Raw genomic sequence first — 144,179 nt, forward strand, 5'->3', positions numbered from 1 at the left:
CCTAAACGAGGCTGGATCATACGCTGCGAGGAAAATTTATTGCATAACGTTTATTCTCACAATGCATGTGCCACGTTTTTTGTTCACGCTGGATGAACTTGTGTTCTCGTAAGATAACGGCGTTGCGACTAACTTTGCGCACGGAAGGGCTTGTAAAACGATTGCATGAGTTCTTGTTCGACTTCATTTTACATGTCGTTCTGATTTAGACTTCGTTATGGGTTCTTGTTTTTGTTTTCATTTCATTACATATTGTAGCAGAGAAGTAGTCAGAGCTTATACAGGTGATCATTTCTAAGTTTTATGGACTTTTAAAGAAAATTGTCTTTGACAGCGTAATTCTGGTCGCTGAGCTGGATTATTCCAAGAGGCTGGTAATTCTAGCACAATAAATTAAAACACACCTTCAAATAGTTCACAAAGGTTGATCAATTACCATCTTGATCAATTACCTTAACCGCCACATATTGCATTATACGAATTGTAGCGGGGGAGCTTGCAGGACGCATTCACTTGAAATGAATTTTCACAATGGCACCAGCTTGGAAATATTATATCCCAAAGTGTGGGACAAAATACATGCGCATTCCGATTACCTTTCTGTTTCACTGCGAAAAAAAGCAATTTGTTAAAAAAACGTAAATGGACTACCAGAGCATTCTTACTGTGAGTTTGATGGCGCATTCTCCAAACTGGTGCCATTCTTGAAATTCATTCCAAGTGGATGCGCCTAACAAACACACCGGCCACAATTCGTCAGTTGCAATATGTGCCCCTATTACAATTAATTAAGGTAATTAGTAAGCTCTCGTTAAACATTTGAATATGTATTTTGCTTTTTTATGCCAGTAATCTATGCCTGTCTGAAGTATCAAGCTGAAGGACTAGAATTATGCTATCTCCAACATCCTATCATTTTCAAATTCCATAAAACTTAAATATGACCACCCCGCATAGGATCCTCTAGCATCCACTTGCACGCTTTAAATTGAGCAAGATTACATAACAATTAGTATTCTTCTGCTGCTACTACAGCTTTCGTATCCCTTAGGCGTGTAAAAAGAAAAAAAAACACGATCTTCTTGAAAACTTCCTTGAGCGACCTTGCTGAAGAAGTATGCTTTGTATCTTATCTCACATGCACTTGGACGCACACACATACGCGGGCAGCTAATGGTCCAGCAACTTAAAGCAGCTAGCGACCTCATCTGCGCACCTCGTAAAAAACTTGGGTCTAAGCTGATTTCATAGTCATATTGGCTGCAGAACGTGTAATTCTCATGGCCGTGCCGTTATTTTCCCAAGGTTGCCCAGTCAGGAGGATTAATTACTTCTTAGCATGCGCAAAACAAGTAAGCGCACTGTAACCTTATAAAAAAAAAACACCTGTTTTCTCGTTACGGTTGTAGTTTGCGGGCCAAGACGCGCGCTCCAACTCATGCCTTGAGTGTGTTTTACCGATCTTTAAGAAGCTTCCTAGCGTGACTCAGATACTCAGTGTATGGAGGCTTTACCAGTTTGTTTTATTTTCTTCTCTATCGAGCGCTTATCTTCGAAGTGAGTAGTAACAAAAGAAAGAAACTTATACGTCCCCGGGAAGCATAATTGTCTCTTTCTGACCGAGTCACAAGAAATCGAGAGTTCCGGGTTGTCACTAAATACAAAGTGATAAGGGTCTTACACTCTACACGTAGAAAGCATAACAATATGATAGAATGACGGCGGCTTTGGTAAAAGCTTGCGACCCTTTGCACAATGAGTCATAATGGCATGAGCGCCAAGACATGACCATCAGTACACCACGAGGAAGACAAGACGGGCGGGAAGTGGATGCACACAGCTCCGCCTTTCAGTAAATTTGAAGCAAGTCAGCGTCATGAGCGTCTGCTCTTGTCCATCTTGTCTTCCTCATGCTGTACCTATTGTCATTAACCACCAGCAGGCCGAACATCGTACTCTATTGGTTCGATGACCCTGCTACCGTGATGTTAATCGACCAAGATGACAGCATAGAATTGAAATATTGATCAATTAGACTGATCTCTGTATTGCGGAAGGCGCACAGTCAATTCCCGTTAATTCGACCTCAACTAATTTCATTTCTCTCTCGAACGCGCCGAAAAGACCAGCCGAGAAACCGTACATTGCTATACAAAGAAACCCCGTTTAATTTGAATGCGAAACCATACGTGTCGCTTAATTCAACCCTTGCTAACCTTCACCCGCATCCCCTTATGTGCGCAGCACTTACTTAAAGCTCAGAAGAAATTCAGCAGACTAGACTAATGACTTCCTTGGTAGGCAGCTTCCTTCATTTTATTTTATTTCTTTTTTACCAACCAAACAATAATTGCACCCGTGAAGCCATTCGTTTCCGTTTGTTTTGTGTCGTTTCGCACCCTCATATGCCGCAGTCTTATTCATCCGTTCAGCTTGACGCAACGTGGCGATTACACAGTGCTGTCTGTCGAGGTTAAAAAGACGATTAGATTACTTCAAGCACTAAGCACTACGGCAACTGCGCAAAGAAGACAAAGACCCACAATACGTTAAACAGACGCTACGAGCGCTGATTTATGATACGACAGGGGTAGCCGAGAAGCCAAGTGGCGACGCTCGGTGTATTGTAAATGAATTAGTTGAGCACTAGTTGGTTCGACACTAAAGCAGACGCGTAAAAAAACTGAGGGCACGAGAAGCGTAACATAGACGTCGCACTCACTCATGGCGTGTGTTTTACGTTTCTTCTGTCCTCGTGTTCTTTGCGCTGCCGTCTTTATTATGTTTAAGCAATTAGCCCATAAACTCGTAATTCAAACGATAAAGATGCCCGCCGTCCGTTAATTCAACGTTTCGGCGAATTCGACCAAATAGTGTGTTCCTGCAAGGTCGAATTAACGGGAGTCGAGTGTATTCACTACAGCAATTCTGAATGCATTGAGCACAACACTTTATTTACCTCACGTCACCGTTGTGGCGTATTTTTTTTTTCAGACGTTATGCAATGGTACTTCATAATCTAGCATTACCGTGTTCGAAAATGACTTTTGACTAAGTAGAAGATGCCGGTACATGGTATCGTAGTCTGGAGGACCGAGCCACAAATGTGTGAACAAGGTTCGCTTTTTAAAGAACTAGTAAAGGCTAAATAGAAATAGCTTCTGGTTCACTACATTGCTCTGCGTGAAAGGAAGAGAAATAGCGAGACTTAAGTGGAAAGTTAAAGAGGAAAAAATAGTAAGTAGTGAAGGCTCGATAGGCTGATTTGTGCGCTATATTCACAACAACGTCGAAAACATGTGTTTCAAGTAAAGCTCGAATAAGTTATAAAACGTCTATAGAGAGAGTGCAGGTATCGGGCACTTCAGCATGACCACTGGGAAAAGTGTCATTCAGTAAGGATGTCAGGGTATCACCTAACGCGTGTTATCATACGACTAAACAACCCTACGACGGGGTCGGGGGATACCTGTGTATTACGGCCCGTGGTGTCAGGCAATTAGAGGGAGTCCCTGCTGTCACTCGCTACATCTGCACCGGAAGCGTTATTTGAATATTGGCAAGGACTGGTTGCAAAGCTGAACGGCAGAGAGCTAACAAGGGGGAGGGGGGCAATGGGTTCTTTTTTTTTTGCAAATATTGATGCAATTCTGGCTTATCTGTAACCACTATATCATGAGAGGCCAACAAAGACATAAAGGAAGACATAGGGGAAATTACTTGTACTTACCGATTCAATGAAAGAAACGTTAGTTTCTTTAATTGAATCGATTAGAAGTGGATTAGAAAAACAAGTTGTCGCAGGTGGAGACAGATCCCACGTCTTAGCATTACGCGTGCGATGCTCGCATAAGAGAGCTTCGCATGCGTAAGCGGGTCCTTACGAAGGCTCTCCAGGCTCCTTTCAACTTTCAAGAGTTTCGTGACATTTCGCATGTGCTGCCATACAGTCTCACTCCCTAGTTCAAAAAATCACTGTCTTGTCCACAACCGTCTGGAAGATTTGCAGATGGCTGAACGCGCTATATCTTATCAGCGCAGTGGAATAATATCAGCCATGTCATACGAACGGGGCTTTTGTTGGCGAGAAATATCGGGGAGGTTTCAGGGATATGTACAGCGTCACGCTCGACAGGACTCCACGTACGACCAGCGACAAGGAACTTTCTTTCCCATGAAGCTTGAAGCTGCGTTTTCACGTGAACCATCGTGATTCTTAGGCTTTGGCATAGAGTTTCGCGCTGCACTTACTAGAGTGAACTCTGGTACTAGTGTCTACGGAAGCTGCAATCAGGGCGGTTCAGCCAGCATCGAAATTATGCATTAGTAACATCTAGTAAGAATTATGGTAAGCATAGTAACAGTTATGGCAAGTGCATGGATTTGCCTAAACTTCGTCTTTCTGGCTTCAAACGGCTTCGCGACTTTGTAAACGCATAATTTTCGGCGACGCATAGCGTAATAAATAATTAAAGAACCATTAATAAAATTGCCCGACAGCATGATTTGAACACAGGACCTCTAGAACAGAAGCCTGATATTGAAACCACTATGCTACGGACGTTCTGTTTCTTTTTTTTTTTTATTTATTGCATGACGCCCCGGATGCATACACCGACAAGAGCCAAAGAACGCCCTTATGAATTTCTCGCGGGCAAGTCACCTCCTCGAGATGGTTGGTGCATTTCGATTTGTCCACCTCGAAAGTGTCAACCGCTGGAATTAGAATTGGTCGTGTGCGTTCACAGAGTCTTCTGCATTTAGAAAAGCATTGATTGCTCTGAAATTTAGGACAGTAGGCAATAAAGCGTAATAAACGAAGCCGCAAGAACGTCAGAAGCCTCAAGCCCGAAGATCAGACAAATCCATAAACTTTCCATCATTGCCACGGTGGCAGAACGATATTAGCACCAGTGTACCCTTTAGTAATTATTGTGGGAAAGTTTATGGGTTTTGAGCCAGGAGTGGCCATGCAGATCTAGACGACTTCTCTGAGCAATGGCTCTACGCCGGTTTCGCCATAATGTTACCTCTTTGGCGGCAATAAAATGTTTCTCGTGATGAAAACGCCGCGATCAATCATGCGTGCAACAACAATGTAATGGTGAAGTCATCGTGACACGAGTGCTACGGAGTTTTTATCATCGTGGGACTTGATTCGGATATGAATTTTCAGCCTTTCCTAACTTTGACAAGAATCAATGATTCAAAAATAAATTTGCGATAGCTTGCCCGAGACAGGTAGCAGCGAGCCCTTGCATGTGGCCCTTCTACCCTGCCTTCCATAGGCTGCGTCTTTCCATCTTACATTTGTCATACGCCGCCCTTCTGTACTCTACTGAATGTACGCGTGTTTTTATTCATAGGCAACCATATTCCTCTTCTTTTTTTACGTGAGTGAATGTACGCATGTTAGTATTCCAGGACGCCCTACGTTATTTTTTTATTTTTTTGAAATACGCTTCCCCGTTAAAGAGAAGGTGTATAAATTGAGCTCTTCTTTTTCTTGGAATCGCACTTTTCATGAAGGTCGGACCCCGGCCGTAGCATTGAAAATAAATGTTCCTTTTGGTTTTTACGTGCTGCGCCTTAGCGCCTTAACTTCTTTCAATATATATATATATATATATATATATATATATATATATATATATATATATATATATATATATATATATATATATATATATATATATATATATACATATAGCTCCTGAAGAACGCCTTACAGTGTGGTGAATGCGGTATAAATCGTGGATCCGGGACCTCAAAGAGGTGCGACGTAACGCTAGCGCATTTCTCTAGCATTTACCCCTAAGTACGCGATAATATATGTTTCTTTTCTTTTTCCAGGGGTAACCGTGATGAGCAGACATGCCTAGTTGCTTTTTCTGTCTGCCTGCGTGCGCTGGCGACCGTCGCAGTATTGCCAGATTGCTTTACAAGAAGTTCAGAAAGAAGTGTCATTCCACGCCAACTATCCCAACCGTGGCGCTCGAGAAAAATAATTTCTCTAAAAAATATTGCAAAAAAATTGCACGTACATAAGCATTACTTGCACAGTATTTCCCCAAAATATTTGGAGCAGTAAAATATTTTGCGTCACGTGAGGGCCAAATTTAATTTCACGAAATGGTGGAAAACCAGGTGCAAGAAAGAAATTCGCGAAAAATTGACCGTATTGCGCCATTTTTCAGAATTTGCGTTTTTGCTTTGCCTGAACATCCTTCTTTCTATATAAAGCAGTTTCATAAAATAACTTTGTCTTTATTCCTTGGCACCGAGGTGAAAATGCGCAAATTATAGCGTATTGTGAAATTTTTTACAGAAAGTGGGGAAGACAGAAAACCTGGAATTAATTTTACAGAATCTTCCCTAAAACGTACAATCTTGCAAAACTTTATTTCAGCCTATGTGCTGCGCAAAGAGTCTCAAATAGAAACCTGAATTTAGTAAAAACGCTATTTTTGCCTATGTTTAAACGTTGGTAACGCACTAAGATGATCCGTGAAAAAATAAGCAGAAAAGCGGATATAATTCAGGAGTATGACAGCTTTCTCGACATAAATTTTAATGAAAGCAATTTGTGTTTTTATTGAGAAAAAAATTCAAGTTGAGTCCCACCATTGCATTATTTTGGTTCGCGCTTCGGCTTCGCCTGATAGCACGTTGGCGGGAAATACAAATGAGGGTGATGCAGATGGCGGTCTGTGCGCTGAGGAATAAAAGCCGAGGTCACAGGAGTTCGTAAGAATTTGCATCTGGGAGGTATGCTTACTTAAGGTAGATCGACATTGCTTATTTGCATGTTACTGGAAGTATGTATACATATGCGGCCGCCGATGCCTCAAGTGGTAGACCGGGCCGCAAATTATGTTCATGAGCGTGAACTGGGAGCACAACTTGAACGACACACGTTCAGTCCCCGTGAAACCAGAGAGAAAAGACAGATACATTTGGTAAATATTGTTGATAGGCAGCTTTATTGAGCATGCTTCACTAGTACCGTGATGTCTCTACTACTCCTCCTGATCATCCTCATCATCAGCCTGGTTACGCCCACTGCAGGGCAAAGGCCTCTCCCATACTTCTCCAACTGCCCCGGTCATGTACTAATTGTGGCCATGTTGACCCTCCAAACTTCCTAATCTCTTCTGCCCACCTAACTTTCTGTCGCCCCCTGCTACGCTTCCCTTCCCTCGGAATCCAGTCCGTAACCCTTAATGACCATCGGTTATCTTCCGTCCTCATTACATGTCCTGCCCATGCCCATTTCTTTTTCTTGATTTCAACTAAGATGTCATTAACGCGCGTTTGTTCCCTCACCCAATCTGCTCTTTTCCTATCCCTTAATGTTACACCTATCATTCTTCTTTCCATAGCTCGTTGCGTCGTCCTCAATTTAAGTAGAACCCTTTTCGTAAGCCTCCAGGTTTCTGCCCCGTAGGTGAGTGCTGGTAAGACACAGCTGTTATACACTTTTCTCTTGAGGGATAATGGCAACCTGCTGTTCATGATCTGAGGATGTCTGCCAAACACACCCCAACCCATTCTTATTCTTCTGATTATTTCAGTCTCATGATCCCGATTCGCGGTCGCTACCTGCCCTAAGTAGATGTATTCCCTTACCACTTCCAGTGCCTCGCTACCTATCGTAAACTGCTGTTCCCTTCCGAGACTGTTAAACATTACTTTAGTTTTCTGCAGATTAATTTTCAGTCCCACCCTTATGATCTGCCTCTCCAGGTCAGTGAGCATGCATTGCAGTTGGTCCCCTGAGTTACTAAGCAAGGCAATATCATCAGCGAAGCGCAAGTTACTAAGGTATTCTCCATTTACTCTTATCCCCAATTCTTCCCAATCCAGCTCTCTGAATACCTCCGGTAAACATGCTGTGAATAGCATTGGAGAGATCGTATCTCCCTGCCTGACGCCTTTCTTTATAGGGATTTTGTTGCTTTCTTTATGGAGGACTACAGTGGCTGTGGAGCCGCTATAGATATCTCTCAGTATTTTTACGTACCGCTCGTCTACACCCTGATTCCGCAATGCCTCCATGACTGCTGAGGTTTCGACTGAATCAAACGCTTTCTCATAATCAATACAAGCTATATATAATGGTTGGTTATATTCCGCACATTTCTCTATCACCTGATTGATAGTGTGAATATGATCTATTGTTGAGTAGCCTTTACGGAATCCTGCCTGGTCCTTTGGTTGACGGAAGTCTAAGGTGTTCCTGATTCTATTTGCAATTACCTTAGTAAATACTTTGTAGGCAACGGACAGTAAGCTGATCGGTCTATAATTTTTCAAGTCTTTGGCGTCCCCTTTCTTATGGATTAGGATTATGTTAGCGTTCTTCCAAGATTCCGGTACGCTCGAGGTCGTGAGGCATTGTGTATACAGGGTGGCCAGTTTTTCTAGAACAATCTGCCCACTGTCCTTCAACAAATCTGCTGTTACCTGATCCTCCCCAGCTGCCTTCCCCCTTTGCATAGCTCCCAAGGCTTTCCTTACTTCTTCCGGCGTTACTTGTGGGATTTCGAATTCCTCTAGACTATTCTCACTTCCATTATCATCGTGGGTTCCACTCGTACTGTATAAATCTCTATAGAACTCCTCAGCCACTTTAACTATCTCATCCATATTAGTAATGATATGGCCGGCTTTGTCTCTTAACGCATGCATCTGATTCTTGCCAATTCCTAGTTTCTTCTTCTCTGCTTTTATGCTTCCTCCGTTCCTGAGAGCTTGTTCAATTCTATCCATATTATATTTCCTTATGTCAGCTGTCCTACGCTTGTTGATTAACTTCAAAAGTTCTGCCAGTTCTATTCTAGCTGTAGCGTCAGAGGCTTTCATACATTGGCGTTTCTTGATCAGATCTTTCGTCTCCTGCGATAGCTTACTGGTATCCTGTCTAACAGAGTGACCGCCGACTTCTATTGCACACTCCTTAATGATGCCCACAAGATTGTCGTTCATTGCTTCAACACTAAGGTCCTTTTCCTGAGTTAAAGCCGAATACCTGTTCTGTAGCTTGATCTGGAATTCCTCTATTTTCCCTCTTACCGCTAACTCATTGATCGGCTTCTTATGTACCAGTTTCTTCCGTTCCCTCCTCAAGTCTAGGCTAATTCGAGTTCTTACCATCCTGTGGTCACTGCAGCGCACATTACCGAGCACGTCCACATCTTGTATGATGCCAGGGTTAGCGCAGAGTATGAAGTCTATTTCATTTCTAGTCTCGCCGTTCGGGCTCCTCCACGTCCACTTTCGGCTATCCCGCTTGCGGAAGAAGGTATTCATTATCCGCATATTATTCCGTTCCGCAAACTCTACTAATAACTCTCCCCTGCTATTCCTAGTGCCTATGCCGTATTCCCCCACTGCCTTGTCTCCAGCCTGCTTCTTGCCTACCTTGGCATTGAAATCGCCCATCGGTATAGTGTATTTTGTTTTCACTCTACCCATCACCGATTCCACGTCTTCATCGAAGCTTTCGACTTCCTGTTCATCATGACTGGATGTAGGAGCGTAGACCTGTACAACCTTCATTTTGTACCTCTTATTAAGTTTCACAACAAGACATGCCACCCTCTCGGTAATGCTATAGAATTCCTGTATGTTACCAGCTATATTCTTATTAATCAGCAATCCGACTCCTAGTTCTCGTCTCTCCGCTAAGCCCCGGTAGCACAGGACGTGCCCGCTTCTGAGCACTGTATATGCTTCTTTTGGCCTCCTAACTTCACTGAGCCCTATTATATCCCATTTACTGCCCTCTAATTCTTCCAATAGCACTGCTAGACTCGCCTCACTAGATAACGTTTTAGCGTTAAACGTTGCCAGGTTCATGTTCCAATGGCGGCCTGTCCGGAGCCAGGGATTCTTAGCACCCTCTGCAGCGTCGCAGGTCTGACCGCCGCCGTGGTCAGTTGCTTCGCAGCTGCTGGGGACTGAGGGTGCTCAGTCCCCTCAGTCCTCCTGATACTTCGGGCCAAATAGAAAACAGTGGGCTAGGTTTTGCTAGGACAATCACCATAGGGCCTGTGTGATGTCACGTCTCAGGAAACTATTTTCTCAGATTACTTTTATTGTATGGCACATTCGCAGCTTGATCTAAATCAGTTTTTGTTTGGTTGGTCACTTGACATTTCGCAAACGTGAACTTCCTCTGTTGAAGAGCAGGATGTCATTCCGACGAGAAGCGTGAAGCTCCAAGTCGGCTTGAAGTGGTGATACTGTCGTGTTCTTTTCACACAAATGGCTTTCCAAAAGCTAGCAGAGAGCTCTGCCTTTTTTTTTTCAGTGGTACTTCTCGGTACCCAGATGGTCCTAATATCTTTGATATTATCCCGGGCCAATGCAAAGAGGAGGTGTGGTGTAAGTATCTGTTCATCATATGGTTTTGCAGGCTGGCTTTTGCCATTAGCCCCTTTACTGTTCCACCGACGCCGTCACAGGCACTCTTGCCTTGGGATGTGGCGAAGAAGTTCTACTCGGCCAAGCTGTTGAAATCTGTTTTGTGGTGCCAGAGGTTAATGAAGCTTTTCTTGTTTTTATATTACGAAGCCGCCCCACCTGAGCAATAGGGAATGTGCTTAATGAATGGAAGATCTTTCTCGAGTATCTTGATCACCGCAGCTTGAAATGTGTAGACGGAAGCCATGTCATGTTCTAACGAGTGCGCAATTGCAGCAAAGCACATGACAGAAATTTTGCGGAAGTGATGTCTATTTGTCGGTAATAAACAACCACTGGATACAATGATGCTTGTGCGTTCCCCCAGTAAAATTGCTGTGGTGCATCCAGTACTAATAAACTGTAATTTTTGGCAAAGTCCATCAGCACAATTGCTTCAGTGTCGTCCACCTTTTCCTTCAGCTCTCTCAAGTACTGTGCCAGTAGCTTAGACACGAAGTGGTGGGGTTTTATTTTACTTAATATGTGAATGAATCTTTCCGAAAATTCATCCTGTGGTAGGAATAGTGTCTCGAGAAGAAAGCGCCTGCCGTTTACCCACTGCTTAACCTGCAAGCCTCCTCCATCTTCTGGCTCGTGGAGCAGCCAGTTTGCGAGCAATTATTTGTGACAATGGGACTTTCTGACAAATGTGACAAGTGCCCATGCTTGAGCACTTGTCACATTTTTCGAGCATACAGGTCTCATTCTCCAGGCTGCACACTGTTGTCGTCAGTAGCTCTTTGTGTGTGCGTGCGTGCGTGCGTGTGTGTGCGTATGTGCGTGTGTGTGTGCGTGTGTGTGTGTGCGTGTGTGTGTGTGTGTGTGTGTGTGTGTGTGTGCGTGTGTGTGTGTGTGTGTGTGTGTGTGTGTGTGCGTGTGTGTGTGTGTGTGTGTGTGTGTGTGTGTGTGTGTGTGTGTGTGTGTGTGTGTGTGTGTGTGTGTGTGTGTGTGTGTGTGTGTGTGTGTGTGTGTGTGTGTGTGTGTGTGTGTGTGTGTGTGCGCGCGTGTGTGTGTGTGTGCGCGTGTGTGTGTGTGTGTGTGCGTGCGTGTTCCTTTTTGTATTCTAAAAGGGCGTAGCAACAACTTGAAGTTTTGGGGAGTCGTACAAACGCAAACCGTGTGTTTGCCGAGGCCGCGAGCTAAAACACAATACAAAAGACGCAGGCCTGCAAATGTTGGAAAGCCGCAGGTCGCTTCTCATGGAGTTCTTTTAGGTTTATTAACAAAATGCGCTTTTCATGTCCTGGCAGCATATCTTTCTTTCTAGGAAGGCAGCGTGAAGCACTGTCATCTTCAAAAGATTGCTTGACCAAAAACTTTTTACTTCCTCCACTATTGGCCAACCTTTCTTCTCTGGTGACATACTGAGTGTCTCATTTTCGGACCTCACTTTTATGGCCTTACGTACCTCTAGCTCAGAAACGCGAAAAAAACTAATAATCTTCTTACGCGGCCAAGATGCGGGCGCCAAGGTCAGTATTTGTATTCTCTTTGCGTGATTCTCCTCCTGCGCAAACTTATTTTTTTTTTTTACATATGATGCTCTGCGTTCCTGTTTCCGCTTTCTGTTACCGGGAATTTCGTCAATGGTTACCGGGGCTTCGTTCACGGGGTCCGGAAACCCAACGTGCAGGTCAACTGGATCCTTTTGTTCGCTTTTTGCACTACAGGCATGATCTTCCGGAAGCAAAGCATCAAAAGCGGTTGTGGTTTGCTGTTCGTAGCACCTTCGATGGCACATTTGGCATAGTCTCTCTCCAGGGATCAAGTCTAGAGAAGGATTACGGTCTACGAGAGTCATTGTAATCCTTGACGCTCCACGACGATTTTTTTCTTTTTGCTCTAGAAATGGGTTAGAAGAGCATTTCGATGCGAGAAGTGATGAATACTTTGTCACGTAGGCCTAGTAATAGTGGCCACAAACTGCCATTATTTGTTTCTGCTGTTTCAAACGGAGGGTCAGCAGGTGGAGGTCAATATCTCTCAGGTCCTTCACGCTCATTAAGTATTGCTCCTTTGTTTGAGAGGCTCTGTGGCAACCGTTGGGTCCGGAAAAGTATGGCATGCATTAAGTTTCTGTCTGGAGAAAAAGAAGGAGAAAGCAAAAACGATCTTTTATTTTAGCGTGAAATGTCCACATTTTCGTTGCCTTTCCGTACAAACAGTATCATCAGCAACGACCTATTAATTGTTTGATGTTAGCGCGCAAGCTTAACCAAAGTAGGCCCAATGAATTTATGGCCATTGCTTTGCGCGTCTCTTTGTTTTCAACCACCTACGGTGCGCGTGTCTTTTCGTGCAACTGAATCAGCTTACACTCAGTGAAAGAGACAATGACTGTAATTCAAATACGATGATCGTAGCCACTCAATCTTTTTTCCGTGCGTTCGCATCGCCATACTGATATATTCGTATAGAGTGAAAGAATGCCTCCAATCTACTTCAGTTACTGGCTACGTTTTACGACATTCATGACTTCGTTTTACGGCAATGACGTATCGTAAAATGGCGATTGCGAGGTACCACAAAGCGGCGGCTAAAGCAATAAAAATACGGATGTACTTGCCTTGAATAGAAGGATGGGCAACGTCATGCTGGTTGCCTTCAAAAGGCGCACTTGATTCTCTCATGTCTCTATTTCGCACTTATGCTCCGACTCTGCCAGTTTCATCGCATTGAACCTCGTGATGCGGCCACGCAGGCGACCAAGCCATGTCTGACACATGCGATAATAGCCACGTTCATGCCCCTTTTTTTCCGGTTCACGTCAGCCTAATTATGGTGGGTAGAGGAGTAGGTGGGTAGAACGACCCATCTGGAGTGTAGTTCAGAACTTCTCCGCATCATTACCGAAAATGGCGCTGTGCTCAGTCAGTGCCTCCTTTAGAAGATGCCTACCGCGTGAGCTATGAAGCTGCTTCCGGCCCCTCTCCTCTTTCCTCCTCTCCACCAGGGTCGGCTGCGAGCGCTAGTTGCGCCACCTGCTCCAAACATGAATCACGTTCTCTTGCCTCCGATATTTTAGCGGCGTTTGTTGCGATCCCGGAGGCAGGACCCGCGGTCTCTTGTGAAGCCATTGGTAGAGCACGCGCCAGCCTAGTAACCGTCACTTCCTCCGCAACGGGAAGTAGGATCGGCAGGGAGCGCCATCTCTTCGCGCCTACCCTGAACTACAGGAACCTCTCCTCCAATAGTAAAACTAGCGACGCGGCAGGCATCTAGTGAAGGAGGTATTGGCTCAGTACAACGGTTCTCAGTGGCGCGTGACGTCTGGTACTTGTGGCAGACAGCGCGCAACAAACAAAACATGCAGAGAGAAAAACTGTCATCTGTAGCCGTCAATTCGTGCAATGAGGAGATACAGGTCTCTGTTATTGCATGTTTACAAGTTACTAAGATATGTTGAAGCTTCTACGACGAAAAGATGAGCGGCGTGGTTAGCAGAAGCTCATCCGCGATGGTGAATAAGCGGAGTGCGCATTGTATGAGTGGTGGTATTTCTGCTTCAGAGAGGATAAAGAAACGCATTAATTTCGTTGCAGTGAACTATGAATCACGAGGATCTAACGCTGCATTGTTCTCAGCGCCGATAAGAGCAGCGGCGGACACCGCTAGTGGGCGAAGGGCGCTTTTAGGAACAGCTTCTGAAGCGCGACTTCACCCATTTTCGTCGACTAAGAAAAGTTCACCAAAGGTGCAATAATATAGTGCTTCGCTCACCTCTGCTACATGATGCCCGAGAAAATAAGAGCGAACAATATTTCGGACCGTCATCGCACAACCTGATTACGAGCGCAAACCCTCGGAAAGATAGAGCAAAAAGCTACGAATGAACCATGCGCAAATCACACCGTCAAGATTTCTGTACTAGCGCTTGCGGAGCTTGTCATCGCGTACGTGTCGCATCAAGCTCGGTCACTTAATCTGGAAGTGGAAGGTTCTACGGCCTTTGAGGAAAATTACTTTTTAACATCACGCTCAATAAAGTTCGATTTTAAGTGTGTGAATTTCTATGCAAGGAACCGACGGCTGCGCCCCATAACTCTGCAGGAAAAATAAGTTCGCTTGTTCCTAAAATATGCGCAATATTGCCATCTACGGCGTAAACGGCTGTAAGGGTGTATTACTAAGCTTCAGGAAAGGCGAACGACAATTAATTACACGGGAGCTATAAATTCAGCACCAAGTGCAACATCCTTGCTCCAAATGAAGTTCTTAGCAGCCGTAATGGCTGGGTGGTTATCGTTGTGTTGCTCATTATGAGGTCATGGGTTCGTTTATCTGCCATCGCGGCCTCGTTCTGAATGGGTCGGAATACAGAATGCTCGAGTACTTTGATTTAGGCCCACGTTAACGACTCTCAGGTGGTGCAAGAAGTATTCTGGAATTCCCCACGGCAGTATCTCTCATAGCTAGCCCGTGTGTTTCTGGATGCTGAAGCTTATTATTTCGTTCAAACTATACTTGGCTGCACCAAACTTAGGAAAAAAAGACTACTCACTAATTCATAAGCAAAATAACTCCGAACTCGTTCAAAACCGATAAAGCTTTATTGCGACGTTCTTGCATAGAAGCTAAAGAAAGTAATACCACCACTTTGCGTTTTCTGACAATAGTATAATTGCTCATACAGCTTTGCTTGCATTTTACAGAATGGTATTTGAAGCATACGTCATAGCTGAAATTAGCGGTAGCAATATCCACAAACACGCAATTTGTCTTGTCTGCATACGGAGACAACGCGCGCAGGAGGACCGTTGTACTGACCGCAGCGCCATATTTGCGTCAGGATGAGAAGTGGAGAACTACGCTCGGTCGGCACAGCTACCCATCTAGCCACCAAAGCCTCAGGCTTGAGACTTCATTTCTATTTAAGCCAACTGACTGGCAGAGCGGCATACAATAATTATTGTACCGCTTTTTATTATTGGGGACATTGGGGTAATCAATCCAATGATACTGTTAGTTTTCTTTTTTTTACTTATGTTTGAAGTCGCGTTTGTTTGTAATATAGAAAAAGATACAGTACGGAAGGAACAGCCGAAAACCATATACTATGGATACACCACATATTCAGTTGGTTTGTATTTCCCGCCAACATGCTATCAGGTGAAGCCGAAGAGCGAACCAAAATAATGCAATGGTGAGACTCAAATTGAAAAATGCTTTTTCTCAATTCATTAACATTTCTGTGGAGAAAGCTGTTGTGATTCTCAATTATATCTGCTTTTATTACTTCATGGACCACTTTACCGTGTTACCAACGTGTAAACGTAGGCAAAAATAGCGTTTTTGCCAAATTCATCTTTTTATTTTAGACTCCTTTCGTAGCACATAGGCTGAAATAAAATTTTACAAGAATGTACGTTTTAGGGAAAGTTCTGCTAAAGGTATCCTCAAATGTTCTGCCTTGACCACTTTTTGTGAAATATTTGCCAAAACGCTGTAATTTGCTCATTTTAACCTCATTGCGAACTAATCAAGGACATAAAGTTATTTTATGAAACTGTTTTATAATGAAAGAAGAATGCTCGGACAGGGCAAAAACGCGAATTCTAAGAAATTGAGCAACACGGTCGATTTGTCGCGAATCTCTTTTTTACACCTGGTTTTCTACCATTTCGTGAAATTAAACGGTCCTCACGTGGCCCAAAATTTCTTTCCGCTCAAAATATTTTGGGAAAATGCTGTGCAAGTAATGCGCATGTACGTGTCATTTTATTGTAATCTTTTTAGAGACATGATATTTCTCTAGCGCCACGGTTGGGACAGTGGGCGTGGAATGGCCCACAGATAAGTTTTCCCTAGTTTTCTCCATGACGCGAAGCAGAGAAGAATAATGCACCTGGAGAGCGTGGTCGAACCGCGTGGCATCCTCTGCAGCTCATTAATAAATGTGGTGCTTCGGCTCAGGCGCAGAGAGAAGACGCACGAAACACGAGGAAACAAATACAACTGTATCAATAACACCGGGGCTTGGATACCAAGTGAAACGAAAATACGACACATGGACGAGATATAATTATAAACTGTATAACTATAAAATTATAAACGAGTGGCACTGTGTTCTGCAGCACGTTCGCAAGACGAGCTTCGCGCGTGCACTTCATGCACGCCTCTGTCGTCGTTGGCGCCGAAGACCCACTGCCGTGATTTGTGCGAACGGCGACGGCGATGCTCGCTGTCATGCACGCTTTTCCGTGGAAAGTCGTTGGCCATCAGAAAACGGTCCGCCATCGTTTAAGTGCAAGGTCGGCAAAACGCAGTCCTCGCATCGCGAGTAGTACGACTTCACCACCAGCCCGATCGCGTCGAGCAGCTGCATAGCTGACCGTGGACGCCAGAGCGGTCCAGGGACACGAGAGGCCACTTCTGCAGGCGGGACAGCAGGCCGGGGACACAAGCACAACTCGGCGTTGATGCAGCGCGACACAGCCTGCCTAAAGATTCCCAGCTGACAAAGCATGCAGTCTATTCGCTGCAATTTTCGGAAGCTTTCGATACTCCCTAATTAGTCCTGCCTGATCAACTGGCTAAGCCGCTTTGAGGCTAAACTACTACTTGTGATCAAAATGGGTTCAGCATACATGCCGGCTTGCTCATCGAAGATGGTGCGCAACTGTCCTGCTTTGTGCAGATTGCGGCGAGTCTGGCAACACGGAGCACATGAAGTGGTCCCGACGGCGGCTGTAATGCGAAGCGAAACGTATTGCTTGATGTCCTTGAGAATATTTTCATGAGATTGCGTACAGCGTCCTTTAGAGTTTCCTGAAGGCCATCATATCTGTAGAAGAAAAATATTCCGCCCTCTTGCGTTTCTTGGCACAGTGGTTTTCCAGACGTGCGGTGACAAGTGATATATCGTGAAAGAGGCACTACAAGTGCTCCAAATACCGGCTTAGACTGTCAAGCTAAGCCCGCCGGCATGATGTGCTATATTGCATCGTTCAATTTATATATAAAGGCCACACTGAAAAAGCATTTAGCTTCTTCGTTGCGTTTTCAAATTCTTTAAACTTCGTTTGTGAATGATACTTCTAAGTGTAGAATCAACTGCCCTAATGACTAGAATTTTTTTCAGCCTCCTGATTAGTCCACTTCTTGCCTCTAACTGAGGTGAAATGTGGCTTTCCGAGGTGACTTTTTTACTGGATGCTGCTTAAGTGGGATGATTCGCCTCTGAAATCAGGGCTGTGAGCTCCTTCGGTGACGCTCCATTCTGTGGGAGAAAAATATATACAAAACTGTCAGACACTGTAATTCCGCAACGTATACAAACGTAGTATGATATATAATTGTATTTGATAGCCTTGATAAATTTCTTGTTTTCCTGAACAAATCCTTCTAACCTGAATAACTTACTTAGTTCTCGAATAATATTACAATGTTCTCAGCTGTCACTGGCATTGAAAAATTTTTATTTGATCTGTGCTTTGTTGGTTTCTATAGCTCTTGTGCTATATTCCCTCAATGTCCTGCTACATGCTAAAGTTTTTACCTTACGGATCAGGAATTTGTGCTCCTGTGCCCTTTCTCTTCCCTTTCTTTTATGCTGTACTTTTATCTACAGGCCAACTCGTACTACTCGATCACCTCATTTAAATTACTCTGGTTCAACGTGTACCCTGTCAAGGAACCCCAATATGAACAAAAATCAATTAAGCTTCATCGGAATTAAGACTGCGAATGCACGCTGGCTTATGAAGATGAGACGAAAGCAAGTCCGCTGCCGCAGCTAAAGAACTAGCTAGAGTACACTGGGCAACGTGCCCAGGCTTGTCTGTAATTCCTGAGCAGAGATAACTGCGCATAAGTGACACCTCTTAGCAGGACGATTTATGTTAAAGGACTCCGGAGTTTAGCATGCTGCGTAGAAGTCGAGAAGCTACACGTGTTAATGTAAATACACCTGACAGTCTCAGATTTGCTAGATATAACTTGCTGCCGAGTTCCATGGCTCCCGCAGGTAGCGATTACTTCCTGATGCACACCATCACTATGATAGATTACTTATCTTCGAAGTAAAGCCGCTCATGTACAGTGCAACACTGCTTGCATGGAAGCACGCATAAGTTGAGCTGGAACACCTAAAAATCTTCCTGTCGCATCGCCGTCTGTTAAATACGATTGGCGGTGTGCGCGCATGCACAGCTTTGATGGGTTGAACCAATGTTTAGTGAACTGACCACAGGGAAGGCCTCCTTGAACTGGTTAAGGTCGTCGCTCCTCTTGAGTGCCTTGTTTCGCATGAACTTCCGAACGAGCGGAAAGACGTACGCGGGATCCACGTCGTCCGCATCGCTCCATTCTGCGAAGAAGAACGATTTCCAGTTTGGTTACCGCGGCGGCTGCAGCCAGCGGTTCACCGCCCAGCCTTCACCTGAGTATTAGAAAAGTACTCTAGAACAAGGCAAGCGGTTGTCAATTAATGCCTCTCATGAGAGCGAAATTCTGCTCAAAACGAAGGCTAAATTCATGCAAGCGAGCGTAGACGGTACGATATTTTACCGTAGTGCATGCTTTCTTTACACCTGAACTTCATCAAACTGTTTCTAGTTCGGAGAAAATCTTTGTACAGTGTGTCCCAGCTAACATTGGCCAAGCTGTTAAATAAAGTGGTGCGATATATCATTCGGACACCTACGGTGTCCGGTCATGTGTCTTGTTCCACCACCAGCATGTTTTATTCACTAATTCGAATTCTGACTAGTTATGAAAGATTATTTCACTACCTTCTTAAATTTTCAAATTAGGGGTATGGCTTCGAATAGAAAAGCTGCTGCTGCGTCCTAAAACATCTCTATCCAAGTGGTTCTCAGTACGCTATGTCGTAAGTAATTGCTTTTTATTTTTTTCGTACTTGTAACGACATGGAAAGATCCGCGTGATTATGCGTTCCTCGATGCTGATAGTGGCGTCCTCTCTCAAACAGGGCGTTGACAGTCACCTAGCCTGCTTGAGTTAAACAGATATGCTATACATACCTCTTATTCTAGCATTTTCGCATACATCTGCCTAATTTCTTTCTCTATTCCTAAACAATTATCCATCTACCTTGTACATATATATCATTGTTGCGGATCCTTTGGTATCCACCTCTTCCCTTCTTCTTCTTCCACCAATACTCTAAGCGTCTCGTGCTGATCTCGACTGCTGACCGATTGATGCTTCCGTCCACATTAAACCCAATCGCTTCTGGAAGGTTTACGTTTGCCTACGGCTCTCCCTCGGCGATGCCTTCATATTCCATTAGGATGTGCCGAGTGGTCCCCGGATGTTTGCTGCAGCATACACATGGCTCCTCTAGTTGCGAATAACGAGCACCGCAATCTCTCCGCCACGACACCGGGGTCCATAGAAGTGATTTGAAGGAACTAATGGCGCTCATTGCCTGAGTCAGTAAACCACCTGGAAGGCGACAAGCAGTCATCGTTGGTGCCGGCTTTTTTCGATTGCGAGCTGCGAGTGCGGTGTGAGGATCACAGCAGCCGCGATAACCAGGCGGCTGGTTTGCTTTACGCGAACAATTGTGCTTGCACAGTGAATTACAAAATGATGTGGCACGTCACGGGCCTCGGACACGGTCAAGTGCGCTCACAAAAGAAACGTTGTTCAGGGCACCATGTGAACGGAGAGGTGCCTCAAAATATCTCCCTCCACATTTTTTTTTTTTTTGTAGCAGAAACCAGCTGATCACGTGCACATGGTAAAGTGCAACTGCAAACGCTATGCCATCTGAGCAAAAAGGGCCCAGATTTCTGAACACAAGCAAAAGCAGCTCAGCATTTTCCTTAATGGTACGGACAATTGCATCACACATTCTCTACAAAAGAAAGCTACGCTGTGCAGCTTTAGTGTTCTTCATCCGAGAATTTGACAGTGTTACAGCGAGATTGCTGTTCTTTAATTTAACGAATAAATACTGTGAAACATTTATTACAAACACTTACCGAAAAGTAGGCTTACCGTCACAGAGACGGTCACGTGCACAGTGAATCCAATGAAGGCAAACCACATGAAAGAGATGTGGTAGAACTGGTAGACTCCACTGTAGGGGAAAAGAGGAAGGGTATTTGCGTAGAAGAAAAGAGTAAATATCGATTCGGTGATGTCGCTCACACTAAGCGCATTAGAGTCGATCACACTGAAGCGAAACATTAAATCCGTTTACGCTGATAAAGCATTCTTTCAAAACCGTTTTTATTTCGCTAGTTTCGCATAAAAAGATTGATTACTACAATAGAATGTTAAGGCCTTTCTTTTATTTATTTTTTCATTTTTTTATTTCATGCTGCAGCAGCGGTACGCCAGTGTGATGTCGTGAGTTTCAATGTATTTTTTTCTGTATTCGGGCCAGTATGCCAAACTAAACCTCTCTAAATTTTATTTCAGTCTTATGCTCCTGTAGAATACAATGTAGATTATCATTTCCAATAAAAACATACGCTAGGGCCGTGAAGACTGTGTGAAAGCCTATTAGTAGGTGTGCGTTGCTACTCACCTTTCGTTTTTGCGTCTTTTCTTGTTTATCAAATATTTTATTATGGTAACAATGCCTCTGTTGGTAATGTAGAATAGTAATATACTAATTCCGGTCAAAATATTTTTTTTCTGTTTAATGTGTCTAACTTTAGGCACAGGGCGGGTTACTCTAGTGGAAGTAGAGTGCCTCTTTTACATGAGCATCTCCTTCGATCAGATATCCGCACGATATAATTCAGCAATGAGTTTACAGTTGTGTGCTTTGAAACACTGCTGTAAAATTGCTAGGCGACCTTGTGATAAAAGTATGTTATTTTCTGCGAGACGTATTCAGTTTACACTGGTCGCGGGCATGTGTGTTTGTGTGTGTATATGTGTGAGAATGCGCGTGTGTCGATGGGTATGCATGATATTGTAATATTTGTTTATCAGTGTTTGAGTTTTTTTGCTCTAATTCTATTTATTTCCTGACTGCATAGTTCCGTCCGAAGGACCCTGACCTCCTGAATGCAGTCACTGTCTACGGGGCTTCGTTCTATATATCGTAGCTTGTAAGTGTGTTACTTTTAAATGATAAATGATGACTTGATTTGATGCTTTTATAAAACTGCATGGATAATATACTGTAATTCCTCTTGTTAAGGTGGGCTGTCTAATTAGGTGGCATTGCATGATAAATTGCTATGTCCAGGTAACTAAGCAAAAACATTCGCTAATTATGTTTTCATTTTTACGTTAAAGTACATGTCATTGCCTAATTAAAGCCGACAGCTGTTGATGTGGGCTTCGCAGGTATATTAAGGTTACCACCACTACTTCGAAGGTTTCCGTCTCTCAAATGTACCGCGAAGTACCTTGACGTTAATAACGATGGCAGTAGCTTCCCCTAAGCCTCCGTCTGGCGGTTCATGGCAATATCATCTGCACTTTTTTGGCAGATACTGAGGACGAATATACCGGAAGTGGTGCTATTCTTTCGATGTGTGCTACGCAGGCATAGTCATAATTCCTCGGCTTCAATATCGCAATTGCAACATCCGTAATAATGGAGTAATTAAAGGGTTATTTCTAAATTTTTGATTTGCTACTGCGAGATTGGAATTTGTCAGACTGGTAACAGACCCATGCAGCTGAACTTCACCTGGAAAGGCAGAACAGGGCTACTTGTGGAATGACGAGTCATGAAAAAGCACGATTGCTGCATACGTGAATCACACATACGATTGGCTCCTACGTGTTCTGTAACGACACGGTGCTCTGTGTACTCCTTACAAAAGCAGCTCGCTGTTCAGAAGGGTAGGTTGTCGGGAGATCCGTAACAAATAACTTGCGGTGCACAATAACGAGACAAAACGAGACACAACCACACAGACATACATAGTTCCTGTACGTGGAGCTCGCTTTGTGATTGTGATTGTCTCTCGCTTTGTCTCGTTATCGCGCGCTGCAAGTTGTACACCTCAGTGTGAATGCCAGGTGGCCTACCAACCTCGGCCGGGGAAGCGGGTCGTACGATCCGGATGTGATGGTCTCGTTGAAATGCGTGCATCCCGCCGTCGTCGTCGGGAGATTTTGGTGTTTATGCGGATACAATATGGATCCCAGGGCCATCCAGCCGGTAAACATCAGCGCTGCCACGGTTCCAGCGAAGACGCCCTGCAAGAGGTATCGCAGCTCTGTACCGAACTCGAAGCTGCATTGTTGTAGTTACACTACAGACCTTTTTATTATTTTTATTTTTTATTTTGTTATTTATTTATTTAGCACCTGCACTGCACAATTGGGCCTTATTGCAGAGGGTTAGAAATAGCCAGAATTTCTTTTGTCGCAAGCCATTCGAGTGCAAGCGACGTACTCCTTAAAATATGCAAATATGCAACTTTCCGCAAGCAAACTATAGTCTGATAAGCATATTCGTCTGCTAAACATCGCAAAAAATTAGCTCTTTACTATACGTAATAAACAGGGTCCGTATTCTCAAAAAGTTCTTAAGCTATAGAATTGCTGGTAAGGGCGAATTCCGGCGAATCCTGATGCAGGACGTAACATTAGCGAATGTGGTCAGTCATTGGCGGAGATCGCTTACGAACAAGGAACCTTGCGAATTCGGTCTCCTGTCTTGCAAACGTGGATACGGGCCAAGGGCTTGCATTCACAAAACGTTATTATGCTAGAACTGTTGATTAGAGGAAAGTAGAGTCAGTCATGACGATGAGAGAAGGCCTTCAGCCACTGGCTAAGAGCACTCACGAATAAGCTTTGCGAATATGACCCCAGATTTCTAAAGTAAACGAAGAAAAAGATGTGTGAATATTGCGTAGCCATCACAAGTTTTTCGAGCAAATAGAAATAGTTGGCTGAAGCCAACTGGTCCACGGGTCTTGCAGTTCTCGACTTGCGGTAGGGACGCACATTTATACAGAGCGTTAGCCTCCGGGCTCTTCCCTACTGCACAGACTTTATTCAGAGCCTTTGCGCATCGAGGATTATAGCTCCTGTTATTGTTCCTTCGCGAAGAAAGAAGGTCCAATGTGGTTTCGTGCGTTACACGACACATGAAAATTGACTTTCCGGATATTCCCCAGGACATCAAAAATGCTTGAGGATAAGCAAGTTCCCAGGCTCTGTCGTGCTCCTTGCCGAGTAGCTCTTCACAACGAAAAGGGAAGTGTTGCTTGCTATATCGTTAAACTTTAGTACCAGACAGACAATAAAGCTGCGAAATCAACTGTAGCAGCGCAGTAGTGAGTGTTTTACGCACAGAGCTTTCCACTATAAAGGCACAGCACACTTGAGGTGCGTTATTTTATGAGCCTTTCGTCAGTGTTGCGTGTGGTGTTAGCTTCCACTTACCTTTTTCTTGACACAGGGAAAAAGCAAGCCCAAGAGAAAGATGGCCACCTGCGGACCAGTCAGGGCCCCTCCAAGGCATGAGACAGCCTGCGTTCGTAAAAAAAAGATGAGCCCCACTCGCGGACGGCGAGTATTTCTGGCTTTCTGTCGCCAACCTCGATTATTTAACCTGCTAGCGCTTTTAACCTTAGGCAAAACATTTCAGCGCCAGCAAACGTTTCTCTGCCTTGAATTCGAACAACTGCACTTTTGTTTACAAATTTGATACAATGCCAGATGTACATGAGTAAAAACATCTCATGTACATCTCATTTACATGAGATGTACATGACTAAAATAAAAATATGTCACTGCTAAAACTTGCGCTAACTTTGCATGCCCTTACTTCTTATAACATGTAACCTAATGTGTGCAGGCGGGAACACATGTGAGGATAAATTTCGTTCAGAAGCAGAGGTAATATAAGCAATACAAAAGCGTACTCCCACTTATCGTGCGACGATTCATCTGATCAGAAATGTACTGTGACCACATACAATGAGCAATGAAGTTGAAACATAGCTCTGAGTATTGAAACTCAATTCATATCAATGCGCGTGTAGAATATTTTTACCGATTAAGTAAATCGAATCGGACGCGCACTTACCTGCATGATGGATTCCATAGTTCCGACAAGAAATGCGATAGACATCGAAAGAATTCCGTACGTGGCAGCTGGAAATAAGAGTTTACCGTAGTTAAATTTCTTTATTGTATGAAATTCTTTCTAGTTAGGACGTACCTGTCAACTTAGTTATCCGGAGAGCAGATGATTCAGACGTTTTTAGGCAAGGGCGCAGGAAGTCCTCCCACGTCACAGCTGCTAGGGCGTTGTACCCGGATGAAAGCGTGCTGAAAAAAAAATTAACACTGCAGTTGCTTCGAGGTGATGTAATTTCTTAGAGGCCTAACTACTGCATACAACTGAATAATTTATTATCTCATTAGCGATTGCAGAAACAGAGGCCTGCACGTTCTATTTGGTTACTTATTGCCGGGTGCCGTAATATTGCCGAGTCCATAAAAAGTAGGCTGTAAGCGAAAACATTTTTTCTACGTTAGTCCCAGTTCTTTCGTCTTTGCGACAAACCTTCTCTTCATCCTTTGGCCTGTAGGCCTAACAAGTAGTCGTAGCTTTAGAGCTCATATATGATGTTGCTAGATAGTCACCTATCCTGCTTGATTTATTCAGCTTTGCCGTACATGTTTTTCACTCTAGCATTTTTGGACACATTTCCTCACTCTTCTTTTTCTTCCTCAAAGCTAATGTATCTACTTTCTGCCGCTACCTACGCAACTACTGCATGGTGTGCCACCCCGTACAATAATATGGAACTGCAATGCAATATGTGCACGCATCGATGCTACGCGGCGCGCACGTCACGTCGCATGTGGAGTTATTGTATATGGTTCCCGCAGGGAGCCACCTATCGGTAGCCATATGCAGTAACCCTAATCGCAAGCAACTGCGCGCGCTAGGACGCGTGCATAGGGCATGTTTATGTAGCAGCTAGCCAGCGTTGGCGTGGTGTAGTGGTAGAGTAGCTGACTCCCGTGCAGAGGGCCTGGGTTTGATGTCGGCAGGAACTGGGTTTTTTTTTTATCCTTCCTGGCGATAGGTGCAACAGACAGCGGCGGCGACGGCGAACAACATCGTCAACCAAAACGGCTAATTGAATGAGCCCATAACAGCTTACGATGTGAAAAAAAATATGTCCGAAGAGGCGCAAATTGCATTCAGCCAGACATGTCATCATAACACAAGATGGTGCAGCAGCCCAAAGAACTTATCAAGAAACACGTCTAGCTCTTGCGCAGCAAGCAGCGTAACCCTTCAGAACTTGTCAAGCTAAATGCCATTCTGGGACCCTTCTGTAATCGTTCCTGGCATCAGCAACGTGCGCAAACACACTGTTACACGTAGTCTGGTACAGCCCGAAGAGGGACTAGATTGTCATTCATTCTTACTTTCTACCTGCTTCCGCCAACACTATTGTCGCCTCCGCGTCAAGAGTCATGTCCTGAAGTAGCAACTTTTACAGCAACCCCTATAGCACGTGCAGAAAAACTCAACATGATACCGGAGCTTGTGACCCGAGCAGCAAGCTACGATGCCATTTCATCATACCTATGAGCTTCTTTTTATTTCGTTATTATTTTTGTGCATTTCAGATGGAGTGTGATCACATATTTATAACATCACAGTCAAAAAAAGGCCAGACAAAAGGTGTGTTATTCCGTCAATACTGCGACTCTGTGTTTTGGTGATTCAAATTATTCTTGCAGCAATAGACAACAATTCCCGTGAAAACTTCTGGAACGGGAAAACAAATATTTAGCATTGGCCTCTTTAGAAACCTATCATGCGCATGCATCCAGCTTGGAATGAGCCAGTTCGAAGCTACCTCCTTGTTTAATGCTAAAAAGAGGGGGGAGAAAAAACGCAATCGCTAGAAACTAAGGGTAAGCGAATATTCGAAGTTTCGAACACGAATTGAATATTACACCCTGACTGTTCGTATTCCTATTCGAACTGGAACTATTTGGCGGGCTGAATATTCAGTATATTCGAATATTTGAATCTAACCAAATATTTCGCAACAACCGACTGTTAAATCTTGTTATTGTTCTTCGTCTGCTAAACGCAAAGTTTCGCCAAATATCACAAGCGAGGCAACGACAAAATCTTTCAAAGCAATGCCGGAACAGAATGGGCAATGCATGCTTCCGTTTAGGTTTTGCGGCAGGAGCACATGAACACCTGTGATATTTACTTCTATTCTGTCATTTAGTGTTTAGTGCAGTCTAGTCGAGCAGCAGTTTGATAGTTTACACTTCAACCAGCGATTTTTTTCTTTGAAACGAGCCCTTTTACATTACTCTATGATATACATGTCCTTCACCACCTTCCTTTTTTCTATTTCTGTAACTTCTGATTGTTTTTGGCGACAATTTATTTAGTGTTTTTGAAAGCTTGCCGTAGATCAACCATTCGTTACTGTAAACCTTGTTTGCAACCAGGCTCTAAAGATGCTGGCGTGTTATTGCTGACAAAAACTGATCTTGTGTTTAAAACTGGTCCTTTTTATCTGTCAGTTAACTGACTTTCTTTCAATAGACAATGTACCGGTAGGCGTGGCCTCTAATTACAACGAAATAAACGATCCTGCTGTAACCTTATGCGTCTACGTTTACATATTCGAGGTTCGATACTTATTATGGGTATTCGATTCGTATTCGAAAATAAGTGACATTTGCTCACATCTACTAGAAACCTCACCTGAGAGAACTGCTGTAGACAGCAGCCGCCATCAAACCGGAGAGTCCAGGGTACTCGTGGAGAAGGTCTTGTACTATATACGGCATGAGCTGTAAAACACAGCAGTAAATCTAATATTATTGTGCACATATTATTCTGGACAACTAGAAATGCAAAGGGTTGGCAATAACTTTTTTCTTCACTATAATGGAGTAGCACGAGTGTAAAAGACTAGCACATTTGTCTATGGCTTTGCTCATTAAACTCTCTCTATCAGGAGCAATCGTTTCGGACTCCGAATTGCGCACTGAGAGCCAAGTCCCTGACGCGGGCTTAGGATAGAGAAAACTGCACAGGGAGGGCAATGTGGCTTACCACAGAACTCCCCCACTGCGTTGCGGAATTCGAAGCACAGCAGCCCACCGAGACAGAGTTCCCACGGCCGTTTCCCGTTTGAGGCTTGCAAGTAAGCGACCGCTTGCCGCTGCAGTCTCTGTAGTCTCTAGCCGAAAACCGCGCAACCTCTCCGTGCCTACGACGTTTGTTCGATACATGTATACCTCAGCGGTGAATTTACACTGCTAGTGTTTTTGCGTGCCGGCTTCCGAAATCAGGTGGTCAGTTGAGTCTTAAAGGGACAACTCCGACGGAGCGGGTAATCTGTTTTTCGACTTTGCCGTTTTCCGCCTCCAAACGGTACGTACAATATGGGCCTGATCCACTTATACATAGTGCCGAAGCCCCACGCTTGTCAAAGAGGACCTCATGGGACGCTTATTCTTCTTTAACACTTTGGCTGTTTGTCTGGGGGCAATGTCATCTCTTGTACGTTCACTCGATCGCAGTGATGAAAACTTAGCTACTGAAGAACACACAATTGCAAGGACAGGCTTCGTTTTCAGCATTGACGCAGGACCTCTTGCTGATCAATCTTCACATCAGGTACACGTTAGCGAACAAACGTGTACCTGAAACCAACTTGCACTGGCAAGGCGCGGATGCCATAACCGCTACGTTGAGGCCCCTGCGGTTGCTTTACTTTCGCTTCATAGCATGCTAGCATGATAGCATGCCGTAAACGAATTACGGGGGTTGCCTCCGAAATTCTCTTCCATACCTTTACTACGTTGACACTTGGAGGCGCAAATGACGAGCAAGGGGCTTCAGACAAGAGGCATTTGAAAACCAGTGACCCAGTGCAAACGCTATAGCGTTCCATTTTAGATAACGCCGTTCGAGTAGCAATTTGAATAAATCGGCATGGTTTACCTGATCTGCCTTGTGGATTTCGCCCGTGAGCCTGGGATCGCAATGCCCGTACACGGCGTATATGGTCAGCCCCGACAGCACAGCCATGGTCACGTTAAGCGCCATGCCCGGAATGTTCAGCATAAGAGCTCTGCGAAATCGCAAACCTTTAAGCGTCACTGTGAAAATATGTACAATAAGTCTAGATCGGAGCCACAGTGAAACACAAAAGAAATTTCCTGATACCTTTCAAAAGTGAACTATATATGGGATGCGCGGCTAACATCCATATGCTCCTGTCAATAACTCAGAAGACTTTGTTAATATTACATAAAGTTAAACAAAAATGGCATTTTACAAGGGTGGCGCCATATAACTTTAGGAAGTCGCACGAAAGGGTCTCTAAATCAGAGTTTTTTTTTTTATTTATAGAATCATCTAGAGTTTTTTTTTTAGTTATTTGCAATCTTAGAGAGAATTTTTATTAGCTAAAGAGTTCCTTCCCGTGAGACAACTCCCACAGTAGTTCCTGTCCTGAATTTCTCGAAGCACAGGTTTGTGCGATTTATGATGTGCAGTGAGTACCATAGTTATTGCGTTCTCTCAGTAAGATACACTTTTTGATCAAAATAAAATATTTAGTTACGTGACAAAACTTATGCTCTTCCTTGTCTTTTCGATGTTTTTCCTTTCTCTATAGTTTCAATTCTCTAATGCGCTCACTTTTCCTTTATACAGCTGCATTATACTGTGATTTAATAAAGGTTGTTTTCTTTTTTCTTAAAAGGGCAATAACATGGTTCTTGTGCCGTATTTCGTAATTTCTATCCCGTCTCTTTTTTATTAATAGTATAAAATGCCAACTATCAGGTGTCCTCGCAAACATACAAAAAGCGGACGTGTTATAGGTACGTTATATATAGGGAGCAGCATATTCCTACATACTGATCAGCGTTTTAATACAATCGGGAGAAACTCCGCTTTTATTGATGAAAGTATGTTTTTGTCCTCTTTTTGTGCAGTTGGCCACCGAAACACGGAATTGGGGCAACTGACTGCTTTTGTGCGGCATTCTATATACTTGTAACTGCGTTGTACAAATAATGGCTTTCCTTTTCATCCGTACAAATATATTCCTCGTCAATCTCCTGTCATCATCAATGGGCTCAATGAACCACTTCGGTGTACGTAATTGAAATGGAAGAAAATCAAAAAGTGAGACAGACATATTTAAAATAGAAAACTTCATAAGCGTACAGTCTTAAATACGAAAACAGTAGATGGCTCACTTGCGGGCGCCCTTCAGTGATCCGATACTAGTGTAGCGCTGCGCCTGTGTCTGACTGGCGCAGTACATGCCCATCCAGGTGACGGTAAAGCCGATAACCATGGTCCACGTTGTGTATGTCTCGTACGGGCTTGTGTCGAAACTGCGGACAAGGTGCATTGATGCACAGTGAACATCGCACGTACGAGCAGAATAAAGGCCTACAGATTTTACCTTCAAGACACAAAACAAAAAAAGTGCCGTGCCCACTAAGACAGCATAAACTACAACCGAATTTATTTCTCTTAGCTTTTAACTTTACATAAACCTTCTTCTAGCTTCTTTTCTCCGCAATTCATGGAGTCACTGATTGAGTGTTACCATCACTACTGAGGTGCTGGGGCTATGTAATTACAAGAACGACACCGTTGTGCTTTAAGCTCAACCTGCAGGCGGCCGACACAACGTGCCGTCGTCCTATGTATTCATTAGAGAGGGCAAATGCTCAACGGAGGCGTGGTGGCGTAGTCTAGATTGGTCACTGACGAGCACACGAATTGTTCTCTCGTCTCATTAGCGGAGAAACTCGATCACCTTAAGCAGTCGCATGACTACGCTCGACAATGAAGATGATGCTACATTCTCAATACAATGAGACAATAATTTCTTACAAGAGCGGCTGAGATCGGCCTGAGGTAGTAAACTCAGGCCTGGTGCTATACAAGGAGGAACAAAGAAAACGGGACAAAAAGTGTAATGAAAAATGATGATGAAAACAAAAAGAAACGATAAGTATAACAAGGAATGCGTAACATAGTGGTTTCCTTAAATTATTGAGTCTGCTCCGGTGCTCTGCAAGTACTCCATAAGAGCCCTTGTAGCTGCTGTTGCTACTTTGTGGTCGCACATTGCGGCCAAATTAGTACTTTCCGCTAATATTTGCCTTCTAATGCCTGCGTAGAAGCAAGCGGCTTCCGCTGTGACACGTAGTGAAGGAATTCGTAAAACACGTGTTGAAGAGTCTCAGGCACTTAGCAATGTTTACAGTTGGGGCTGTCCGAACGCCGATGGGCGTAGCGTTGAGTTAAGGCAGCGCCGAGGAAAGTCTGGTGAAACATGCTTGACTTCACTTGACTTAAGCTGGGAGGCGAAAAGTTCTGCCAGGGTGTATTTCCGCGTATTTCCAGCAGGCGCCTCTGGTGGTGATTTGGTTGAGCACAGTAAGCTGCTGTGCGATTTCGCAAGAGTGAAGTTAACAAAAAGTTACGTTGCTTAGCGATACGGTATATTTAAGTCAACGGCTTTAGAAACAGTGGCTTTTGCTTCCTCGTCAGCCAGATAGTGGCCCGTCAATTCTCACTGTTCTGGTACCCGGTTGAAGCCAGCAAAGTTTCCGCTTCTCTGTACAAGATCAAACACCTCTATGACGTCTAAGGTTGACACATAATACAGGCCTCTCCTCGATAAGCAATCAATAGCTTACAGTGCTGATTTAACATCAGGTAGTACAGTCCATTCACGCGGACCAAGGCAGGAGACAAAACCAGCTTCACGTATGGTTGTTGAAGCCGTTGAAGACGACTTGTGGTTCAAATTATATTGGCGGTAGGCGCCCAGTTGCGGAGTCCCAAAGGCTGCAGTCGAGGCGCATGAAATTGTGGATCTGTCGGCGTATTTGTGCAAAAAGCCACCGTATAGAGCGCGCAGTCAAATGTGCCAAGGTAAGTTATTTGAGGCCACCACATGGTATACGTGATTTCTTGCCAAATGGAAGGCCTTTCAAGGAGCACTATTCTATTTATACAGTCACCACGGTAGCACTTCTGTAATGAGGCTACATGAAAAGCCTGAATGAACGGCAAGCCTGTGAGTAGTGATATGTCTTGAATAGACGCAGTCTGGGCGATTTGCTTGAAGACAGAAGATGGTGTGCGTGTCGAGTCAGCAGTCGAAGTTGAACACGAAGAGGCTCAGAAGACACGTAAACTTTAATTTCATAAGTCCGTGGTTCCTCCGTCTGTGGCATGTTATGCAGACACGGCGGGTGCGAATGGAAGCTAACGAAGCGGAGGTAAGGAAAATGACTCAATTTCGCGCGATGCTAAGCATTCATTGCGATAGCGAATAATTAGACAGCTATGCGCAATAAGGTTAGCAGTTTTATCACCTGCACAAGCTCCTGTAAACATTCGCTTACTAACTAATTTAACAAGCACAGTGTCACGCACGCACAAGCAGACATAAACACATCTCACTCGATGAACGCGGACACTCATAACGCTGGTGTGATGAACAGCGGCAGCAGCGGAGAGAGAATCCTCCTTTTTGATGCGTCTCGCTTCAACACGAACTAGGCGTATGAGAACACAGCGTACACAAAGCCTTAAACTATCAGAGCTCGGCTAGTCTTCGAACCCCCCGCAGATTACCCCTCCAAGATAGGACACGCGTAACTGCGCTCGGCCACGCCATGCATAGTCGCGGCCGGGTTAAAAGCACAGACGCGCGCTACCCTGCCCCATCCTCCCCCGCCTAGCGCGCGCACATTTCTCCGCTCCCCCTTCCATGTGCGCACGAAAAGTCGGCGCGCACCATACCCCCCTTCTCCCCTTGCACGCACCAGGAGACACCACCGCACCAAGCCACCATCCTTGGCTGAACCTCGCGTGCTTTGCATTGCACCTAGAGCATAAGACCCATGGTCGTGACAATACCGCACTTGTACTTTTATACGGAACATCATGGCGACGATGACAGAGCAATTCGCCTGGAATAAAAAGAGGAAATCGTGGAACGCAACATATTGCCAGATATGCGGCGGGGAAAAATCAGGGAGTCAAGGTTCGTCCGTCACCTCACTTTCTCGTGAATCTAATGCTCATGTGGATACTCGAGTGGGGAGATCAGTGCCCTCCTCAAAGTCTAACAAAAGAAGCCGAGCCCTACTGCGCAGTGCCTGTGGTCCAGGTGAAAGTAGCAGATCATCGAGGCTCGAGGTCTGGAGGTATAAACACCTGAAGGCGCACGCCATCGGGAGCTATCGGTGTTTTCTGCTGCGCGTTTCAGAGGAACATATGAGAGGGTTCCATCTGAAGAGAAGCTAAACCATTTGCATTTGCTCGCCGTGCCCTGTCGGTACAGCCTTTCGATGGTGCGCTCACTGACAATCCTTAGCTTGGGGACAAGCGCGTGATACGAGTGCGAGAACGCTTTGCTCGGAAACGATTGCGGTTGAAGGTCCCTCAGGATTGTAGCGTCCTTTCCCCCACCCCCAGTGTAGGGTAGCAAACCGGATACTCTTCTGGTTGACCTCCCTGCCTTTCCTGTCCTTGCTTTCTCTCTCTCTCTCTCTGATGATGCTAAAGAAGTCCTCGCTTGACGGGTAGACTGTCAAATGGCGATGCTACAGACGTAATTGAAAGTTTGAACGCGCCTTTGCCGAGTGCGTGACAAGCAGCGCTGCCTGGAGCTTTGACGTGTGCGGGACCTTCTAGAACAGCGGCACCTCTACGGCGCTTACAACAAGGTCTGGTGCGGCGGGAAATTTCCAGCACGACTGGTGCACGGCCGTGTTCAGGCACCCTCCCTCCCCCACATTCTCAAGCACGACAGACCAAAACAAACTGTCGCATCGCAACTGTTAGTGTCTCTAATGTTGGGTGCTGGCAAGACCGTGGTATTTTAGTGCTTCAACGGGACATCCTCGATCACCAGCTTTCTGAATTAGGTCCACAGTGACTTCAACCATTTCCGATGGATGGCAGAATACCTTGCGGACGTTGTGTCCATCGTAGAAGGTATCCTGGAGCGCAGAACGGTTGCACGGCATCGAGTGCAATAGGAAGGATGAAATAGAACGGAAGGCCGTGTATATGCGGCCAAAGCAACATTTTATTGCCATTTTCGGGCATTGTTCTTTGCTTCTGACAAGTAAGTGAAATTTGTTGCTCAGGCAGCTTCCTTGCCGCTGAACAACGGCAGAGCCAGTTCCCCATTTCGCGAACGATCTCAAATGCAAACAGCGCTTTCACCCCAACAGATGAGTATCGCCCGAAAATGACCATGTGTCAACAAAAATTTTAAGCTGACTAATCAAGGTATCGGAGCCACATCAACCTACTTGAGTGTCAAGCGGCCTCCGTTCCTCGCATTCTCCCACATGACGCCGAAGCCTCCCAGGTGATGCAGGCCCTGAAGCATAGCCGAAGAATCAGTTCACACCAAATTTTAAAACACCTAGCGTAGAAATAATATGAAGTTAAGCAGAAGAACCAGTTGGGCTTTTCGGTTGAACGTAGTACAAGGCTGCAGCGCCGAAACCCACGGAGACAAAGGAGGCACACAAACTGTGCCTCTTTTGTTTTTTACGGAAGGTACAAAGACGCAGCGCTGCGTCTGTGCACTTTGTGTGCTTCCGTTGTCTCCGTCGGTTCCCACACTGCAGCCTTCTACTAGAAATAATATGCTGGATGTAACAATAAGGCGCATTAAGAGACTACCATGGCCAGTTGATGTCAGGGTTAAAGAGAAGAAATTACGGTTTAAATGACACTCTTCTCTTTTTCCTGCAGAGTCTTTTGAGGCACTCCTTAGCAGACATAAAACAAGCCTATCATAGCACACCCTAATGAAGTTCTGATGGCATGACTTTTTTAAAGGCTATATCAATGATCGCGGTGACTGGGAGCCAGAATTTGGGGCCAGCCATCTGTTGCTTTTTGTATATTGAAGCAAATAGCATCGCACCCCAGAAGCACTACGTAACTTGAATAATTACTTAGTGATAATTACGTAATTTCCTAATTAATTTATTACGTAGTTTTAAATATTGTAGTTATTTCTACAAAAATATTTTTTTCTATTAGAACAACATAACAATTTTCGCTTTGCTATTGCAATGAACGTCAATTTGGTTTTCGCCTCCCGTATACTCCAACGATAAAAGATAAGCGTGAACATGTGATATTACGCGAGTGACACTGTAAAGGGCGCTTTCAGTTGCACCACCGACCAAGCCAAGTGTAATACGCGAGTTTAGATGCCATCTAAGTGCAGCGCGTTCCTCTGCTCTAGTGTTACGAATAAGCGTTTCGTCACCACAAAGCTGTCTCTATCTACGTAAACTGCTGACTTCTTTAATGCCTATAATTATGGTTCAGATTTAGCCTCTTCATTTTAGTTAAATTTCATATCACCCGGAAGATCTCTCTTTCGAATAGTATATAAGTGACGTGTTAACAAAACTAAGCATACCTACCTTGCACATGTGTTCCTGCAAGATAATCACAGATAGAGCGAAAACACATCAACAGTTATAAGGGCGACTAGGACGAAAATGTCGTTATATTTTTAGGCAGCTCGTGGGAATAAAGGTGCAAGGAAATCATCGGTGCGTGGTCGGGCCGGCGTGCAATTTCGTAGTCGGCCCGGCGCGTCCGCATACGTACAGGTGCAGATAACTCGCTGTGCACCGTGCGAATAAAAGATAAAAAACACAACCAAGAATGCCTCCTTGCGCTATTCAACTTATCACTCCGATTTCAATAATTAGTCAACGTATGCACAGTTTATTTCCGCCTTTCGAGCTCCCTACTATTGTTGCAAAAGTATTCCGCAGAGCCTTAACTTAGACGTTGCTTTGCCGTTACGCCAAGTCCCTTCCAAGACTTCTCCATTCGCACGGTCAAGAATGATCAACGTACACATTTCGATCGCGTTTACTTTGTTAGGCCAAAAGCCAGTTGGCTCCCTACAGCTTCCTGAGCCGAGCGAAATTGGAATATTTCTGTAGTAATAAAAAGGAAAACAAAGCAGGAAATTCAAAAAGGACGCTGCAAATCATGCAACTAAATCAATCCGAAGCTCTGATAGCTTCGCGAAACGCGTCAAAAGTTTTTGCTGTTTCTCAAACCTCCAAAAGTATTCAGGGCATTATATTTCTGATGCCATGTTGTACTCACACATGCGATGACCATGATGTATGCGATGTATATCAGAAACGCTTGGACGACGTCAGTCCACACCACGGCCTTGATACCACCCTGAACAGAAGCGTAAGTGTGAAAATTAGCTGGAGAGGAACGGCAGAGAGCTCGACCAGACGAGCATCCGGTTTGCTACCCCACACTGGGGGAAGGGAAAGGGGAAGCACTCACAAAGCTATGCAGCAGACGCTTGTGCCGGTACAAAATATATTGAACAACTTTATCAGAAAAGAAACATCACCGTTTTGTATCCCACATATCACAAATCAAATGACATTTGCTAATTACGTCAATAACTTTATTCACTTTCATCGTGAGAAACTTAGGGCACATGCTTTGTATTAAAATTGACGCAATAGTTCTGCGGAAACCCGCAAAGTGGAGAGAAGTAATTAATTCAGGGAAAATGAGCCATCCACCCAATCGTAGCAGTTGCTACAAAGGAAACCCATACGGGTTCCTCGATAAGAAAGCCTCGCAGTTGAAGATAAATCCGTCCTGGTCCGGGCCTCGAACCCGCGACCACCGCTTTCCCGGGGCAGCCGCTTGGGCGGATGTCTCGTTTTCCCTTAATTATTTATATTGAAATGTTGAAAAGCGTAGTGAAAAAAAAAAAACCTTTATTTCCGCCTTTGCAGATTTTCCAAGTCATTTCGTATCACTGTAATTGCGCTCGAATCATTCGGCAAGTTAACCTAATCACGCACGCAGGATCGCGCAACGAGGATTGCGGTGCAACCACCCCTCCTCCTCCTCTTTCTGACATACCGGAGCCGCGGAAAATTAACATTGACCATCATCATCACCATCATCAGCCTGGCTACGCCCACTGCAGGGCAAAGGCCTTTCCCATATTTCTCCAACTACTTCGGTCATGTGCTAATTGCGACCATATTGTCCCTGCAACCTTCTTATAATCTCATCCATACAACTAACTATCCGCCGCCCCCTGCTACGCTTCCCTTCTCTTGGAATCCAGTCCGTAACCCTTAATGACCATCGATTATCTTCCCTCCTCATTACCTGCCCTGCCCATGCCCATTTCTTTTTCTTGATTTCAACTAAGATGTCATTAACTCGTGTTAGCTCCCTCACCCAATCTGCTCTCTTCTTATCCTTTAACGTTACACCCACCATTCTTCTTTCCATAGCTCGTTGCGTCGTCCTCAATTTAAGTAGAATCCTTTTCGTAAGCCTCCAGGTTTCTGCCCCGTAGGTGAGTGCTGGTAAGACACAGCTGTTATACACTTTTCTCTTGAGGGATAATGGCAACCTGCTGTTCATGATCTGAGGATGTCTGCCAAACACACCCCAACCCATTCTTATTCTTCTGATTATTTCAGTCTCATGATCCCGATTCGCGGTCGCTACCTGCCCTAAGTAGATGTATTCCCTTACCACTTCCAGTGCCTCGCTACATATCGTAAACTGTTGTTCTCTTCCGACACTGCTAAACATTACTTTAGTTTTCTGCAGATTCATTTTTAGACCCACCCTTCTGCTTTGCCTGTCTAGGTCAGTGAGCATGCATTGCAATTGGTCCCCTGAGTTACTAAGCAAGGCAATATCATCAGTGAATCGCAAGTTGCTAAGGTATTTTCCATTAACCCTTATCCACAATTCTTCCCTATTCAGGTCTCTGAATACCTCCTGTACACACGCTGTGAATAGCATTGGAGAGATCGTACCTCTCAGTCTGACGCCCTTCTTTATCGGGATTTTGTTACTTTCTTTGTGGAGGACTATGGTGGCTGCGGAGCCACATATATCTTTCAGTATTTTTACATGCGGCTCGTCTACACCCTGACTCCGCAATGGTTGCATGACTGCTGAGGTTTCGACTCAATCAAACGCTGTCTCGTAATCAATGAAAGCTATATACAAGGGTTGGTTATATTCCGCACATTTCTCTATCACCTAATTGATAGTATGAATATGGTCTATTGGTGAGTAGCCTTTACGAAATCCTGCCTGTTCTGTTGGTTCACAGAAGTCTAAGGTGGTCCTGATTCTATTTTCGATTACCTTGGTAAATACTTTGCAGGCAATATACTTTAAGCTGATCGGTCTATAATTTTTCAAGTCTTTGGCGTCTCCTTTCTTATTGATCAAGATTATGTTGGCATTCTTCCAAGATTCCGGTGCGCTCGAGGTCATGAGGCATTGCGTATACAGGGTGGCCAGTTTTTCTAGAACGATCTGCCCACCATCCTTCAACAAATCTGCTGTTACCTGATCCTCCCCAGCTGCCTTCCCCCTTTGCATAGCTGCCAAGGCTTTCTTTGTGGGATGTCAAATTCCTCTAGACTATTTCCTCTCTCATTATCGTCGTGGGTGCCGCTGGTACTGTATAAATATCTTTAGAACTCCTCATCCGCTTGAGCTATCTTATCCATATTAGTAATGACATTGCCGGTTTTGTCTCTTAACGCATACATCTGATTCTTACCTATTCCTAGATTATTCTTCAGTGCTTTTAGGCTTCCTCCATTCCTGAGAGCGTGCTCAAGTCTATTCATATTGTACTTTCTTATGTCAGCTATCTTACGCTTGTTGATTAACTTGGAAAGTTCTGCCAGTTCTATTCTAGCTGTAGGGTTAGAGGCTTTCATACATTGGCGTTCCTTGATCAGATCTTTAGTCTCCTGCGATAGCTTACTGGCATCCTGTCTAACGGAGTTACCACCCACTTCTATTGCACACTCCTTAATGATCCCCATAATATTGCCGTTCATATCCTCAACACTAAGGTTAAAGCCGAATACCTGTTCTGTAGCTTGATCCGGAATTCCTCTGTTTTCCCTCTTACCGCTAGCTCATTGATCGGCTTCTTATGTACCAGTTTCCTCCGTTCCCTCCTCAAGTCTAGGCTAATTCGAGTTCTTACCATTCTATGGTCACTGCAGCGCACTTTGCCGAGCACGTCCACATCTTGCATGATGCCAGGGTTAGCCCAGAGTATAAAGTCTATTTCATTTCTAGTCTCGCCATTTGGGCTCATCCACGTCCACTATCTGCTATCCCGCTTGCGGAAGAAGGTATTCTTTATCCGCAAATTATTCTGTTCTACAAACTCTACTAATAACTCTCCCCTGCTATTCCTAGAGCCTATGCCATATTCCCCCACTGACTTGTCTCCAGCCTGCTTCTTGCCTACCCTGGCATTGAAGTCACCGATCAGTATAGTGTATTTTGTTTTGACTTTACCCATCGCCGATTCCACGTCTTCATAGAAGCTTTCGACTTCCTGGTCATCATGACTGGAGGTAGGCGCGTAGACCTGTACGATCTTCAATTTGTGCCTCTGATTAAGTTTTACAACAAGACCTGCCACCCTCTCGTTAATGCTATAGAATTCCTGTATGTTCTATATCCCTATTAATCAGGAATCCAACTCCTAGTTCTCGTCTCTCCGCTAGGCCCCGGTAGCACAGGACGTGCCCACTTTTTAGCACTGTATATGCTTCATTTGCCCTCCTAACCTCACTGAGCCCTATTATATCCAATTTAATGTCCGCTAATTCCTCCAATAGCACTGCTAGTCTCGCCTCACTAGATAACGTTCTAGCGTTAAACGTTGCCAGGTTCAGGCCTTGACCATACCACACGATAAAAACTATCGGTCTCGCCCCTGCTGCTGTAGTGGCTGTGCATTCAATCGGTAGCTTCGAAAAGCGCCAGTCGGCATTAGCCTGTTCGAAGACGGAAGCGATACGGCAGCTTCGTTTTACGCCACCGGCGTGCGCCACAGAAGGGTTGTACGGTCATGCGTGCTTCGCGGTGGCGCGTGCGTCGTCTGGTGGAGGGATGAAATAACTTTACGCCAGTTATTTCCATCAGCATGGCTATGTTGAGGTGTACAGACTTGCAACTAGACTGCTATGACGATTCTCTTCAACATTCGCTTATAAAAAAAATGAACCGCATTGTAATAGGTTAATAAATGTAGGTAGCTTATTTATTACATGGTTTACTTTTGTCTCTTTGGCAAATAACCTACGCCTTGCCAAATATTTTGTCTGAAGCGATGTAATTCAAGTATATTTTTTAGGTATTTTTAGGCACTCTAAGTAAAAAAAGAACACACTGCATGTTACTTATATGCTGTGCTACACTCTTAAACAAAGTGACACCATTAGGGTCGTATCTTGCCACACAACAAGAATCATCATCCGCCTTACCCGCATTTCCTTCTTTTAACGCTGCAAACCCGGTACTTCGAAGTCATGAACGGCATGCACGTCATCAGCATGACAGAGCATTCTCGACAGGAAAGTAGTGAGCGCAGCGTTTACAGCAAAGGAAACGCAAGCAAGGTAGATGAGGATTATTCTTGTGTGGGAAATATGCACTACAAGGGGTGTACATTTGTCTAAGACTGTAGGGAATGTCAGAGTTACAACGCTAATATACACTATTGAACGTTCATCAGTTCAGGTGTTGGCATTTCGGGTTGTTAATTACTAATTACAGATTTGTGCCATGGTTGCCGCTAATTGATAGCAGCAAAACAAATTTACTGGTAAATAAATTTATTTGAACTGTAACAGTGCTAGCAAGAATTATGTCACATATATATTGCTCAAATTAACTACGCAGGGGACATGACAGCAATCATAATATCTCGGATAAAACATAAAATATCAAGCAAAATAGGACCTGCATAATGGCAATAGGGTTCTTTTGCATATTTTATTGTATAGGTTATCAATTGTTAAGCATGCACTAAAGACAATAATACTCGTCATTCCGCGTATTCCTAAAAACTGCCCTCCATACCGGCCGCCTATTCATCGATGCGGTAGCAATTTCTCGGAAGGCTCATAAAAGAATCTGGTATATGTGGACGATCTATACGTAATTGAGATGGAATCGTGTATGTTGTAAGAACATGCATCGTGTATTTCTTTGGAGGGGGGGGGGGCAGATTGCACGAAATGTTAACCTGAACACCAATATATTTGGGCGTACGCTGTTCGCAAGACAGACGTTCGTTACAGCCTTCTATACTGTGAATGCTTTGGGTACTATATAACGCGCTGAAAGTTTCAAGTTACAACGTACTCGAAGTTTTTGATTCAAACGTCAAGTGGCAAATTTCAGGTAATAAATGCACTTTTCTGTATATTTCACTTGTACGCTGATGTTAACCGACAAGAATGACGTGCTGCCTAAAATAATGCTATTCCTAATTACGCATGTTCATAAATATTTGCCTCTCCTTCCCAATACTCTAGACATTCACTTCGAAATATAGAAACGCGGGTACACGAAAAGAAAATTCAACTTATTAACATCATAGCTCTCCTATTAATGAATAGCAAATGCTTACAATGGAGGTATAGAACGTGCAGACGGCGCCATTCAAGAGTATGGAAGACCACACCGGGAGACCGGTCACTGCAATTGAAAAATAGTTTAACAGAGTAAAACTCGTGCAGATCGAACGCGAATGTTGAAATCTGTGTGAAGCAAAGCTTAAGTGAAGCGGGTAATTGAATTCTTTACAACCAACGACGACGCGTACAGTTTGGTAATAACAGGTGTGTGCACAGAAAAGTGCCACGCGTATCAAACAGCATCTAAGGATTCTGTACCTCCTGTGTCGCAGTGAGACATGCCCATTCTGGAGTATTAGAAAGCAACGGCCGCACTTCCAGAGGCACATACCGAATGGCTAAATCACGAACGTGAATGAAAATATTCGCAAAATATAATTGGCCATTCTATTAAAAGATAGATGTGCTTTAGATATATCTGTGAGTCGATGTCGATGCCTATCTTCATGTTTTATGTAGGACCATTACGTAGTGGGACGTGCCAATTCCGGAAGATTGGCCTATAACCGTTATTCCATGATTCCACGATACCATTTAACAGATCTGTGTGTTTTAGATAGTGCCTATGAGCCGACATGATATGTGGAGGTTTTATGTAGGAATTTATTTTATTGTTGCGCAAAACAAAGAAAACAAAAAAGCCTCCGTGGTCAGCATACAGAATCTGTAAGAGCTACTTCGTCAGTACCTTCATATAACCTTTGTAGACATATATCCACAAATATATTCTGTCGAGACACCAGCGCCCAGACAGCAGATACGGTCAAGTAAGCTTAGGAGGGCTCACACAGGAAGCTTCGCTTAAAAATTGTATTTGCTCTTGGAACACTATGCTCTGCATGCCAGGAGACCAACGCTAATCAGATCATAATCATGCACGTTACGGTCGCTAGAGTTAAACTGAACTTTCTTTTTTTGCGAGTGGCCTTCATGCACTTTACCTTTCCAACCTGCTGAACAAATGTGAAAGTATGTAAATTGAACCACCTATACGAATATAATATGCAATACTATTCATTCAAAACGCCACTCCATCTCTAATCCAACGCTGGATTCTTGCTTGATACAATTTTTGTTCATTGCCTCACCCTTAACGCAGAACCGCTGACGCCGCTCAAATTCGAAGATTTCGAACAATTATTTGCGTTTTTATGCTTTTCTTCTTGAATCATTTTCTTGAAGTTTTCTCTTTGATGCTATAATTACATTCAAACGTGAAGGATCTTCGAAATTCAGTAATGGTACGAAACTGCAGGCGGAGTGTGAAAGCCGCACATCATTCACCAGTTGTTGAACTTTTTCAGACTTACCCTATCTTTGCTCTGAATATGACCCGCTTATTCACAATTCCAGCAAGGTAAACTTGCAATCTGTCGAATAAGAATATTTCTATTGTCTTGTTAGCGACAGTACTTGTAATCCAAGACAGACCAACGGTCGGCACAGCTCGGCTGAGCCTTACGAAATTAACAACGCCGTGCACTGCCGCGAGATGCTGAAAGCCCATGAGAGAATTTCATGGGCCTTTAATGCAAGAATCACAGTTTAGACACTGCATTTAGCCCAGACCAATCGCTATTGCACCGATTGGGTCCCATTGTTCAGAACAGGGGCAGTACTCACAATTCTTGTCGTTCATAAGGGCTCTTTGGCACTGGTGCGACTCTTTCGCTTACATTATGTCCAGCATCAGGATTGCCTGGCACGTCATTATACGAACACTTCTATCGTAGGGGCTTTTTGGGAATACGAGCCCGGTTGCTTCAATGCAACGCGATAATTTTTTCCGAAGAAGATCCGTAGCAGAAGTAAGAAGCAAAATAGGCATGAGAATCACCAATTTACCGGTAAAATCAATCACAAGATTTTACTCATTGCGATTTTAACGAGTATACGATTGCGTGTTACAATACGGAAAGAGGACAGAACACGCCAACTTCGTGCGCGCTTTGACAACACCGTAGCTCCTATTAACATAAATGTTCTCACGCTAAAACTGTTCATAAGAGCAGACGACAGTCATGCTCCACGCTGGACATATTGCTATCCAAGATGTCCGGCTGGTGGCAACGAACACTGACGAACGAAAGGCTTTGTGAATTCAACCCCATATTCGAAAAACTCCATCCAGCACTTGCGCCGAAATTCATTAGCAGTGTAGTTACAATTTTTTAGCAGAGGCTTGCACAATCTAACAAGGAAAAAGCTACGTAGAACACTAGTGTATTTTTTTGTTGAACTTAGGTAGCGGCTTCCGAAAAATCATACCACTTTTCAGGACCTGTTTCCACAAAGCTTGATGTTCGTATGAGCTCGTTGGTCTCTCCTAATTCCTGAAATTTTTCGTCAGCTGTCGCTAATGATAAGTGCAGTGTCAGCTCTGGCTAGAATTTTCGCTTACAAAGCGCTGTATAGTAAATTTCTTTTTTGTAAGTACGGGCCTATAGAGCGTCTTCACAGTGGGCACATCTGAAGCTTAGACGTGCTTTAGTACCTCAACGAAGAACATATGGGCAAAACATACCAAACTATTACCAATTTTATTACCAATGCTGGCACAGATTTTTTACGTACATTTCGGGTATTAATCCTGGCCAGAAAAAAGAACTATCATTTTGCCTCACAATACCTGTTCGTTGGCGACCATCCATGTCCAGGTTTTTTGAAGCACAAGTACGAACACACACAGCAGTTGCACTGAAACTTCAACATGAACATGGCTGAACGGCGCGAATCGCCATTTCGCTGCAACGGACAGTCGTCGCTGAAATATGGAGCTTATACCCTAGTCAGACGGGCAAATTTAGGGACACTTTGTACCAGTGCACTTCGCCGCAACGAGTGTGGCTATGGCGGTGCGCTGCTCAACGATAACGAAAAGCGATCCCTTAAAATTTATAGCAGCGTCGGTACGTAAACAAATCGGCACATTATATACATATGCTAATTTAGACAGTAATTGCAAAAGCACATTAACATGGTCAACCATCACGAGCGAAGACAAGACGGCAAGCGTGCGACATCCTACACGCACGCTGAGCGTTTGATAGCGCCTAAAATGCCGAAGAGTCAGTGCCCAAAGGACGAGGCTGTTCTTACTGGCAGAGGAATAATGGTGGCTTGCATAAGTGCAGACACTTAAAACTTTTTGAAGTTACGAACAACAGGTTTTAGAATGAGTGCCGTTTCTCCAACGAGTGTTTTATAGTTTATTAAGGCGAGAGCCTTAAGTGGCTCGTTGCAATGGCTTATACCTAAAAAACGTGGCGTCTACCGGTTGCTAAAAAAATATCATCAGCAATGGCTAGTACCCCCGTAAGCAAGCAAAGATGAAATGGCTCATATCCCCTTAGTTAATGGCTCATGCCCTTTACTTACTGGCTCATACCCCCGTAAGGAAGCAAAAAGTGCAATGGCTCTTACCTCCTTAAAGTAGAGGCTACAAGCGTTCAGCAAAGTGAACAGTGCATACATTAATAGAATTCACTCATGCACCACACAGAACAGTGTATGTTTCAATAAAGAACAAGCTCAAAACAAGCATCCGAACCCTCAAGAAAGCATTGCATACCCCCCTCGGAAGTACGATACGGCCTAGCATGCTCGCCAAACGAGAAACGTAGTGCCACGTGAGAAGCGGCGGAAGCAAGGCGTTCGGCCGCGAGCGCTGCTTTCTCCATGATGCAACGTGAAGTCGAAGAGAAACGTCGTTGGCGCGAGTCTGGCCCCACTATAAGCCGCAGCTTGAAGCATGAAAAACGAGCCGAAGACGCCGAACTGCGACATCAGCATCACGACGATGCGATACTGCAACGCACAGGGGAGGCTGAAGCCCGCAGACAACGGCTTGCCGCACGTTTACTTCACACAGCGGCTCGTTGCCAGAAAACTGACACCTCCGATCGTATAACTTAGTGCATTACGAAGTGTGCAGCAGGCTTTCGCCTTCCCGTGTCAAAGGAGTGCAACACGCTGCAGAACATTTTGAAGTGCTACTATCGGAGCTACACACTTCGACGCAGCGAAGTGAGTTCGACGAATGCAATCTACTGCGAATGTGTGAGAGAGAGACCGAGCAAGAGATAAATATTGGTATTGGTAGACAGAGAAGAACAAGGCCTACTGACCACGCAGTAACTGTCTAGCACGCAGCTTACACCTTAATACAGATGCGCAAAGTGGGGAAGGTGGAAAAGAGAGGGAGAGATCACAGAGATAAGAAGGATGAAAAGGAAGTGGAGCAAATGTCACTAAATATTTGTGCATTACAGCCTGCGAATGACACCAACACGAAGTGCACTGAATTAAATTGGTGCCTAATTTTTCCGTCAGAGCGGCATGTCACGTTATCAAGGCAAAAATAAATGCACGCTTAGCGTGGCGCGTAGAACCATGTTTTCTCTTAATTCGCTATCATTAAAACACTTCACTACAAGACAGTTGTGCTTATTTTTCTTGGTAATAAATGAGAATGCAAGCAACATACAGACAGTTGCGCCTATACGCGTGCCTCTCCAAGTCCCGCTTAATTTTTTACGTAATGTACCGGCATTTGCTCAGATTTCAAAGCAAGAAAAACAGATATAGATTTTATTTCAGGAAGAGAGCAGAGGTCGGCCTGAGCTTGCGTGCTCTATAGCCTGCCTACTACGGACAAGGGAAAAGGAAAGGGACCAGGAAAGATGTAATCAGTGGTGATGGGAGCAGATTCCAGAGGTTCTGGATTAATAATCATGAACCCCTGCTAAGGGTAAGTCATAAGAAGCCAACAAACAGTGACACCAAGGACAACATAGGGGAAATTACTCGGGCTTAATAAATGAAATAAAGAAACGATAAATGAATGGAAATGAAAGTGGATGAAAAAAACAACTTTCCGCAGGTGGGTAACGATCCCACAACTTTCGCATTTCGCGTGTGATGCTCCACCAATTGAGCTACCACGGCGCTTTTTCCCCATCCACTTTCTTGGGTATTTGTTTCCTAGCAGAGCCCTGGGAGTGTTAGCCAGCGCCACCACTCACAGACCTTGGCGGCGCACGTGGAACGTCTTTTCTCCCGCAGGCGTCACGAGAACGTGACGTTTTTGCGTGAAGGCAACCGGTGAATAAACCCACACATGCTACCTGAAGGCATCAACGTCGCCGGATTCGGGACCCTCGTTATGTAATCAACGAGAAGAAAGGGGGTTAACCGAGGGGCCCGATTTTTATTAGCCGTATGATAAGAAGCCAACAAACACTGACACCAAGGACGACATATGGAAAATTACTTGTGCTTAATAAATGAAATAAAGAAACGATAAATTAATGGGAATAAAAGTGGATGAAGAAACAACGTTCCCCAGGTGGGGAACGATCCCAAAACCTTTGCATTTCTTCTCGTTTGCTAAGGGCAAGCAAACTTAAATAACACCATTCTTAGATGCTTGATGCCAGGTGCTACATACAGATTTCAGTGGCACTGTCAATGATAAAAATTATAAAAACTCGATAAAAACGGATCACACTCGAACTTACTAGATCCCAGAGCCAGTGAGGGACCGTATAACGCAACACCCAGGTAGAACATCTGCAACATAAAACAAACTTTGTTTTTTTTTTTGCGCGCTTAAGAAAGAAACAGAAAATGTATTGAAAGCTTACCCAGGCTACAGAGATGTTAACTCCGCGCTGCTATGGTAGAGACGTTTTTGTAAGCGCACGACTACGAGAATATAATTTCAAGCCACAAAGTGCCTCCCATAAATGTCAGATGCTGAGCTTACAGCCCGTTTAGAAAAATAGTGATCGAGAACGTTTTATCAATATGAAAACGTGTAAGTGTCTGAAAAGGGGAAGGCTGACGGATGCGATTAGATATAGATTAGACAGTAAGTATGCCGGAAGCCTACAAAGCAATGGCCCCAGTACGCTGTAAAATTAATTCTTGCGTGTGGTGCACCGAGAGCGTGGAACAGCGACAACGGTTAACTTCGCAAAACAAATACAAATACGGCCACGCTATTTATAAACTGCACATGCAGATTGGACCACGCTTGTAATAGGGTGTCAAAATTGTAAACGTATAATTTGCATACATTCTTTGCATACATCATTTGCATACATCTTTCGTGGCGACATCCAAGAAGCAAATCTCTCACCGTGTGCACAATGAAGATTATTGACCCGATCTTTCGGATGGCCCGTGACGTGTACCTCTTCTCGAGATACTGGAAGAAATAACACTTAGCATTGCATCACTCTGCACTTTTGCACCATACTTTAATCTCTGAACGTATGTGTTCGAAGTTTTCTATTAATTTTGTACTCATAAAGAAAAGCAAGTTAAACCTTGTTCGTGTAATTAGCGCGGCCATGATCAGCAGTACACTGCATAACAGAACATTTTCTGCTAGCCGTCATTTTATGTTGCACATGCACCGAAGCATCATCGTTCCATAATGTAATCGTTACGCATTACAGAGACAAACATTGCGTAAGAAGGTGCCACGATCTATCGCAATACATACAGTGTGAATCGTTACAGAAACATATGCTGTATCGGAACTGCTTATCTTTATGTATAATGGCATCAACGCTGTAGAATTAGTAAAATTAACCCTCCCGTCATGTAATATATTCGCAATGATTGTAGGTTATAGCTTGGAGGTTATAGGCTGCTTAAAGCTTCTTCGGTAGACGATAATAGTTTTTCTTTGGAAACCTAAGCTACACCTATCTTCTTAGTTGATTTTTTCAAACATGAAGTGGACATCGCTCGTCACAAGTAGTATCAGCTAGTCTAACTTTCAAAGAAGTTTTCCTTAAGAGGAAGCTTTAGCTAGGGCCCAACTCCGACGCATCCTATTCAAAGACATGTAAAACGCAGAAACGCTATTCTAGGATAACCCTTGGACCGGTTTTACTGAAGTTTGTTGCATTTGAGAGAGAAAGTTAAATTCTAGTAACTCTTGGAAGTGGAATTTCCCCTTAGGGCCTGAGTTTTGTTACAAGAATTTTCAAAAATTCGAAAGTTCGAAATATATAGGAGCACGAAGTTTACAAATGAATAGTTCTGCATCAATAACGGGTATCGCGGGTCGGCAAACGAAATCTAATAGATCATACTGACACGTGTACTTATCTTTATCGGGCGACCACGTTTTGCCGCTTAACAACTGTAATCGCACAGCGACGGACGCGCCTGCATGTATCCGACGTTTCTGGAAAGTTATCGATGATTCTACCCGGCTGTCTGTTGTCGGCGAACCTTATGTTATCTGATTTCATCGCCTGACGCGAATGGCGTAGAACATTGTGGAATACGCGCGGGTCCCAGCGATTAGTCTGGAACATTCGACGACTGCTGTATAAAAGCCGACGCGCTTGACCCGCTGGGCAGATTTTCCGACGATCGCCGACTGTGTTCGCCGCTTTCGTTGTGCTATAAGTGTAACCTGTTTTGTGGGCACAAGTTCGCCCAATAAAAGTTAGTTTTCTCGTTCACAGTATTGCTACTGTGTTCTTCTACGTCACCACCACGTGACATCTGGTGGAGGTGCTTTGCGTTCATGTACCGGACGCCCCCACAAAGCCGTGACCCAAGCCCGGACCGCAAAGAGAACACCAACGTAGTCCCGGACCATCGAGCAAGCCGCCGTCTTCAACAGCTGCCCCCGGAGCACGGACTTCTACCAGAGAAGACCAAGAAGATTGTGACCAAGGCAACCCCAATGGCAGCCCCAGCGTCCCCCATCGTGCTGCAGCAGCCCAGGGAACCACCGACGTTCCGCGGTTCCACATTTGAGGACCCGGAAAGCTGGCTAGAAACGTATGAGAGGGTTGCTACGTTTAACAACTGGGCAGGCGACGACAAGCTACGACATGTCTTCTTCGCATTGGAAGACGCTGCCAGGACGTGGTTCGAGAACAGAGAAGCCACGTTAACGACCTGGGACCTTTTCCGAAGTGGCTTCCTGCAGACATTCACAAGCGTCGTACGCCGAGAACGAGCCCAAGCACTACTGGAAACCCGAGTGCAGCTGCCCAACGAGACCACCGCAATTTTTACAGAAGAAATGAGCCGCCTATTCCGCCACGCCGACCCGGAAATGTCCGAGGAAAAGAAAGTCCGGCTACTAATGCGTGGTGTTAAGGAGGAACTTTTCGCCGGTATGGTACGAAACCCACCGAAGACTGTCGACGAGTTTCTTCGCGAGGCCACTAGCATCGAGAAGACACTCGAGATGCGAAACCGGCAATTCGACCGCCACACCAACGCTACAAACTATGCCGGAGTTCAATCACTGGCCTCCGAAGACCTGCGCGAGGCTATCAGGGCAGTCGTACGAGAGGAGCTTCAGAAGATCTTCCCGTCGTCGCAGCCTCAAGTGGCCTCGATCGCTGACATCGTCAAAGATGAGGTTCAGCGGTCGCTTGGAGTTCCGGAGGTGCAACCTCAATTACCGCAACCCCAACCCGAAGCGATGACCTACGCCGCCGTCGTACGCCGTCAAGGCCCTCCTCAGCGACCGCGCCAGGGCCCTGTAACGCCGCAATTCCGTCGACCAGCGCCGCCGCAGCCGACAGCGCGCCCACCCGTCGCCCAGCGGAGCTACCCGAGGAAGACCGACGTTTGGCGAGCTCCTGACCACCGCCCGCTCTGCTACCACTGCGGGGAAGCGGGTCACGTCTACCGACGATGTCCATACCGGGAAATGGGACTGCGAGGTTTCGCCGTCAACGCTCCGCGCCCGCAGCAAGGTGAACGCCCTCGCGATATCGCTGACTACCTCGCGGCTACTCAGTGGAGTTCTCGACGACCGTCGCGTTCACCATCACCAGGCCGCTACCTGTCGCCGCAGCGCCGACCATACACTGGCCCAGCTCGGGGCCGGTCAGCGAGCCCATATCCGGAAAACTAAAAGCAGCAACCGATGGAGGTGCGGTTGCTGTCCGTCGAACTGTCGAAGATCCTCCGCCGCCGACGAAGACGCCGAAGAAACTACCTCGACGACATAACGACACGCCGCCGTCCCGACGAAGTCTGGAAGGAAAGAATGCGACGACGAAAGACGACCTGACGACGTCACATACCAGCCACAAGTCAACGCGACGCAGTCGTGATCCGACGCCAAGACCGAACTGTAATGCAAGACAAAGAGCCACCGACCTCGACGTGCTTCTCGACGGCCACGCAGTCACCGCCTTAGTCGACACAGGGGCTGATTACTCCGTCATGAGTGGACACATCGCCGCCCAGTTGAAGAAAGTTAAGACTACGTGGGAAGGCCCTCAAATTCGTACCGCCGGAGGACACCTCATAACGCCGACTGGAATGTGCACGGCAAGAATTACCATTCACGACCGGACTTACCCTGTCACCTTCGTTATCCTCCAACAGTGTTCACGAGACGTCATTCTCGGCATGGACTTCCTCAACCAACACGGCGCAGTCATCGACCTGAAGTCGAAGTCAATAACTCTGTCGGAAGACCATGCGATACCGTCGGAGAACCCTCGTAGTCACCACGCCTTGAGTGTGCTCGAAGATCAGGTGAGCATCCCGCCTCGCTCCAGCATTGTTATTTCGGTCGGCAGCGAAACACCCGCTGACTTAGAAGGTGTCATCGAAGGCGACCAACGTCTACTGCTAGACCGTGAAATTTGCGTCGCAAGAGGGATCGCTCGACTGCACGGAGGAAACACGAAAGTGTTGCTGACAAACTTCAGCCAGGAGTACAAGCACATCAACAAGGGCACGACGATCGCATACATCGAGGAAATTCTGGAAAACAGCAATGCGTTTGTCCTCTCGGATTCCGCCGCATCTACCCCGACGACCATGGTTGCCGAACCAGACTACGACATTAATCCAAGTCTCCCCGTGATTAAGCAACAGCAGCTCAGAAGTCTGCTCCGGCGATACAAAGGCTGCTTTTCGACGTCATCGAGGATTCGACAAACACCAGTCGCCAAGCATCGCATAATCACCGAGGAGTACGCTCGACCACTTCGCCAGAGCCCTTACCGAGTTTCGCCGCGAGAACGTGAAGCTATAAGAGAACAAGTCGACGAAATGCTGCGCGACGACATCATCCAGCCGTCGAAAAGCCCGTGGGCATCTCCTGTTGTGCTGGTGAAGAAAAAGGACGGAACCCTTCGTTTCTGCGTCGATTATCGTCGTCTGAACAAGATCACGAAGAAGGACGTATACCCTCTCCCACGGATAGACGACGCATTGGATCGGCTCTGCAACGCTAAATACTTCTCCTCGATGGACCTCAAGTCTGGCTATTGGCAAATAGAAGTCGACGAAAGAGATCGTGAAAAGACCGCCTTCATCACCCCAGACGGCCTCTACGAGTTCAAGGTTATGCCATTTGGACTGTGCTCGGCGCCTGCAACGTTCCAGCGCGTGATGGACACGGTTTTAGCAGGATTGAAGTGGCAGACCTGTCTCGTTTACTTGGATGACGTCGTTGTATTCGCCGAAAATTTTGACGATCACCTTAGGCGGCTTGCCACAGTACTAGAGGCCATCAAGTCATCAGGGCTCACTCTGAAGCCAGAAAAGTGCCGCTTCGCTTACGATGAGCTTCTATTCCTAGGCCACGTCATCAGCAAATCCGGAGTACGCCCCGACCCGCAGAAAACAGCTGCCATTGCAAAGTTCCCGCAGCCCACCGACAAGAAGGCAGTGCGTAGATTTCTTGGCATGTGTGCCTACTACAGGCGATTTGTCAAGAACTTTTCACGCATCGCTGAGCCGCTGACACAGCTAACTAAATGTGACGTCGAGTTCAAGTGGGAAACGCCACAGGGCGACGCATTTCAAGAACTCAAACGACGCATGCAGTCGCCGCCCGTACTTGCGCACTTCGACGAGCACGCCGATACCGAAATACACACTGACGCCAGTAGCCTAGGCCTCGGTGCCGTCCTAGTCCAGAGAAAAGATGGACATGAACACGTGATAGCTTACGCTAGCCGATCATTGTCAAAAGCAGAAGGCAATTATTCTACAACCGAAAAGGAATGCCTCGCCATCGTTTGGGCCACAGCGAAATTTCGCCCTTACCTATATGGCAGGCCATTCAAGGTGGTCAGCGATCATCACGCGTTGTGTTGGCTAGCTAACCTAAAAGACCCCTCAGGACGGCTGGCACGGTGGAGCCTCAGGCTACAAGAATACGACATCACTGTAACCTACAAGTCCGGACGAAAACACTCAGATGCCGATTGCCTATCCCGCGCCCCCATTGACCCGCCGCCGCAAGATGACGAGGATGACGACGCCTTCCTTGGAATAATAAGCGCGGAAGACTTCGCTGATCAACAACGAGGGGACCCGGAGCTAAAAGCCCTTGTCGAGTATTTGGAAGGGCACACCGACGTTGTCCCAAGGGCATTTAAGCGTGGATTATCTTCGTTCACGCTTCAAAACAACCTACTCGTGAAGAAGAACTTCTCACCAGTCCGCGCCAACCACCTTCTTGTTGTTCCGTCGGCGCTAAGTCCAGAAGTACTGCACGCCCTACATGACGATCCGACCGCTGGGCACCTCGGTTTCTCCCGGACGCTATCGAGGATACAAGAAAGGTATTACTGGCCGCGCCTAACCACCGATGTCGCCCGTTACGTCAAGACATGCCGCGACTGTCAGCGACGCAAGACACCACAGACAAGACCAGCGGGATTACTACAGCCGATCCAGCCTCCTTACCGACCTTTTCAGCAGATCGGGATGGACTTGTTGGGACCGTTTCCGACATCAGCTTCCGGAAATAGGTGGATTGTCGTGGCGACGGACTATCTCACCCGCTTCGCTGAAACTAAAGCTCTACCGAAAGGCAGCGCAGCCGAAGTGGCTAAATTTTTCGTCGAGAACATCCTGTTGCGACATGGTGCTCCAGAAGTCCTCATCACCGACAGAGGAACGGCCTTTACAGCGGAGCTCACTCAAGCCATTCTGAACTACAGTCAGACAAGGCACAGGAGGACAACGGCCTACCATCCGCAGACGAATGGTCTTACGGAGCGGCTGAATAAGACCCTCGCCGACATGCTAGCGATGTACGTCGACGTCGAGCACAAGACGTGGGACGCGGTCCTGCCGTATGTCACCTTCGCTTACAACACGGCGGTGCAAGAAACAACACAGATCACGCCATTCAAGTTGGTTTACGGCAGGAACCCGACGACGACGCTCGACGCCATGCTGCCGCACGTCACTGACGAGGAGAATCTTGACGTCGCTACCTATCTCCAGCGCGCCGAAGAAGCCCGACAGCTCGCCCGCCTACGGATCAAGACCCAGCAGCGTACCGACAGCCGACACTACAACCTCCGACGACGCTTCGTCGAGTACCAGCCCGGCGACCGTGTTTGGGTATGGACCCCGATACGCCGGCGAGGACTCAGTGAGAAGCTGCTGCGACGCTATTTCGGACCCTACAAGGTCATCCGACGTATTGGCGCACTAGACTATGAGGTCGTGCCAGACGGCATTTCGCACTCACAGCGGCGCCGCGCACGATCTGAAGTGGTCCACGTGGTGCGCCTTAAACCATTTTACGGACGCTGATGAACTTCCTTAGTTTGTTGTTTTCTTTGCTACGAGTGCTTTTCTTTGTTACTTTCGTTTGTTACCAGCATCGGGTCGATGCTTTTTAAGAGGGGGGTAATGACACGTGTACTTATCTTTATCGGGCGACCACGTTTCGCCGCTTAACAACTGTAATCGCACAGCGACGGACGCGCCTGCATGTATCCGACGTTTCTGGAAAGTTATCGATGATTCTACCCGGCTGTCTGTTGTCGCCGAACCTTATGTTATCTGATTTCATCGCCTGACGCGAATGGCGTAGAACATTGTGGAATACGCGCGGGTCCCAGCGATTAGTCTGGAACATTCGACGACTGCTGTATAAAAGCCGACGCGCTTGACCCGCTGGGCAGATTTTCCGACGATCGCCGACTGTGTTCGCCGCTTTCGTTGTGCTATAAGTGTAGCCTGTTTTGTGGGCACAAGTTCGCCCAATAAAAGTTAGTTTTCTCGTTCACAGTATTGCTACTGTGTTCTTCTACGTCACCACCACGTGACAATACAAAGCGAACAAACAAGATATGTCAACTTATATCTTACGTGAATTTGTTACGTGGTGTACAAAGTTTCTGGAAAAGCCGTATTTCCATATTAATGTATTCAGATTCATGTGTAACACATCAATTTTGTCCGCTTTAGATGTACTATTACATGCTATTTACAGAATTGTGATATCATTTTTCATTGCGGAGTTACAGAGTTGTAAACTAAATAGTTTCGCTTCCGGAAAATTTGCGATTTTTGCCTAGTCTGTATAAAACATCGATGACCTAAAACCAAAAATTCGAAACTAAAAGCCACTAGATTTTAAGTTTTACTTTTAAATGCAACAAACATCGTCAAATGTAGTGCGGTGGTTGCTGAGAAAAATTAATTCTGCTTTTACATCTATTTAGATAGTAGCACCCTAGCTAAAGCTTCCTCCTAAAGCCCTCAGTAATACGCGTAGCTCAATTTCTCATTTGCAGCAGCACTGCGTCAGAAACAAATTAATGGCTAGTGTGTCAGGGCCGGAGTGAATACCTTTGTCTTTTGCTCAGAGACGCTTGAAATGTCCAAACTTATCCAACGCACATGTTTCCTTACTGCCGACAGCGTTACAAAACACTTGTAAGTCGATCACAAAACGACACCTAAAGGCGAAGCAAAAGAGTGACCGTACCTCGTTAATGCTGGTGATGTTCATCTTGTAGTACATGGGCATGAAAATGAACGCAGCCATGAGAATCGCTAAAGTGGTAGATATGGCAGCCATCCAGAATGTTACACCGCGCACAAACACCTCTGAAGGCACGCCGAGGACTGTGGTTGTCGAGAGGAAGCTCGCCATCATAGACAGAGACACCGGCAACCAGTTCATCTCCCTGTTGGCTACCAGGAACTGTCTGTTTGATTTCTTTCGGCGGTCGTGCCAGGCGAAGTAGACGCCGATTCCACTCGACAGCACGAGTAAAGAAATGAGCACTAGGTAGTCCAATGCGACGAAGGTGTGCGCTGCCATCTTGCTCTCTTCTCGTGCTCCAACTTCTTCTTTTGGCAGCGTTTCGCTAATGACCCAATTGGCCTGAAATAACCGCCGTCTTTATTGTTACCCTAATACGGACCCATCTGCTTCGGTTATCGAAGAGTTCCCATGTCAGGAATGGACTGCCATTGAAATGATATATTCACGCCGATAAGTTAGCCTGATGACACTACTTAGCACGTGCACAATTGGTTGTCCACACTTGTGAGTTCCAAGACCGACGATTTGGGTAGAAATACGCGTATTTGTTTCTTGCTTGTCTGTTTGTTTGTCTGTCTCTTCACTGACTTCTGCAATAACATAACACATAGGCCACCAGCGACTGTTTCCCTGCTTGTTCTTTGCTGCTCAACGCGTCCTCTACTGTACACTTTATCTTGCTGGTCATTGTTCCCACGAACCAACGTCTACGGCATACATCTGTGCAACGACTACTTACATATATCGGGCATAACCTAGCTATTAAATAGAAACTAATACACTGCTTAACTTGCCTGGCCTTTTCTGTAGGTCAAAACAGTTTTTTTTATTCGTATAAAGGATTTTTGCTTGCTTTGACCGCTTTTCTGTGCGAGTTGACACTTTCTACACTCTCATAAGTAGGCGTAGGGTTCCAAAATGTGTGCACGCCGATGCCTCCGTTACGATTAGGGGACTCAGTGATGTCCACTTTCTTGCTGCTTTTCTTGTTTACTTTTGTTTGTTAGTTTTCATCTACAAGAGGTATCCTGTCTTTTGTGATCAGCGTTTTGTTCGCATTTGTGCCATTTGATTTCATCTTTTGCCCACGACACGCCACTAGTCTTTCTTCATACTTTAACGTGTTGTACTTCGTGTGCAAAAACATTTGGGGGAAACGATTATGCGATCAGAGTTATTGCGACTTCGAAGGCTTGAAAAGTAACACAAACAAGTCGGTCTGCACACTGCTTTAACAAAAAGTGTGCAACTTATTCCTTCTGCTATGGCAGGCCCAATGTTGGTTAACTGTAGTCGACACGGATGGTTGTCTCCATCCGCCTCTTCTGCTGAAAGTTGTTGCTCAAGAAAACCTTAAGCTTGTTCTCCAGCTTGCCGAACTTCCACTTCAAGTAATAAACTTGAACTTGCCGGTCAACTGCAAAAGTGAGAAACCAGTGAGAGGTTAATTACCATTAAGAAACAACATATCACTGCTGATATAAGAACGAAATGGTTGATTTAATTTTCAGGCTCACATTTGAGTTCTTTTGTCAAAGCTGAATATAACGAGCGGCACCGAGCTAGGACATCTTGTCGTTCACTTTCTAGAACTAACGTGTCCTTTACTACTACTGAGATTGAATCTTTGTCTTACTGGACAGCTTTATCTCGGAGGTTCTTAACAGACAGCTTTAACTCGAAGCTTTAGTTCGGGGATTCTTATCTAAATACATGGGAACAAAAAATAGACCCAAGATGGACAAATGATGTAATTTACACTCCTTGGAAATACACCCCTAGTTGGTGCGTAGAATATTGCGAAATCTTCGTAAGCATCGTAAGAATTTTAAGTAAGAAGTAAATTCATATTTTCAACTTTTTTCGCTTGATATGCTCTAACAGATGCTGTTTACAAATCTGCGACAGATGTATTTCGTGCAAGTTTACGGAAATGTAAACCCTGGGCTTCTATTCTTTTTAAGCTTAACAATCCTTTGGCAATTTTTGAAAGCAATTTCAAGCCTAAACAAAGATATACTTCCTGCTTTCAATAGAATTTAAATTTTTTGTGAAATGCAACAAAGTTCATTCAAAGCAGTTGAGTGGTTGTCTCATGAAAGTATCTCCGCGTTTTACATGTATTTGAAGAGGAAAATTAGAGTTCATGCTTAGTCAAACCTTCATCTTGATGCTAGTTAAACCCCCACATCTTGAATCTCTTTCGGTAGAGGCACAGGCTTAATCTACTACGTAACAAGCACGTGGTGTGACGTGCTCTTCTATACAGCCGTCTTTGCGAGGGCCTTAAGGCTGGCCCGTTTCGCACATATTGGATAGGAAAGAAGTAGTAACTGTTCAGTGGTCTACTCCTCACACTATATTTACTTTAATGCGTATTGATCTTCTTTTATTCACCACCATAGCAATTAGTGAGAAAGCAATTGAAAAGGAAGTGATATCCTTAAACGTGTAGTGACTGAGGGAAAAGCTTTAAATAAGCTTGACTCGCCCTCACTACCCACAAGGCGTACAACAGGGGCGCACGCGACACAATTGTTATTCATCCTAATAACAGAAAAAGAACGATAACAGCACCACCCAGAATACCTACAGCACCAGCAATTTAACCACGGGATATTAATCAGAATACGCAAAATAATAAAGTAGTATTTGAACAAACGTTGTGCACGCACCTATGAAGTCGTGCATAGGTAAACAAATCGCCTCTATGCGTTAAGTGTCAGAGACGTTAAGCGAACGTATTAAGTGCTCACGAGACATATTGTAGGGAAATAAAAATTGGCAGTTTCGGCACAATGGCGAAGCACTTACAGCGATGGCAACGTTTAGTGTTACTTTGGAACTCCTCGGATGGTGTTCTAACTACACACGGATGCGACATACGCGGTTGCGCCAACAGTTTTGGCACCCTCAAAGGAAGGAAGGAAGGAAGGAAGGAAGGAAGGAAGGAAGGAAAAAGTGGAGAAGGAAAGACAGGGAGGTTAACCAGTTTAGCTTAACCGGTTTGCTACCCTACACATGGGAGAGGGATGGGGGAGATGAAAGATGGGGAAGGGAGAGAGGGAGAAAGAGCACATAGCACAGCACACACACATCGTCCGTTGGAGTCCATTAATCTGGCATGGTACGGGATATCACTGTCACAGCCGCTTGTCCGATCCCGTCTCTTTCAAAAACCGAAGTAGTCCCTTCGTTGCCTTCACCTGCGATGTCTTCTGTCGGTGGCATGTGAAAATCGTGTCCACCCTCAAAGGCTTTAACCTGAATAATGGCATCGTACGGACACAACGGCGCTACTGGTAAAGAGCAGTGCCAGTGAAATTAAATCACTGTCCGATCGGGAGCGCTGACATATTTCTTTTTACTTTTTAATAGTCTGGGAAGAATAAACATAAAAGGCGTGCGCTGCTAACGTCTTGTTTTGTTTATTTTTCTTGTGTGATGCCCCCCCAGTCTCAGAAATTCTGAGAAACAAATCACGCAAGAATATAAGACCATGTCTGAGCAACTTTGGCGGCTGTGTAGTGCAACCTCTTCTTTGCATATATGGCAGAGATATATATACCTTTCCGAACTGAGGCTGGGAAAGGTGCCGTCAATGGAGAAACAGTGGTACATAGAGCCACGCGTCATTGTCTACATCACTGGCAAGTTCTTTATCTTCATTCAAATTTATGTACCCGTTTACCATACAATGAGCAAAAATGCTAACCCGACCTTAACCCATGATGATTACACGCTGCAACACAATAGCCCATAGCTCCCAACACAACTAGCAGCAGTGGCACCTTGGCACACATGTCACCAACCATCGATTCTGCTGTGTGCATGTTGGTTCCTGCTTCTGTGACGCAATCTAGCCTCGAGAACGCATTATCATGCGTGGCATTATCTGGCATTCGGTTGAGAAATTACGTGTGAAGCCATAAATTCTTTTCACTATAGAGGACGAGAATGCGTAGTTTAAGCTCATTGTGTGAGCGTTGGAATGCTGAGAATTTTGTTGGAATGCTGAAAAGAGAAGGGGGGGGGGGGGGGCGTATTACACTGACGTATTTTCAAAAATAACACAAATGGAGCCATCCTAACCCAGGATGTACTAACAAATTTTGCCCTTGGTCAGTCGTAAGTCATCATTCAGCAAAGGTGTCATAGGTGTCATGTCATGTCATAAAAAAAAAAGGTGTCGTGTCTGGAATCTCGTTAGCAAACCTGGTCAATAATCGTTTTGTCAGTCAGTTCCCGGAGTCACAATCCAGTTGCCATCCTTACATCATATATCCCTTCACTATTTTTATCTCCAACAGTGCAACAAGAAACGATAACTACAGTGATAAACTCAATAAAACCTGTACTGTTCCACCGACGATTTCCAAATGAAACCTGTGAAGTTTATTATATGCGGAGTAACATTACGTTCGACGCATAGAGGGTCCTCAGCTTAGCTACTTGCTTTACGTTGATTATGAAGAAACAGCACAGGCGATGGGATGGCTGAAATAGACGAGACAGCACGTTGGCTGTTTAACCCGTCGCGTTGTTTGCGTGGTTTCACCAAAATAAAAAGAAAACGTGGTAAGTGGGTTTTCACCAGTGTTTTCCAAAACAACGCGGATGACTGACGGCGGCAGCGCCAATATCTATACGGGATATCCCGTACATCTATACGGATATACGGGATATCTACGGGATATCGGCCCATACTTGAAGAAATATGGGCCGATATAAGTTTTGGCGCTCTTTTACAAAGCAGTAGAAAAAGTTATTGTTATATATTATCAAACTTTCTTAAAGGGACATTTCCTTTGCCTACCACTACATGTGCGGCGAGGCGGCTGCTGAGTCGGTCAGCATCTCGCCGTATGTGTCTGTGGACATAGATGTGAAGGTGATGTGTGCTTCGAAAGCTAACTCCCGCAAACGGGCTCATAACAGCCCTGCATGCTGGGTGAAAAAGTTGTACCGCTGGGCGCACCTCCTGTTTGCATAGTAAAAGTATAAATCCCTAGTTATAAAATATATACATACAATGTCAGCTCATAGGTATATCGAAAGCGCACACGCCGCTTGATAAATTACCGCTAACTGTTCAACGAATACATTTATTTACTTTATTTTATTTTACTTAGCCACTAGACATGCGTCACTGGGCGAGTGACGATTTTTGGCCAATCCTACAGTATGGCTATGTGCCATGGCGGCACATGACGTACAGAATCATTGAATGTTGAGTGCCTGTGTCGTACTTTATTGTGCCTACACCTGGTCATCACCGTTCCCACCTCGACAAACATTGTACAATAAAATCTACTGACATTTAAGATGCTCCCTAACGCGAAATTTGAGCGCAGCTGTAGACGTGTTTTCATTTCGCGGCATTCTGTCTCGTGCGGCACGTTGCAAACGAAGCGAAGTGTGGCGCGACTGCCTCACTAATCGGGGAATAGCGAGAGGCAGCGCGTGGGTGTGATTCGCAGAAGCCGGAGCCGACAAACCTTTGCTCATGCAGCGCTTTGCTTCCGTGTTTTTGTTTCCCTCGATGAACAGACGACGCGCGCTACTCTGGCGCAGAGCCCGTCTTGCGCGGCACTACGCTTTTCTTCTCACGCTTTCGCCATGCCCTATTCATCCGCTGTACGCCTCATGGTTCCGCGGCACCCTCCTCCTCCGCTTTCGTCCTCGCGCTGTCTTCGCTATCGCCGTCTTTAATCCGTGCTCGGCGTTCGCACTTTAAGGTTTCGCTCTGCTCGTTCGCTCGGTTACGAGGACTCCAACGCGGTCGCTCACCACAGGAACGGTCGCCTAAGAGCTTCGCTCTAGAGATTGTACGCTTTCAGCTTTCCTCCTGCAATAACGCAATGTGAGCGGTGCCTATGGGCTTGTAGATTAGAGATTGATGTCCACAAGTGGCAGCCGTGTATCGAATGAGCTGGGGAGCGGCACGTGTGCCTAGTCGGCGCAGATTGTGAAAATCGCTGCGCGTCAATAGTGCCGAGTGAAGGTGCACTTCTGTGACGATGGGCGCATAGTTCAGATGTGCTCAGTTCGTCTAGTGCATACCATGCGAAGGAGACAGAACGACGACACGGACTGTCGACATGAGCGCACCAACGAGATTCATCGACGACGAAGACAATGCGCGACTGGGAACACTCTTGACCAACGAGCAAGTATCCACGGCAAGACTAAAAGAAACAAAAAAAGGTACAGCGTCCAGGGGCCAGGGCGTGGTGGCCGCTCGAGCTCTAATGCCGTGGTCGCAGCGCTCAGGCTGCCGTGGGGACAGGCGCGGGGTCAAGTTCCTTGTCTCCAGCTGCCCGGCCCAGCTCCAGCAAAGCCGACAGGACATCCAACCATAGACATTATCTGAAGCACGCCCTACGTATACGGTGCCTCGACCACCCAACCACAACTGGTGACACTTTCGTTTCAGCAACTGCCTACATTGAACATTTGTGTGAAGACATTCTCTTCCAGTTTGTGTGTTTTATATAGGGTGCATTTTTCTTTGATCGCTAAATATGGTTTGCTTACCGTGTGTTTACAAGAGACTTCCTCTTTTCCGAGTATTGTTACGCGTCGCATGTGTTTCTTTAAACTAACCTGTGCATGAATCTCACTTCGCAACCACTCCTATGACGCATTGTGGTTCAGAATACGTTGTGTCTTTACCTTTCATTATTACTTTGCCACGCTTAGCGGCCTCTCAAAGATATTTATACCTAGGAATCTGCAATAGGGCATATTCACTGCATCTATAGTCAGAAATAACTGACGGAATTTTTATATTACTCTGGTGTTAAAAGAGGGCCGTGTAGATCGAATGATAGCCACTAGTTGTACACCAGAAAACGTTTTTGATTCCAACGAAGAAACGAAAATTTATTTTTCACAAGAGTATTCATGAGCTACGTTTCTGGACACGCTGCAGTGGCCGACAGAGTGGTAACACACTTCAACGCTTCCGTTTCTCGTCCTCCGTACAACCCGGTGGGCCCGGGCGCGAGCGCCTTTCGTGCGCTGAGGGAGAGGGTTTTCAACCACACTTCCCATTTGCGGAACGCCGCTGCCCCAATGCTTCCGAACTGAAGTACAACGGGAAGAACCGTCTTCATTTCCATTCACAAAGGTAGTCACGCTTGTGTGTTCATTGTGTTTGCACATTAGGCTCAACTGGCAGAGCAGTGTGGCGCAGTTTTATTCTTTAAGTCTTTCTCTCTCCTCACCTCCTACTGGAATTACTCTCACCATGCAGACAAAAAAATAATTAGCAACACAACCATTGTTCTATGTCGCTGCGAAAGTATGGAAAAAAGGTGTTTCCATCTATAAATGTATAAGGCCCAACTGCAGCGTCGACGCAGCCTTTAAGGCACGCCCCTGAAGATTTTGCCTAAATTTGATTTTTTTTTTTGCCTGCCTTCCTTGTAATAGCCCAGTGCCATTCAGTTAGCTGAACGTCCCAGTCTTGTTGCGAGATTAAGGTGCCTGCGTAGCCAGGAATCAATGCACTTTCTGCGCGATTGACTGTGTACAGGCCCCGATGGGAGAGAGCGAAGTTGGTCGTAGGGAAAAGTTGGGGGGGGGGGGGGGTGGAAAGAAGGTTGGCAATGTGTTTTTTTTTTTTCTGTAGGCTGGTGCGATTAAAATTTGTTGGGCGCGGAAATGACCACGAAGCGGTTTTTCCACGCTGGCTTTCACCAAACGGAGATAGTACCAGAGCTATATCTCCCAAGAACCGGGTTCTTTAACGACGTTTTTATTACCTCCTCGAAAGCAATAATAGGCAAAATATTGACATGGGTGATAAAGGGTACAGTAGGAAACACTAAAGCAGCAAAAAAAGTGCATCACACGCAAACATAATTTATTGCCGCGTCCTCTTACTTACGGCATCTGCAAAAAAAAAGGAAATGCTGCCTGTCGACTTTTCAAACACATGGGTCTTTCTTTGAGGCACCACGCAACATGGCGGCGCCACCTCGTGAGTAGTTGCGCTCGTTAAATATAGTCAACTCTCCGCAGAAAAGCAAAACGAAATGCATTTTCGTGACATGTACACGGGTATAAAGACACGCGAGCAACCAGAACAGCCGTAAAGAAGTGAACAAGCGTGTTGTGCATTTTGCCAGGACGGAGCCGAAGGCAGTAGAAACGGTAGCAGCCACTTTCTGTTCCATACACGTTTAGCGAGTTATGAAAGGCGAGCAACCCGCCATGGTTGCTCAGTGGCTATGGTGTATGGCTGCTGAGCACGAGTTCGCGGGATCAAATCCCGGCCACGGCGGCCGCATTTTGATGGGAGCGAAATGCGAAAACACCCGTGTACTCAGATTTTGATGCACGTTAAAGAACCCCAGGTGGTCGAAATTTCCCGAGTCCTCCACTACGGCGTGCCTCATAATCAGAAAGTGGTTTTGGCACGTAAATCCCATAATTTAGAAGGCGGGCACCATGTTGCCAACTGCTTCGCGCCAGGATGGGCTGGTGCGCTGCAAGGACACACTGTCTAATGGAAGTTCCGCATCTCTCGAGAGAATTACATAGATCCGGGAAACCTACCACCCATAGGTGCGAATTCTCGCACTTACCGTCTCAGTCGAGCTCAATGTTGTAGAGCAGACAGGTATAGCTGATCTTCGAAAGCAATGCATACTCCACATTTACCCCAGGCCTGAAGACGCAGAAACAATTCCTGAGGCTTGTCCTTCGGCTTTCCCCTACGAAAGCCGCTCTTTGTCCAAGGACGACTTTTTAAGAATATATGCTCAGAATTGGGAAATGTTCCAGTGTAGTACGGAGCGAATCGAGAGAAAAAGCGACGAAAACCAAATGTGGCGGAATGCCAATGTGGTTGCGCTCGATTCGTCCGCCCCCCGACAACCATAGGGGAAGGTATGCAGCATCGGTTCGGACGATTTAGGAGTCCAATAAGCTTCGTTTTGCTACAGCTTTGCGCTCGACTAATCCATCTGTTGATGAGCAGCTATGTCTGGTGTGGGTGGATATACAATGTGCTTCACATAGAGCATATTGTGGCGGACGAATTACAGCTGGCGTAATACCGCTTGTTTGCAAGTAGACACAGCCGGCGTGGTGAACCGACGAAAAAGTTGGCCCAGCAGCCGGTCGTTCACGCCATCGCGCTTGAACGCGAAGCAGCTGGAATAGCGCCACTCGACAGATCTACATGGGCAATACAGCATGGTTTGAAACAGGCATAAAGGGAGCCGGCGAATTATTTTAACAGCGTAGACTAAAGGACTCTCGATGTTTAGCGTATAGAAGTGGCGCAAAATAATGCTTCCAATTTTGTGTGGTCGTGCGCCTCGAATACACCGAGCTACTTTAGCGTCTGGAAGAAATCCCGAAAGTTGAAAGATCACAAACTGCCTTTAATAAACCTGAGGCATTTCTAAAAGAGAATAAGCGTAAGAAATGGAGGAATGCTTTACGTGTTCAGTTAACGCTAGAGCTCTTGAATGTATGGTGCGTTCTTGCGGCGATTCTCAGCAGCTATTAAAAGTTGACATTTGATTAAAAAGTACAATTTCTTCTCGCCAGATTTCAGGGCTGGAGGAGACATTCAAATATGGAAATAATTGTAAAAGAACCCTCAGATTTACTACATTTTGTTAATTAAAGCATTTTCAATACCTTCAGCGAGCATATTACAATTTGCATCTCCGACAACCAGTGCTGAAGGCCATGGCCTCTCAGAAGAAGTCCCAAATGCATCCCTTCTTTTAAACCGTTTGCCCCTTCAGTGGGCGAATAACTCCACAGGGTACCACCACTATAGCCCTTCCGCACAGTGCTGAAAGAAAGCTTTACGTAATACTACCCGGAAGGCCAATCAAGCGCACGGAATGGTCCTCAGCTTGTTTTTGTTTATTTGTTATGTATGACATTACGGAAAGTTGGCGTCATACCGAAGAGCCCGCTATCTCACAATTGTAGGTAACAGCAAAAGCACACTCAACTACAGAACAACATTTGTGTAAAAAATAGAGGTAACTACAAGTAATTAGAAACCTTTAGGCGTTTTTTTTTGTTGTTGTTTCATGTCACACGGAGAAATACAGCCTCAAAGTGTTGGAAAAACTTGTCATCCGCTGCCCTATGATCAAGAAAAAAACTAATACTAGAAAGAAAAAAATAGAAGTGCTCAAAAGGCATCAGCGATAAACTGGACGGTTGTCACGGACGGACACTACAGTTTGCTAACGCTCAATAGAGTGTCACGACGAATATCAAAATTCAGGCTATTGCGTACATACAGAAACATCCTATCAGATATTGCGCAGAAGTTCACCGCACAGCATTGACGTTAGTGCCTTCCACAGCAGCGCACGGTTAATACATTTATGCACTGAAAAAGCCCAATTCACTTTGAGATGACAAATCAGAGCGTGCCCCAAAGATATAGGCAGGCGCCGTCCTCGGCTATCAGTTGTCTGGCCAATCAGCCACAACAGCGCGTTCCACCGCTCGCGTCAGCTCGGACGGCGCAGGTGGACATAATTAGGCTAGCAACACTGCTGCTCCCATATCGTTAAATTAAATTATGGGGTTTTACGTGCCAAAACCACTTTCTGATTATGAGGCACGCCGTAGTGGAGGACTCCGGAAATTTCGACCACCTGGGGTTCTTTAACGTGCACCTAAATCTAAGTACACGGGTGTTTTCGCATTTCGCCCCCATCGAAATGCGGCCGCCGTGGCCGGGATTCGATCCCGCGACCTCGTGCTCAGCAGCCCAACACCATAGCCACTGAGCAACCATGGCGGGTACTCTCCCATATCGTGAAAGTTTCATGTTAAGGCGTCATATGCAACGGATGTTTGGGTTTTATGAAGTGACTTACCCTTGCCATTGGCGGAGGTACTGAAGTTTGCGCCTCCGCTACCCTCACACACAAACACACACACAAACACACACACACACACATATATATATATATATATATATATATATATATATATATATATATATATATATATATATATATATATATATATATATATATATATATATATATATATATATATATATATAGAATCAGTATTAAAGCGGTCCTCGTTGCAGCGGCGGACATCGAAAGCAACCTGATGTTGCGAATAGTTTTAGCTCCGTGAATACGCTTTTTTTTTCGTTTTTTTCGTGAGACGTTTTCTTACACCAAAAGTTCTGCGTAAGTCCGCTTGGGGAGGAATTCTGCCCCAGTTTCTTTGAGACTTTTGCTGGGGCTCACGGTCCTTCCTTTCTTTTAGTTGAACATGCCTTGAAGAGTGGCCTTTTTTAAGTTTGCAATGCATATACTGTTTATGAGGGCATTATTTTATTTGAATATAGGGACCCTCTGTCAATTGATACACTTGCTGGCGCTCACAGCACAATATTTATCATTTAGAATTCGCCAGAAGAACTTATATTCTGTCTCAATATCACAGTCTCGTTCGATTCCAGAAATTCGCGATCAAAGTGCATTGCGGATTCAAGCACTACGGCCGCTTGAGCCCAATGCGGTGACCCGCTTACCTTTGCGAATGTGGTGTACATTGCGACAGCTCTGTGTATGAAAAGGGGGAGAGGAGCAGGCTCCGAATTAATTTTGACCACCAGGGGTCCTCACCGTACCCCCACTATGCAGGACACGGGCGTTTTCACTTTTCGCCCCCATCTAAATGCGGCGCTGCGACCAAGATTTGATCCCACGACATCGTGCTTAGCAATGCAACATCATAGCCGCAAACCCACCGCGGCAGATCATGTGTCAAAACATGCGCGCTAAAGTAAACATAAAATTGAATGCATGGCAACTATACTGCCGCGTCATTCGAACGTGTGTTCAGATTGAAGCACCAGATGATTGCAGAAAAACATGTATTAATATGAACACTGATCAACCTTGTTCCAGCCATATGACATAACAAAGAGCACATGTCTGCCTGCCTTTTCTTTAATATTCAATGCTTTCAAACCACCAGCGATAATGATTTTTTTTATCGTGACGGCTTATTTACTGTAAGCTTAAATTAAAGAGCTAGTTTCCACCGGACGGTAATCAAGGCATGTAGTCAGAAAAAGTGTAAGTATAAGCCAGAATTGTTTATTAAGACCAGCTGCCGACCAATCGCGATATTAAACGTATCAACGTATCATTAGCGAAAGCGGCCAGTAAATGGTAAAGAACACACAAACGGAAAACGCTTTGAGACTTCGGCCTCCGCGCGAGCAGCTCCTGACGCTCTCTGCTGCTGTCCCGGTAAGTTTCAACGCATTCAAAACGACAGAATTGATTCCTTCATTCTGCTTTTACACCTAAATTGTTTGTTCTCGTACACCCTCCTTAACGTGACGCCCCCAATTCAGCGTCCCTACCGTTCGCTGTTATCAAAACGTTTAATAAAAGAAAGGCAAGACAGGCATTTACCTGCCGTGGTTGATCACTCAGTATTTCACGGCACCGCGGATTTCTTTCCCTACCGCAGCGGCTCTCCTTTCGATGGGATCGGAATACAAAAATCACCGTTTGCAGCGCATATATATATATATATATATATATATATATATACTTTGGCCGCAAGTTAATGAAATCGGGGCCTGTATTCAAAAAACTTGGCCGTCGTAAGTGCTATTTGCCATTCGTCTTCCGCCTGCGCTACTAATATGTCCAGCAGCAGGACTAGCTAGAATTTTTCTCTCAGAAACAATGGCAGCGCAACAGGTATTTTTTTTATTTAAGCACGGGCCTGCGTTGGTGGACGCGCAGACCCGTACAGCCAACAAGGCGTCTCTCCTCTTAGCACGTTAGCTTGCTGGGGCCATTCAGCACCTTAATTTACACTCAGGTCCATTCAATTCGCCCTCCGCGTCGTGATCTTGTTCCCGCCAGTTCAGTGTCAGTTCCTGCTAGTGCGGTATCGGCGCGGTGCCTCCGCGAAGAACGCCGCACAACCCCTCTGACGAGTGCGAGAAATGCCGGGAGCTCGCCATGCACGACGCCTGTAGTGGGACAAACGAACGGCAACGTGCGGATGTCGCCCCGTTGAAACTGGCGAAACGAATCGCGAAATTCGGAACCTCGTGAAAGATACTCGCGGGCCAGCTTCCGTGGCAATGTAGATAAAACTACGGAGGTAAAGCGCACACAAGCGACAGCGCTAGATCTGTGAACACTAGAGCCGCACGTTTCGATTCGAGTTAGCTTATGCTGGGAAAGGTACACCGTAAACATCTTATTCACGGCAGCCAAATAACACATAACACACCCAGTGAGTGTTGAATTTGACTTATTTCGCAACTTCTTACTTCCGCGATTGCGCAAATGCGAAACCGTCGCAGGGGGAAGCTGCGCGGATTCAGCAACCGATTGCGCTGTCAAACGCAGCCAGACTACTTGACGCGGTAACACATGGACTGAAGTTGTAGCCTTCATTGCCCCAGAAAGTTGTCCGCGAGTATATGGTTCAGAAACTGCAGGCGAATCGAATGAACCCCTCTATTTAACTGCTGCAGGGAACAGGATTGTACTGCTCCTATACGATACTGACATCCGCAAAGCTGTCCCAAGTATCGATTTCATTGGTACAATGTGAGAAAGCACGCGGCAATCGTGCGGATACCACAAAAAAAAAAACACCAGCGGAGGCGGACTCCTCACCTTGTTTGAACCCCGCGCAGCAGCCGAAAGCTCGAAGCACGACTCCGTTTATCAACATAGAAGACAAGAACCCGACAGACTGCGTACAAGTTAAAGTCGCGGAGGAGTCCGCATGCGTTCCCCGCTTATATATGCAGCTTCCCTTCACCGTTTTCCACTCGTCTGCATTTTTCTTCTCTTTTTTTTTCTATCTCTTGCTTTTCTTATCTATAGTTCCAGGAACGAAATGGTGCGGAGAGTTCTGCTGACCGCATGCGTAACTGCATAGGTGATGGTGACACATGAACATAGGCCAGCAGGGAGGAATGGTAATGAGGCAAGAAGTAGACAGCCAATGGAGAAAGTGGAGGAGGGCTCGGGGGCGATTTAGGGAGAACAGCAGCGAGAAGCTGACAGGGGCTGTTTACAATACTTGCAGTATGCGCTATATTTATAAAAACCGCGAACGAGCGTGGCCTTGACATCTGTCTTCTTTTGCAGAGCCTCTTCTGGCAGCGAAACGCTGCCGTGGCCCAACGACGCGCAAACGCAGCGCCACAGCAGCGTAATTACGACACGTGCACACTCGTCTTCGCAACCTCTACAAACGCCCGATTCATCGATGGTATGTCACGAACGAGCCAATCTTGCCCAAACATGGCCTGAGGCTTCGATCCAAAGTGGTCGTTTATCTTAAAAGGGTACGCAGACAGAAAACGTTCACCTTGCTTTTCTTCCTTCGGAATTAGCTACCGAGTCCGTGACAATATGGCGCCAGAATTATTCGATGGCGAGACAAATCATTAGTTCAATCTTCCTTCAATGCGATCAATTCGAAAGGCGCGCCAAAAGCAGCGCGGTTTTCTGGAGTACAGGGCGCGGTAACGAGCTCGATCTTGCAGCGGTAGTTGTCATGGGCTCACTCACCGAGTCGTTTTGATGTCCACCCGGTGTTCTTCGTAGGAATCCCAATGTGTTTCGCGAGACTTTTCAAAAAAAACAACAACAAAGAAAGCAATCGCAGGGCCCCACAGGGTTTCGAACTCCGGACCTGTAAATCTCTCTCGTGTGGAGCGCACGCAGCCGTTCGCGTTTCTGACGCCGTTGGTAAAAGCAGTCATTCGTTGAAATGCTCCAGCCACCAGAGTGCGTACATCCTTGTTTTATTGCAAATGGCTTTCTTTGGCTTTCGTGCGCGTTTTTTCCGCAGGTGGTATTTTGCCTCCGCAATGCCGGAGCGCTCTCGATAGAGGTCTCCTCTCCCGCAATCCTCCCTCCCTCTCCCACTCTGATGGCTGGAAGACAGTAGTCTTCCAGGCCGCCGCTCGCACCGCTGAAGATAACGCTCATACAGAGTACCGGTCTCAAATAGCTGCCTATGCTATCGCTGCAGATGTATTGGTTGCCGGCTCTGTTTTCCGGTGAAATAGGCAACAGAACAACAAGCGGTATACCTAAATATGCTCACTGCGACTTCTTTTTAAAAAACCGATGGCTTTCTGCAAGCTTTGCCCTTCGCCTTGACGCATGGCCATTCGCTTCGCCAGCCCTCCATCGCTTCATCATCGTTATAATCATCACAATTATCAGCAGCAGCAGCAGGCCCACTGCAGGACAGAGGCCTCTCCCTGCGAGCTCCGATTACCCATCTCGCGATCTAGCTGATTGCAGCTTTATCACTTATTTATATAAAAAACAACGAGTGTAAGGCGCTGAACTTCGCTTTCACAGGTGCTATAAAAGGCCCCCAAAATGAGTCCTAACTCAAGATTTCTACGAAGCACGACAACACCGTGTCGATTAAAAATACAGGATACATGGCCTCGAACGCGAACGTCCGTGTTCGGATATTCGCTTGCACTTACAATTACCTTCGGTGGTTGTTGCAGTTTTTTTTTTTTCGTCTTATTGAGTCGGGAGAAAGCGCTGCATCAAGAGGAAACAGTTCAATGAAGTGAAAGCGTCAGGCGGAAGACCTTTGAAACGAGCAAGCATTGTGACCGCGTTATAGTCGCGTACCTAGACTGGGCACCATTCTCCGCCACGTGGTACTAGCATGTCTCTTCGTTATTACTTGGGCTGCTCCTGCAGCATTAATCAGTCTCAGCTTTGGCGGTCACATAGTTTGGTTCAGAAATAATATAACCCTTTTTCTTTCTGGGTATCTCGTGTACGTGTATATATTATATATATATATATATATATATATATATATATATATATATATCGACGCGGCCCACCTCCTCTGGAAGCGCTGCTGCACAAGAAGACCTCCCAGGAAGGCACGTTCCTAGAGGACTGATATCATCTACTGACCCGAATGGCCTGCGGGCGTGCGTTCACGGCCCCCATTTTATGACACTCCCTCTCTTATATCACTTATTCCGGCCTGGATTTCCTGATGCAGGAGATGGAAGACCAACCTAAGCCCGAAGGCCAGTATTTCGTTTATTTATTTTTCTTTCTCTTTTGCTCTTGTGTTTTTTTTTTGTTGTTTTTTTTTAGTAAAGATCTTTTTTACCCCCACTTATTCAAGCACATGTAAAACCACGCAGAAAGATATGCAAGAGCGCCGACTCCAGCACTCACAGGTACGTTTACTCCGTGCCCTTACGGATTCAACGAATGCCGCTGAGCGGGAACATCACGCCACCGTGCTCTCGACCTCTGCTGACGTCCCTCTCCTGCAAGGGGCCTCTTCGCGCTAGTACTTCTCCCCTCCTATCCACCGGGCTTCTAGCACAGATTGCAAAGCACCACGCGCTGCCGAAATTTGGATAGCAAGCCATGGCTCTTAACCTAGCAGAAAAGTGGCCGCGTAGCAGAGGAAAGCAGCCGGAAATTTTTTTTTTATGCTTAAGTTGCACAATGTCAAATTTTGTTCCGTGTTTATTCTTTCTCTCTATCTTTGTTTTTGCTTTGTTGTACTCGTTACCTCCAGCGAGGCCATGTGTAGAAGGCACAACAAGACCAACGACAAGAAAAGAACTGAAATGCGTGTCAGTCTGATAGCAATAGCTCGCTGTGCATTCCTCGGTCGTGTGGCAAGTGTTTCTAACTTAAATCGATTGTTTTTATTTGATACCGACGTGTCTCAAGCGACTGTAATACGACCCGCAGTTGTGGTGGTAAGCTGTTTCGTTTCAGTCGTGGTTTTAGACTTCAGTCGGCGCACGTGAGATTTTCCCGTGTTTCGTTGAACTCAAAGGTGACTCGTCGTCGCGCATGTGATGGCTTTAGGCTAAGCTCGTCTGATGATGGATTATCAAAGTGATGAAGTGTTTCGTTCTCGGATGATGGTGCGGGTAGGGTGAAAGAAACGAGAGCTAGGGTTGGTCAGTGAGTATACTCTGTAGCTCTATAGAGCACGAGTGTTCCTTAAAGCTGCTCCTATGTTCCTGAGAACATAGATGCGAAGCGGACTTTAGATGTTCACGAGTATTTTCCAAAAGACCAACTCATAATATAGTGGTATCTTTGAAATGTACATAGGATACATGAACTTCCTGTCCTAATATGTAGTTTAAGGAATCGTGATATCGTTATTTGTTCACGGGGTTACAGAGCTCAAACCTTGGTACAATACTGTTGCTTTTGTTTTGTTTTGTTTATTAAATTTTGAATGTTTCAAAAAATTTTGTAATACATTGATGGCCTAAATCAGAAATATGATTCTTTCAATCCCCAGACTTAAACTTCCTTCTTTTAAATGCAAAGAACTTAAATAAATTCGGTACGCTGTTGTGGACAAAAATCATATCTCCTCTCCCATGTGGCTACATATGAGCTTTTGAGTTGAATCTTCTTCTTAAGGAACAGGACTTATTCAGATAAGGTCATCAAAGTACACCACGCCCATAATTATATAGGCACAATATGAACGCGCAGTGCCGCGAAAGTTATAGCTTCATCTGTGTTTCTTTTTTCCTGCACAGTACCGAAAATCGTGCAGAGGTTAATAGCCCTGGCTGCGCTCACAAGCAATTGTCAGACGAACTACGTAAAATGACATGCGCCATGTATTAGGAACTAACGAGAAAAAATGGATTTCTTCGGTACGAGTAAATTAACCTTCCGCAGTATCAGGAATGCAACTCTTACCCCGATACGGCTCATGGATTGGAAGGCCAGGAACTGCTGGACGCATATGGGACCTGAGAAGAAGGTTCCACCCCATCTGGTGCCAGCGAGCACCAACCTTTACTAAGGGCTCAGTATAAAAGTTGATTCTCTCTCTCTTGGAAGCCAGAACAAGCGTAATAGCAAAAGACGGGTGGCGGCGCCTACTTTAGGTTACCGCACCATCTCGCTGTGACGTCACGAATTTTGACAGCGTCTTCTCGGGCCTAGTTAATCCTTTTACGGTAAAGGTAGACTACATTGTATTCTAAAGAAGCCATAGCGATTTTCGGGAACATTTGCTCAGCAACTACGGCCTAAATACGAAAAAAGATACTTTCAAATGCGCAACGTCACAGTGACGTGCCGGCGTTGAGGATTCGACGCTAAATTCAGTAACTGAAACTTCGACCTTTACTTTCTTTTGTAATAAGCAACCTATTATTTCCAAATAAGCGATAACAGAGTTATCAAATAACACTTTATTCGTCTAAACTGATTCAATATCTCCAATTAGTGTCCCTGTAATAGTTGTACAGCAAAGTATATGAAACACCGCGTACACCTCCCGAGCTGTTTTACTGTGTACCATGGGACTCGTGTGACACTTCAGCGAACGGCATGCGTTACGATAGGTGGTTGCTCACTACTATGCAGTGCAGTATGCAGATCAACCATAATGAGTACGCATAGCATCGACGATGACCAGCAAAAACAAAGGAGTAGTGTACGAACAAGTCACGTATAGACACATCAAACACCTATGCTTTCTCATACCTCTCACTCAAATATAGCAAGAGAAGGTCTCCAAATTTTTATCTGTGAACTATATTTTACATATATAAGCAGACAATCATACGCTGTTTCAATAGCCGGAGCGCTCAATCAGGCAAATACCACGCGCTGAGGTAAGGTAATGTAGCTACCCTTGGTGCACTAGACCATCAGCGACGCTAGCCCTCCTAATCTTATTCCCCATAGGCACCATTATGCATGGGAAACATTATTCTAAAAGTGTTCCAATTACAAAGCGAAATGCCTGTAGGACGAGTGCCCCTGAGCGCTGACCTTCCTTCTGTCGTCCGTCTCGCCGCTGCTACTGTCACCCTTAATCACGTAATCACTAATCGCCCTTAATATTGCATGACTTCAGTTACAATAAGTGGAACATCTTAATGTTGTTTCGCTAGGGGCTCAACCAACTAAGTCCAACATATTTGCAAAAATTTCCGCTTATCCAGTGGAAGTTACTCAGTACGAGATTAAGACTAGCAGTAGTCACAACGTTGTCGGGCGGTCCCACGCTAGAGACGTCGGTTGCTTCCCTGGTTTCTCGAAACAAAACCGGGGAAGAACGGTCATGTGCAGAATCATTGAGGAACCAACCTTGGCGGCTCTTGCGCTTCTCATGCGCCGCGGTAAAATGGCCCGAGCATTTCCATTGCATGTCCTCGGCCAGGGCATAGAGGAATCACGCATTGCAAGCGGACGTTAGCTCGTTTGATTCGACTACGCGGTCAACAGCTTGAACAGCACTGCTGCACATTCATACGAATAAATATTTAAATTAAATTAAATTAAATTAAGTTCTGGTCTTTTACGTGCCATAACCACGATACGATTATGAGGCACGCCGCAGTCAATTTTCGTCACTCAATTTTTGTCAGGTCAATTTTTGACTGCCTGTGGTTCTTTAACGTGCACCCATTGCTCGGCACACCCGTGTTTTCCCATTACACGTACTCTACTCGTATAGGCGCAAATACTCGTGAAATTATAAACTCGACGCAAAGGAGATAAATAGGTGGCTGTCGCAAACTTTTCTAGACTTAGAGAATAATCGCACATTACCGTATATGCCGCATGGGCGCCTGCATGATCGAGTCCTAGTGAACGTCGCTAACAAAATAAGAAAACAGAAGTGTCGGTCGCTCAACGGAAATGTTCGTGCTTGAATAGACAAAAGACAGAAGTATAATCAGAATGTAACATTAGATGTGTTTCGAAGGCTACGCAGTGTATAAATAAAAGATCTACCCATTGTGAAATTGATATCATATGGTCAAAGTTGCATATTACAGCTGCTTACATTAGATAATTCACTAGCATGGAGTACGTTCAGCTTACACATTCAGGGCCCAGTTGATTAGACATATCTGTGTGATCTGCTTTAGGCTTTCAGTGGACGTAGCTGGACTCGCGACGTTAATGACAATTACGATAATGAAAGATGTGTAACTAGGCCACATGACCTAAACGCCGCAATAATATCTTATTTTCACATTTCGTTGATAACTACGCATCGATCGCATTTGTGCATACCTTTATCCCTTTCCCCAGCACAGGGTAGCCAGCCGGTACTTAAACCGGCTAACCTCCCTGTCTTTCCTCCACTTTGTTCCCTCCCCCCTGTACATTTGCAATGCGGGTGCTGTGTAACCATTTCATTTTTTTTTTCCTTTAACACAAACAGGCACTCTTTCTACAGTGCGTAACTATGCGTCTTTTTTTGTTAAACAACTAATAATTTTAGAAGCATTTGTGTTTTCACTCTGGCGGAAGTCATGTTCTAGGGAAGTGTTTTGCAAATGTCCACTTAGCGGACTATCTATTTCGGTAGCCGCTGAATGGCTGGAGCTTTACCAGCGAGGATGGAGCTGGCTAGAGGCGCCTGTCTCCCCTTCTCACTGGTACCTACGCCCAGCTAATCGGCACTTAAGCAGCAGCTTAAATGGACAGTCCAGTAGGTGGACGCTTCAAGAATCCTCTCCTCCTCCCCCTACCCAGCTGGTGCGGCAGCTGCGTCACGACTACGTTGTGAACGTGGTAGCTTATGCGGGTACTGTGTAAACTCCTCCTCAACTGCCTTTGGCATGCCGCTGCCACTCTGTTTTGAGCCAAGTGTCTTCTCCATTTGATTTTTGTCCCACTTCGGAGCAGAGGAGTTACCGGCGCCTTCCGCGCCAAAATCTCTTTACACGCAGTGAATGAAACGAAATCCGGCAAACCCACTCTCACGAGGGCTGTCGATGTTAATGCTATTAGCACTGAATCGAGGTATGGGCTTCAATGTGGCATGTATAGAGCCGGACGCCTCTTTCGAGCTTCGATGATGATGACGATGATGATCTTTATGACATGACTTGTCATGTCATTCATATTTTATTCATACGTCTTTATACAAGCAAAAAAAACGCTCTTAATATCGACTATCGGAATTGATCGTTTCTGCTTACTGACGTCGGGAATATTGTAAGCCAACGTGATGATTTGTCGTCCATTATTTACTCATGCGCTGCCGATGTGGTGGTGCTGACGGAGACTTGACCTTCAAGCGCTATCAGTAATACAGAATTATTTGAATGTGAAAAAAATTACACCATCTACCGCCAAGACTCGAGTGAAAAATACGGAGGGGGTGTACTGATTGTGGTTGCCAATTACCTCGTATCAGGCATCGTCATTGTCGCTGTTGCGCTTGAAATTCGCTGTGTCCGCATAAACCTTGACTACCACAGTGCATTATTCTATGTGTGCTATAAGTCACCGAGCTCGACACCATCTTTCTGTGACGAATTATGTGATGTATTAAATGGCTTGGCTGCGAGACACCCTTCACTGCCTTTATTTTTGTTAGGTGACTTCAATTTTTCCAAAATAGATTCCTACTATCAGAGGCACTTCCGCAGTCTGCCAATCCTTTCTGAACCCATGCATGCAGTTCAAATTTACACAGCTAGTTTCAAGACCTACAAGGTTTGGCTCCGGTACATCTAACCTGTTAGATTTGATTCCTACCACCGCTCCTCACCTTTTGTGTGGTATTACTTAAACGTCCGGTTTGAGCTACCACTGCCTTATTCACTTCGAAATAGCTGTGCATACTACAAAGAAAGTTAAAAGTGTCAAGACAATTAGAGACTATTCCAGAGGTGACTACGCTTCAATTAACACCGAACTTGCACTCATCATAGAAAACTGCATACCTACCTTCCTCGAGAGAACGCTTGATCCAAATTGGGCTTTATTTAAGAATACAGTCGCGTCCCTAGTTGATAAGTACGACCCATTACGCCTAAATACAAAAAACTCCCGATCACCATGGTTCACCGTCTTCCTGAAACGTCTTTTGAATAAGAATAAAATAAGAATAAACTCTTCTTTCCCCTTCCAAAACGTGTTAAAACTTCGGAACGTTGGAGCGCATACAGCGATGTTCTTCGAACTTATCGATTAGCTATCACAGAAGAAAAGCATGTCTTTCTGAATCACGCAGTGCCTTGGAAACACATTTTCCAATTTCCTTACAATAAAGCAAACTATCTTCCGATTAGATAGATATAGATAGATAGATAGATAGATAGATAGATAGATAGATAGATAGATAGATAGATAGATAGATAGATAGATAGATAGATAGATAGATAGATAGATAGATAGATAGATAGATAGATAGATAGATAGATAGATAGATAGATAGATAGATAGATAGATAGATAGATAGATAGATAGATAGATAGATAGATAGATAGATAGATAGATAGATAGATAGATAGATAGATAGATAGATAGATAGATAGATAGATAGATAGATAGATAGATAGATAGATAGATAGATAGATAGATAGATAGATAGATAGATAGATAGATAGATAGATAGATAGATAGATAGATAGATAGATAGATAGATAGATAGATAGATAGATAGATAGATAGATAGATAGATAGATAGATAGATAGATAGATAGATAGATAGATAGATAGATTCAAACTGCCTAAAGTAGGCGAAGAATGCTAATCACATTAAACTCTTATTTTAACGATACGATGGTTTCCGATGGTTTCTCTTGCTTGTAAAACAGAACAAAATAATAAATTCGAAGACCCTGTGCAGGCGGATGCATTGAGCCAGATGCATGTGGCCTCCCAACTCGCCTCTCGAAACATAGAGTGCAATTTTATACCGCGAAGTTTTGTGGAACATTTATGCTATGGCTACCCGTGCTCTATTTTTATTGCTATTCATAAATTCATAAATGAGTGCGTACTGTATGTACATCAGTGCCCACGATGAAGAAAATTTCGCCTATCTTAGTTTTTTTCTGACGTTACAAAAGCACTCTGCAATAGATATGCATTTCTGCAGAATGTTTGCTTTTTAGTGCAAGGATGCCGTTGTGAATACGCGTTGATCGGCTTTGCACCAGGCGTTGCGGAACATGCCTGCACTGAATGCTAATGCTTCGAGAGCCCCTACTGAGGCGCGTAAAGATGAGACTTTGGTCTTGTTCTCACTACACTGCCTTACAGGTAATAATACGTCACAAATGGGTTTCCGTAGAGTACAAGATGCTTGCGGGACCGTACTATCCAATGGGTATACAGGAGTGATAAGGAAAAGACGTGGAAGTTAACGAGGCTGATCTCGACTGGCTGCCCGGCACTGAGTGAAAGGGAAAAGGGAAGTGAATGATGATTAGAAGGAGAGAAGAAAGCTTTACAGCATGCACTCACACACTTGCACAAGCGTTCATCGTTACGTAAGTCACAGGCATTTATATAAGCTACTGGACCTCAAGAAGCGCAGCAGTGCTTTCATGGCCTTGCAGATCGCAGACGCCCCAGGTCATTGTCCCAAGGTTTTCAGTTCCGTAAAGGGCCTATCATGTAATTTCTTTGTGTGTTTTTAAAGGGCCCCTCACCAGGCCCCAGAGCAAATTTTGGTTATACGCTGGAAGTTGTTAGGTGTCCTCTACGGAGCGTTCTGCCGCAAAATGTTTTCAAATCGGCTCATTAATAGCCGAGATAGAATTATTTCAGTGCCGTGAACCCATGAATTCAGCAGGTGGGCTCCACAGCCAAGCAAGACGCTCTCTCCACTCGCCCCGCCTAGCCTATGCAAGCGAAATTCCTTCCCTGCGTTCTCCCGTACCGGACCTCGAGGATGGCGTGACGCATACGTCACCGGCCCCTCCTTCATTTTTTTTTTTTTTTTTTGCTCCTCGCTTTGTTTTTACGGCACTACGCACTTCCGCCGACGGCGTCGCGCGCGTAATGTCTCGATCGCGCAGCGCACGATTTTGCGCGCTGTGCACAAGGAAACATAACTAGCGGTGTAATTCAGTGCTACACGAATACTTACGAAGAACAAGCGGATCGCAGAGCGTGATCACGCGCTCGAACACGGAAGAAAATGGCATAGTTTCGGTACCTGCACGCGTGACCGCACGACCGTGGCAACAAGCAGACGAAGCGGAAGTACATCTCTGTTGCTTCGGTGCGAAGTAAAACAAGAAAACACGCAGACATTCCTTTTGTGTGTTTTATTATTTCTCTAAACCTCATTTCGTAAATTCAAGCAACAGATCGCACAGATAGCAGATGTTGTCTTGAATAATTCTCGAAGCCACGTGTCACCACGAGCGACGTCACGCTGCGGACACGATTACGTAGGCGCAGGGGAACGATTACGTCGCCGTCCGGCTTGGAGCACGGCGGCCGCGAGGAGAACGGGAAACGGCGTTCAGATTGAAATTTCAGATCTTTCCGCGGCGCGTAGCAATACAATACTTTGCAGACACGATTGTTATCGTGCAATGTATGCTCTGCGCTTGTCAGCTCAAAACGGCCTGACCTGGTGAGGGGCCCCTTAAAGCAGTCCGATGGTCATGCCTCTTAAAATAACGAAGTTCAGTTATCGGAGAGCAAGTAAGCGCTTCCCGTTCATGGTTACTCCTTAAAATTTCTTCTGTAGAAGGAAACTAAAGTACGGTCGAGTTGGGGCCGAACAGCGAGTGCGGCGAGAGTGATTTACTTGGTTGAAACTCTGAACCTTGGCAAATGTTGCGCGGCCGGCTTCTGCGCAAACTACAGATTCTTTAATGATCTAAAAGTGATCACATGAGGTGACATGCAAAATGTTCTGCCAATACCGTACACTGCACAACCGCGCTTAAACTGCCAACATAGCCGAAAAACGATTTTAAAAATAGCAAAAAGAAAACAGCACGTTCTGTTCGAAGCGGATTGGGGAGAAAAGCCAGCATCTGCTGCCCATCGCATTCAGCTACTCTGATCTATATAGCAACGATATTTGCGATCGCGACATTGATGTGATATTCGCTCTTGATATACAGGCTAATAGCAGTTGGTTATGTGTAATAGCTAGTCTCGTCATTATGAATATTTCTCATCCATGTGTGAGTATATGTTATTGCTCTTTCCAATATTGTATTCACAAGCATCGTACAGTCCTTCTTCTGAGTACCTAATGTGTCTCAAAAGGGAATTGGCCAGTGTTTCTGGTTGGTAAGCGATATGCAAGTTCTTTTTTTTAGTGCTTATAACGTGTTCCTAATTTGTACGCATTACAATTTATTTTCAGTCGTTGATCAATTTTCTTATGCCTATTGCACTGAAGGCGATGATTCAACAAATTTTGCTAATATGTTTGACGTTAGACATAAGTACAAAACAAAGGTGTGAATTAAAGATCTTCGGGACTTCTGTCTGCTTCCGTTTTCCTTTTTTTTTTTTCGAGCAGTCGTGCCCCTACCAGAATTCAGACTGCTGACCTCTATATCACAAGCACAATACCATCCCACAAGGCCGTGCCAGAACTGTATTATTATTTATTATTTATCACATTTACTCCAATGCATAAAATGCTGAAGGTACAAGAACTATTTGTAATATTGTCTGTGCAAGATGGTTATAACCAATGACAGGACAACGAGCAGTCTATACAAAGAAAATAACGTCCCACAAAGCAAGACCCGTCATCCCACTAAAAACTAGAAAGCAGAAATTAAAACACATAATCAAAAGTGTATCAAGACAAGTATCAAGACTCAACATGGGGGTAACGAGCTACAATTATATTCTAAACTTCTTGACCAACCGCACGGTAGAACTGCACGCCGGAGACCTCAAGCTCCCCGAACACAAGCTCGGCAGTACGGGTACTCCACAGGGTTCGGTCATATCGCCGTTGCTCTTTAACCTCGTCATGATCGGGGTAGCGAGGGCAGTAGCGGGGACCGGCGTCCGGCATACTATCTACGCCGACGACATTACCCTGTGGGCGGTCGGTGGCACCGACGCCAGCATCGAGCAACAGCTGCAAGCGGCGGTTACCGCCATCGAGCTGCACCTTGATGGCACAGGCCTAATGTGCTCGCCCGCCAAATCCGAGCTGTTCGTCCTCACACCGCTTCGACCGGGACGGAAGCGCGCTCCTCTTCGGGAGTGTGATCACATCAAAATTGTGACTGCATCGGGGCAGCGCATCCCCGAGGTGCCCAAGATCAGAGTACTGGGCCTGCTGCTCAACAAGAGCGGCCGCAACGACGAGACCATCAACAAGCTTACCACCAAGGCAATGGACGCCATCCGACTCATACATCGAGTCTCTACACGACGGGCGGGCATGCGTGAAGACAGTCTCGTGCGCCTTGTCCAGTCGTTCGTGATCAGTCACATTGCCTACGTTGCGGCCTACCTTAATTGGCACGTCACTGACAGGACCAAGATCAACACGCTGATCAGACGGGCTTACAAGACGGCGCTGGGTTTAATGGAGACCACGAGTATGGCTCGGCTCTTGCAGCTCGGCGTCCATAACACCCTAGAAGAAATAGCCGAGGCGCAGCTCACCGCGCAATTCGAGCGCCTCTCTACCACCAAGACGGGGCGCAATATACTGACGTCCCTGGGTTACAACCCCCAAGCTCCCAGCCGGCAACCGTGCGAGATCACAGATGAGGCGCGGGCCCACATTTACGTGGACCCCATCCCGAAGAACATGCACCCAGAATACAACCAAGAACGGCGGCAGGCGCGGGCCAAGGCCCTCACCGAACAACACGCCCAAGACCCGCACGCCCGGTATGTGGACGCCGCGGAATACAAGCGGGAAGGCTTCGCAGCAGTGGTCGTTGCGGCGGCTAACGGCACCAAGACAACGGCAGCGAGCGTGCGGTGCACGAACGCCACAGACGCTGAGGAGGTTGCCATCGCTCTGGCGATCACCGAGGCCGAGTGTCGCACCGTGCTCAGCGACTCGAGGAATGCCGTGCGCAACTTTGCCAAGGGGCGAATATGCGAGCCGGCGGCCGCCATCATCGGCAAGCTCCAATTTCAAGACCGCGGCAGCACCGTCCGTATCAAGTGGTTCCCGGCGCACGCCGGCGAGTGTGCATCCTCACCGAACCACAACGAGACGGCCCATTCGGCGGCGCGAGCGCTTACCTTCCGCGCCCCCGAGAGTGACCGTTCCGTGTGGTGGTTCGAAACCAAGGACAGATTGACTAGTTATGCCGAAGTAACCAAGTGTTACCGCTTAGCTCGACGGACAATGCCGCCTCCCCACCCGGCACTCAGTCGGGAGAAGGCCGTAATCCTAAGACAAATACAGACCGCGTCACTCCTCGCCCCCGCAATGCTGCACGTGCTTCACCCAGAGCTTTATCCGAGTGGGCTGTGTGGTGTTTGTGCAGCGGGTCCGGCGGACCAATGGCACATCATGTGGGACTGTGCCAGGTTCCCGACGGCAGCTACCTCCAGGACTTACCCGCCAGAACTTCAAAGTGCACTGCAGTCTACAGACAAGGACTCACAACTATGGGCCGTCCAGCAGGCCCGGGGTGCGCTCGAAAAGCACAAGCCTCGTGACCCACTACAAACGGGCCCAACGGGGCTAGTGCAGAGTAGAGTATAACCCCGGGTCGACGCTTGGCCAGCGTCACGACTCGTTAAATCGTCGTTTGCCGGCACTTTATTAAAGTTATTCCTATCCTATCCTATACAAATCTTACATTCAGTTTCGTCGTAAATGTCCTTCAGGTGCATATTCTGACTTAAATGTACTCTTGAGGAAACTGTTCTTTAAGCACATAGGTTTGGCATACGACTCCTGCAAAGGCTGTGCGGGCCTATCAGTAAAAGCACATCATATGGCATATAGTCAGCTAGTACAGCAGGGTTGCGGATACTGTGGGAATTCAGATAAAGCACTTTCTGTAAACTTCTGTAGAGAATATCGGCATCCGTATAGTTAATACAGCTGTGATCAACATTTTCAGGCATGCTACAAAGTCGGCTGTCAATATATGAAAGGAGAATAACCATTTTGCGAAGCCACATTCTAACTAGCGAGGATTCCATGTTTAGTTTGTAAAAAAAAAATTTCCTAAGGCAAACTGGCACTTTGCTAGCTCTTGGAAGTACATTATGAATCAAGCTTTATTTCCCGTTAAACAATGCGGAAGAGTGAAGAAAAAGCCGCAAAGGGACTGCTTGACAACCCCCAACCCACTGACAGCGTATGACATGAGACAGGAAAGCAAAACGTACAAACGCAATAAAACATTTATAATTAAAAAGAGTACAAAAAACCGTAAATAAGGCGCAGCATGTCGACACATAAGGTAAGCACCATTGACACGTGTATTTTTAATCCGAAATACATTAATCGAGAAATCGCCATGCCTTAGCACGTCAGTTGCCGGAACTATTAGGTGAAATAACATGCGCTGCCTACGCTGGTGCTTGCGTTTCGCGCATTTACAGGGCAGGTTACCTTTCCCTTTACACAACTATAAACTAGAATATCTGCTAACACTATTACAATAAATAAAGGCGCTTTCGGTGCTAGCCCCTTCCTGAGAGTTGAACGGACATCGTAGGAAGGAAATACATGAACCCACCGCACTTATTACTGAACTACTCAGTGCTTTATATTTGTCAGAATTCTTTATGCTTGAGCTCAGGTGTGCCGATCACAAACTGCAGCCGGTTCGCTAGGCCTAATCTTCGATGGAAGGAAATGTTATCGGCCCCGACTCGGCACTGGCTACTGACGAAGGCTAATATCTGTGTATTTGAACTTCAGCAAGCTTTTGCCATGGTAGTGTGTATAAGCGCGACTGGACGAGGTCGAAGAAAGAAACAGATACACAGACACAGTTACACAGTTTCTTTCTTCGTCCTCGTCCAGTCGCTTTTATACACACTACCATGGATTCTAACCAACTAGCCCGCCAACGTGTTTTAACCAAGCTTTTGCCGCTAATTTGACTAAAAAGCAAACAAACAGTGCCGTAAGCATTGCCGTAGCAGCGGTTACGCAGCCGGCCCGAGGCCGATTCAGGCACTTATATCGCGAATGTCTCCTAACTTAAAATTTATTAAAATGTTCATACATTGTCTCACTATAGAAACTGTGGTAAGCTTGGTCAATGTATGAACCATAGTTGTTCATCACATAAAAGAAGAAATTTGTGAATGTTATGGCACGCAATGCCACCTGATAACACTCGCAAGCTACTACAATATAATTGCTCTAGTTTCTCAACCAAACAAAATTAGCTGGGTCAGACCTCCCTTTATCAGCGGGTAAAAAGAAGCTTTACACTAATTATAGTCAAATAGCAATTATTTCTTCTATTGCCTGCATTATCCAAAAAGTTGTTTACGTTGATTTGACGTCAGTATGTGATAAGTTCATTCACGTTATTGAGCCCAGCCTATACGGCTGTCTTTCATAGCAGAGCACAATTCATCTTTTAGAAGTTTTTATTGACTTCGTTCCGAAATCGATGACAACAATAGTGTTTTCAAACTGCTTGTTGACCTAAAGAAGCGTCTCGCACTATCAATCACCAGAAGGTGTTTAAGAAAATTTAGAGGACCGTACTGCTCTTTCTCTTCAAATTATTTCACTGAACCACAGCACTGCGCAAGTGCAGCCGACACTTGCACTTCATTCCTTCCTAGACATTACTGGCGGAATGCCTCAAAAATTAGTTATTTATTATGTATATTATTGAACTAGCCTACCTCAACCTAATATCAAGAATATTCCTATATGCCTGTGCGACTGCACTTGCCCTACCCGGTGCATCTTACAATGAACCTGCTTGTGTGCTTCAAACTAATATCGAACGCATTCTTACATGGTTTGACAGAAATAAAATGTTTTTGAATAAATGTAAACGAAACTTGGTATGCTCACAATACTCACAAGGTCTGACTGCATATTATTCACCAGTTTATCTACATAACAGATACTGTGAGAATTGCTCATGTTCCCCTGTGGACAATGCAAAATGGTCCATTTTCTGCTACTCAAAGACGGCACTACAGTGTTTGTCAGCCTTATGGCGCGGTCGGCATGAACAGTTGGTATTTGAAATCACAGAAACCATACACCACCTGACTAAAAAAGGACATGAAATAATTTTTCAGCGGCTGCCAAATGACTGTGGAATCATCGGCAATGAACGTGCCGATAAAGCTGCTCGTTCATCTCATACAGAAAACAACCGCCTATCCATCCCGCTGTCTAGGACAGATGCTGCAAGGATGCTTCGCCTACTTGCACGCCAATGCACTACATCAGAGTGGAATGAAACCCATTTTATGCACGCCCGTTTATACCCCCCGATCTGATCTTCATAATTCGCTATTCACCAAGACGTCTACGAAGAGACGCGAACATTTTGTGTAAATTATGGCTAGGCGTCGCGTTTACCAATGCCTACGTGTTCCGCATAGGGATGGCCGACACCGCAGCCGGTGGCGATTGCGGCGGTGAGGAAACGATTCGACATGTTCTTTGCCGGAGCCCGCAGTACAATGTGCAGAGACAACCACTTTCCGTCGTGCTGAACCAGTTGGACCACCAGCCTCTGTTGGAAGAAATAATCCTGAAACATCGACGCGACTTGACATCTCATCAGAAGGCCGTGCAAGCTCTACAGCGCTCCTTGAGATCGACCGCCCTCTGTGAACGCCTGGCATTGAAACGCCCTTTTTTGTTACCCGTTTCCTTTTTTTCTTTTTTTTTCTTTTACCTCTTGCTCTTTGTCGTCTTTACAACCCCTATATCCCCCCCCCCCCCCCCAGTACCAGGTAGCAAACTCGAAACTCGCCTCTGGTTAACCTCCATGCTAGTCTCTCTCTCCCCTTTCTCTCTCTCTCTCTCTCTCTCCAACCCTTGATATAAATTACTCGATGAGGCGGCCATTACTGCTACGAGAAATCAAAACTTTCAATTGAATAACTAATGTAATTACGCTAATCGACTTTTTACTCAATTACTTTAGGCCACATATTTCAATCTAAGAGTTATAGCCGCTGAGATCGCACTGCGCTTGGAACGAATTCTCTGGACAGCACCAGTTTCGAGATATTAATTTTCATAGTTTCCGTCAAAATGCATTGGCGTTTCAGTTACCGTTGTGCTTCAATGCATGAAACAGCGGCTTCTCAGAAAAGTAAGTGGAACGCCAATACATTTCGTCGGACACATTGAAAATTAATATCTCGGAACTGGTGCTGTTCAGAGAATTCGTTCCAAGTGGATGCGCCGTGCGAACTCAGCGGCTATAATTCGTAGATTGAAATATGTGGCCTATATTAATGAATTAAAAAGGTAATTAGCGTAATTGCGTTCAGTCATTGAGTAATTTTGAACAAGGGTTAGAATTGTGTTATTTGCAATAGGCAACAAATCTTTAAAAACTTCGGTGCAGCTAAAAAAAAACAACACCTGGTATGTTACTGTGCTCACAGGACACCGCACATAAGTTCTCCCAGTTCGCCACCAAAAGAAGCTTATGTGTATCCTAAAACGAAAGCCTGTTCTGAAGTTTATGCTAAAACACATACAGATATAACTCCACTCACAATTGGATTGGATTGGAGCCACTCACAAGGGACCGCACATATGGTCACCTTAGCTTTCCACAAGGAAAACCTTCTTTGTATTCTCAAGAACATGCATATCGTTAGGCTAATGCTAAAGCCAATACCCACAAGGCACCACGCAATAAACTCCTTAGTTTTCCTCGAGAAAGAACTTGCCGGTATTACCGAATGAGTGCGCATTGTGAAGATAATGTTGTAGCGCAGCGTGTATTGACTTCCTTATGTATTTCTGATGACTCATGAGGAGATACTTTGGAGCTCACCAGAAATTCAGAAACCATTTTCATTCCAACTACTACGATTTCTTTTTCCGCCCTTTATCTACACTGGACGCTTAATAAATATTTTTGTTTGCTCCTCCCCAACAGCACGCCTTATACAACGACAGGTCCTGCACACAGTCATATCCGCAGCTATATTATCTGTGCCTCCTCCCAGCCCTGTCACAATATGCGAAGAGCGTTTTCTCCACTTGTTCATTTTGCTGTTCGACCACACGTGTGGAAAAACACCTGCTAATTGCCTGATGCATCATCACAAGCAAAAAAATATGAAGTTCCTTTTTTTTTTTTTTTTGTTGACACCCGGCCCCTCCATGGCACTATGAGCTCGCTGATTGAAGGGTAAATGCCATAATAGCTGCTTCTGATGCGCTAAGTTCACCAATTTTGTCGAAAGTCTTTTCACGCGGGCACATTATACACGCGATTCGCCAAATGTAGCGGCTTTCCTCATAGCCAAGCGTACTGACTCCTTCGTTTCGCCAGCTTTGCGTAATTTCTGCGTTTAGAGTTCAGGCCACCTTGTGTACATCGCCTGTTCCTCCAGGAAAATGAATGAAGAAATAGCAGCCCAAACGTTCCCATCCTTGTTTTTTTGGTTTCCGTTCTTTGTGCCACCGCAGCTATAGGTACGCGTATACATTAAAGTTTCGCCTTGCCAGTGGGATGCACGAGGCGGTGCTGTGCGCTTGGATGACCATGTTCGGAGAAATCGCTACTTTATCGAATTGCACGTGAAACAAATCAATAAAGAGACTCGGTCTCAGTCATCAATTTAATAGCACTTCTCTATAAACAAACCTAGCTGTAGTCGACTCAGGAATATTCGGGCGAATAACATTGGCTATCTGCCAAAGTTACAACATCCTGCAGCCCTGGTCACAATACCCTTTGCACAATAACATAGAGAGAAAAAGATCGCTAATGCGCACACACTTTATTCACTTTCGCCCGGCTGCCTGTGAGGCCGTAAAATGCTCTATGCAGGTCCAATCGCTAAAGTTCGCTAAAAATCGCTAAAGATCGCGAAACACGCGATCCGTAAACAAATCATTTTTCATCACTGCCAGTACACTCTCCAGATGCGTAAGCTTAGCGTGTAAGTGTCACACCTCCACACAGCCCCTCTGAATACCGGTTTCAGTAGCGAGGATGCGTGCTCTGAAAACTTTGGCAGTGGGCTGTATACGTGAGTTGCAAAATATCCAACGCAATTTAACAGGAGGAGGGGGGGGGGGAGTGTACGAGTCGCCAACGGGCAATTGAACTGCCACCGTTGTGCACATCTCGGATTTGTCAGCATGGTGACCAACACGCGGCGTAGGTATTCATTTTCTTGTGCGACGCAATATACTGCAGCGCATGTAAAATGCGTATAGTCACATTTAATGTACTGAACAGTACTGTAAGGTCGAATGTGCATATTTACGTGTACGCCTATTGTGGGCTTCTAACACCGGCTCCTTGTAAGCGGGGCTACACAGGCATCGCTAGCAGCCATCGACGGATTCCCGCCTCCTGCACACGTGGGAAGCGCGCGAAATCCTCATGCGTAGGTGGCAGCGCCAACGTCACAACAAGCTGCGACGGCGCATAGTGGATCTCGAACGGGAGATAGAAGCTCACACCTCTGCAATTGGAACGTCAGCAGTGGGGCCCGATCTGCAACGGCCTCAACGGCCAGCTGGGCTGCTGGAAAGCACGGCATCTGCTGCGATACCTACTGGATCCCGGCAGCACCACGTCTCCGGCACGCAACTAGCTGACGCAACTAAGGCACCAATACCCTGGCACCGACGAGGAGCTGCTGGCGAAGCTCTCCAGCCGGTACATTAACACCTCGAGACAGGGCGACACGCACATGCCACACTACCTCTGAGCTCCCAATGAACAGCTGGATGCTGATATTTCGGAGGCAGAGGTCTGCGCTGCACCGCACAAGCTGCGCATGACGTCAGCTCCAGGCCCCGGCGGGGTTACAAACAAGGCGCTGCGTAACCTAGACCCGAAGTCGGTGGGAGCAATCACCGAATACATGAACGAGGGCTGGCGCTCCAGCCGTTTACCTCCTGCCGTTTACCTTCGTTTACCTCCATACCGAAGCCGGGCAAGAAATTGAACCTAGGGAATCTTCGCCCCATTTCACACACTTCCTGTCTAGGCAAGCTCGTGGAGCATGCAATACTCTGCCGCTTACAGATCTTTGTAGAGGAGCACGACCTCCTACCACCCACGATTTTCGGTTTTCGGGCACACTTCTCTCACCAGGACGTCCTCCTTCATTTACGACATGACCTCTTGCATCCAGACAGCGGTTCGAGCATGAAAGCTCTACTAAGTCTGGACGTCCATAAGGCTTTTTACAACGTGCTCCACGCGGCCATGCTCGAGAGCTTAGCTGGCTTACAACCCGGAGAACGAACCTACAACTATATCAGGTTGTTCCTCACAGACAGGACCATCGAGCTAGCGGTCGGAGACCTGCGCTTGCCTGTAATCCGGCTAGGGGACAGAAGCACGTCGCAAGGCGCAGACTTGTCCCCATTACTATTCAACCTAGCAATGCGCACCCTGCCTTCGAAACTGAATAATGTCCCAGGACTCAGACACAAGCTCTACGCCGACAACATCACGCCCTAGACGTGTGAAGGGTCGGACGACGCAGCTGAAGAAACGCTTCAACATGCCACCGACATCCTCGTGTAACATGTGAACGCAGTGGGACTACAGTGCTCCCAGAACAAGTCGGCACTCCTCCTTATCCAGCCACCCAACCGAAGCAAGCACAAGTCACCCCAACCTCCCATCGCGATACGCGTAAACCAGCAGCCAGTCACCCACCTCAAGCACATGCGAGTACTGGGCACGATACTACAGCAGAACCGGCGGAACCACATCACCATTGACCGGCTCCACATGACGGTAAACCAGATCACAAGAGTACTGCACAAAGTAAGCGCGCGTAAGGAAGGCATGAAGGAGAAGGACCTGCTCCAACTAGTCCCGGCCTTTGTCATCAGCCGTTTCACCTATGCACTACCATACCTACAGTTACAGAATACAGAACGAACTCGCCTAGCCTGCGTTATACGACACGCATACAAGGTAGCCCTCGACTTACGAAGACGCACATCGACCGGGAAAATTCTCCAACTGGGAGTTCACAACACCATCGATGAACTCATTGAAGCCCACCGCACATCACAGGCTCACCGTCTCTGAGGTAGCAAGACCGGCCGCTGGATCCTCGGTTGAATGGGCCTCAGAGTGTCCCAGACGGGCAGTGGCTCCGCCAACATCCCACCATACATAAGGGGCATGTTCTTCATCAAATCACTGCCCAAAAACACACTCGCCGGCCACTACGACGGCAGAAGAAGAGCTTCCAAAAGATGAAGCGCCAAAAATGACAGCACACTAAGAAGGAACAAAGACAGGATAAGGCGTTTGAAGAGGAGCGAAGGCCGAGGCCCTACACAAGACGTATGGGACCAACTCCGCCATGGCGTACGTCGACGCAGCCCATTACTCTGACAGACCCCACACCTACGCCATTTGTGCTGTTCCAGGCCCAGGACTCAAGGCACAGACAGCTTCGAGCCCTCTACGCGCTGCCACCCCCACTGAAGCAGAGGAAGCCGCCATTACGTTGGCCGTGGCCTCAACAGACGCCTGTATAGTTATGAGCGACTCCAAAACTTCTGTAACAAGCTTTGCGCGAGGTATACTGACACAGACCACACTAAACCTCCTACAGTCACCATACAACAGAGAAGAACCACGCTCAATAAAGTTGATATGGGTCCCGGCTCACGCGGGGAATCCAGGGAAAGGAGCGGCCGACCAACATGCTCGAGGATTCGTCAGCCTATCGGAGGGCCTGCCGGAACCGGAGGCCTCAAACGAAGTCCTGCACTTAACTCACGTAACCCAATATTACCGTCTTACATGACACACCATGCCCGCATCACACAGTAAACTAAACAAGCATCAGGAGATCACCTGGTGCAAGTTACAGATACACTCATACCCGAACCCCTACGTATACTCGCACATTTACCCGGACAGAGTAAGTCCGTACTGTCACCTGTGCAGCGATCTAGCTACGCTCAGTCACATCCTCTGGAACTGTGAGGAGGGCCCCCCTCTCCCTGATCTCCTGGCCTCTTCTGAGAAAGTGCTGCTTAGCTATAGGCCGGACGTGCAACTCCAAGCCGTGGAGCTGCCGAAGAGGTCGCAGTCACGCATCGCCTGGCGGCCATCTGGCCTTCCTGATGAGCCCACGAATTAGCTCCCCACATTGATGAATAAAGTTATATATATCTCTCTCTCTCTCTCTATTCACAAGTTATTTGGAAAACACGGCGAAAGGAGGACAGAACGGGAAACGAAGCTTTCCGTCCTCCTTCCGCCGTGTTTTCCCAGTACAACAAGGTTAAGTGCTAGACGAATTGGTACATGGTCGACTAACACGAAAACCAACGAAAAAGACGCGCGCACAAAAGAACACACTAAGTGTATAGCACGGCAACAATTTTTGGGGGTCAGGGAAATGCGCAAATTATTGGAGAGGTACTTGAAGTCTCCCGGATACAGAAGCACAATGAAAACTGTATTGGTATGCCGGTACTCGTTTTAACCACCTCAACTGGAAAACTCATATTTATCACATAACCTCTAAGGCCACTCGTACACTGGGATACTTTCGTCGGAAATTTTCTCTAGCACCATCATCGCTAAAACTCTTATTGTACACAACTTACATTCATCCACAACTAGAGTACGCATCATCAGTATGGGACTCTGGTCATGACACTCTCAGTCTCTAGAAGCAATACAGAATCGCTCAGCCCGCTTCATTGTCACCAACTACCAAAGAACTGCGAGTGTCACTAACATGAAAGCTCTCCTACACCTCCCGCTTTTATCAACCCGCAGAAAACTATCTCGCATATGTCTTTTCCATAAAATCTACTACCACAACGCATATTTACGTTCTATCTTTGTTCAACCGCCACCATACATTTCATCTCGCATTGACCAATGCCAAAAGGCAAACATTCCGCACTGCAACACCATCGGCTTTTCATATTCATTTCTTCCCCAAACGAGCAATGATTGGAATAACTTACCCGAATTACTTACAGGCATAACTGACACCAATAACTTTAAAACCACACTTCAAAGCTTTATGTTATAATTGAATGTTGCGGTTGCTTGTTCTGTATAATAACTGCTCCTATGTCATAATTTTAAGTTATGGCTTGTATTTTTATATAGTATGTTCTTTTCTTTCTTTCTTTTTTGTTACGCCATGTATTTTTGCCACGCTTACAAGTTTCTATTTACCATTCTTATTATATTGTATACCATGTATTGCAATGTTTTTGCCATGTTGTTGCCTTCCTTCCTTATTTTTCCTTGTTCCTTTTATTAATTATTGACTTCCACGTATTTAGCTTTGACGCTTTCTTCGAAAGTTTTTGTTTATTTGTATTTATAATTTCTTTCTATAATCAACTATTGTGCGATTTGCCTCTGTATTTACCTTGCCCCTCCCCTCTGCAATGTACAATCGTACCTTGAGGGTATAATAAATAAATAAATAAGTAAGTAAATAAATAAATAAATAAATAAAGAAGGAGGAGCATTTACATGTGGTATCATGATTGTGAGAGTAGCTTTGAGTGCTGGAATGTGTGGTGGTTGTTTCTTTGTGCTGATGCACGCGCTTGTTGAGATCTACATGGTGCATGTCGGCAATTAAATTTACCTGTCACTCCAACTCTCCTTATGCAAACTCCTTGCATCTTGCGCATATGTCTTTTTTCGCTTGTATTAGTCACCGTCTTCCCGGTAACTTGTTTAACGCAACTAAAGCATATAAGGAAGACAAAGTGCCCCTCTGCAAGCGCTATTATCGAACTCCGACAACTAACTTGGCGCCTGTAGAAGAGCTCGAAAACGTTATATGCGTGTTTTCTTTTCTTTTTAAGTGTGCGTGTGTCCTAGAAGAAACAGTTTATTTACCGTTTTATGTTTGTAGGAAATGGGGTAATGTTAAGGAGGATGAGCAGGCAATGATTGAAGCATGTGGGTCAATTATAGGCACAGGGAAAACGGCTAAGCACTCACCTTCTGCCCGTTCAGTGGCTGAAAACCGCAAGTTGCACGACTTGGTCGGTTAACATTGCCGAAATCAAACACTACGAAACGAGCGAATGGCAATATTCTGAGACAAGACTAGCGCTGACTCAAAGTGAAATGACTTATGATACTGACGAGATCATGTGCACACATACAGAGTCAGGTGGTGCGTGCAAGGTACACAAGGCCCATCAGGGGATTAGGCCACTAGAAAATTGTACTTCATTGTCGTGCAAAGCGACAGACGCAAATTTCTAAAGAGGTACTTGCGATATCGACTGCGATAGGATATTAGTAGACAGCTTTACAAAGTAAGGATAGTAGTTTTATCAGCCGTATAAACTTGAAACATTCGGTTACTAAATAAATTAATAAGCATGGTGTCACGCGCGCAAGCAAACATGAACACATTTCACTCGATGACCGCGGAAACTCATTAACGAAACGATGGAGTGAGGAAGCGTGGCAGCAGCAGCGAGCGAATTGACCTTCGTGCTGCCTTTCGCTTCAACACGAAAGGCAGCGAGTTGACCTTCGTGTTGCCTCTCACTTCAACGCGAACGGCGGCGAAAACACAGCGCGTGGCCGACTCTGTTCTCGTCGCAATTCTGATTCAAGATAGGGCCCGCGTGGCCGCGCCATAAGCAGCCGCCGCCGGAATAGAACGCCCGTCCCCTTTCCCTGGTGCGTTCCGCGCGACAGAAGACGCTGCGCTTCCTCCCGGTTCCTCCTTTTCCTACGCGAGATTGAGCTGCTATCGTCGGCTCACCCTCGTACGCTTTCACTCGCACATACAGAATAGGGCAATGGCGATGATGTTATCTTTATATAGGACATCACGGTGACGGCGACGGCAAAAATGCACCTGGAGTGTTCATAATTCAGAAAACCACACTTTAATCTTCACTAACACAGCACGCGTACTACTTGTAGATTTTTCTTGTACTGAAGACATAGAAAATACATAACATGTAGTGAAACGCTAATTAAAAATAAAGTTACTGATCAAATCTTATAAGGTTAATACTGTATACATCGCCATTATTTTTGATGGCTTCGCATAGAGAGTTTTCACGACATGACAGTGTTAAATACGGTAACACAATCTCGGCATATCTCAGCATGAATCGCCATGAGCAAACTTCAGAAAGCCTTCACACTTTCATACTTAAAAGTATTCGTGGATGGAAGCAGGCAGCGTGTGACTTCACATTTTCCAATTCTAACGACATTGTCTGTTCTTTTTCAAATATTAGCAAGCCGGGTGCACGTCTGGTTGACCTCCCTGCCTTTCCTATCCTTGCTCTCTCTCTCTCTCTCTCTCCATTGGTAACGTATTGGATGCATAATTTTCATCAATTAGTGTTTTGCCCCGTGAGATGCTGTCGCGCTTTAATCGCACGGCCATGATGACGTCGCTGCTCATTCGTTTGGAACCGCATTTCATCCTTGCCTTCGCGACCATGTCAATTGATCTTTAATAGGCTCTTGTGCCTTGTCATCTTGACGCTGCGGTGCTTTAGCACTAGGTGGACAGCTGGGTTAATTTCGGTATCCGGCAAATAGTGTCCCCAAGTTTCAGGCAGCCACTAGAATATTAAATCAATTTTGCATATTTCGCTCTGTCTCTGAAGCCTACGAATAATTAAAGTCAAATTGCGGAATTGTGTGCGGGAAAAATTGTGGTTCCTCGCATTTTCATACTTTTCTGGCGTACCTTCTTGTATTCGGTCGTTCCATTTGTTGCGCGCACGGGCAGCGCTTTGCAGGGCTATGCAGTCTGTTCCTTCACAGCTAGCCGCCAGCGACAACGAATGCACATGACAACAGTCTATTAACCTGTTAAAGCTAACTTGCTCAGGATGATAAGGCCGCCTTCTATGAAGATAGGTCCTCCCATCAAGACGTTGGCCAGCCTTTCTGAGGCACCTTATCCCTGTTTATAACATTTATACCACAGTCCATAGGCGCCGAATATGCACGTGGGGGAGGGGCTCTAAATTAAACTGATGTCCAAATTTAATGACATGTTGCAAATCTGCACTTGTAGCCTATGTATACGTACTATGCAGTTCTGAGAGTTGCAGACGATCAGCAGACGATAATTATTCCATCCGGATCGTTCAACCCATGGAGGAAGAAAAGATATAGGACCGAGCATTACGTCACACAACCAACCTTGGCAAGTGAGCGCTCCGTGAAGCCACAGTGGTGGCGCAACACGTGACCTCTTACTTCGAGATCACGGAGCAAGAATCGAGATATGCTGAGAGGTTTGGTCCCCAGTAGCTATGAGAGTAGTTTTCATCCGGTGCGCGCTTGTTCAGCTGGCCTGCCGTAGCTGTCTGCAGCTGTTCAGCTGGCCTGCAGAGCGGGAACACTAGAATTAGCCGCGAACTTTGACGTGCGCTCGTGTATTTGGCCACCAGGTTTGGCGTCAATCGCGTTGCGGTATGCTCCCTCCTATCTTTTTCCTTGTTGGACCAGGTAGCAGAGACCATTGTTGACAACGGTCAAGAAATAATATCCGTATCGGCCTCGATCGCGACGGGAATTGTACGTGTGACACCAGTACGCCACACGGTCACTTTTGATCTCGATCGGGCCTGATCCTGATTGAGCTCGATTCCGATCAAATGCTGCTGCACAGTCACTTTCTATTGCCATATTGCTTGATCCAGATGCAGACAATCGCGATCCGTGCATCGCCATTGCGCCTTTTGATCGCGATCGTACGGTTCCCTGCACTATATTTCTGAAAGTTGTAGACAATCAAGACGATAATAGCGTATCACAATGAGAAATGAAATAATGTATTGAAAAAGAAATGAGTTTATATTACAATTTTATACAAATTTAATAAGTGCGTTGGAACCACCAACGACAACTGGTGCACTTAAGGTCACCCAGATTGCATCCGGATCGTTGGACCCTGTAAAAGCAATCAATGTCGATTGGGGTTGAGAAATTCGATCCGACATGCGATATGTATGTCGGCATGTTAGGAGAGTGCATGGTTGGATAAAACGCGTGGTGACGTCACGTGAGCCACTAGTTGTCATTTCATTTCACTTTGTGATAGTAAGCAGGTTGTTGCTCTTTGAAAGCCATTTCGTTTGATATGCATGTCGGCAGGTTAGGAGAGTGCATGGTTGGGTAAAACGCGTTGTGACCGCATGCCAGCCACTAGTGATCACCTTATTTGACTTTGTGATAGTGAGCAGGTTGTTACTCTTTGAAAGCCATTTCGTTTGATATGCATGTCGGTATGTTAGTGGAGTGCGTGGTTGGGTAAAAAGCATGGTGACGTCACGTGAGTCACTGGTGATCACCTGATTTGACTTTGTGATAGTGAGCAGGTTATTATTCTTTGAAAGCCATTTCGTTTGATATGCATGTCGCCAGGTTAGTACGAGTACATGGTCGGGGGAGAACCCTGATGACGTCACGTGAGACACTAGCAGTCACCTTATTTGACTGAGTGATAGTGAGCCGGTTGTTATAATTTATAAGCCACTTCGCTTGATATGCATGTCGACAGGTTAGGATAGTGCATGCGTGAGAAGCGGGTTGACGTCACGAGAGTCACTAGGCATCACGTCATTTGAGTGAGTGATAGTGAGCAGGTTTTTTAAGCTTTGAAAGCCGTTTCCTTAGCTATAGGCAGGTTAGGAGAGGTGCGACGGCGCTGACGTCGAGTGAGCCACTCGTGGCTTAATCATGTCACTGAAGAAAAAGTTGTTACATTCTCAAAACCATTTCGTTTGATATGCATGTTGGAAACATAGGAGTGCATGCAAGATACAAGCTCAGTGAGCTATAATGAGTCGCTTAGTGATTATGTCAAGTGCTTGAGTAATGGTGAACAAGTTCTTACCCTTGCGAACAATGTTGATCGATATGCATGACGATAAAGAAGGAAATCGCATGTCATGATCGCAACCTAGGTCGCGTAATATGCGTCGCGATTCTGACTCACTTATGTGAGTCGCTCTTGTCACTCGGAAATGCGACTCAAAACGAAGGAAATGAGCGATATACCACACGGAAGTGTTTCTGAACAAACCCTGACGACAGATGTAGCGTGGAAACTGTGCTCCTATAGTGCTGACGCCAATACAGTGATCACATCAATGAATAGAGGGCATTCATGACGCTTGTTACGATCTCTTCTGCAAGAATTATTCTTTCCTCAATCAATTTGCTACAGGATTAAATTGACTGGCACTGGGATTAAAATGTGTGGCCCTTCGAATAAAATTGCTGGCGCAAGGATTAAATCAGCTGGCATGCGGATTAATTTGGATGGCGCGGGGATTAAATGTGGTGGCGCCTGGATTAAATTATTGGCACTTGGATTAAAACTGCTGGTGCTCAGATTAATTTGGCTGGCACCTGGATTAGTTTCAATTGCGTTTGAATTAAACTGAGTCGGAAAACATGTAGTAGCGTTTTTGTTATTGAAGAGCCCCCAACCGATGCAAGCTTTCAGACAGTACATTTCGCTTTTCCCGTGATCGTCCCATGCAGGCAATCTGCCACGAGCGAAGAGGGACTATTATTCACGCCTTTCGTCAAAGCGTTGGCTTTACGCATTCTCTGCGGCATGGATCACATGAACAGCTCGTCGCAGGTATCAGAGAAGTACACCATCGCATTGTTGATGAAGGACACGATATCATATATCAGTGGTTGCCTAGTCACTGTGGCATACATGGCAATGATCGAGCAGACGCAGCTGCCCGATCTGCCCATGACGGCGTCAACTGCGTTGCCATTCTTCTTTCGAGAGCCGACGCAGCGAAAAAAACTTGCCGTACTTGCACATGACCTGACATTATCTCAGTGGAATTCATCCGATTTCACAAGTGCACGCCTTCCTACCCTGGACCCTAATTTACAACTCCGTATTGCGCTCGAGCTTCCACGACGCGATTGCACCCTTCTAGTTCGTCTATGGCTTGGAGTAGCATTTTCAAATGCGTACTCTTTTCTCATCGGAATGTCCAACAGCCCAATTTGTGACTTCTGCGGGTGCAATGAAACAATCGCGCACCTTCTTTGTCAGTGCTCTTGTTTCAACCCGCAAAGAGCAGTCCTCTCAGCCACCCTAGACAATCTGGACAAGCGCCCAATGACAGAAAACAAGATCCTTGGAAACTGGCCTACGCGAACATCAGCGTGATCGGCTATGAAGGCGCTGCTGCGGTATTTAAATGACACTGGGCTCTCTGACAGATTGTGACTTCACTGTGTCACGCAGGATTGTACGGTGACACTGCATAACACTAGGAACGCCTTTGGGGGCTGCGTGACAGTGCCCACAGAAATAGTTTGTGTGTACGTGCGTGTGTGTGTAGGTTCTTTTTTTTTTCCTAATTTTTTTTTTAAATCCTTCTCTCGCTCACTTATCGCATCCCCTTGCCCCCCCCCCCAGTACAGGGTAGCCAACCGGAGATAATTTCTGGTTAATCCCCTGTTTTTTCTTTGCCTTTATCTCTCTCTCTCTCTCTCTCTATCTGTCTCCTCTTTCCGTCATTCTCTCTTCTGGGCTGTTGCACGTGAGTACAAAAGTAAGCGCTGCAGCTTCTGCAATGGTGTGGCGGGGATTAACGCTTGATTACAGCCGTCTATAGCGCATTGTGTCAATGGCCAGGGAGTGCCAGAGGGCACTGTGACGACGACCAGAGTACGAAGACTGTATATGCTACCAAAGCTAACTTTGGTAGCGTATACATTAACTCTAGGCCAGATAGTTCCAGAGGGCATTGTGATGACGCCCACGAAGTTCTCGCTAGAAAGGCATCAAAGACGCATCTCCCGCGTCCCTACCATGTACACTGTACATGTTCTCAATCGCCTCCCGACGCGGCGTGCAAGACAACGACAGTAGCACCAACCAGCAGCAATGGGAAAGTCGAGCGAACAGGCAAAGAACGTTTTAGCAGCTGTTGCAGGACCCCTGATGTAGAGCGATTGTCGAGGTGTGCAGACAAGGCGCAGAGGCACTGCGGTCATACGTGTATTTTTCACAATAAAGGCCCACAGATCGGGGCAGCTATTCCGTACTATCTTCGCCGAAAGTAGCATTTGCGCGCACGCACTTTGGGGGCACTTACAGAAGCAGCTTGCAGGGCTATGTGTAGATGTATTCAATGTAAAGAATTTCAAATAAATAGTTACTTTTCTTACGTTCAAGCAAGCTTCAAAATCGGACCTCATTGACGACTTCCCTGAGTTATACTGTTGCCCTTGCACAGGTCTCGTTGCAGACGATTGTCAAAGAGTGCACTACTGAAAACATTGACTGCTTAAAGTTTATGAATCAAAGCGCTGCGCCGGCTCAGCCGTTTCTTGGGCTTTGTATGTTTTATTTACATTCAGCCTTTGTTGCAGCATGTCGGCATTAGCTGTCTAGTACCTATACTGGAGGATTTGCCAAGAACGTTCGCCTACTTAGTGTCACATTCCCAGTTAAGCATAACCAATGAACCAAGTTGTCTATTAACGCACATGCCCAGTGACCCAAGTTGGCGTGTACATATCGCCAAGTGAGTGGTTGTGCGTGAACACACACTAAACACTGTGCTACACTGCAGTCGCACCCCAACCGCACTCACACCTGTCACACTTAACACGCTTCTCGTTTTCGTCGCAGGCGCAGGCAGCATGGATGCAGATAAGAAAAAAAGTAAGAATTGCTTGCGCGGCTGGCTGACAGGTTACCTGAGGTTGCCTTGACTTGGTCAGGCTTCTTGCGCTGGAGGGCGCCTAGGCTTGCGACTGCTTGCAGATTAGGCCTCTGGTAAACTTCCTTTCGCCGTCTCTTTTCGAGTAAAACAGAATTCGGGGCGAGAATTCGGAGTACCACTTTCGTTTTCTGTACATCGAAGCTGTTAGTGCTACTACATAGAGACGTTAGAAGACATTATATGTGTGTTTTCATGTTGTCTTGAGAGAACTATATAATTCACAGTTTATATTTATAGAGATTGTGGCAAATCTTAGGAGTGAGCCACAGGAATATTTTGAAATGTTTCATTCATATATAGCCTAAATTAAAATTGCTAAACCTTTTTTGCCAGTTTAAAGGTGTTATATGAAACTCTGACAGATTCTTACAGCTGCCCTATAATAAGAAAGGTGATAGCAATTCTATATCTTCATAGAACGGGACTACGTTATGGGCGAGGTGTGCTGAAAGTTTCCAATGTGTAGGTCAGCTAGAGAGTTTGAACAAAACTACTCATACAAGCATTCCAAACTTTACAAGCATATTTTACGAATCGTGCTGGAAGTTTGTCCAATGACATGCAAGAACTGAACGTACCACAATGTTAACATTCTCAGAGAAGGGGAGGCATTGTATGCATGATACAGCGGCAGTTTCAAGGGCGCCAATTAATTACATCTGTTGCAAAAAAAAAATAAAAAGAAATCCTTAAGCAAGTGCTTGAAAACGTGTGCCGCCGTTGTCAGTTATGTTTCCCACTGAGTTTGCATTGGGCGAAAATGGGGTGCGTGTTTGTTGTAAAACGTGCCCAAGTTTAGCGTAAGTGCTTAAGTGTAAAGCGCGGCTTTGGCTGTAAAGTTATTATGCAAGTGCTCGAAAGGAAGTAAAGGATATACGAAAATACAGTTGAGAATGGGGGAGCCAGATGCGGGCAACGTCTTAAAGTTCCTGGTTTAAATTGCAAACAGGTGACGTTTTTTTTTTTTTTTTTAATGCAATACTCGAAGAAAAGTGCTTCACTGGAAATTGTACTGCGATTCCGCAAAATTGTACAAGTCTGTTGTATTTCAAAGCGAATATATTTATTTGGCTCTTTCATCCGCTTTCATTTTACCGTTTTTACTCGGTATCACCCGTTTTCTCCCGTTTTTGGCGTTTGGTGGTCGGACATACGCCGCTGCCAGAAAAGCGCAGATGGAAGGCGTAGGTGCTTCAACTACGTCGCGGGACGTACGCGTTACCGAACATCAACAACTACAGCTCATAGAGACGCACCGTGCCGTGGCCCGAAATTCTCGTGTGCGTCCGTAGGTTTGGATGCTGTTTTCGAGCGCTCGGGAAGGACAGCACCGTCCCTCTCCCGTCACCCTGCCGTCACTGTGGCGCCGGCATGAGAGGGCTTGGGGGCGGAGGACGAAGATGGTAGTCACCTTGAACGACGGCGCTCGCACCGCTCCTGACAACACACATATCAGGAATCGACTTATATCTACAGCCACCTCGACTGTCATGACAGGTGCGCTGGCCAACAGCTCGGTTCACAATGGAATCGCGCAATGAAACTAGAAATGGTACTTATACATCCTGCATGTAACAAATATAAGCCTTCAAGCAAATCATCCTTTAATCAAGCGAATAGTTTTCAAGAAGCGCTCGACTAATTTCTTACATTACACTCATCCTGGATAGTTTCCTGTGCAATTTTTTTTACTATTTAGTAAGCGCCAAACAAGGCGAGAAAGGAACGTACCTACCACTATGTGCTGTGTAAGAGGCAAATAGTGATTCGCATTAAGACCAACACGCCTATAATCCCCCGTCCCCCCGACTGATTGGCGTTGCCAGAACTCACAAGAAAGATAACCATGTTATAGTGAAGCTAGAGTGAAGCGATAGCTATATGGTGTAGTCAGATACAATTCCTTGGTTAGCGTCACAGGTTAGGTCAACACTCAAGTCTTCCCGGCCTGTAGCTCCTCTGGACGACCACCGTGTCAAATGGTCCACGTCTTACTAGCCACCTTCAATTGGTCGCTCCGACTCCTGCTTTTGCGAGCGCGGCATACACGAAGGACGACCACTCGTTGAGATTGGCATATTTACGAACACAGCCAGCAGTGCCAGCGTTATGATTCATCCGCCTATATAAGCCGCAGAACAGGTGGAGCATGTTATGGCTGCCCGCCAGCGCGTGCTACGCCTCCCGGAAATCGATAAGCGACCGTACATGAGACGCCAAACGTTGATCTTAAGATCGCCAAACTAGGCCCCTACATCGACCAGAACCAACGCCTCGCGGTACGTAGAAAACAAAAAAAGCTTTTTCTGTCGCCGCCCCCACGCGTTCATACTGCACGACTACAAACAACACATCAACAGCTGTAGTTGCTCCAAACGACCTAGTGCGTCGCCCAGTTTATTTCGAAGAAAGGGTCTTGACTCATGTCATTCACCAGTATCATTATCTCAGAAAACACTCGGGTGCGAGTGAGGCAAGACGGCATGGTTCATCAGTACACGAGTAGTCGATCGCCTGCCTCCTCGGCTCATGTCATCTGGTTACATTACTGGTGCGTCCCAAATCATTATCTGGTTTTATGAGCGAACGAGTACAGCAGCTCATCCTCGCACATTTGTAGTTGCGTAAACAGCGTCTTGGTCTGGCCGCAGAAACGCGACACAAACAAGAGCCGGAAAACAACACTCCGCTAGTTTGTTCATTTATATCAAAGGGACTTGTGAGGAAGTCACTAACGATGCCATCCTCAGCGTGCTTGGGGCAGTTGGCCTCGGCGGCCAGGTAATTCGCGATGGCCACAACTGCCTGTGCGCTATGTCTTCTGTGTGCGCGTTGAGGACGGCTGAAAGTCGAAGAAAACGCGCCGCTCAGGAGAACGCAAGCGATAGAATCATTTCATTGGCGTAGGTGGCACAATATTTGTATCCAACTCACTCTCGAGTTCAACTCACTCTCGAGTTCAATGGACTTGTGAGTAGCCAAGAAACGCAGTTCAACGTTCAGTGCACGCCTAAGAATATTTACATGTGGGGGTCTGCAGAACACGTCCTAGGGCACGTGCCCGTCCCCTGAGAGGTCTGACCCTAACTCAGCCTCGCCCGAGACCTCGACGTCCATATTAACCAACGCACTCTGAATCAAATAGATTTAAATGCCACGTATAGGAAGAATTGCATCAAAATTTTACTTTATCTAACTTGGCTACAAATGTTTTATATACGGGGTGATGATTCTTAGCCGTTCTAGAATTTTTTATAAATCACCTGTGGCAGATAGCGCAGTTGTCCTTCATATATCGTGCCGCCCATCCCAAGCTATATGTGTGCCCCCTCGGGACACTGGTTATGTGCCCTCTTTAATGAACCTCGCTGAGGCCTGTTTGCGTCACTGGTCATAACAACATCAACAAACAACATCACGCACTGCGTCCCGCGTCACTTCGCAACGTGACGTCGCAAGGGCATTAACCGCTCACTGCGGAGCAGTAATATGACTCATAAGAACCGTTCTCTATCAAACCGTGAATGCTTCGCGTTACATCGATGTCACCTGGAATTGAGTCTGCTTAAGTCTTTTTCCACGGGTACTCTAAATGTATCTACTTTATCTCGACCACTGAGCAGTTAATGAGTGCATACGCTTTGAATCACAACGCTTACGGAATGTGTACGTTCACTAAGGTTCTTGCTGAGTGCAAATCTTGGCATTCCATTACAATGTGCTGAGTCGTCTCCGCACTTTTGCTGCTGCAGGCATATACCTCAACCTGTTGCAAATTTTTGCTGCGGTTTTTGGGCTCAGGCAGCCAGGTCGGGCCTCCAATACGAAGGCACTGGATGCATTGATGGCTGCTTTGAGCATCCCCTTAGGAACGGGGCGGTGGGTTGCGCCACCAAGCTCTTAATATTATATTGCCTAATGTCCTTCTTATGTTAAAGAAAAGAAGAAAAACTAAAGGGAAAAAGCGACACGAAAAATTCCAATCACCAAACTTTCTGAACCCCTATTGGGAACTTTGTTTTTGCATGTCTCCGTTGTTTGTCGTTTCCCTACTTTTCTTCCACCAATCTTCCAATCGCCTCTTACTAATCTCCGTTGCAGACATGTTTATTATCCCGCTCTCGCTGAATCCAAAGGTTTCAAAGAGGCCAGAAGTGTCTAAATGGATCGCTGGGCAGAAATCTTCACATTCTGATAAAACATGCTCCATCACTTCCCTAGCTTCACCGCAGCAAGCACATGCTTCGTCTTCCTTGTTGTATCTCGATTTATAAGTGCATGCTCCAAGGCATACTGATCTCGCTTCGAAAAATTATGAGCTTCCTTTTCAGTTATCATAAATTCTTTCCTTCCTGATTTCGTCTTTTTTTCTTATTAAGTAGTTACTCATAGCAGGGTCCTTTTCCATTGCCGCCACCCATGAGATTATCTCAGCCTCTCTGACTTTCCACTTGACGTTCTTTGTTTTCATGTTGCTCACCATACCGGTCGCATACTTGCTCGTAAACTTCCTAGCTCTTTTCTGCCACTGTAAATCAATGTTTTATTCTGTTCAAGTATGTGAACACAATCCCAACCAATTTATTTAATTCCATATTCCTCAGTCGTTCTTAGTAATCAATTTTACTCTGAGCTTCCCTCAATTCAAAACTTGTCCAGCCAACATGAGCCGGGACAGCTTCATTTGTAGTCTTCCGGTGAGCGCCCAATTCGAGGCGTCCCACTGACTTTTGGTTGCCATCGAGTCCTGATTGTGCCCCCTGACTTCAAGCAAACAACCGCATTTCCAAATGTAAGTTCTAGAACCATTATACCTTCCCACAAACCCCGAAACACCTTGTACCAACTGCATCCCCATAGCGCTCTGTGTTTCACTACGGCCGCATTTCTGTTCCCCTTTGCTGTTACTGTTTCTTCCTGTCTTTCCGCATATCTATTGCCTACGTTTATCCATATACCAAGGTGTTTTTCTTCTTTTACCCGAAGTATTTCCTGGCCCTGTATTAACACTGTCTGTTCACTGTTTTCATTGAATACCATGACACCTGAATTTTTAACGCTAAATTTCAGATGTAAGTTATTGCCTTCCTGTCCACAAATATTAGCCAGACGTTGCATGCCACTTTGCCTGTTAGCTACCAACGCGATGTCGTACGTGTAAAACAACCTTGAAGCTGCTGAGGCTCTAATATTGTACCCGCCTGTTTGTATGAGAGATTAAACCCGATATTGCTTCCCTCTAGCACCGTTTCCATCCTTACCATTCACATCATAAACAGCAGAGGGGATTGAGGGCAATCCTGTCGCAGTCTCTTGATGTCAACTTGCCCCTCGCTCCTCATCCCTTCCCAATGAATGCAAACTGTATTTTCTTGGTAAATCTTGGTAAATCTTTTTCAAAAAGCTGTGTAAGGCGTTCCCTATACCTTCCCCTTCCCGAATAGCCCACAATATGTTGCGGTTTACGTTGTCATGCGCTTCGTTAATGTCTAAAAAAGCCACATATTCTTCTTTCTTCTCTAGATATTTCAATACACTGAGTAAGGACAAATACGTTATCATCCAGACGCCCACAATTGTGAAGCGATTCTGAAGTTTTCCCAATATGCCGTTGTTCTCTGTCGAAGCTTGTAGCTTTAATGTGATCGCCTGCATTGCTGACCTGTATCTTACCAACGTAATGGTCAGTGGTCTATATGAGTTAATTCTATCTTTTTCACCCGCAGCTTTATAAATTTAGTCCATTTTTCTTTGCCGCCGACTGTCTGGTATTCGTCTATCTTCTAAGATTTTTTCTACTGCTTTCAACAGAGCTTCGCCACTTTGTCAGCACCAGCTCCTTTTCCATCTGATTCTCTCTCATGCTCTTTTTTTTTCCTCAAGTACGACCTCGTCATTGCCTTGGAAACATTCGGCTGTTATTTTTCGGATGTTATTTACTGCCGCGTCACCTTCCAGTTTGTCTCCATCTTCGTCTAGAATATGTTGTACTGTTCCAGACTTCCTGCCTAATAAGCTTATATGGTTGCAAAATATTCTAGGTGCGGCCTTCTTTTTATCGCGTATTTCTGACAACCAACGTTCACTTTCACCTTTTATGTTTGCTTGAACCAGTATTTGAACCACAGATATTTTTTCACGGTATATTTCCCATTTCCTGGCTGCTTCATCCTGCGGCAACTGCGCTTTTTTTGCTTGCTTGTGCTCTCGAGATGCTTTCTGCCGTTCGGCAATCGCTTCTGGTATCTCCCTATTCTACCAGCTTCTCATTTTCTTTTTTGTTTCCTTTCCAACGACCATGTTGCTTCCCTTTGCGTATTTCTGCCGTAATTACACTTACAAGCTGACTATATTCCCACTCTGTGCTTGGCCATTTGCCAAGTTATTCCTTGACTCTTGTGACAATATATGTTATTTGTTCAGCGTGAAAATTTGGGCTGGCCATTCATCGCTCCTTGCTCTCTTTCCCAACCACATATCCCATGTTCAAAATGATGCTTTTGTGGTCACTCCCTAAGCTGATATCCTCGTGAATGATTATTTCTGTCAACTTATCCTGAATTCCTTCTGTCATCGAGCAGTAATCAATGGTCGATTGCCGGTTTTCCACTTTCCGCGTAGTCTTCCCATCACGCTTAGGCCGTGTATTCATGAAAACGAGGTTATGTTGCTCACAAATATCTAACATTGACTTCCCGTAGTTTTCGGTATAGCCATCTATACCCTCTATGTGGGCATTCATGTTACCTAATAAGATAATTTCGGCGTCATTCCCGCAACCCCTAATCTCAGCACTTAGGCATTCCCCTCACTCTTCATTCTTCTCTCTGCAATTATTTCCGGTCCACAAATACATTACGCCAAGTCAAGTTTTCTTTCCGCTCATGTTCTACAGAATATATAAGAATAGAATAGAATTTATTGACACGAAAGACACGGTCGACCTGAGCTAGTGCGCTGTAGTCTGCTACTCTGCACTGGGAAAGAGGGAAGGGGAGTTCAAGTACTCGGATGGATGATGATGATAAGAGAAGTGGTCAGTGCTTATGTATGTGAGACAGTTGCCGTGCTAGAGCCGCTCATCAAGCTTGGTGCCCTGCAGAAACTTCAACAACACTTTAGTTGCACGCACTGAAGCTGCAGTGTCAGGCCATTGGCCGAGGACAGTTTCCTCCGACAGTGTTTGCCTGCCAGCGCTGGCTAGGAAACTTTCTAACGTCCTACACTCCAGCATATATGCTGGGCACTGACACAGTATGTGTTCCAGTGTTTCAGGCACCTGGCAGTGTTCACAATCAGGGCTGTTCGATTGGCCGATGAGGTGCGCGTAACGACGGGTGAAAGCAACGCCCAGCCAAATCCTGTGTAGCAATGACGTTTCGCTCCGCGTAACCTTCGGCGGCAAACAGAATTTATCGTCTGGGTGAATCATATGTAGGCGTCTGTGAATGTTGTTATCGTGGGCTCTGTATGCCTTTATAAGGTCCTGCATGAGTGCCTTGATCAAGAAGGTAGTGTCAAGTCGCAAGTAGGCAATCCGTACTTCATCAGAGGAGGAGAAGGCCGATCTTCCCTCACCGTCAGCGAGTTCATTGCCAATCACACCACAATTACTCGGCACCCATTGAAAAGTGATCACGTGGCCACTTAACTCGGCAATGTGATGAAGTTCGGCTATTTCCGCACGAGCAGGTAGTATGATCCTTTCTTTAAAAAGCATTTTAGCGCCTGTAGCGCTGATTTGCCATCGCAGAATACTGTCCATTTATGAGGTGTCTGCGTTCTCATAAAACGGACAGCCTCCCGTATTCCCGCAAGTGCCGCAGCCGTAGATGTGGATTTGTGGTCCAATTGAAATAGCCGAGTAATTCCAAGTTGTCGGATGACATATGCGGCCGTTGTCGCAGATGGCGCGATCGAACCATCGCTATATACTTGTACAGTCCCACTATATAATGTAAGTATATGGGACAGGGTGAGCTGTTTCAAGCCAATTGAGAAAACGTGAGATTTAGTCAAAATTCTGGGTATATGAAGCCTCACTAGTGGTCTCAGCAATGACCATAGAGGTGTCTCGGGAATGTTGGTGGCCTGGAACCTGGCAGGTAAAACGCTTGCGTGACATGCACTTGCTTTAGAAAAACCACAGTTAATGTTTGTTCTTGGAAGTGTTGACAGAGGATGGTGTGAGTGTCTGGTCAGCAGGCGAAGATAGGTTCGTACAGGTTCACAAGACCTGTAAATGTCGATTGGACAAGCCCGTGCTTCCGCTATTGTGCCTTTAGTTGACGTGTACCGTGGCAAGCCAAGGCATATCCGCAGTGCTTATGTCTGAAGGCTCTCCAGCATGCGTATACAAGATGATCCTATGTTAGATAGCACAGGCATGATGTAACGTATGTAGCCCACAAAAAGTGCCTGGTACATTTGGAGCAAACTTCGCTCAGAGGTGCCCCATCGCAGTCCAGATATTACACGAAGAACGTGGATGAAGTTGGTCAGTTTAGCCCTAAGCGCAGCAACATGTTTGGTCTAAGCAAGATCGCGGTCTATTATCACGCCAAGAAATCTGTGGTGGGTGACTAAAGGGAGCACCGTTCCGTCGACAACGATTGAATATTGTGACATTGATTTGCGCATGAATGCCAACACTGCACACTTAGTTGCTGAGAGTTGCAGGCCTCTACGGAGCAAGTAATTAGCCGTGATCGTAGCCGCACGTTGAAGCCTTGCACGCACTTGTGGACGTGTGATCCCAGATGACCACATACAGATATCATCCGCGTACGTCCTGATATGCGTTGTTTCAGGCAGCTCGTCTGCAAAGCCCACCAGAATGACATTGAACAATATTGGGCTAAGGACGCCACCCTGCGGAACACCCCTGCGAACGTCATGTCTATCAGTATCGCCATCCGAAGTAGACATGAAAATGGTGCGGCCACTGAGGTAACTGTGCAGCCATGCATACATCCGGCCACCAACTCCAATATCCTCAAGCGCCCGAAAAAGCGAATGGTGGAAGACGTTGCCGCGGGCTCATTTAATGTCCAGAAATATTGCACATACCAGACGACGGCGTCTCTTTTCCTGTTAAACAGAAGATACTAGGTCGATCACACCGTCAATGAACGATCGGCCTTTTCTGAATCCATTGACAAAATCAGGAAGTCCACCACTTTTCTCGAGTAGTCATTCCAGTCTGCTCAGTACCATCCGCTCGATCACTTTACCGACACAGCTTGCCAAAGCTATTGTCCGATAATGTGAGAGATCATGTGGGCATTTCCCGGGTTTTAGCAAAGCCACAAGACGACTGCACTTCCAGTGGCCAGGCACAGTTGCTGTGTCCCACGTAGAGTTGTAGAGCGTCAGGAGAAGTTCTCGAGCTTCTACTGCAAAATGACAAATCGCGGAGTATGTAATTCCATCTGGTTCTGGACAAGATGACCGGCGGGAAGTAGATATCGCAGCTTCGAGCTCGTGCATAGTAAAAGGCGCATCCAGACGGTGATCACTAGATGGTGGAAAAGTCAGTCGTGATTGCGTTGCTATACCTTTAGAGGAACGCACAAGTAATTTGCAGAAGTCATCGGCGACCTCAACTTCACGCCGGCCTTGCCGTATGCCCACAGCGCTGAACTGGTGCAGCTGTTGTGGAGGCAATCGAAGCCTTCGCACAATTTTCCACATTCTAGAGAGAGGTTTTCTCGTATCCAGAGAGCCACAGAATGATCTCCAGCGTTGTTTGTCAAGTTTGTCAAGGTGACGCAGGACATGACGCTGAGCTCGGCGTGATGCAGCGACGTCTAATGGTGATTTGGTCCATCTGTATTTTCGTTCTGCTCGACGCCGTATCGGGTGAAGTCGCTCGTACTGGTCATCAATAGGGGATCTAGGTGAAGGTGCGCTGAGGTGTTTTGTTCTGTCGCGTAATGTTGTCGCGATTACATCTTCAATATTGGATGGTGATTGGATGACTTGACATGCGGTGTTCACAGATTCTCGATATGTTGGCCGATCGATAGAACGCACAGGGTGCGGAGCTGGGAGATGTAACCATTTCAACTGAATATATGTTGATAGCTTGTCACTTCCATGGGTGTCGAGATCAGTACACCATTGTGTAGCAGTCAGCAGGCTCTTTGAAACAAACGCAATGTCAAGACAACTGCTGTAGTAAGAGCGTCGAAGCTATGTTGGCGGGCCACCATTGATCACCATCAAGCCTTGACTGAGCTTGAAGTCAGCCAAGTCTCTACCGCGGGCGTTCGTCGAAGCAGAGCCCCACATGGGATGGTGGGCATTAAAGTCACCGATGACTATGTGGGGACCCGGACCACTTTGCAGTATGGACAGCATATATGAACAGTCTATGCTCGATGTTGGGGGTATATATCCGCAAATTACTGAGAATGTGCGCCGCTTGTACTTCAGCGTTATGCAAACGTACTCGTTGGAAGCATGTGGAGGAATGTCTTTGCGAAGGCACGTTTAACTCCGACGAACAAAAGTGAGCACTTTGCTTAAATTGTGGTCATTCGTTGACCACAGTGGCGCATATCCAGATATGCGTAGTAAAGGCGCCATGTTTGGTTCAAATATTACAGCCACGGGAAACTGGTATTTGAACATCCATTGCCGAAAGTCTGCGAGACGGCCTCGTAGGCCTCTGGCATTCCACTGCATTATGGCAGATCTTTGTAATTGGTTTTCAAAAGATAGCGCCATCATGCCTTATTGTAGAGCCACGAGGAGCAGTTCCAAAGCATCTAGAACATGTAGCGTGGTCTCAGCAACCGGTGTCTGTAGTCCGCAGAGAAGTTAACTCATCGCAGTTAGGAGGTATTTCAGCATACTTCGTACATTTTCATTTTCTTTCTTATCAGAATATGTAATTAAACTACGTAGGGTAAGCATTTATCCAACGTCACCCACAACATGCCTCCTACTTCAAGAAAATATTAACAACTACAGAACCAACTACACGCCTCGTATCGCGCGTGGATAGCGAGAAAATGAGTAGCCAGTAATTTTTTTTTCAAGCAGAGAATTACCCTACACCCTTCAAACATTCAGCACATGTCACCCATATTATAATCCCCTTTCCACATAGATATGGAATTTCTACCGTACTTGCTCCTTTTTGGGCAGCTGGGAGACTGTAATACTTTTATTAAGCAGCTTAAAACAGGTCGACAACAAAGGTGCGTCAACTTTGATTCAGCCCATAATTACTGGCCCATTTCGAACTTGTCCTTATGTCACCCTTAACATTTCCCACATTTCCTCAAGATATAAACTACGTAAGTAATTTAGCTTTGTTTCATCAAAACTGTCGATGCAGACATATATTGTTTTCCATCGTTTCCAATCGCACTAACTGCTTCGATGTAAAACAACTGCAATTATACAAACCCGCTGTTCTCTTCTATCAAAGTATACTTGAAGGCTGCATTTGTGTACCTGATACTGGTACCAGCGAAGCTGTTTAAGTCAATTATCAATGTACCTATTTGGTACTCTATACACTGTTTACCATAATTAGTCCTTAGTTTTGGATATCCTCCGCCAGGTGTTTCTTCTTTTAGCCGCACCAATATTTCTTTTTCAAATTGCCTGTGGCAGATGCACTAAACTGTGCATAAACGATGCACTAAACATTGAACAAAATTACTTGAAGAGGCGGCCATCACTTCTTTGAGGAATGAAAATGGCTCATTGAATAAATAAGTAATCACACTAACTACATTTTTAATTAATTACTTTGCCGCACGTGTATCAATTTACGAAATGTAGCCGGTGAGATGGAAAGGCGTATTCACTTGGAATGAGTTGTCAAGACTGCACGTGTTCTGAATACTAATTTTTGAAGTGCCCGACGAAATTCATTGGCGCTCCAAGTACTTTTGTGCTTCAATGTATTAAACAGCGTTCTCATAAAAAAAGGAAATTTTACCGTTGGTTTGATGGCAGATGTGTGTGTGTGTGTGTGTGTGTGTGTGTGTGTGTGTGTGTGTGTGTGTGTGTGTGTGTGCGTGTGCGTGTGCGTGTGCGTGTGTGTGTGTGTGCGTGTGTGTGCGTGTGCGCGCGTGTGTGCGCGTGTGTGTGAGTGTGTGTGAGTGTGTGTGAGTGTGCGTGTGTGCGTGTGTGTAAACGAGATGGGAAAGGTAGGGTGGTTAACCGGATAAGATTCTGCTTTGCTAATCTCTAAACCACTGATTTCCTCAAAATTCGTTCAGAATGGCTATGCCTTGTTAACCCACTCGCTAATATTCGTAGATTAAGATACGTGCTTCAAGGTAATGAATTAAAACCTAATTAGTGGAAATATGGTAGTGCTTCAATTAAGCGTTGATTTTGCGTCGACGTGATGGGCCGCTTCACCGAGTAATTTAGCTCAAGGGTGAGAATTGTGCTTTCTGCCATGGGCAATTTTTTAAAAATTCATGCAGCTAACAAAAACACTCTACATTCTGATATTCTGTACGCCTCTAAAAGGCGTACATACGGCACATCCTGTTCTGCACAACTAATAATTTCCGGTAATTATTTTGCCTAGTCATGTCCCATACCAAAGTAGAATATGTTGGCCTAGAGTAGAAGGGCACGTGGTATAACACATTTTTCAATCAGTTAGGTAGAAATTAGATAACTTTCTTTTACATACCTGTAACAGTTTTAATCAGTTCTGTCGCGAACTTTTCAGTGTATCCACGTTAAACCGTCACGGAACCACGCATGTAAGAATTTTTTACTTTCTACCTGTTCCACTTTTTTGCCCTAAAACACAACAGTTGTACCGAAGTTTGTTGGCTTTCTTGTAGCAGCAAAAAAATGCATAGTTAGCTTGACTAATATACCTTTGCATCTTAATACACTATATCCAACATGACACTTTCATTCGGTAATTAATTACCTGATGTTCAAGGTATTCAACACATAGGCCGTTGAAGAGAATATTTGTATTGTCTGTAATATTATTAGCTTAGGAGGTGCTGCAATATCACATAGGTCATTTATATAAGTTAAAAACCGCACCGGTCCTACGCTTGAGTAGTGCGGCATACCGTTTTTATTTTAGCTTTAAGATATGCGCTATTATTTATGCTAACATACTGATAGCGGCAAAGCGTTTCATCAGTAATTTTAATACCGCGCCATCCACACCACACTCTCTATGTGTGCTCATTTAAATATTATGACGTAGCGCCTCGAAAGCCGGCGTTCGTACCATAATAACGCTAAGTACAATAACGAAAAGAACACATACAACGGGACGGGCGCTAAACTTACAGCTAGCGTTTATTTCACATTACTGCCTATATTATAGACACTGCGAATATAGGGGCGCGAAAGGCGTCCGCTATGGACAGACGCGCGCAGTGAGAAGGGAACGAACTTTGAGAGCCACCGGCGAGCAGCCGAGCGGCGGTGAAACTACTGAGCCTTTATTGCACGTGCCTACCACGCCGAGGAGGCCGGCGCCGCAAACATAAACATCCGCTCGTTGTGCAGACGTTCACGGCGGCGGCGCCGGAATCGGATCCTCTACAGCACACAAGGCACACATCATCACTCGAAATATTGCATGATTCAATAAATTGACGTATCTGCAGATGTATCTCAAAAAATGAAAACTATTTTTAGTGGGATTCATTCTTGTCGAGTGTAGCCCGATTTTCTCTACCATCTGTCTGACCGTTTTCGGGAGGCCCCTAGAGTTATCAAACGCCTTGAGAGCGCCATAAATGTCAGTCAAACAGCGTGCAATCAATTGTGGTTGGACACAACCGCTCTCGGGTTCCCATAAAAGCACGTCAGTGTGCTTCCACTAGGGATGACTGTTGAGGTTAGCCTATGTGACGATTGACACTAGAGGTCCTAGTTGCGTGTAAGTGATGTCAGGACTGTCAATAAAAAAAATGCTCGCTCCTTCCCGTTTGATTGCGCCCTATAGGATCTGCGTAGAGCTTCCACCCCAGTGGTCTCCACGTGGCCTTACAGGACCATTTCTCGCCAGAATGCTTCTCCCCGAGAAGCTTCACGCCCCAACCAAGGTCGAGGAACGTAAGCGTAAGCGCGCGCCGAGGCTGCATGCCGTCGTCATCATGCGGATCAGACATCCGAGGCCTGCGCGGCTCTGCAGGAACGAAAACGGATCGCTGATGTGAACAGTATACAAATGAATGAAACCAATTAAACCAGTGAACCAGTGGACATTGGATAGAAGCGTCTGATAGCAAGGAAATCGTAATAGGTGTTTACATCGACTTTTCGAAAGCATTTGACCTTATTATACACCGCATTATTTTTTCCAAGTTCAAGAAATACGGCGTCTGTGGGACAGCTCATGCACTCCTCGACCCTTACCTTACAGACAGAACACAGTACGTAGATATCGGCATTGTACATATGTATAATATTGTAACATAATGTACATAATCATCTTTAACACTTCAATGTATACAATCAAGCATTCCATCTTGAGCTACCACTGAATATTTCCCGCTGCACATCCATTTCACACACACGTTACAAATGCGGTCACCGTTTCGTTCCAGAAAGTTATTATAATTTGTTAGAACCCTTCTTCTAAACATACACCAGTGCTTCGCATCACTCACGTCACGTTTATCTTGGGTTGTGGCTGCCGGAATTTTCATGCAGCGCCAAAGACTTATCTGTGGCTTTCTATATTCAATAGGCTTCAGCTACTTCTCGTTATGTCTTCGTGTTTTCATTACACAAAAAAAGTCGTGTTGGCAAACATAGGTATGCATACAAATTGAGCCCTTTCAGGCCCCGGGAAGGTATTGGTGCGTTAGCGTCAGTGCAGTTATCACTGCGGTCACAAAATACTCGTTCAATGGGGTTGCTGCTCCGCAACCTGATACGTCACCTGGACTTCTTGTTATGTTCACCTGAGAAACCTTGCTTTTCTGTGACGTGAAATCTTTACTTCCTCCCATAGCTTTTCGGTGTTGATTTTTTTTTTTCGTTATTAATACGATCTCTCAGTACTTTCTTTTTCACGAATTTTGTCTTGTTTCCTTCATTGTTACATTTCTTCCGCTCAGACAGCATTTCTAGGTTTTTTGTGTTTACAGAAATAGCACGCATGTCATCGTGCTGCAATGTGCTGCTGCTGTCTTCCCGCATAACTCACGCCTAAAGAAGTTTTGGATTGCGTGTCTGATGGCAGGATTGAATCTCGGCACTTCAGCACACCAGCCCGACGGTCTAACCACTAGGCGAGGCGAAAAACGCTTTTTTTTTCTTTTACTATTGCTAGTAGGCCACAACCGCACGTACGCTTATATCGTCATGACACAAACTAGCTATTTGAGATTATCGCCACGCGCCACATTGTACAGCACAGGTGCGCGTAAACTCATGCGCACGCACTCGAGCAGAGACCCGGAAGGGCTGCATTGGGACAGCTCCTTATGTGGATAACATGGTGTGAGCGAGAACCTTCGGTATGACTCTGCTCTGACATTTCAATAACGCAGAAACTAACACAGGTTTTAGCGCCCTTCTTGCCTTTAAAAAGAGCCCCGCAGTATGTAGACTCACAAAATTAAAAGGCGCGTTCGATCTGCCGCAATTTTCTTATAGCAAAAAAAAAAAGTCCCCTTACCTGCAAAAGCAAGCACAGAATCTTTCGTTGTTGTTCAGGCGTTCACTGCTGCCTAACTGCCGACGAATGCGCGCTCTGCTGGACTCTTATGTAGTTTGCCTCCGACGTATTCCTTATACGCGTGGGCGTTCCTTCGTCGTTAGCCAGCGGAGATGAACTGCCACGTGGGACCAGCCATGACGCAGCTAACCTTGGCTAGCCACACGCTTAAATTTTCCACCGAGTGATCCATAACACTGCACGGCTGCAAACGCAAGCATAACTTTTTTTAGCGGTTTCTTGGTCGTGTAATGCCGCCGAACTGACGCGCACGCTTGGCTGTTTGTTTCCTGTTCTGTGGGCGTTATATTCGTCATGCTGATATCGTGCGGAAAAATGTGGCGCCGACAAGCGAGGCGTTGTCTTAATGTTCACCTAAGAGTGCACTACGACTGCGGTAAATAAATCCGCACGCTCTAGCCAGACATATTAAGCATTGGCCTAGCGAAACCATGTTTCAGGGAACTAAGTTTCTGTTTCGTTATAAGAACCAAAACACCGCGAATTAGTCGAGGCACGCCTGATGCATAAAGAGTCTGACTCGTGCGTAAGCTAAACTTCTGTCGCCTTGCCCGACAACCAAGTACGATTCGTGAGGGGCATGATTCACTGATGAGCCTTGTATAACTTGCATGCACCACGTGCCTTTGTATCTGTGCACAAAATCTCGTCAGTATCGCAGGTCATTTGGTTTTGAGTCAGCGCCCGTGTTGTCTGAGTCCATTGTCCGTCACTGTTTGAGTTCGACGTTGGTTAGTGGGCGTTATGTTAAAGGCTTACAATGTTTGACCGCTTCTATGGGAGAACCAAACGTAGCAGCAGTCTTACGTTCTCAAGCAAATTGGAGAAATTTTATGGCTGATGTCCGCTGGGAGTTTTTACAGGCGTAAGTTAATTAAGGCTTACCTAAATAATAACTAAATGGCCGTTGTCTTCCTCTAAAGAGCCTTCATACGAAGCGCGTACTTATTTTGCCTGTTGCACTAAGAGAACAAAACAAGCCACATTGTTAATATTTTCTAGAATAAGGAGAACAATATCGGTGAGTCGTAGGCAAAGTTAAAAGTGTTTGGTGGAATTATGGCTTTTGCCGTACTTTTACAAACGTTTCTAAGCGATGACCTTTGTTTACGAACACCGTACAGGGTTTACGCAATGTCCTGAAACAATGTGCCACTTAAGTTGCATATCGAGGGCATGGGGAGGCATCTTATGCGTTGTGTACGTGCAGAGTTTCAAGAGTGTCGGTTACTTGGGCCTAAGGACCAGCACCTGAAGACCCTGCGACACGTTCCCAAAATACTTTGCCGCATTGTCTGCAGCGGGTGCACATCATCGGTGGTGACCGCGTCCAAGGTCAAAGAGAGAGAGAGCAGTCATAAGGGAAAGTCAGCGAGGTTAACCAGGCTGAGCCCGGTAGGCTACTCTGCACAGGGGAAGGGGAAAAGGGGATCGAAAGAGGAGAAGGAAGAAAGAAGTTCACACTTTGCATCCTTACACACGCAAGCGTTCATCGCTGAGTCAGTCACATGCCGTCATACAAGCTGGTGCATTTCAAGAAACGCACCAGCGCCTTTATGGTCTTTCACAAAGTAGACGCACGAGGCCGTGCGCCTAAAATCACCTCCTCTGTCAAAGGCCTGTCGTCTAAGTGCCTCAAAGCTTTCCGCACGGCACTCCTCGCATTTTTGTATATGAGGTAGTCACACACGAGATATTTGGTCGTTTCTTCGACACCGCATGTGATGCAATTTGGCTGTCCGCTATTCCACTTAGGAGTGAGTAGGCGTTTGCGAAACTCCTACTCTAAAGCCGCACAGTAGCGTTTCTTTCCGTCGGTTAAAACCAGATAAAGGTTATAATCTCATGTGTGGGTACATGGTATATAGGCGCCAGTTGGTGAGGTCGGGTGTGTTCCATTTCCTTAGAGTAATAATATGGGCAAGACCACCCAGGTGCCGCGCTGCATCCCTTTTCGACAATGGTAACGAGGTGCTGTCACATTCACCCTGTGCCTCACGGGCAGCTTAGTCAGCACTTTCATCGCCAGTAATGTTGCATTGCCCAGGTAGCCACTGAAATACAATGTCGTGGCCTCTGTCCACCGCTTGACGGTAGCGTAATCGTATCTCTGCTATCAATTGTTCATCTGGGCTGCGGCGCAGAGCTGACAAGAGTGATTGAGGGTTGCCTTTGAATCGCAGAATATAGCCCCGTCATTTGGTGACTGTTGCTGCACATATAGCACTGCGCTACGGAAGACGGAAAGTTCGGACACTGTGCACGTTGTGACGTACTCGCACGCCCTCAAGCACTCTGAGATTTGTCCTCCGGGTGCTTGACAGCACCAAAGTGCTGTGACGCATGAAACCCATGAAAAGCGCTTTGTACAGAGCAAGCATAAAACACACCGATGGTCCCCATGCTTTTCCAGCGATGGCTTTCAACAAATGACCGATCGAGAGGAGTCTCTTCTTTAACTAGGATACATGGGGGCTCCACGAGAGGTCGCGGTCGACAATGATCCCTAACAATTGATGCGTTCTCGTATACAAGACACGCTGGCCATTAATAGACACCGGGTATCCAGTGATTGATTTGCGTGTGACGGCTACTAATGCGCATTTTGCTGTTGAGACGGTGAGACGTTGTCTCTGAAGGTAAGCAGATGTCAGTGTTGCAGCCTTTTGTAATCTTGCGGGAACCTCCGAGCGAATTACATCTGAAGCCGAGATGCAAATGTCATCTACGTAAATTGGCAGACTGGCCAACTGTGGCAGGTACCCCGCCAGCCCAATTAGAGCTAGGTTACATGAAACTGGGCTCAAATTAAGCCGCCTTGTAGTACTCCACGGTTGGTGTAGTGGCCGGTAGTTTGACCATCCTCAGTGAATACAAAGGAGCTCCTTCGAGCCAGGTAGCTCCGAATCCACCAAAAAGGGCGGCCTCCGATTTTAGCAACCAAGAGTGCGTCAAGGATGGCTTCATGAGAAACAATATCATAAGCGGCCCTCGCTTGTAAAGATAGCGCTCAGGCGAGGCGTTTGGATAATCTCTCTTGTCGACTCGAGGACACAAGACCAATGACGTTGTCGGCCGAATAACGACCACGTCGAAAACCTGTCACCGGGTCTGGAAAACATAATAATGTTCAAGAAATCACTCGAGGTGCGTAAGGATCATCCTTTCCATCAACTTGACACCACAGCAGGCAAGAGTAATAGGCCGATATGATGTTAATTTAAGGGAATACTTTTCTTGCTTGCGGAATGGGGCTAGACGGCTACGCTTCCAGTCAGAGGGAACAACACCGTCACTCCATGAAATGTTGAGATGACGCAGCAGGCTTTCCTGTTCTTCGTAGTCAAGGTAGCGTAGAACAGCGTACGTTGTATTGTCGGGTCCGCGCGAAGAGGAACACCTGCAAATGGCTAGAACAGCCTCCAGTCCATCCGTGGAGAAAGGCTCGTCCATTCCCGAATCTTGCATGAAGGGAACTTCGTACAATTCGAGATCCTTTAGTAACACTCTGTAATCTACAATTGCCTCACAGAAGCCTTCTCCAACATCTGCTTCTAGACAGCCTTGGTGGAGTGCCACTGCCTTAAAAGAGTGACATTGCTGAGGAGAAGAGCGAAGGCCCTAGAGAGTTCACCAAACGCGAGAGAGCGGTTTGCGGCATTCCAACGAGTTACAGAATGATTTCTATCTTTCGTTGTCCAATTTGTCTGTGCGACGACGTATTTTCTTCTACGTGTGCCTGGCCTCCCTAAGGTCTAGAATCAACTTCGTGCGTCTATATCTCTTCTCGGCGCGCCAACGTATTGCACGAAGCCTTTCCAATTCAATGTCAAAGTCCGTGCGAGGAGCAGCGTGTTGATGAGAAGCAGCGTGTTGCAGCATGCTGACCAATGCAGACAAATCAATTGTTCGAAAGACCATGGGGGAAGGCGTACTGCTTAGGCATTTGATGGCATCGTAAGTAGGAATATGATCACTTCCACAGGTTTCCAATCAGTAAACCAGTAAACGCTTGAAGTAAGTTATCGGGACACCAAAGTCAGATCTAGGCAGCTGCTGTACGACGACCCTCTCAAGAATGTCAGGCTGCCGCCTTTCAAGAGGCTGAGGTCAGGATCCCAAGCAAAAGATACGAGAGCCCTTCCTCTTAAATTGGTTCTTCCACTTCTTCAAGGTGGGCGATGAGCATTAAAATCTCCTGTGATTATCCAAGGACGGGAGGTCGTCGTCAGAACATTTTCAAGCCTTTTTGCAGTCTAAGCGACTTGATGGGGAAATGTAGCTTGCGACGAGTGTGAAGGAGAGCCACTTCTTCCATATGCTAAAGCACACATGCTGTATGATCTCGTTTTGTTCTGGCAACTTGGCCGGATGTACTCCTTTGAGTGCCCGAATAACGACTCTGGCTTCTGGCTCAAGGTCATTAGAAGGTCGCCAACAACGGGAGCTAAAAGCATTTCATGCTTAAAATTTTCTTAAAGCTTGCCTTCTAGCTGAAACAAATATTTGTGCGTTTAAAGATTTCAGGAACACTTCAATATTTATCTTTGTGCTGGCATACTAAATTATACAAGTTAACCGATGTCACGTGACCACTTTCGATCACTATCCAGCTCGATCTGGGCCGAAATTTTAGACCGCAATTGGCTCCCTCCCGATAAGAGTGCGCCAAGTGGCACCGTATTAGGTTTGTTCATTTTCTTAGGCTTGTCGTTCGGACAGATATACAATTATGCAAGGCTTCTTTCTGTACTCTTGTAAATAATATTTAACGACTTTGCTTGTGAGCTGATGCATGTCCCTACGTGCAACATTAGTTCCTGTCTGTAAACAGGCTTCAATTTTTTAGAATGAAAATATTGACTTACCCCTATTAAAATTGATGACTTAGCACGACGAGAGAGAGAGAGAGAAGGATATAACGAAGGCGGGGATGTTAACCAGCCAAGAGTCTGGTTGGCTACCCTACGCTGGGGGAAGCGAGAAAGGGAAGAGAGAGAAGGGAGAAAGAGGCGGTATAGAGTAGCACGACGAAGTTTTACTGTGGCGATTCTTTTCCACCAATAGCACGAGGAAGTGTTACTGTGGCGATTGGCGGGGAGGGATCTTGGGTGTACGTGTCAAGAGAGGGATATAAACGGGATGGGAAAGGCTGGGCAGTTAACCGGATAAGATTCTGATTTGCTACCCTGCTGTGGAGGAAGGGGAAGAGCAAATTAAAGACGGAAAGAACAGCGGAGAGAAAAGGCAAAGTAACGAGAAACAAAACGTGGTAAAAAACACGATATAATCATGAGGCACGCCGTAATGGGACAGTCGGAATTCATTTTGACCCACTGGGGTTTTATAACGCGCAACTAAATCAGAGTACACGAGCGACTGCAGCAGGTTAATTTCTGTGGGCGGATCATGCTATGTCTTGCTTCACGCACTATCACGATGGCGAACTGCACAGACGAAAGCAAGCGCCGACACCAGCAAGTGAATCAGTGCAAGTTTTGAATTTTTGTGGGGTTTTACGTGCCAAAACCACGATTTGATTATATGGCACGCCGTAGCGGAGAACTCTGGATTAATTTTGACCACCAGGGGATCTTTAACGTGCCACCATCGCACGGGACCCCACGGGCGTTTTTGCTTTTCGCCCCCATCCAAACGCGGCCGCGGCCGAGATTCGATCCCGCGATCTCCTGCCTGCAGCAGCGCAACACCGTAGCCGCTGAGCCACCGCGGCGGATCATTCGGATCTTTGAAAATCAACCACAAAACGATAAGCATACATATAACCCGCAAAGTGTCTGTATAGCACGTTTTCGGCACATGACCAACTCGGATACAATCCACTTCTACAACTGCAACGTGGATGCAGTGGAAGCATGTGCGTGGAAAAAAGAAAATTTTACGCATAAACTCCTTTGGGAGTTGTCTAAGCATGCGTAAGTATGGCGTCACTTGCTCATCTCCGCGTAACCCAGCCCAATCAATGCTATAGAACTTGATCCGACCAGTATAAACGACAGCGCTGCGGCGACACGAACTGCTGCGGACCACGGCACAATGTGAATTAATGACGCAAGCAAACTACTGCAAGTGGCGGCGCCAGGTACGCTGATGACGTTCCGATTATTATAAGCCGTTAGCGCTCTTTGGCGCCTTATCCAACCGCGTCGAACCATTATCGACCGTGATCAACCGTACTACGGCGGCGGCGGCCGCCGCCGAAGGTCAGTTGTCTCGAAGGTCAATTGGCTCGCTGCCACTGGCCCTATAGTGAAAGCGATCGTCTTACGTGACGGACGGACGTAGGGACGGACGGACGGGTTTCCTCGTTGGGCAGGCGTTGAAATGCTCACGCGTTTTAAAAAGTACGCGTTAGAGAATAAATAGGCGCCGTTATGCACTTTATCTCTCCAGAAATTTAGCGATCATTTCCACATCAGTAAGGGGCCATACAACAGCGCAAGGGCGTTTTTAAGCATGACATGCCTTTAGCTCCCGTTGTCGGGGACCTTCAAGTGACCTGGAACCGAAAGCCAGAGCCGTTATCCGGGCACTCAAGCGAGAACATCCGGGCAAGTTGCGAGATCAAAACGAGATCATCTAGGCAAACAGACAAGACCGCATTACATATGTTAGTTACTTCCCGAACAAGTTACAAAAAAAATATCGCTTCCGAGTTCTTCCGAATGTTTGTTCACAGTAAAATCATTCAAGCTTTTACTTTTCGTACGCTGAAGCTTTATTTGTAGTTTCCAATAGCGACTTTCTAAAGGCAGATACAAGGCACTATGCACTTGATTGTCACCTTTCGGCGCTGAGTGCTCTTTTCAACGCCAGCGGTTCGTGAGACCCGCGGCGCACCCACCGCGTCCGGCGCGCCGGGAATGACTGTTTGGCCGAGACGATATTTGCAATGAGGCTCTGCCTGTGACTGGAAACTATTGCGTTCATATGGAGCAGTGCACAGGATGGTGCGGTGTGGTGTGGTGTGGTGGGGTGTTCCGTCGCGAACATGCACTACACCCATTTTATGATGTGGCTAGTATAACCTCCAACCAGTCTGCTTGGCCGGTACCAATGTCATGCTTACATCTACTCTCGATTACGAAAGAGCCAGGGTGTTTATTTTTCGCTTCATTCAAGCCGCAGAAACAGTACAAGAGCACCAGAAAGCTTTCCAGACGCACGAAAAACCCTCGGCTTCGACGGCCGCGGTGCGCAGAAGTAGCCAGCTGCACACGCAACTTACGCTCTCTCCATGCGAATGGGACGGCCGGAGCAAAACCTGCCAGTGCACACAATCTCGGGGTCCATGACCATACACTCAAGAAAGTCCTACAACAAACCTAGGAACGGAAAACTGTGCCTTCCACAGTGCAACTCAACTAAAAATGCCTGTGGCGTAGGGAACTAAAGTACGCGACCAAAGGATGGCACTGTCAATAAATGAAATGAAGATCAAAACTAATATCAACATTGCGCAGTGAGCAGTATGGCCGCTGCGGTGGTGGTCAGTGGTGCTGGTCGCATGCTCACTCGCTAATTTTGGGGGCTTTGTTAACGCTGTTACCATGTGTTACACACACAGACGCATGCACGTACTGTTGCCCAGAAAAGTAAACGAACCACGGCTTAGGTGGCCGGAGTAGCGGCGGCGCCACACCGGAACGCTGCTATCTCGCTTCGCGCGCTGACGACGAGAGTGCCTCGAGAGTGACGCCAGACTTCGCCCTCAAGCTCACGCGGGGCCTCATCATGCATGATAAATTTCTAGTGCACCGTTCGGTTGGCCTGTTGCTGATTGTCGCGACGAAGGGGACCGTGCATCGCCGGTAGTCCAGCACATGGCGCTGTCGTGAAGTAGCGGGTAGCGGCAGGGCATGAAACCGCGGCACTGAAAAGGAACGAAGATTCCGTTCTGATTGTTGTTTTGCTTATATTCACCTTGTCTTTCATATTAGTGCATGTTGCCGGCGTCCACCGCTTCTCAATTTTAGGCAACATCGCGCAAGTAGCCGCAACGGCGGCTACGGTGATGCGCGCTCTTTCGCGTCGGCGCGATAGGTTAGAGAGCGGGAAGCGCTGCGCGGACGTCCGAAGCTATAGCGGCGGCGCTCTCGATCCCAGAACAAGTAAGCCAAGTTATCGCGGTCGACGGCAACATTTCATCGCACTGAGGACCCCTTCAAGCCATGGAATCCATCCGCGAATAAACTTTCACGAGTGACTAGTTATTCCGATTCGTCTTCCCAATTATCTCTTCCTGGCCGTACTTTTGTAAAGTTTCGTAACGACCTAAGCACTGTAGTAGCTAATTAAAGAAGTTTTCAGAGGCGTCCCTAATGTAAATATTAAACCCACTGCTGGATACAACGCCGGAAAAGTAATCTCGACAGAAAAGCAGTGACCTCAGTAAAGCGTGGCGCCTTCAACTTATCGCGCCAGCGTGAAAGAGCACGCGTCCCTGTAGCCGCCGTGGCGACTACTTGCGTTATGTCGCCTAAAATCGAGCATCAGTGGATGCCAGCGACATGCACTAATATGAAAACTAAGGGGAATATAAGCAAAACAATAATCAGAGCGGGTCTTCGTTCCTTCTCAGTGCCGCGCTTTGATGGCCGGCTGCCGTCCGCTACTGTGCGACAGCGCCGTGTGCTAGACTACCGGCAACGCACAGTCTTTTTCGTCGCAACTGTCAGCACCAGACCAACCGAGTGGGGCACTAGAAATGCTAGAAATTTATCAAGCGTGACGAGGCCCCGCGTGAGAGTGAGGGCGAAGTGTGGCGTCATTCGGGGCACTCTCGCCGTCAGCGCGCGGAGCGAGATAGCAGCGCCCCGGTGTGGGCCCGCAGCCGTTTCGGCCACCTGTTTACTTTTTTGGCCGAAAGTACATACACACTCTTAAGAACACAACGCATACATAGGGACGCACGCACACACACACAGGCATACGCGCGCTCACACACACATACACGCACTTATTGATGTCCCCATATATTGATAAGACAACCGTATACATATTGCTACATTCACATTACGTGATTCTTTTACACAGTGCGCGTGGGCGCCTCGATGAAGAAGAATATATTCTCCAGGGGCTCGAGCTGTCGGCTGAACTGGCCACAGCTTCAGCTCCAGGTTGGGCCGCACAATTACAGCAACGATAAAAATAACATTCGAATTGTGTCCCCAGAATTTGCTTAGATTTATAAATTTTTCAATTCAGAATGCATGGATTTATCCAGATTGGAAAATTGCCAAAGTAATTCCGCTACTTAAAAAAGCAGGGCGATGGACATGCCTGTGTAATAGATAACATTAGGCCTATTTCCCTGACTTCAAATCTTGTAAAGTTAATCGAGAGAAAATTGTATGTTCATATCGAAAGGTAGATAGGCGACAACCTAACATTGACTTTCAAATAGGATTCAGGCCTGGGTGCTCGATTTGGTGTGCTCATGTTGACTTGGAGAGTCCAATTCAACTCGCTCGCCGCAACAACCAGTACGCGGCCTTGTGGCATTAGACATTGCGAAGGCGTATGACAGTGTCGAGCACACCATCTTCATCGACAGACTTGAAAGTGTGAATCTCCCATAGTATATCATTGCATGGACATAATCGGACGTGAGTGGACGTACATTTTATTACTATCAAAACGATGTTTCTCCTCAATGTTACAAACATACAAAGGGTGTTGCTTTATGCGCAGTATACTCCCCGCCATTTTATTTATAATTTTACTAAGTCATATTCCTACACACCTTGATGTGCAGATTAACGTATACGCTGATGATATCGCTTTTTTTTCTGTGTCAAGCAATATGCATAGCCTTTATAACGCATTACAGTCGTATTTGAATTAGATTGAAATGTGGCTTAAGGTAATACAAATGTCGCTAAATGTCAACATAAGTGCCATCGTAGTTTTCCACTTAGCTTTTTCCGTCTGGATAACACTGGAGTATGATCAGGGGATAATTACACAGGCACAATCACTAAATATCTGTGAATGATTTATACAGAAAATCTTAATTGTTGGACACGCCTAAAATACATCATGTCTAAAGGGGCACTGTTGGTTTATTACGAAGAGTTAGCAACAGTCAATTCGGAATGCGCAGGGAGACTCTGCTGATGATTTATTGTATGCATGTCCACCCAATGTTAGAGTTTAGTTGCGTATTGCTTTGTGACGATCCTGCTTATAAATTACTCCCTCTGGTTTTTTCAAAACGTGAATCATTATGTCTCTGTCTTGGCCTTCCAAAATTTGTAGCGAGTAATATTGACTATCGCGAAACTCCCCTGCCTTCTCTTCAAACACGATTTCGAATACTGACAGTCCAGGCTTTACTGAATATTTTTACTGCTCCCCAGCGACGCTCCTCCTGCGTGTTCATTCGAGAGACAACTGCATTCTTTGCGAATCAATGGTCTCGACTGCATCTTCCCCAGGTAATTTTGGTGCAGAAGCTATTAGAACCATTGCAAGTATCGATCAGTGATGTGGTGTTCCCAAACTTACCTACTGCGACAGTAAGCGTTGAAATCGATAGTATATTTCCTAATAACACTAAGCTTCTGCCCATTAGATGCCTAAAAAGTTGGTTAGATGATCACCTTGGGAATCTCCCTATAAATACAGTAATAGTCACAAACGCTTCTGTCCGTGGAGAGTAGGCAGGAGTGCGTATTTTTTCGCCGTCATTAAACTGGTCTACCTCTTATTCGCCGTTCTTTCTGTTGTTCGGCCGAGAACCAACTTTGCCACTAGACGCATCCCTTCTATCCGCCACTGCAGAAGCCGGCGAATATGCACTTGGCGCCATCACCAGGGCAGCAGCCTAAGCACGCGAAATTGCCCACGCTCGCCTCCTGACCCCCCAAGAGAACCAACGGCGTTTGTGCGATCGACTACACAGAAACGTGCACTTTTTACCTGGATCGCTGGTACTGCTGTGGTCCTCGACCCTACACGTTGGGCTGTCTGAAGAACTCCTGTCTTGGTGCACAGGCCCATACCGAGTGCTGCGTGCCGTGGCTCCAGTTACTTATGAAATCTCTCCAGTCAAAGCCAGTGCGTCATATGCCCCGCATTCCACTGACGTTGTCCGTGTCGCGTGCCTCATACCCGATTCTTCTTCTCTTAACACCGATGTTTAAACATACCAGGACGATGCGTCTGCCGCGGAGGTATTGCTACATGCATACTGCGTGCTTATTTTCTTTTGGACGATGCGCGCGGATGCCCCGACGAAGCATGACTAAACTGCTCGTGGTCCTCGAGCTGTCGGCTGAACTGGCCAGCGCTGTAGTTGTTTTTGTAAATATACATTGTAAATAGCCTTCAGTGTTTAATCCCTTGTTGGCATAACAATATCACGTTTGTTTTCAGAGTTGTGCTTGCGATAACATGGTTTCGAACATTCCTGCAATGAGAATTTCAGTCTTCTTTAGTTTGAGACTGAATCGTATGCATATATGATCCGATGCACGACTATTTTCAGCGCACGCGGACGACGCGTTTTCTACTCGACAGTCATAGCACTCAGTCATGGCAGTCATTCCCCAGTGTTTTGTTTGAAATGTGGAACTTATATTCGGGGACCTCATCTGCAATCTGGCCAGGGAAATTAGGAATTCTTGAACTATGGAAGTGATCTCGCTTTATTTTTCTAATGGTCGCAGTGCTTTGTGCACAATTACCTCAGTGGAAAAGTACACGATAGTTCCCTGTAGGCTCCGATATCTCGTTAAGTTCCCCTAATATAGAAAAAGACAGTGATGTATGTAAATGCATTTCAGCCAGAATTAACCTTTATCCTTTAAGCCAGCACTAAATATAAACCCCTCGTTTGCTGCGTTAGCTGTATAATTACCTCATTTCTTACTATATTTTCTTTTTCTTAAGCAAGATGTCCATTGTCACCTATTGACAGCACGACGCCGTTCTTCGGGCTTCTGCGCTCGTTCGAGGCAGGGACCAGTCGGTATACAGTGATTCAGACACAGAATAGCAAAGAAACATTCCGAAAATAGAAGTTTATTAAGCGTACTAACAGACCCAAGAACAGAACACTGCTTCACCAAAGGTGTGCTGAAAAGTAACTACCGCGACAAAACGAACGAAAGCAATGTTAATCACCACATAGAAGGTATCTGCTGGAGTGTTGCAGCAGTGCCGGTCGTAATGAATGAGCAAGCAAACTGCTGAAGCAAACAGAAGCGTTAGGGGAGATAACGCTCATGAATCCCGGAGAAGAAAAACGTTGTGCCCACAAGAACCCCTTTACCACGTACCACAACAGCGACAACCAGTACGTAGGCAAACAACATAAACCCCTACTACAGGAACTGCTTTTCTTTTCCTAGTTATAAGCACGCACATCACAGATATGTAAGCGACATAGTATACTGCCGTTGACATCACAGAAGCGCTAATAAATAAATAAATTTCTCTTGACGACAACCATACTGCGGACAGGACGACACACATCACGCGCACGAAAAGCTACAAAGCTTGCACTTTGTCCCGGTTAGTCGCATTTGGCAGTAGAAAACCAGCGTTAATGCGCGTGGATCGTTAACGGAAAATAAAAGCAACAGAAGCAAAAAAAGAAGACAGTCGCGATCACACGCAACGGCAAACTTCGTGTATCACATAACAATTCCTCTTCCTGTGCGCGCCGTGTTGCACAAAAATAAGAGAAATAAAACCCGTTTAGGAGCAGTGCTTAAATGTTACAAGCAGAGACAGTAAGCTGAACACGTAACCGTTCTTTTTTTCAAATGTAACGCTTTAGCAGTTAAATGGAACCTGCCAACTTGAAAAGCATTTGCATTTCGTGATCAGAGAAGCGCTTCGGATACAGGTAACCTGACGCTGCCGGACCCTGAACTGCAATTGCCTCCGCCAGCTCTTCGCAGCAGGCTGCTTCAAAACGAAGCCTGCTTCGGTATTAAAGAGCGTGACACCAGCAAAAAGACAGAGCCAACGCACTTTCATCCATTTACGAAAATTTGAACCTATACGCAAGTCGACGCAGCTGCGGCTGTAAAATAAGAATGCATCGTTCATGTTTGGAAGCGAAACGCCAGACGCGTCACAACGCACTGTGTTTGAACGGAGGGATGCGAGTCCAGCCCTTAAACGCTATAGACCTGAGTGCCCCTAAAGCGCTCAAATTTGCTGCCTAGTTTTTATTGTGTGTCGGTGATAAACGCAACATACTCCGAACGCACCAGGCACAAGGTATCGCTCGGTAATTTCGGTGCTCAACATGAGTACTCTAAAGCATTTATTACCGAGACACGGACCGGATGCCACCGGGCGCCCCACCACCTCAGCTGGGTGGCGAAGCACCGGAACGAGTGCGCGCAGTCCGGATTTGATGCACAGCGAACCGCAAGCGAGCGCAACCATTCCCCCCGAACGTCATGCGTTAGGCTTAGCCCACGCCCACCCAAGACATGAGTATCTTTCCGTGTCTTTACCTGGCCGAACCAAGAAACACGTGCCGCGTAAACTACGCTCCATTCCCATGAGGTAGCGCAGTAAAAGCCTGCGGCGGTAGGGAGCCTATACATGTGAGCGTACATGCAAGCGCTTGCTTGCATGTAGACTCCCTACAGCGGCCGCGATAAAAGAGAGCTCCGCCGGTTTTTCAGATTGAAGGCAACGCAGTCTACGTCACGCAGGCGTGTGCAGGCGGAGTGACGAAATGAACTGCCCCCTTGTTTGATTCTAATTCCTAACACCCTACCCTACTCTCCTCCTCTACCCTCGACGCCTTCATTCTACTCCACGGCGCCTTGTCGGCGCGTCAGCTTGTTACTGGTCAGGCGCGGACGACTCCACGGGCGCGTCGGCCGATCCTCCGGACTTGGTTCCGGGCTCGTTGGTCTTGATCATGGCTCGGAACCCGTTGGCGTCGGCGATGTACTCGACGATGCGGAACAGCCCGTCCTTGTCCGTGTAGCCGTACGAGCCGCGAACGGTTCCCGAGCCGTCGCTGGACTGCTGGTGCATCTGCGTGTTGCCTTCTTCGTCCTGCACGTCGTACTTGAACTCGTACGGCTCGGGCGGAGAGTTGTCGTAGTCCTGCGGTTCAAAGGGGGGAGCACGACGTCATATAAGGCACGATACCTGCACAAGCTGGAAAAAGACGTAGAAAGACACAGAAAGGCAAAAAAAAAAAGAAAATAAAGCGGCGTGCGCCATCCTGTGCCTCCTTGTTAACCTCTTTCTGCTTGCAGTGCTGTAACACTTTACGATGCCACCGAGAAAGACAAACACCCCCCAACTTGGGTACACTGCGGCGTGCTAACTGTGACCAAAATCGATTGCAAACGGAACGCTGTGACGTTAGCTTAGCTTAGGCGGTGCCCGATCTAGAGGCTGTTGGAGAGTAGCTTACTATCTTAACGCGCACAAGTACATCCAACGTTATTGCGAACGCTTTTGCTCCACGGACTGTGATTATTCGTTACAAGTATACCCACGATCGTTCGTACTTCAAAAGAAACTTGAATATGGGAGTTCATTCGTGCTCACTTTCTAAGATGATTACTTTTCACCAAACGCTTTATTGAAAAGAACCCTCAAAAAGGCACCAATGATGCACCCTTGCCTTCTAAGCAAAACTAAAATATGTAAATAAATGACAAACAAGCTTCTAGGGCTGTCAAATTATTACCGCCAGCATGCAGGAGTATACCTTATATAGTTATATGTTTTACGTGTACTTATTGTGATTGTTTACTGTAGTGCTTGCTGATTTCTACTTTTTTAATACCCAAACTAAGTACTTTTTTCCCCGCTCCTCAAGTGTGGTGCTGTGTCCTTTTGTATTGTCTGACGTATCACTTCATTGCCGCATTGAGGAAAACATCCACGTGGGAAAGGGAAAAAAATGCTGTATCACCAACGTTTGCGTTGTACTTGCGAATAGGGCATGACATGACATGACAAGAACTTTATGTGAGTCCTGAGGGCAGCCCGATATATTTTTATTTTTTTACTTCTGACTTCCTTTGACTCATTTCGTTTCCTTTTCTGGCCATCTTTTTCCTTGTCCTACTCGCTCTATGTCGTGCTTCTATGAATTGCGCACTGATCCATGCGCCCTGAGCTTTTTCGTTTTTTCTCTTGTTTTTCTTTCTTTTTAATCGTGTGCTCTAACTGGTATTGCATATTTCTTCTTGTTATTTTCGCATTCCTTGGTCTTCTCTTTTGTACTCTGATTATGTGTTCAAATTTTATTTACTATATATTATATTTTGTTGTCACTTTTTTTTTATTATTCTGGTTGTGTATGCACTGTTTTTTGACGCTGTTTGACACTGACGCTGTTTTGACACTGTATTTTGACGCTGTGTTCTAGACTGTTTTTGACACTGTTTTTGTTTTTGTATACACTGGATTATGGCGCCCCCTCACACAATGTCCTGCGGCCGTGTAAGGTATTTCAAATAAATAAATAAATAGCAACACAGCAGTGAACATGCAAGGGAAGGGCAACAAAACAATATCAATCAGGTTTGAAAGAATGTGAAGACTCGAAAGGTAAAAGGAGAAATCCTCAAATGAATACTTGAAACGTACGGACTCCAGGCAGGCAGCAAAAGAAGCAAAACTAGGAGCACTAGAGCTCATATGTGATCAGCAAAAACATGACATTTCGGTAAACACGGTAACATTTCGCGAGAAATTCTTGCTGTAACAGTGTCATTCCATTTATTTATTTATTTATTTATTTATTTATTTATTTATTTATTTATTTATTTATTTATTCATTTATTTATTTATTTATCGACTGCGTAATTGATCGGTCGTTTCTGTATTTAGGTTCAAAATAAAGTAGATTTCCTGATGCCCCTTCCACAACTATGAACTTCTGAATGAAGAATACGAATGGCCATGACGGCTGCATTTAGGTGGAGGCGAAATGTGAGAACACCCGAGTACTTAGATTTGGGTGCACGTTACGGAACCCCAGGTGGTCCAAATTATTCCGGAGTCCCCCACTTCGGCGTGCCTCGTAATCAGATCGGGGCTTTGGCCCGCAAGACCACATAATTTTAAAGAAATACGAATGCCATGAGAAAAAACAAAGTAATAAAGTAATTATATACAGCGTTACCCACTGAACCCACGAGCTCCCTTTACCAGTTGACGCTGCGAGCTAATGTCATGATCGAAAGCTACGAGAGCTATCCATATTCCCAAAATATTGCATATTGATTCATTGGCAGGAGGTTATGAAATCTGCAGAAAAAACAACACTTCACAATACATTAACACACTTCTTTGTCCAACTGCCAACCAAGAACGAAGCAAGGTCCTCTAAGAAATTGAAAAGCAAGCAAATATATTGCAGATAGGCAATAGAAAATATATCAAAAGCAAAAGTGAAATCGATAATGAAGCAGAATTGCCGCTGTCGGGTGATAAAAATAGAGATAATATCCGGGCTTTTTATTAACCCCTGATAAATAGCGCCACAACGCAGTAACTTCTGTACCGCGATGGGACCGTAATTTAGCCGACTCAAGTGTGTACATGAAGCACAAAAACAAGTGCGCGCGTGATAGCTGTGTGTCGTGTTCGCCTGCGGCAGCGCGTGGCACGTTCCGCAAAAACAACGGGCTTCCTTTCAGTATTATTCCATGCTATCAAGGCCCGCAATAACCGCTCACAACTTCCTCTTAGATGCGTTTATCTTTCGCTGGTATATGCGCAAAATCAAAACAGAGGTGGCATAATAAGTCATTACAAGAACGCGCTTTGATGGCTCTTCCATTGACAAGTATGATAAATAAAGCATAATATAAGAACCCGATTGCGATGCCATTGTACCATTATGGAATCTGTCTTTGCAACATATAATATATTCAAACATTTTGCGTCAAATTACGGCCCCTTGCTCGTGTGGGGATTCATGGAATTATGTTTCTTCTTTATTTATTTACTTATTTAGTTACTTATTTATTTATTTAAAGATTAAGCAAATCTAAGCTCGCTGAGTATTTTTCTGAAGAAGCGGCGCAAGACTACAAATGTTGTCTCTGTCTTCCTCGCTTAAGTATTCCAAATGTAGATTTCGTGCCCTGAGCGAAGAAATTAATGGCATCTTCGGCTGGCCGTTTCGGAGCGCTCTCGACCGCTCTCGCGAGCGGCGTTGTCTTCGGCTCATTGAAAGAGGGTGCGCGCCTTCCGTTCGGCCGGCTCATCTCCATCGCTCTCCTCCATCTTCGAGCGCTCCGAGGCGCTCTGAGCCCTGTCGTCGGAGCAGTCGTCGAGACTGAGGCGTTTCCCGCAACGAAATCAAAGCACAGCATCGCCGCTGTTGGCGACGGTCCACCGTAACCTAGGCAACCTAGGCCACTGCGTGCTGGCGTCTCGACGAACGCTCGTCCCACCGGAGCGTCGGCCGGTTTCCCCGGCAGCGCCGGGAGCATTGGATAGGCGAAACGTCGGACGTTGGCAGCAGTCACGCGGTTACGCATCTCCCATTTCCTCCTCCGATAGCGAGCAGCACGTTAGGTTTGCGCGCTTGTCCTCTACCTCTGAGTTCGGGGAACGCCGGATATGCTCGACTCTGCTTCGGGGGACGGAGGCGACCAGTCGAAGATGCCATAAGAAAAAATCTGAAGGACACTATAGCTTCGTTAGAGTGGAACGCGATAGCATTCAACGATTCCTGATTGCTTCTCACGCTTCCCGGCAACTGCAGCTTACGTAACCGTAATGTTTAGCGGAAAACGCTGGCGGCGAACGCTATGCATGAAGGCGACCTTTCTGGTAGAAACGTGGCCTCTCGCGTGGGCCGCTATCATAGTGTTTCTCACTATAACACCTAGAAGGAAATCTGGCCCCACCGTCTATGGGAGTTTCCTAAGGGGCGCTGTGCCGTCATGGGAATGACGGTATATGTGCCTGCGAGGCTTGTGTTGGCTGGTGTTGTAAGAGGCTTCGTCTAAAACGTGGATATGGCTACAAAAATAACGCGTTCTTAAAGTAAAACCTTCAAAAATGTTTCCATTCACGCATGTTACATCTACGAGTGAAGTTTACTCCCCTACCATGCATAACCAAGCGAAGAAAAGCAAGAACAAATGACAAACTGTTTCAAGGCGAGCGCGAATCTTGTCGTCTGTCCTCCCATTTTAGCGACCCGCTGATACTTTTTACATTTCATATAACTGTAGATGCAATAACAAGTTCTCATAGTTAAACAAAACATGTTTTTGTGTAATCATAAAGCTAAAACAGCTTTTTAGGTGCTGTTTTAGTAGAAAGTTAAACACTGTGACAGACGGAACGGTGCTTGCCTCGCTCTACGAGAACGATGCCAATCCGAAGTCACAATATACCGGCATTCCCATGCATACCACAGCGCAGCAACGCCAGATTTCCCTCTAGGTAATATAGGGAGATACTCTATGGCCGCGATGCATGGATGGATGGATGGATAGATGGATGCCATTAGGGTCCGTTTTGGAACGGGATGGTGGGTTGCCCCACCAAGCTTTTGTTACTATATTGCCTAGTGCGTTACCTAGCTATGATAAAAAGAAAAGGAAAAGTAACAAAAGAAACCCAGGATGAATTCCCAGTAACCAAACTTTCTGACCCCCTATTGTGAATTTTGTTGTTGCACGCCTCCGTTGTTTGTCGTTTTCCTACTACCACCAATATTCCAATCACCGCTTAGTAATCTCTACTGCGGACATGTTTACTTTCCCTCTGCGTTCGGTGAACCCAGGGGCTTCAAGGAAGCCACAGATGACTGAATCGACCACTGGGCAGATATCTTCACATTCCAATAAAACATGCTCCATCGTTTCCCTAGCTTTACCGCAGTAAGCACACGCTTTTTCTTCCTTCATATATCTCGCGTTATAAGTGCATGTTCTAAGGCATCCTGATCTCGCTTTGAAAAGTAATGAGCTTCCCTTCCAGTTATCATAAATTGTTTCTTTCCTGATTTCGTTTTTTTCTTCTTAAGTAGTTACTCATAGCAGGTTTCTTTTCCATTGCCGCCACCCATGAGATTATCTCAGTCTCCCTGCCTCTCCGCTTGACGTTCTCTGCTGCCATGTAGCTCCCCATACAGGTCGCATACTTGCTGGCAAGCTTCAGAGATTTTTCCTCCATTGTAAATCAGTGTTTTTTCCGGCGCAAATACCTGAAAACTCTCCCAGCCCATTTACTTTCTACAATATTCCTCAGTGTCTCTTCATAATCAATTTTACTATGAGCTTCCCTCACTTCAAAGCTTGTCCAGCCGTTATCCTCCTGCACAGCTTCATTCGTAGTCTTCCCGTGAGCGCCCACTGCAAGGCGTCCCACTGACCTTTGGTTGCCATCCAATCCTGATTGTACACCTGATTCCAAGCAAACAACCGCATTTCCAAATCTGAGTCCTGAAACCATTACACCTTTCCGCATACCCCGGAGTACCTCGTACCTTTTGTATCCCCATAGAGCTCCTTGTTTCATTATGGCCGCATTTCTCTTCCCTTTTGCTTTTATTGTTTCTTCCTGTGTTTCCATATATCTATTGCCTTCGTTTATCCATATACAAAGGTATTTATATTCTTTTACCCGAGGTATTTTCTGGCCCTGAATTGACACTGTCTGTTCAAATTTTTCATTGAATACCTTAACACCTGTTTTCTAACGCTAAATTTCTGTCCTAAATTCTCGCCTTCCTGTCCACAGATATTAGCCAGATGTTGCATATCACTTTGCTTGTTAGCTAGCAACACAATGACGTCCGCATAAAACAAAACCTGCAAGCTGCTGCTCTACTACTGTACCCGCCTGTTTGTATGAGAGATTAAACCCGATATTACTTCCCTCTAGCGCCCTTTCCATCCTTACCATGTACATCATAAACAGCAGTGGGGATAAAGACTCCCCGGCCTCAGTCCCTTGTTGATATGAACTTTCTCCTCGCTCCTCATCCCTTCCTATTCAATGCAAACTGTATTTTCTACGTAAATCTCTCGCAGAATATGTATACGATCGCTGCCCAAGCCTTGCCCTTCTAGAATGTCTCACAAGATTTTACGGTCTACTTTGTCATACGCTCCTGCAATGTATAAAAAGGCCACATATAACGGTCTGATTTCTACTCTGGGTATTTTATTACATTGAGTAAGGACAAATAAGTTATCATCCAGACGCTTAACTATTCTGAAGCCATTCTGAAGTCCTCCCGAAATGCCATTATTCTCTGCCCATGCTTGCAGCTTTAATTGCCTACATTGCTAACCTGTACATTACCGACGTAATGGTCAATGGCCTATATGTGTGAATTTTATCTTACTCCCCCTTACCTCTATAAATTAAATTCATTCTACTTTCTCACCGACTGTCTGGTATTCGTCTACCTTGAAACTTTTTCTCTACAACTTGCAACGCAGCTTCCCTACTTTTTGAACGTAGTTCATTAATGAGCCTCACGGGAACCTCGTCCAGCCCTGTGGCTGTGCACTTCGGAATTTTCTCTTCGGCTTTCTTCTAGTTGAAATTTGTGAGTATCAGGTCTTTTTCCATCTGGTTATCTTTCATGCTCTCTTTTTTTTTTTTTGTCCTCAAGTACGACCTCGTCATTGTCTTGGAAAGATTCAGCTGTTATTTTTCGGATGTAGCTTACTAACACGTCGCCTTCCAGTTTGTTTCCATCTTCGTCTAGGATATGTTGTTGTATTGTTCCAGACTTCCTGCCAAATAAGTTTATGTGGTGCCACAATATTTTAGGTGCCGCCTTCCTTTTCACACGTATTTCTGACAACCAACTTTCACTTTCACCTTTTACCTTAACTTGAACCAGTATTTAAACTGCACATTCTTACTGCCGGTATATTTCCGATTTTCTGGCTACTTCATCCTGCCGCAACTGCGTTTTGTTTGTCTGCCTGTGCTCTCGGGGTGTTTTTTGTCATTCGGCGATCGCTTCTCGTATCTCCCTGTTCCATCACCTTTCCGATTTCGTTTTTTTTCCTTTCCAATGAGCATGTTACTGCTCTTTCCGTATTTCTGTCGTTATTACACTTAAAAGCTCACTATATTCCCACTCTTTGCTTGGCCATTTACCAAGTTATTCGTCGACTCTTGTGACAATAAATGTTATTTGTTCAGCGTTAAAATTTGGGCTGGCCCTTCTTGGCTCCTTGTTCTCTTTTCCAAATGATTATTCCATTTTCAAAATTATGCGTTTATGGTCACGACATCACCAAGCACTATCAGTTAGGCAGTCGTATATTGCCCACACCTCACCCCAAACTGAAACGTCGCCAGGCAGTCGTCTGGCGACAACTGCAGACCACCTTCCAGTCCAGTGCGATTGCGGCACATTTTCCCCGCGCAATACCCGAGTGCTCATTGCAAGTTATGTCAGGCAACTGGAGCGACCCTCTCGCACATGTTGTGGGAGTGTCCTGTAATAGCAGCTAAAATGGCGGTAGCTCCCGAGGCTCTTGCGTTGAAGTCAGCCGCCGCTCTGTGCAGCTCCAATCTCAAGACACAAGAGTGGGCAGGCCAACAGGCCCGAGAGGCCGCGACGAAGCAAGGTCTCGAAGCTCCTCATGGGAGACCTGAGCGCGGGTCGTTAAACCTTGCAGGATTTTCAATAAAGTTATTTCCATTAACTCCTTATGCTGCTATACCCTTCCTCGTCAATGACCATTTCTCTCAACTTATCATAAATTCCTTCTGTCATCAGACAGTAATCAATGGTCGATTGCCGGTTTTCCACGTCCCACGTGGTATGCCTGTCACACTTAGGGCCTGTTTTCACGATAACGAGGTTATGTTGCTCACAAAGATCTAGCACTGACTTCCCGCTGTTGTCGGTATGGCAATCTAGATCCTATATGTGGGCATTCATGTCACCTAATAGAATAATTTCGGCCCCATTCCCGGAACCCTTAATACCGGCACTTAGACAATCCACTAATTCTTGATTCTTCTCTCTGCAATTATCTTCGATCCACAAATACGTTACGCCCCGGCAAAGTTTCTTTCCACTCATTGTACATGATAACCAGAGATGCTCTTGACATTCTGAATTCCCTTTCTCATTTGGCTCCCAGGTGGATGAGCATTCCGACTCCCTGTCCCTTTCTTTGCGATCTGGTTTTGTTGCACCCTTTCCAAGCATAATTCTCAATTACTGACGGCTCTTCTGAGTCTCTAAGGTGCGTTTCTGTAATCGCATAACCCCTATTTTTTCTCTATTTAACTTCCCCTCGATCTCTACCCACTTTTCCTTTCTTTAGCCGCCCTGCATCTTTATGTAGCCTATTGGATGGCGAGCTCGCTTTCTTGTTTTCCTCCTTTTTCTCTTATTGACGGCGATGCTATTCTGATGTTCTCCTAGCGGACCTTCTTCATTGCTGCCTACAGTGGCTTGCTGATCGCCTGTGGGCCCCCCAAACAAGCAACCGCTCGACCAGCAAGTCGCCAGCCCACTTCTCGTCCAAGGCTGTGATTGAAGTGGATCCCGTATCGTTTGAAACCACCACACCTTCTCACTTCCCCATTTACTTCTACAACCTCGAAATGTTTCTCTCGGCTCATAGTCCATATAGCCTCATTAGTAGTCACTACCGTTTTTTGTACCTTATTATCAGGTACAGGCACCACGAGCTGCACCCAAGGGGACAGCTCGCTCAAGTCGTCTATTTCCTTCGTTAAGCGCTGGGCTAATCCTGTCCCCCATCTGTTTAGGACGTCGTTTAGCCCACTTGCTACTGCGACAAGGTTGCTTCCGTGGGCACTTTCCGCTGCCTTTGCTCTTGCTCGCTCCATGACAGTGCCCAATGTCAGTTATAGAAATGTCCATGCTGCGACTCATTTCTCACGTTTCACCCTCTTCATAATTGCCTCTGAGCACCTAGCCAGGTTTGAGCCGCCGGCGATAATCACTCTTTCACTCTCTCCTACTGTTGAGGCCTCTGCCTCCTACCCTTTGTCATGCTTTTCTGTGTGATCTGGACTTTACAAGTGGCATTGACACCTGCGTTCCTGCTTTTCCTTTGGGCCGCATCAAGGTAGCTAGAGCTCTTTCCCGCTACCCCCTCCCCACGTTGCGCGCATTCCACTTGCTTTGTTGACACGCTCTCTCCGGTCACATACACTCTAAAAACGTTTGCACCCTTTGGGGTGTATATCTGCCACACAACAATAATCGTCATCTGCCTTGATCCGTTTCTTTTCTTGAAAACGCCGCGCCCGCTACTTTCCTGTGGGGAATGCTATGTCATGCTGATAACGCGCATGTCGTTCGTTACTGGAAAGTACCGGGCTCGCAGCGTTAAAGAAAGGAAACGCATCAAGGCAGATGGCGATTATTGTTGTGTGGCAGATATACACCCCAAAAGGCGCAAACTTTTTTAGAGTGTAGGGAGACAGCGTTCCCTTGTCTGCGACGCGGCTGAGGCGAGCGCCATCTGGAGGTGTTCAAAGGAAACGGACGCTCAGTGGCGTCCGAGATTTGCGCGCAAATCTCGGATGCCGTGGCCGGTGTATGAATGTTAGAAACGCTAGAAAAGGTTTTTTTTTTATTTTCCACGTAACAGAATCACGTTTTCTCGTATGTTCAGATTACAATCCGACGCTATCATGTCTGTAGGTTGCGTGTAAGTCGTACTTTACGATTTTCCTGAAGTATTTTACTTAGAAAATTTCAATTAATTCAGTAACTTCTTTGCGCTAGACGGAGGGTCTGCGTGGTCGGGTATGCGTGGTTGGGTTTGCATGGTTCGGAATAATTTTTGTCGAAGCGAATGTTGACGTGGGACGCCGACGCCGGATTTTCTGCGGCACGAGTTCCCTAAGGCTATTGCGTTAATACTGTTCCTTAGAGAGTACTTCTTGATCAACATACATTTATGTATTTTTCTGTGCTTATAAATAAACAAAAAAATTTTTCTCTGGCTTAACAGGGTAAGTGCTCATGGGGAAACGTAGGTTACTACTTAAAGCGCACAAGTGCTACATAAGCTGCCTTCAATTAGTTCTCATGACTGTGTGTTGTATTATTAACCGTCTGTCGACAGCGTTGTCCTTTGCGGTTGCTGTCATCGGTCTTACCTGTTGTGCGTACGCCACCGCCAGAACGGCTAGAAGAAACAGTTTCACCAGGGGGCCCTGCAACAACAGTTATAACGTTAGGCAAAAGAAAAAATACCTTCCAACATTTCTTTTTCTGTTTGATATTCGGTGCGCTTTGCTTTCGCTTGGCATGTCACAGACTCGAACAGGGTTACCAGACCACTCAAATCCCAGATCGCCAAATTGGCATGCGTAGCAGGCCAACAATATAGCCAAAAGCGAAAATCATAAATAGACCCGGAATTACCAGACTTGATTGTTTGTTTTTTACAGCTAATCGCAATTTGATAGTTATAGCTAAGCACAATTTAAGAAAAACACAATGCATCACATTACTCGAAACAATACAATAGATTACAAGACAAAATGCAGTAATATAGATGGCTACTGCACCTCATAAATAGAAATATTAACACACTGTCGACTGCAATACTTTGCTAAATTCATCAGCAACGCAGTGCACTTGGTGATTTGCAGCCCCATTGATGAGTTGCTACATTTTTGGTGCCGCCGAATTTCGTAGGCGAGGGACAACTTCGAATGATCATCCGGTAAAATGATGATCTGGCGTGCGCCCTCTCCTCGGCGTAGCTTATTTAGTCGCTCTAGGAGAGACGAGTTGTAAACGGTGGTGGCTTATTATATACCCGCCGTGGTTGCTCAGTGGCTATGGTGTTGGGCTGCTGAGCACGAGGTCGCGGGATCGAATCCCGGCCACGGCGGCCAGATTTAGATGGGGGCGAAATGCAAAAGCACCCGTGTACTTTTAGATTTAGGTGCACGTTAAAGAACCCCAGGTGGTCGAAATTTCCGGAGTCCTCCACTACGGCGAGCTTCATAATCAGAAAGTGGTTTTGGCACGTAAAACTCCATAATTTATACTTTTTTGGCTTATGATATAGACAAAAAATGCATCCCAAGAACATCCACATAGCCAAAAGAAAATGTTTGGCGCCAACTCGAACAAGAAGTAGCCCAATTTGGCTATTAATAAACCGAATATGGTAACTGTGGGCACGAATAGCTTAGGCCTGGTCCTAATGGCACCAGCGTCTAAACCACACTGATAAAATATGATGATTTACATGCGTTGAAAACATTTCGAATGAATGTGTGGTCGTACAATCTTTGTTACACGAACTCTAAATGCACATTTACAACCTTGTTTTTTAGGAAAAAGAACTGTGTATGACAATCTGATTCCGGGGTAAATGATGTCGTAATGTGCGGCGCGTTGCCGTCGCTGAGCGCCTCCGCCGTCCTGCAGAGTATGGAGTCTCGGGTTTTGTACACAGTCACAGCGACCGCATTCCTACCGAGACAAAATATAAGAACATAAAAAAAAACCTTGTGCATATAACGCAAGCACGCGTCTAAATGTATTCGTTATTCCTGCTACTTGTGCTATGGATTTTCTCAAAACCTGTACTTTCGTTGCCCCGAGGCATCCAAACACGTCGATCAACTCAGGAAGTTCGACTTTCATCAACAGTCTTTGCACACGTACAAGTAATTCGAATGCAAAACGCTAAATGCAAAAAGCAAAACGATAATAATTTCTGACAGCGTTAAAGTGTTGTTAATTATTTGAAAAGTAAGTCTGCGATTGGAGTAACTGGTCATGAAACGTTATAGTGAAAGAACTGCTAACAGAAATGGCTGCAAGAGTCTGCCAGAGTAGGACGGAAGTTCAAGAAGCGCAGGGGTGAACAGTTGGCGAATATTCGTTTACTCGCAGTCGTAGCTGCAGTGAGTGAAGTGTGCAGCATTGAATTGATGGGTTCTCACCTCTCCTTAATCGCCTATATGCTCTACAGGCTAAGATGTTTACGTCGTGTTGGAGTTTGACGATCGTGGGCTTCTTAACAAGCACACGGGCTAAGTGCACGAACGTTCATGCCCGAAACAAGTTACCGAACCGACGACCTAGCGCCCAGCAGCAAAACGCGTCAACAAATATGCACCGAGCGGGTGAAGAGCATGAGAGCAATATGACCGAAAGTGCTGTAATGGCGTGCTACAAGTGACGACGCAAAAGGTTCGTGATGCATTTTGGTATAGGAAGCTTGTGAGGCACAAACCGAAAAACAAGCAGGCAAAAGCGGACGTGATTCTTCTTTATCCGTATCTATAGTGGTTCGTTCCGCGGTTGAAGCTAAAAGACGGCATGAATCACAATAGCTAATTTCCTCAAGCTTTCAAGTCACCCGAAATAAATGCATGCAATGGGGAAAAATGATTTATTTGTAATCCACGTCGCATATATGACGTGACGGGAGACACTTTCATTACTAAAAGATGTTACTAAGAAAATTACACGAACTTCCAGCTCTTGATGCAGCAACAACACATTTGTACGCTATAGACGCCAGTCAGTATCTGAGCGTTCTTTTTCTTTTTATCTTTTTTTTTGTACCTGCGCTTTGGTGGTTGAGCAGTTTTGTAACGCCGAGCCCTCGCGCTACCCACATTTTGAAGACCAACACAGAGAACAATGTTATTCTTACGTTATTCTGGCTATATATTAGTTTGCCATGATTTCAGATACATTTTTATATGTATCCTCGTGCTGATTCAACTGTTATTGTGCTGTTTTTGACATTGTCATAATCAGATTCTCTTGCAAATCTAAAAAACAATAACGGTCGCTCTTTCAAGCGCTGTCAAGTACTAGACTTCCCTCCCTTTATACATTCACTAAAGACTCTTTAATTGTCTCCATTACGTGAAGAACGCTGTTCACTCTACTCAGAGAGTCTTGCTTGCGCTATATATAAACATGAATTCGTATTCCCAGTACAGTTTACGAAATTGCGCCAACTTGGAAGTTCTCTCAGCGTACGTTGAATAATTGTTGGCGCAATGTCACGTGGATAATTCTCTGATATTTGTGAAAATTATCAAAATTGCATAGTACACTTCATGCCGTGAAGCGGGAGCGTATCATATACTCTTATTGCAATGGTTAAACCACTTCAACTTATCCAACCTTCGCACCGGATTGATTCGAAAATAAATTGCGTAGGACGGCACAAATACAACCCGCATATTGGACACAGATACAAATGGTCGGCTTTCGAAGGAGATTTAGAAAACTTAGCATCGAACTATGTGAAAGAGCAATATTTCGCTAAGCAAACAATACCGAGTTGGTCGGACTCGTCGCAAGCGTTATATAGAACGCTAGCGTCTAGATCTGACGTAAAATTGCACTCGAGTAGAAGGACTGTCGTCACTGCAAGGACGGCCCGCATCGTGAAGCGGCACCTAAAACGGAGCTACGAAGTGGAACACATTACAAGACAGTTTCCGCAACTGCCGCCTAATGCAATTTTTTTCTTATTTGTTGATACTTAGATACGGTACGTTTACTCTTCACTCTTTAATTTCTACGACGCACTGACTTCCAAAATGAATCATGCGCACATGTAATTGTGCTGAAAATTCTACTAACACTGCGCACTGTGCTCCACCTTGGCCCCTGACAAATAACGCATAACGCGATACTGTTTTTTTTTAATATTGTTTAAACGAAATAAAAAAAAGCTGCATTAAATTTCTACCTCATTTATCATATGTTCCTGTACACAATAGGCTAATTGAAGGTACAGTGTGCTGATTCTTTCTCACTTTGAGTAAAATCTGCAAACTGCTTCCGATTTCTCCTACAATGCACACTCCGGTGGGTAACACACTGTACATTTGGCTCAGTTGCTTCGCGCTGTCCCTATTATTTCCCCGTCAAAATCGCGATCTATTTATTGTGTTATAGTTAAGGTGTCGTTTAAAAACAAGTCAGGTAACTGCGGCATGTAAGGAAATATGCCTTTAAAAAAAATCACCGGATTTTCATAAGAATTATGCTCCCGTCAGTAACTTTAGTGCGGCAAGCTGCGCCACTGAAAAAAGGTGTACCTTCCTCATCCGTCCGCGCGCATTAGTGTGTGCATGTGATACACGTAGAACGCTATCGAAACATCTACATCTGCAGATGATTGCATTGTTTCCTGCGGTTTCAATCGCAAACTTCTTGTTTCCTTGCTATTCTGTGCGCCGAGTGAAGAGAGCACAGCCAGGCGGTGATTTTTCGCAGCTCACTACGCTATTCCGCCCATCGATGCGCAAATTAAGCTATGTCCAAGTCTCCAATATAGAGATTCCAAGTCACAGGTTTGTTGTTCGAACTCCGATACCCCATCGCCTCCCAGCTGCTCAGCGATCTGTCTTTTCTCCTATAGTAGCCGATCAGAGCCCAGAGGAAGTTCATAGATCCACAAAACTTTGCATCCCTTTTGTGTTACAGCGTTCAGTGGCATACATCCTTGTAGCAATGGATCCTACTAAGTTAACCGCAGGCGTACCGCCCCTCGTCGTGATATAATCCAGTGCAATGCTCGTGGACGTCGCATGCTCACCATATTCCTCTTGAACGGCTTCGCGTGACGAAACAGCAAAGCAGTGTAACCACGACGGACTTTCCGGAATTGCTCGTACCTGCGCACAGAGCTCGCACAAAGTGACGCCGTGCCCTGGAGGATCACCGGCCTTTATACGGAGCCGGGAAAGTCCTATGCACCCCCTCGCCGAATCTCCTATTCGAACCCCTTCTGTTCACCCCGGTAGCCTATACATATAGACTGTCACTTTCTCTTTCTGCACCCCCCCCCCCTTTCATCGCTGACCGCGAAGACGTCATTCTTAACACTCGCAGCAGCACACGCGCGCGCGCACACACAAGAACAGCCCCGTTTCGTGCAGCGTGTGATCTGAATGCCGTCGAGGAGGAGGCAGTGAAGACGCGGCGAGAGGGGCCAAGACCACAACATCATTTCGAGGAGCGAGAGTGCAGGAAGAAGACGAAGGAGGACATAATGGTGTCCCTCCTCCGAGACGCTAGCGCATCGCTCTCGGTCGCCGCGCTTCAAGGAGGGC

General features: G+C 45.8%; 2 protein-coding genes across 4 annotated transcripts; both read right to left on the bottom strand.

Moving 5' to 3' along the window:
• Positions 1-16,473: 16,473 nt before the first annotated feature.
• LOC126522467 (sodium-coupled monocarboxylate transporter 2-like) lies at positions 16,474-115,146 on the bottom strand. Of its 3 annotated transcripts, XM_055066431.2 has the most exons (18): positions 115,056-115,131; positions 100,669-100,849; positions 54,692-56,171; positions 47,084-47,152; positions 46,461-46,512; positions 40,935-41,002; positions 35,579-35,659; positions 33,739-33,809; positions 29,641-29,781; positions 28,373-28,502; positions 27,125-27,213; positions 24,587-24,696; positions 24,452-24,519; positions 23,806-23,892; positions 22,442-22,608; positions 20,421-20,518; positions 18,657-18,778; positions 16,474-17,689 (listed from the first exon to the last, which is right to left on the bottom strand). In XM_055066431.2, exons 3-18 carry the CDS (start codon positions 55,028-55,030, stop codon positions 17,630-17,632), a joined length of 1,752 nt encoding a protein of 583 aa, XP_054922406.2. In that variant the 5' UTR covers positions 55,031-56,171; positions 100,669-100,849; positions 115,056-115,131; the 3' UTR covers positions 16,474-17,629. The 3 variants fall into 3 exon arrangements, with proteins under 3 accessions (XP_054922406.2, XP_050027167.2, XP_054922405.2); XM_050171210.3 differs by lacking the exon at positions 100,669-100,849 and having other exon boundaries at positions 115,056-115,146; XM_055066430.2 differs by lacking the exon at positions 115,056-115,131 and having other exon boundaries at positions 100,669-101,066.
• An 11,995-nt stretch (positions 115,147-127,141) lies between these two features.
• On the bottom strand, positions 127,142-143,877 carry LOC126522470 (cuticle protein 10.9-like). The gene is made up of 3 exons (XM_050171214.3): positions 143,663-143,877; positions 139,227-139,283; positions 127,142-129,221 (listed from the first exon to the last, which is right to left on the bottom strand). The coding sequence occupies exons 1-3, from the start codon at positions 143,663-143,665 to the stop codon at positions 128,952-128,954; spliced, it is 330 nt and encodes a 109-aa protein (XP_050027171.1). The 5' UTR covers positions 143,666-143,877; the 3' UTR covers positions 127,142-128,951.
• Between the last annotated feature and the right edge of the window lie 302 nt (positions 143,878-144,179).

This window comes from Dermacentor andersoni, chromosome 6, assembly GCF_023375885.2.
Source record: "Dermacentor andersoni chromosome 6, qqDerAnde1_hic_scaffold, whole genome shotgun sequence".
Taxonomy (NCBI): Eukaryota; Metazoa; Arthropoda; class Arachnida; order Ixodida; family Ixodidae; genus Dermacentor; species Dermacentor andersoni.

What these genes read in the sequence shown, in the direction of transcription:
- LOC126522467 (XM_050171210.3), bottom strand. Translation starts at nt 55,030, where the DNA reads ATGGCAGCGCACACCTTCGTCGCATTGGACTACCTAGTGCTCATTTCT. An exon ending in ACATCACCAGCATTAACGAG is followed by an intron (nt 47,153 to 54,691) that starts GTACGGTCACTC and finishes TATTTCTTCCAG; the next exon opens with TATCTCGAGAAGAGGTACAC. An exon ending in ACATCATGGTCATCGCATGT is followed by an intron (nt 33,810 to 35,578) that starts GTGAGTACAACA and finishes GCTATGCTTCAG; the next exon opens with GGCCTGCATCACCTGGGAGG.
- LOC126522470 (XM_050171214.3), bottom strand. An exon ending in CGGTGGCGTACGCACAACAG is followed by an intron (nt 129,222 to 139,226) that starts GTAAGACCGATG and finishes TTTGAACCGCAG; the next exon opens with GACTACGACAACTCTCCGCC.